The sequence below is a fragment of the Mytilus galloprovincialis genome, chromosome 1 (genome assembly GCF_965363235.1).
Source record: "Mytilus galloprovincialis chromosome 1, xbMytGall1.hap1.1, whole genome shotgun sequence".
In the NCBI taxonomy this organism is placed as follows: Eukaryota; Metazoa; Mollusca; class Bivalvia; order Mytilida; family Mytilidae; genus Mytilus; species Mytilus galloprovincialis.
The window spans coordinates 71,863,903-71,999,710 of record NC_134838.1 but is presented as its reverse complement, the minus strand read 5'-3'; the positions used below and the strand labels follow the sequence as shown (position 1 = coordinate 71,999,710).

The 135,808-nt window shown below is 32.0% G+C and overlaps 2 protein-coding genes and 4 long non-coding RNA genes across 6 annotated transcripts; 1 reads left to right on the top strand and 5 right to left on the bottom strand.

The window, feature by feature from the left end:
- Nucleotides 1–24,011: 24,011 nt before the first annotated feature.
- Nucleotides 24,012–57,050, bottom strand: LOC143076626 (uncharacterized). Its single transcript, XM_076252792.1, has 26 exons — nt 56,841–57,050; nt 55,188–55,388; nt 52,814–52,993; nt 51,345–51,542; nt 47,402–47,542; nt 44,473–44,610; nt 43,620–43,763; nt 43,298–43,432; nt 42,364–42,501; nt 41,886–42,000; nt 41,003–41,082; nt 38,952–39,226; nt 38,708–38,795; nt 37,832–37,899; nt 37,510–37,546; nt 35,557–35,654; nt 32,908–33,045; nt 31,765–31,910; nt 31,101–31,236; nt 29,790–29,939; nt 29,138–29,237; nt 28,488–28,561; nt 27,703–27,828; nt 26,555–26,665; nt 24,550–24,701; nt 24,012–24,132 (listed from the first exon to the last, which is right to left on the bottom strand). The coding sequence occupies exons 1-26, from the start codon at nt 57,043–57,045 to the stop codon at nt 24,012–24,014; spliced, it is 3,495 nt and encodes a 1,164-aa protein (XP_076108907.1). The 5' UTR covers nt 57,046–57,050.
- A 4,316-nt stretch (nt 57,051–61,366) lies between these two features.
- On the bottom strand, nt 61,367–71,506 carry LOC143044299 (uncharacterized). The gene is made up of 3 exons (XR_012968638.1): nt 71,437–71,506; nt 65,831–65,903; nt 61,367–61,573 (listed from the first exon to the last, which is right to left on the bottom strand). It is a non-coding gene; the product is annotated as an uncharacterized LOC143044299 (long non-coding RNA).
- Nucleotides 71,507–75,955: 4,449 nt separating this feature from the next.
- LOC143075818 (uncharacterized) lies at nt 75,956–109,535 on the bottom strand. Its single transcript, XM_076251726.1, has 8 exons — nt 109,496–109,535; nt 108,802–108,984; nt 107,703–107,900; nt 104,814–104,948; nt 102,424–102,561; nt 78,503–78,628; nt 77,560–77,596; nt 75,956–76,470 (listed from the first exon to the last, which is right to left on the bottom strand). Exons 1-8 carry the CDS (start codon nt 109,533–109,535, stop codon nt 76,344–76,346), a joined length of 984 nt encoding a protein of 327 aa, XP_076107841.1. The 3' UTR covers nt 75,956–76,343.
- On the bottom strand, nt 79,352–84,318 carry LOC143083043 (uncharacterized). The gene is made up of 3 exons (XR_012980534.1): nt 83,927–84,318; nt 81,066–81,157; nt 79,352–80,042 (listed from the first exon to the last, which is right to left on the bottom strand). It is a non-coding gene; the product is annotated as an uncharacterized LOC143083043 (long non-coding RNA).
- Nucleotides 92,179–96,657, top strand: LOC143083039 (uncharacterized). The gene is made up of 3 exons (XR_012980533.1): nt 92,179–92,399; nt 95,096–95,183; nt 95,879–96,657. It is a non-coding gene; the product is annotated as an uncharacterized LOC143083039 (long non-coding RNA).
- A 12,423-nt stretch (nt 109,536–121,958) lies between the features above and the next one.
- LOC143044242 (uncharacterized) lies at nt 121,959–125,677 on the bottom strand. Its single transcript, XR_012968613.1, has 3 exons — nt 125,516–125,677; nt 123,343–123,553; nt 121,959–122,117 (listed from the first exon to the last, which is right to left on the bottom strand). It is a non-coding gene; the product is annotated as an uncharacterized LOC143044242 (long non-coding RNA).
- Between the last annotated feature and the right edge of the window lie 10,131 nt (nt 125,678–135,808).

Sequence of the window (135,808 nt, the reverse complement as noted above, 5' to 3'; positions counted from 1 at the left end):
GTTATCTCGATAAAACGAAATTGTTATATCAAGATCTCGGATTATTATATCGTTATCTCGTTATCTCGATTTATTATATCGTTATCTCGATAAAACGAAACTCTTATATCGAAATCTCGGATAATAATATCGTTATTTAATCGAGATCTCGGATTATTATATTGTTATCTCGATTTATTTAATCGTTATCTCGGTTAAATATATCGAGATCTCGATAAAAATATATCGTTATCTTAATAAAACGAAACTGTATTTCTGAATTCGTCGTTATCTAACAAATATTCAAATTAATATCAGGGAAAAAAAAATATGCAAAGCACTCTTTAAAATTTTTAACTAAATTCATTCATTTATTTAGTTTCGGAGAATAAACTAGTGGTTTTCCCTAACTATTTTTTACCGAAATTCCTTTGTTCAATGTATGGAGGACCTGAATACCAAAACATATATATATATAAGTATTAAAATACTCAACGTTATCTTTTTTTTATTTTCACATTACCTTTGTTGTTATTATACCTCATTCGAAAGCCTATGAATAGAGGAACAAAAGTTATATAGTCAATATGTTCCGCAACGCATATTAGAGGAGTAACGAAGGACCTAAAAAAAGTGAAGTATGGGTGAACATTTTGAAAAAGCTTATTTTAAATAATGAAATAAACTTCAGCGACCCGTCAGTCACAAATTAAGGAAAGCTTCATACACCATTTGAAAGCTTATTAAAAGAGGAACAAAATGTTATAAATAGTATGTGCCGCAATGACATTTAGAGAGGTAACCGAGATATTACATGCCCAATTATACGTGAAAATCAATTTTGAATAATAGAATGGATATTTTGAATATTAGAATAGACTGTTGCGACACTTCAACCCCTAATTCCAAAATTGATATATATTATACCTAATTCGAAAGCTTACTAATATACCATTGCATCTCTCTTTCTATAAGCTTTCAAGTCGTGTATAAGTGGGCCAAAGGGTCTGTGTTACTCCTCTAAAAAGCGTTGCGGAACATATTGACTATATGTATTTTGTTGTCTACAAATAAGCTTTCGAATGAGGTATAAGGCATGTATGTTATCAGGGGCTGAAGGGTTGCAGCAGTCAATTTCATTATTCAAAATATCCCTTCCATTATTCAAAATTGGCTATTTTTATAATTTTACGCGTATTTTGGCATTTAGGTCCTATGTAACCCCTCTAAGGTCATTGCGGAACAATGAACATGTTATATCTATAAGTATGGGATGAAGATCAGCAAAGATACTGTGGAAATAAAAAAAGGTAACGTTGAGTATTTTAATTTACATATGTTTTGGTAGTCAGGTCGTCCATACATTGAACCAAGGAATTTCCGTTAAAAATCGTTAGGCAAATCCATTAGTTTATTCTCCGAAACTAAATAAATGAAATAATTAGTGAAAAAAAATTAAAAGTGCTTTGCATATTTTTTTACCCTTATATTAATTTGTATATTTGTTAGATAACATCAACATGCGAATCCAGATATACAGTTTCGTTTTATCGAGATAACGATATATTTTTATCGAGATATCGATATATTTAACCGAGATAACGATTTAATAATCCGAGATCTCGTTTTAATAAATCAAAATAACGATATAATAATCCGAGATATCGATATATTAAATCGAGATAACGATATAATAATCTGAGATCTCGATATAATAAATCGAGATAACGACATAATTAGTCGAGATCTCGATATAACAATTTCGTTTTATCGAGATAACGATATATTTTTTTTATCAAGATCTCGGTAAAACGGTAATGTTTTATCGTGATCTTGAATTAAAAAAAACATTTTCTAATTGTGGTGTCATCTTAAATTCGGCTCTTTTTCACTCTTATTTTTCTTATACTTTTAGTATCATCAGAACAACCATTGCAAATCAAAACTGATACTGATTTTTCATCATTTAACCATGAACCATCTTTATGTTTTCCATGATAAGTGCAGTTATATTTTGTTAATATAACTTTTTGCGTGTAATAATTTAAATCGTCGAAAAAGATAACGTGATCATGTAAATAACCGAGTACTTGAAAATGAAATGTAGCGTATTCATCTAACTGAAAATATAGAAAATCTACACTGTTCTCTGGATATATTTAATACATTAAATTTAGTCCTTTCATTTTTTTTATATTACCTTCATTTTTATTTGTCCGTGTGTTTTTGTCAAATTTTGTTAATGACCAACAGAGCAAAGGACCCGTATAAACCCCATGTTTAATTATGACTGTAAAAAAACATGTCATCGTTATACTTCGGCATACATGACCTTTTAACTGCAGTTGTATTCAGTATTATATACCATCGCAGTGTTAAAAAAAAAGTAAAGGAAATTTCCATGACCGTCAGCAGAAATTTTCAGTTTTCTTCCTCAGGAAAACTAGAGGAATACAAAACATATTTGTGTGTAACGCTACCGCTGGGTTCTTGCTTATTGTTTCAGATATGATTGTGCGAAGGTAGATCAGATCATGTGATTTTTTAAAGACATATAAACATACAATTAACACAACCTTTGTGTCAGGGGTTGATAACAAAAATTGAAGAAGTGGGTAAAATAAATTAAAGGTTTACGATTTAAATCTCGATGTCACTTTGAAAAATCTACACACCTTGTGTTAATGTTATAGTTTCTAGTTTGATAAAAACCTGGTTAAGATGTTGAACAGTTTCATTTATTCGAATTCTCTAAATGACTTTTTTTCGGTGTACAACATGAAAACCATCAATATATTAAGAGTTAAACTAATCGTACTTTTGTATAGTCATATTGAATTTGTGTGTATAAAAACAAATATTATCACTATTGTATTGAATTGACAATTTAAGGTGATAAAATTAAACCGGTAAAAAACCTTTTTATTTCATTAATCAAGTTAATATAAAACTTTCTGTATAGTTGAAGATATGTCTTATATTATATTAATATACATACAACTGCTTTATTTTATACAAAGAATATGCTAATTCGAAATGCAAACGTGTCGTGAAACTATGAAAATAACGTTATCGCTTATAGAAGATGCATACAATTATTTGTGGTTCAAATGACTAAGGAGGCGTAATGTACACGATGCATATGCCACCTACTAGTACGGCGGCTTTGTGAAAAATTGTGCACATCCTGCTACAAGCATGAAATTTGGCATAGACCTTCCTCAACTATAACTTTTTTATTTCAGATAGGGAGGCATTTAAAAAAAATGTCTCACTTCCGTTAAAATCCAAAATGGCGGACGTCATACTTAAATCAGACCAATATCGAAGACTAGTGTGTAAAAATGTGTTATTATCATGCTACTCTCATAATATTTGGTACAAAACTTTGTTTTTTACTACTTTTGGATAAATTTAATAGATTAGATTACATTGTGCAGGAACCTTTCTTTGGTGCTTCATATGGATACAATGTATAAGACATATGTCTTAAAAACCCTTACTTCCGGTAATATCCAAAATGGCGGACAAAGAAATATCAATTTATTATTCAAATTTTCAACTTTTTCTAAAATGTAAAGAAAAGGAATTTTTTTTTTTGTGCTGGTCATTAAACTTTTGGCTTTAAGTTATCCCCAAAACCACTTATTCTATCATGTTGTAAATATTTAAATATAAAGTTGACACTTCCGGTAAAAACATGACGTAAATTTCAAAGATGATTCCTCAATCCATTTCTTTGATATAGAGTTTTGGATAGATTGATTAAAACAAAATAAAATCACTTTAGTACTAAAACATTTTTAATATTACTACTATTTGGCCAAGAATACATTTTTATTCATAGTCACCACCACATGCTCACAAGGCAGTGCACGGGAAACCCGATTTTCCACATTAAAAATGACCGCGGCATCCTTTCTTACATCCACAATGTACAAGCTTCTGACAAAATGATGAGGCCTCAAAAAGGGTTTTTTAAAGGGACCCTCTTTGTCCCTTCGCAATCCATTAGTGCCTGGACTGGGTAGCATAAGAGCCAATCCCAAGTTCGTCTCACTAAACACATGCATTTGTATATTGCACGTTTTACATGCTTGAAAAGACTAGACCAAGTTGTGGGAATAGCCTCACTTATAATTAGCTTTCCGTTTTGTGCAAAAAAAAGATTTTCTTGCTTCGTTAATCATGTTAGCTCCATCTGTGTTTGTGCGATCTTACAGTAAAACCCCGGTAATTTAGGCTGATCAATCATCATTCTTTATGTTAAAGTCACATCTTCAAATACCATCAATGTCTCCCACGCAGTCTTTTTTTCCTTTTCAAGCAAAGAGATAACCGTATCACAACCGGTCAAGGTATGGGTCAGAAATAAGTGTGTGATCAATCATTGCCTAGTGCATTTGAAAGGCCATTGATGGATATGAATCCAAAGATTTTTGCCTCCCCAAACACAATCCATAGTGCGTCTGCCCCTATGTCACGGAATAGCGAAATAGTATTGACATGCATCATCAGTGACTGTTAATCATGACTCGTTTAAGTTCGTGTTTCACTGCATCAGACACATGCACTATGATTTTAGTGTCTGTCTCTTTATGTGAAAATGGTGCTACACTTGAAATACATCACGTGGTGGATAAGATAGAACATCCTGAGCATATGCTGCTAGAACTACCATACTCATCAAAGACTTCATCCACTCTTGTTACAGTTTCAAGGTATTTTATTAAGGTAAGGACATAATACCCAATCATCATACTCGTTAGGAAACACCTTGAAACTGTAACAACAGTGAATGTAATGTCGGATGCGAACATAGACAATACTGGTAGTTTGAAAGCTGCTAAAAGAAGCAAGAGCAACATTTAGGGGAAAGGGAATACACAGACGAATCCAGGGTTAAAAATATCCTCAAAAAGTTTTTTGAGAGATGACGACAATAAGAAAGAACTTTTAAGTTTTCATTCACAGCAGCTTGCTCAATATAATTTTGATTACAAGGTAGTTGTAGCAACAAATGCTCAGGATGTTCAGTGTTATCCAGCACTTGGTGATGTTTCAAGTTTAGCACCATGTTTACACGAAGAGACTGACACTAGAATCAAGATCGATGTGTCTGATGCAGTGAAACACAGACTTAACTGAGTCATGACTCGAACAGTCGATACTGATGTCATTGCTGTTTCGCTATCCCGTGACAGAGGGGCAGACAAACTTTGTTTTGCATTTGGAAGGGGAAAAAGCTTAAGATATATATCTATCCATGACCTTTCAAATGCACTAGGCATTAAAAGATACCAATTTGCTGGAAAAGGAACTGCGTTGGTGACATTAATGGCGTTTGAAGATGTGACTTTAGCATTTAGAATGATGATTGACCAGCCAACATCACCATATGGATTTGATAAATTTAATGTCATTGAAAACGATACGTGGTTTTGTTGTAAGATCGAAAAAAACTTATGAGATTGGGTTAACAAAGCAAGAAAATATGTGTTTTTGAAATAATGGATGAGAGAAACAATACCACAGTCTTTGTAAATGTGGGAAATCAGCTCTCCGATTGTGAATTGCGGCCTAACGACTATGCTGATTGGGTATTATGTCCTTACCTTAATAAAATACCTTGAAACTGTAATACGAGTGGATGAAGTCTTGGATGCGTATGGTAGTTATAGCAACAAATGGTCAAGATATTCTATCTGATCCACCACGTGATGTATTTCAAGTTAAGAACCAAGTTCACATTTAGAGGCAGACACTAGAATCATGGTGCATGTGTCTGATGCAGTGAAACACGAACTTAAATGAGTCATGATTCGAACAGTCGTTAATGATGATGCTGTCACTACTGCTTCGCTATTCCGTGACATATGGGTAGACGAACTATTGATTGTGTTTGGGAGAGTAAGAGACTTTGGATTAATATCTATCAATGGCCTTTCAAATGCACTAGGCAATGAGTGATCTGACACACTTATTGTTATCCATGCCTTTACCTGTTGTGTATGGTTCTCTCTTTGCTTGAAAGGGAATAAAAAAGACTATGTGGGAGACATTGATTGCATTTGAAGATGTGACTTTAACATAAAGAATGATGATTGATCAGACTAAATCACCGGGGTTCTACTGTAAGATCGCACAAACTTAACAGATGGGTATAACATGATTAACGAAGCAAGAAAATAACTATTTGCGCAAAAGGGAAGGCTTTTTGAGGCTATTCCCTCAACTTGGTCTAGTCTTTTCCAGCATGTAAATCATGCAAAATACTTAGGTAGATGTTTAGGGTGACGAGCTTGGGATCGGCTCTTATGCTACCCACTCCAGGCGGGGACAAAGAGGATGACTTTTTAAAAACTCTTTTTGAGGCCTCATCATTTTGTCAGAAGCTTGTACATTGTGGATGTAAGAAAGGATGCAGCGGTAATTTTTAATGTGGAAAATCGGGTTTCCCGTGCACTGCCTTGTGTGCATGTGGTGGTGACTGTGAATAAACATGTATTCTTGGCCAAATAGTAATAATATTAAATATGTTTTAGTACTAATAAATAGTGATTTTATTTTGTTTTAATCAATCTGTCCAAAATTCTACATCGAAGAAATGGATTGAGGACTCATCTTTGAAATTTACGTTATATTTGTACCGGAAGTGTCAATTTTATATTTAAACATTTACAACATGATAGAATTAGTGGTTTTGGGGATAACTTAAAGCCAAAAGATTAATGACCAGCACAAAAACAAATTCATTTTCTTTACATTTTAAAAAAAGTTGAATATTTGAATAATTAATTGATATTTCTGTGTCCGCCATTTTGGATATTACCGGAAGTAAGGGTTTTAAAGCATATGTCTTATACATTGTATCCATCAGAAGCACCAAAGAAAGGTTCCTGCACAATGTAATGATAGTAGCAATACGTTAAAACACATTTCAATCACCCTCCCTAAAAAATAAGCTTATTTAAGCACAATGTCCGCCATGTTGGATTTTAACCGGAAGTATGGTTTTTGAAGACATCTGATCTATAAAATATATCAAAAAGTAGTACATAAAAAGGTTTGTACCAACTATTATGCTAGTAGCATGATAGTAACACCTTTTCAAATACTAGCCTTCGATATTAGGCTTATTCAAGTATGACGTCCGCCATTTTATATTTTACTGGAAGTGAGACATTTTTTTCAAATGCCTCCCTATCTGAAATAAAAGAGTCATAGTTGAGGAAGGTGTATGCCAAATTTCATGCTTGTAGCAGGATGTGCACAATTTGTCTGAAATATGTTTGTAGCCGCCGGACTATACATGTAACAGCGCAAAAAGATAAAATTGGTCATTTTTTTCCAATCATATTCTTCAGTTGACAACTATCCGTTTGTAGCTACATGCGGTTATCGTGTTGAAGAACATACTTTTAGAATAGACCAGTCAGATTCTACCATGTATTTTTTAAGTTTTAAAAGACCTATCATAACGATATTATCTTAAGTTGTTATACTTTATATTTAAATATTGACAAACATTAAAAAAGTGAATAGCAAGGCATGTTGTGTATGCAACATAGTCCACGATATAGATGGTATTACTGTCCATGCATATGTTTCCCCTATCTGCGGTACAGAATGCAACAACGAAGAGTCATGAGCTCTATTGCAATTGACTATCTTTATTTCAGATAATATAAATTGAATTCAGTAAACTCATTTAATTTATTTTGATCGTGTGCAATATAAGTATACATAATGATCGTTTTTCTTAAGGTTGCACTTTGTAAATACAGCTGTTTCTCAAAACACGCCTCTTTTGGGGAGTAATAGAATATTCATAGACAATTAATTTTGTTTACATACTGGTTCCCAGTTATGCTCTCTGTGTTCCATATCGCAGAGACAGAACTTGGGAATGTTACCAGTAAATAAACACATGATTATTGTTTACATTGAAATCTGTGGTAACCTTTCATTCGAGGTAGGGGTAGTTAAGAAAATTAGTGTAAGTTTAAACTCTGAGAAGTTCAGGGCATATAAACGTTGAAAATATGCCGCACAGCCCTATATTTTGACCTTTGAAAAACATTGTGGTGCATATGAACTTTCAATTCTAGGATAAGTTTTTTTTCAAAACTTCATAGTAAAAGTGGTACAGTTTTAGCCGTAAAAGGAGTTCCTATGGGAAATTGCATTGTCAATATTTACAGAAATGCAACCTATATAGGGTGAAAAAGGGGAACATTCAGAATTAAACCAAATTTGCTTTATTTCACAGATTTTAAAGAAATTAACTCAAATAAGAAGTTTTATAAATATTTAATGAAGATTGATAGAATCCTGGGCCTTAAATATGATGACTCAGCATAAATTCACAGTTTACAGTATGCATAGTTTACTTAAAGTCCCGGATACAAAATTAAATCATAATATTTTCATATTTGTAAGTTAAATTGTTAAGAAGTGCTAATATTTACTCTTCGCAGTCATTGAAACTCATAGATCCTTCCTGAATATTATTTATGGGGTATTTGTGTCCTTTCGATAACCCAAAAGTAAGCCGCAACACCTAAATCTGCATTTTTGTCACCACGGCATAATAAATACAAGCTAGAAAAACAAAAATATCTCAAGAAAACTTACAATAGTGTGTTCTATCCTGAATATGTACTAAATATTCCAAATTGCTAGAAACAGCAGAATGATTTAGAAAATTTGAGGCCCCAGGGGCAAAAAACATAGAAAATTGCCTACCCCCTGGGTCATAAAACAAATAATTTAACTTGTAAATGGTATGATTTTATGATATTAAAGTTCTTGATATAGAAAACAATAACTATGCTTGGAAGTTATGCAAAAATCAGTTGTTAGCAGTCATCTATACAACATTTTAAGTGAATTTATATCTCAGACTGGTATCTGCGTGCATACAACTATTGCAAATATGGCTTTGTTTGAACACTTCTATTATATATAGTAGCTAAATTGTGTCAGATATATGGTTACAGATGATACTGTTGTGACAAGAATTCTAAATTGACCATTTGAGGCAGAAAATGTGTTCTTTAATTGACAAATAGGCATACAGTAAGATGTGGACTGGAGATAGAGGTTGGATTCGATACTTTATATAATCTTGAATGTTGTAATGATTGATTGCTAAACATTACATTTCTGATATTCTGATATGCTTTCAATATGTTATCAAAACAGTTTTTAACAGGTTCTAGGCATTTTTTATCAGAAAATATGCAAATAGGGTAAGCTGGCAATAATTAAAGTCTTGTTTTCAAATTCTTTAAAAAAATGAAACAGGGGAGGGGGTATAAAATGTATAGTAAAGAAAAATTTAGAGTATACACAGTGATTTCTTTAAAACTTTAATTCTGATAAATGAGTATTAATGTGAGAAAAACTGATTTTAGAGAGTTTTCTATTTGAATAAATGTAAATACAGCTGTTTCTCAAAACACGCCTCTTTTGGGGAGTAATAGAATATTCATAGAAAATTAATTGTGTTTACATACTGGTTCCCAGTTGTGCTCTCTCTGTTCCATATCGCAGAGACAGAACTTGGGAATGTTACCAGTAAATAACACATGCATATTGTTTACATTGAAATCTGTGGTAACCTTTCATTCGAGGTAGGGGTAGTTAAGAACATTAGTGTAAGTTTAAACTCTTAGAAGTTCAGGGCATATAAACGTTGAAAATATGCCGCACAGCCCTATATTTTGACCTTTGAAAAACATTGTGGTGCATATGAACTTTCAATTCTAGGATAAGTTTTTTTTCAAAACTTCATAGTAAAAGTGGTACAGTTTTAGCCGTAAAAGGAGTTCCTATGGGAAATTGCATTCAATTTGTCAATATTTACAGAAATGCAACCTTAAGAAGTGTGTCTCTGTACTCGAGTAATTGGCAATTTTCAAATACATGTATATCCCTACATATGTAATTAAAACCCTAACAGTGTGAACTGCTTTCTCTTATATGTATGTTCAAGTTGTAGCAATTCAACCTTGCTGAGTTGTACATTGTATACTATAAAAAAAACGGTATCCAAATATTTAGATGCATCGGCCATACTTGCACGCGTTAAAAGTTCCCGTCGAAGAGTAAACGACATGTAGTACCTACGTTTATTATTGCAGTATCCGTTTGACGTGGCTCGGTACTTGTACATCCCGTTATTGTGATGTTGTGTTATGGTACATTTTTTTTATTTTTGTCTTTTTTTTGTTTATTTGCTTTGGTATATGTCTTTTTGGTTGTCTTCTTTGACGTATTTGCTTGTTTTTTGGGGTGTTTTTTTTTTTCGTTGACATATACATGTAAGATTGTTTTTAAAGTTATTAATACAATGTTGACTGATGTACCCTATTTTTGACATTTTTACTTATTATGTCTGTTTGTTTTGTTCACACATCGTTGTATATATTGGAATTGTATGCGACTGTCATACAAGTGAGAGGTTTATGTTGCTATAAAACCAGGTTTAATCCGCAATTTTCTATATAAGGAAATGCCTGTAAAGAATCATGAGTATGACAGTTGTTATCCATTCGTTGTTTGAGCTTTTCCGTGTACAGTTTTCCTCGGAGTTAAGAACTTTTTGCTATTTTACTTTTCAAATGAAAAATTTAAAAAGTTAAAAATCCAAATGGCATGAACAGAACGAAAATGACCCCCCTTCCCATTTTCATCAAGATTTAAAAAAAAACAACAAACAAACCTAATAAACAGCCTGTATGTGTAGTGTACCAAATGAAAATAAAACTTTCTGTCATTGATTTTCTAATACGCTTTGGACATAATTCATAGTTAAGAGCTCCTTATCGCTGACAATGTTTAGTCGATATACAGCAATTGACAAGACAGTAATTGATATACAAAAATATATAAGAACATTGTATGGTAAATGCTTGAAAAAAAAACCCGCAAATTGAATAAAAATGTATCTGTCTTGAATGTCTTTAACCCCCCTAAAAAATACAAAAAAGATCAGATTTGGAAAGAAACAAATGCCATTGTACTAAACAAAACAATGTAATAAACATAAATACCATAAAATGACAACCACCATACGATGAAACAGGACAGAAAATACTAAAACCTGACCAAAATAAACTTTACCCGAAACTATTTGGTGTGTTATTATCCTCCTTGATAGCGAATGATTTAAATCTATTGAACCTGAAAAGTCAATACCAACGCTGACGTCCAATATTGATAGTTGATCATTTACTTGTATGTTTAATATTGGTGGTTTGAGAAGGGTTTAAGCTGACATTTGCGGTAATTTGGCCACTACATGAGATTACACTTTGACCTTCGGTTACAATTTACGAACAAGAAGGTGTCATCTTAAAATAATAAGAAATACAACAATAGAGATGCACTGTGCAAAGTAAAAGTAAAGATTTTTTTTATTAGGTAATAGAGTCTGTTCGACGAAACACGAATGCAGCAAAAATTGCCTGAAGAGATTTTGATCGCTGTCTTGGATGTCGGCAAACATAGGAATAAATTAGTGGACAAATTGTCATGCGAAGAAGAAACTATAACGGGACAGGAAATCCAGACAGATGGGAACATACAAAATGCGACCCAGTTGCAGAAGAATCCAGAGGAGGTGTATGGAACGCAACAGCTGCCTTATGATACCAATAACCATATAATTAAATATAGAGATATATCATGTATGAAGCAAACTTTGTATACTATAAAGACAGTTGAATATATTACTTTGTCAATTTGAAATATCACTAAGATAGTTTATATACTATAAAAACGATTTGATATACCATGGAGTTACCTTTTCATACTATTCTGTCCTTTTAATTTGTCATGCAGATATTATGTCCTACTATAAAAATAGATATAGGAAGATGTGGTGTGAGTGCCAATGAGACAACTCTCCATACAAATAACAATTTAAAAAGTGAACCATTATAGGTTAAAGTACGGCCTTCAACACGGAGCTTTGGCTCACACCGAACAACAAGCTATAAAGGGCCCCAAAATTACTAGTGTAAAACCATTCAAACGGGAAAACCAACGGTCTAATCTATATAAACAAAACGAGAAACGAGAAACACGTATATATTACATAAAGACATCTTGATATAACATCAAGCAACTTTTTCATACTATTTAGTCACCTTAGTATATCAGTACGATAAATCTGTATACTATACAGTCATCTCGATATAACATGGAGCAATTGCGTCATACTATTCTGCCATATTACTATTCTATCAAGACATATTTCAATATCGAGCTACCAATTCTTATACCACGAGGTATCATTTATATACCAGTAGACTATTTGATAACATTATAATAAAATTGAGAATTGAAATGAGGAATGTGCCAAAGAAACAACAACCCGACCATAGAAAAAAACAACAACAGAAGGTCACCAACAGGTCTTCAATGTAGCGAGAAATTCCGGCACCGGAGGCGTCCTTCAACTGGCCCCTAAAGACCATTTCACCGTACTACAAGACAGATCTATAATAATTAGTGTCGAAAATTCCGCGCGAAATTAATTAACAACTGTTACACCGATTGTGATAATAAAAGGGCTCTAGAGGGACCTTAAGAATTGCTTTTAGGATGAAGAAATCTTTCGACTATACTGTTGCATTTGTCTCAGCGATCTAGAGTTACATAGGTGACAAATAAAGGTTGGTACCCCTAAAAAAATAATCAAACAAAAACAAAATAATACACAAACATAAAAGAAAAAAATGGCCTATATTCTTTTTGCAAAATTTTAAATATTATGAAATAATCCGTTTTCTAGATAGTTTGCAAATCATGTTGACTAAGGCCTGGAAATAGTCCAGATCGGCAAATGTTGAAAAGACATTACAGTTAAAAGCTTACTGATGTGTAAACTGAAGTTAACAAATCCATACGGAATGCTTAAAATTGATAAATTGTACTTTCCTAACCAAATGTTACGAGTTTATCTCGTGTTTTACATAAACAACCACGGGTCAGGTTGGGGTGTACATCAATATTCAATTGATAGGGGCAGCTGGGGTACTGGTACCCCATCCTGTTCATATAGTTATGATTTTTAAAATGGTCGCCTGTAAAATTGGAACCTTTTTCCATATTGGTTGAATTTCGTTTGGTGTCTTGGAAGATCGAATATCAAAGTGTCGAAGAGGGAAAAGTTGTGTAGAGAAACATCCATGAATACCAAAACTTTCGGCTGTAAAAAAAAGCCCTTTTTTCAACAAGTACTGGAAAAAAAATTCCTTATCATACATTTTTTATATTCTCTCCTAATTCTCCTACATGTTCACATATAATTAAGTTGGAAAATGTGACCAGTTTCAGCCGTACATTCTATAAATAACGGCATTGTAGCATACGGCGGTTCGAAACTCATAAATTGATTGAAAAGAAATCCGGGTTACAAACGAAAACTGAGGGAAACCTAGTATATAGAAAGTGCCTCTTGCACCCCCCCCCCACCATTGAGATGACAACACGTTTAAAGCATTTATGTATTGCTTTTAATGATTGGAAGAGGTTTACCTTAGCTGTATTTGCAAAACATTTAGGAACTCTGGTCCTCTATGCTCTCCAACTCCGTACTTTATTTGGCCTTTCTTTTTTTGTTTTTTTTTAACTTTTTTTATTAGAGCGTCACTGATAAGTCTTGTAGACGAAGCGCGCATCAGACAGGTACGATACTATGGGGTGCATATAAAGTGCGAAACTAAATAGAAAACAAAATATAAATTAATCATATATATTATAACATCGATGCAAAATATATATTTTATCTCAGACTTGATTTGTTAATTGGGTGAAAGTAATCAGTGAACAGGTGTTTAACTTTCACTAACAAATGTTACACACATGTCGGAGCAGGAGCAGTGACTGTGTTGTTATAATGGTTTGATTATATGCATCTTTACATTTATCTATTATCAATATGATAAGCAAACATGAATAGAAATGGTAAACATTATCATTTAAGGGACATTACTCCTATAAAAAGACGTCTGATAGTTTCAACGTATATGGACAAATGGTATAGCTCAACAGTTTACCCCTTAATTCTATATTTATCCTTGTCAGCCATCGTGGTTGACAGGAAGGGTTATCAGACTCATTTTTAAATATATATCCTAATAACAATTGGGTTATATTTGGGCCTTGGGTTTCAGAGAATAAGACTTTTGTAATTTAATTTAAAAGTTAACGACGACGACACACGAAAAACTCACCTTGCTTAATTTTTTTATTCATATCATTTAGCTCTTCCCCAAAAACATTCAGAGAAAATAAATAGAAAAAAAGGAAAAAGGAAAAAAAGGAAAAAGAATTCGAAGCAATCGAAATAAGTAAAGTCAAATAAAATTAGAATAAATCAATAGTGGTATCGACCCAGTGGTGCACATTGTTATCAAAGGTGCCAGGATTATAATTTAATACAACAGACGCTTTTGTTGTCTACATACGACTCATCAGTGACGCTCAGATAAAAATAGTTATAAAGTCCAAAGTTAAAGAGCATTGAGGACCCATGATTCTCAAAATTTATGCCACATACGGCTAAGGTAATCTATTCCTGGGATAACAAAATCCTTACTTTTTTCGATAAATCTATAGTTTTGTCAACAGGAAATTTAATAAACTGACTATATTATTGATAACACCGAAGTCATGACTACTGGGCTGATGTTACCTTTGGGTCTTATATATTTGTACGTTCTTCGTCAGTTGGTCTCTGATGGAGATTTATCTCAATGAAAAGCATGTCACATCTTTTGTTTTTATATAAGACTTGAGTTGTCATTTGCCATAAAATGTATTGTAAGTTGTTAAAATGTTTATTTGATATTTACAATTAAAAATGTACATATATATATATATATACATATACAAGGACAACTTACAACTAACACGTTTAGTACCTATCAAATGACATATAGAGTATTTATGTTATACGACAAGAAAAACCTTAAAATATGCATTATCTGACTTATATACTGTCAAAAAATCATTAATTTTATAAAGATTTGTAACATTAAGTATCCTATTTTACCGACAACACTAAAGTGGAATATTCCTTTCTAATGCGTTCAGGTTTTAATACGCTGGAAAATAAAACTCACTAAACCTTTTTAAAAATTATTATCCATACACAATAAAAATATTACTGTTACTGCATGAAGTAAGACACAAAAGTATTGTTACCATCCAATAACGGTGTGTGACAAATACAAGACACATTGTAAGTAATTCATTGTACCACTTAGCTTATGGAAAAGGGGGAGGGGGTATGTTTTTTTTTTCTTCTATTTGTTATGTTATTTCTATCGCGGAAAAGGGGTTATTGTTTTAACAATTTTACTTGAATCGAATGAAAAATTCAGAAAGATTATCTTTTGAATAGCAATACATTTTATTAAAAGATAATCAGGATATAATTATATACCCTCCGAACCCGACCCTTTCGTGAGTTACGTTAATGTTATTCAATAGACTATAAGATTATCTTATTAGTTGATCATTTGATAGAGTAAAAGGTATACATAAATTTAAAAAAGTTAAGAACTGACACGAAGACGAATATAAATACATGTAGGTCACAGTATGATTTCATATTCATTGTGTATCGTTTTGAACATGCATGAAATACTTGCCACTGGACGTTAAACAAGCAACCAAAAATCAATCAACCTATTCAGTTTGACTCAATAAGATTTTCAAAATCTTACACACCAATATGTTTAATCTTGATTTATTTTATGAAAGTCTACATTAAAAATCATCTGACATATATGATAATGTTTCTTTATTGTAGCGATAAATTAACAAAACTTAACGTTATTTGTTTCTAAAATTAAAATGCGGGACTACAATGACGATTTCCTTTACACCTATCATCGATTGAACTTTAAAAAATAAATTTTTAAATTGGCAACAATAAACTATTAGACGAATAAAGTTTTGAGGTAAATCATAGATTGGATGTTTATCAAGGAAAATAATGACCTCACACATGTCATTATTTTATGCCTTTGAGCATATTTCATTGAAACATGGTATCGTCCGGGTTGATTCTGAAAAAGAATGACCTGTCGTTCTGAAAGAAAATAACTCCATATAGGTATATAACTGATCATATTCGTTTTATACTGGATGTGTCTTTATGTCCTGATACGTAGAAACAGTTTCTGTCCGGGATTGTCAAACTACTGTTCATAGCTAAACACTTACTGTTCTACAGTGTAACCATTTTTGACTGATAAAATTATTAGAAAGTGACAAAAACCAAGTACATTTAAGTTTATGTCTAATGTTACTTCAAACAATTTATGGTTGTTAAAACGAATGATACACGTTTCAGTCTCTGTTTTCAATTAAAAGTTTGAAATGCATGAGTTCATGTTTTTATTTTTGTTCTTAGAACGTAAACAGCAAATATTGCTATCGGAATCATATGTTCATAAGGAATAAATAGACTTCCAATTTATTAATCAGCTTAATATATACAATCTTTGATGAATGATAAATAAACAAGAGAAAAATAATAATGATGTAGTTATAATAGGAAACAAATTATTATTACTTATCTTGGTGTAATTAAGAGTGCAAAGCATGTTAACTGAAATAAAGTTGAAAATGCATACAAATTGAGACGTACATGTAGCCTGAAGGTGTAAACGTTTCAACACTGATTCCAGATTCCATATTTCGAAAACCCCTTACTGCAACAAATCAAAATGACGAATGAATTTCTTATGAATCATTTCTTTAGTTATTTTATGTCGAGGGATACATATTCAACGTTTGTTAACACAGATGTTGTTGCGCATTGTCAAATAATACAGCTTTTCTTCATTGCAGCAAAAAAAAATCTGGCGGGAATTTAGAGTAGTTTTTCATTGAAATCTCAACAAGACAAAATTATGAAATGTTATTCCTATCATTTTGTCAAAAGTGTATTCCCAGGTGAAAAATGATTTCAATGATAAAAAATAAGAATTTATTTAAATCCGTTGAATGATATGTGTAAGATATTACTGTAGCATCTCTGATGTTTATAGATATAAAGATAACAGCAGTTTTATGTGTGTTTGTGTTTCTGACAATATGGTTTGAACGTCAAAGGCACATATGTTTGTTTCCAGAGAAGTAGAATTTGTTTCCATTATTTAAAACTAATTCCTATCAAATATATGCGAGCAAATGAATCAACGGAAGAATTATGTTTAACTGTTTTGTGTATATTATGTGCTTACTATTGAATAACTTGTTAGTGATTATATAAAGTCGTAGTTGATAAGAAATGTTAGTGAGTTCTTTGGTGTCAGTTAATAAATAAACAATATATAATAATGATGTGTAAAACAATTGTCAAGTCAATCATAGCGGAGCTTTACTAAACATTTGCATATAGTGAATCTCGAGAATCTTTCTCTAGAAGCCATCTGATGCACTTGTAAATATATTCGTACTGCTCCTGAAATAGACAAAGAAAATGCAAATTAAAACGTCTTTGTATTTAAACTCCTGATGACTGTAAATGATTTTAAAAATCAACGTACATGTTAAGCAGTTAAATGTTTAAATATGTGTGTTTCATTGTTTTAGACAGTTCATTAATTAGTTAGAGAATTGATAGATACCATAGGAATATTCAAACTCATAAGCCAAACATAAAATAGCAAAGCCATGGCAAAAAAAGAAAACAAATATCCTTGTTAACCAAAGTGAACAATTCACAACAAAGAAAACAAAATAATTTTCAACGTGAACCACATTGATAGACCTAGAGTGGTCTACAATGATCCAAATGAAATGAAAAAGAAAATATCTATTGCACATCTATTAAAATGGATGGTTACTGACAAAATAAAACATACCAGCTAAAGTTCAACACTAAATGCAAAGTCTTTTTGGGGATGATTTTAATCAATGTGTTACATAAAGGTGTCACTATATGCGAACGTTGATAAAAGACATTTGTTTTGATAACTTTTAGATGCGATCAGTATAAAATGTCGATTTTAAGGTGTAGGTGAAGAAATGCGCGCATTAAAAAGATGCATTGTTTTGCAAAATTTGGGGTTCTTTACATTCTTGCAAATGCGACAAGTTTAACATTAACGTCCGTTATAGTACGGCGGCTTTGTGAAAAATTGTGCACATCCTGCTACAAGCATGAAATTTGGCATAGACCTTCCTCAACTTTTTTTCTTTTTTTCAGATAGGGAGGCATTTGAAAAAAAGTACTTAAATTAGCCCTATATCGAAGGCTAGTATGTAAAAATGTGTTATTAACATGCTACTATCATAATATTTGGCACACACCTTTGTTATGTACAACATTTGGGTATATGATATAGATTATATGTCTTCAAGAAACCTACTTCCGGTAAAATCCAACATGTTGGACATTGTATTAAAATAAGCTTATTAGGGAGGGTAATTGAGATGTGTTTTAAAGTATTGCTACTATTATTGTATTGTGCAGGAACCTTTCTTTGGTGCTTCTCATGGATACAATGTATAGGACATATGTCTTTAAAACCCTTACTTCCGGTGATATCACACATGGCGGACATAGATATATTGATAATTTTTCATTTTAATATTCACTTTTTTTCAAAATGTAAATAAAAGTGTTTTTTTTTTTAGCTGGTCATTAAAATTTTCGCTTTAAGTCATCCTCAAAACCACTAATTCTAATCAGCTTTATATGTTTAAATACAAAGTTAACACTTCCGAAGAAAAAAAATGTGGCGTAAATTACAAAGATGAGTTCTCAATCCATATCTTCGATGTAGAGTTTTGGATAGATTGATTAAAACAAAAGAAAATCACTAAAGTTCTTAAACATCTTTAGAATGACTTATTTATGGCCTAAAATACATGTTTATTCACAATCGGAGAGATTATTTTCCAAATTTGATAAGATCGTGGTATTGTTTCTTACATCTTTAATGTACAAGCTCCTGATAAGATGAAGAGGCCGCACAAAGAGTTGGCCAAAAGGGTTCCCATGGATCATATTTTCCCTTCGCCATTCATAAGCGATGGACTAGTTAGCATAGGAACCAATACCAAGCTTGTTACTCATTAGCATCCGCCATGGTATATTGCACGTTTTATTTGCTGAAAAAGACTAGACTGAGTCGTGGGAATAGCCTCAATAAGTATTGTTTCTTCCAAAAACACATTTTATATTGATTCGTTAACCCCATTTGATACGTTTGTTCGATCTTACAACAAAACCACGTATCGTTCTATCAATGACATTGTCAAAAAAAAAAAAGTAAAATCACAAAAATACTGAACTCAGAGGAAAATCAATTTGAAAAGTCCATAATCACATGGCAAAATCAAAAAACAAAACGCATCAAAAACGAATTGACAAGAACTGTCATATTCCTGACTTGTTACAGGCATTTTCAAATGTAGAAAATGGTGGATTAAACCTGGTTCTATAGCGCTAACCCTCTCACTTTAATAACAGTCTCATCAAATTCCGCTACATTTACATGATGCGTTAAATAAACAGTCACAATTAATAAAATAGTCAAAATATGGGAACATCAGTCATCATCGTATAACAACTTAACAGGACACAAAAACATCTACTATCTACGAACACATGGATTGATTTGAGTGTCTGACGTCAGAAAAATTATATACGTCACATAAATTTGTCGTTCAATGTGCATACAATAGTTATCAAAAGTACCAGGACTATAAACAATTTTAAAATTTACATAGGCAATGTACGCATACAGGGTTAAAAAATCAAAAGTATGTAAGAATAAATTACAGAAATAGACCAGATTCAAACCAGTCCAAAAGTTATACATAGAATTTATGAGAATCCAAAACTTTTAAAAGGGAACAATTTAACAGGACACAAAAACCTATCTACGAACACATGGATTGATTTGAGTGTCTGACGTCAGAAAAATTATATACGTCACATAAATTTGTCGTTCAATGTGCATACAAACAATTTTAAAATCTATATAGACAATGTACGTATACAGGGTTAAAAAATCAAAAGTATGTAAGAATGTATTACAGAAATAGACCGAGATTCAAACTAGTCCAAAAGTTATACATAGAATTTATGAGAATCCAAAACTTTTAAAAGAAACAATTTAACAGGACACAAAAACATCTACTGTCTAAGAATACATGGATTGATTTGAGTGTCTGACGTCAGAAAAATTATATACGTCACATAAATTTGTCGTTCAATGTGAATACAAACAATTTTAAAATTTTCATAGGCAATGTACGCATACAGGGTTAAAAAATCAAAAGTATGTAAGAATAAATTACAGAAATAGACCGAGATTCAAACTAGTCCAAAAGTTATACATAGAATTTATGAGAATCCAAAAATTGTTAATTCCAATACGCCATTGATTGATTTTGACGTTTGTGGTTCAACATATATAGTAATTCATAATAGAAATATATCATAATGACATATGACATATTATAGACAAATATCATACTGACGGGATCTCTTAAAGTACAGAGTCACGTTATAAGCACAAAAGAAATACAAAGAGTCACATATACAAAACAAATCACCAAAAAATGAAAGCCAATACAAACACATTGACGAGATGTATAAGTACCGAGCCACGTCAAACGGATATCACATAAAACCATTCAACAGTAAAAGTAATCTTAATAATAGAACAAAAACAAATAAAAGAACAATAAAACATGTTGTTAAGATGATACACAACATCAGTACGCAAAATCTATACATCAAGACCATCGTGTATTATTTGAGAAGTTGATACGGAATATTTATCAACAAGGTCTTGGTACCTTCCGATGAACTTTTTTAGAAAAAGGACGAGACGTTCTTTGACATACCCCTGGTTCATCAACTTTCTACTCAGACATAGCTGGCGATGTTGGCAGATCAATCATCATTCTAAATGATAGAGTCACATCTTTAAACACCATCCATGTCACCAACGCAGTTCCTTTTCCAGCAAACGTGTAATCTCTCAATGCCGAGTGTATTTGAAAGGTCATGGATAGATATATATCTAAAGCTTTTCCCACTTCCAAATGCAAGCCAAAGTTTGTCTGCCCCCATGCCACTGAAAAGCGAAACAGCAATGACAGCAAGTCATGGATAGATATATATCTGAAGCTTTTCCCACTTCCAAATGCAAGCCAAAGTTTGTCTGCCCCCATGCCACTGAAAAGCGAAACAGCAATGACAGCAACAACAGTATCGACTGTTTGAGTCATGACTCAGTAAAGTCTGTGTTTCACTGCATCAGACACATGCATCTTGATTCAAGTGTCAGCCTCTTCACGTGAATATGGTGCTAAGCTTGAAACATCATCATGTGTTGGATAACATATAACATCCTGAGCAATTGTTGCTACAACTACATTTTCCTCAAAATCTATTGAGCAAGCTGTTAAAAGTTCTCTCTATTGTCGTCATCTTGTTATGACTCTAGATTCGTCTGTGTACTCCCTTTCCCCTAAATATAGCTCTTGCTTCTTATAACAAATGCTCAGGATATTCTATCTTATCTACCTCGAGATGTATTTCAAGTTTATGACCATGTTCACATTAAGAGGCTGACAATATCATCATGTACAACGTGCAATATATACTAAGGCAGGTGTTTAAGGGACGAGCTGGGAATTGGCTCTTATGCTACCCAGTTCAGGCGTTAATGGATGGCGAAGGGACAACGAGGGTCACTTTTAAATATTAACTCTTTCTAAGGCCTCATCATTTCAGAAGCATGTACATTGTGGATGTACTGAGGAATGCGGTTCAATACCAAAAAAATGCTACATCCTAAGCATCAGAAACAAAAGCCATAAAATCTACAGTTTAAATTGACACGTACTACAACAAGTCAAGCATAACCCGTACCTAAGCCTACAAATTTCGGAAGACCTCAAATGGACCACCCACATATTAAACGTGACAAAGAAAGCAAATTCAACACTAGGCTTTCAAAACAGAAACTTGAAATACTGCCCACAAGATTGCAAAAATCCAGCTTACATGTCGCTCGTTGATCAACGATGGAATATGGAGTCATAGTATGGGACCCTTACACGGTAACAAACATAGATAAGCTAGAAAGGATACAACGTCAAGCGGAAAGATTTATCACCATAGATTACAAGTCAAGAGAGGACGTGTGTTTCCAATATGCTTGACCAACAGGAACTACAAGACCTCCAGACAATTGCAAGACAAACGAGCTAGAAAGTGATATTTATGTACAAAGTGGTTTAGGGGCTGATTTCCGCTATTGAACCCGACGAATTTCTCCAAAAAGCACGTCCTAACAGAAACATAACTTCCAAGAAGTATAAGAATACCACTCAACAAATATTGTGGAAAAGCAAGTAAAGAATCACTCTACGTGTTTTGACATTTCACTAAGCAAAACACCACAATACTCAAACTCATTCTATGTCAAATCAGCTAGACGACACTGTAGTGCGCGCCTCAAGCGTAAAGAGCGTCAAATCTGCTCTTACGCCTCGTCAATAAGTCGGCGGTACTCTCTCAAACCGTTATATTGAAGCCAAAATTGGTTTCGATAAGTTATTCATACAGATACAGATACAGAGGATGTCGCAGTCGTTGTTAATGTGGAAAATCGGGTCTCCCGTGCACTGCTTTGTTTGCATGTGGTGGTGACTGTGAATAAACATATATTTTTAGCCAAATAGTAGTACTTTGAAAAATGTTTTAGTACTTCAGTAATTTTATTTTGTTTTAACAAATCTATCTAAAACTCTAAATCAAAGATAAGGATTGAGAACTCCTTTTTTTGAAATTTACAGCATATTGGTTTTTTTTTACCGGAAGTGTTATTTTAAAATTTACAACAGAATAAAATAAGTAGTTTTAAGGATAACTAGAAGCCAATAGTTTAATGACAAGCAAAACAAAAACACAACAAAACACATTATCTTTACATTTGGAAAAAAAGTTAAATATTCAAATAGAAAATTGATATTTCTATGTCCGCCATTTTAGATGTACCGGAAGTAAGGTTTTTAAAAAGATATGTCTCATACATTGTATCCATGAGAAGCACAAAAGTACGGTTCCTGCACAATGTAATGATAGTAGCAATACATTAAAACACATTTCAGTTACCCTCTCTAAAAATAAGCTTATTCTAGTACTATATCCAACATGTTGGATTTTACCGAAAGTAGGGTTTTTGAAGACATCTTATCTATATCATATAAAAAAAGTAGTATATAACAAAGGTTTGTACCAAATATTATGTTAGTAGCATGATAATAACACCTTTTCACATAGTAGCCTTTGATATAGGGCTGATTTAAGTATGATGTCCGCCATTTTGGATTTTACCGAATGTGAGACATTTTTATCAAAAGCCTCCCAATTTGAAATAAAAGAGTTATAGTTGAGGAAGGTCTATGCCAAATGTCATGCTTGTAGCAGGATGTGTACAATTCGTCTGAAATATGCTTGTAGCCACCGAACTATTAGTGTATTTACGTTAGAAAACTAAACGCACGAAACATTAATAAATCAGGATAAGTTATTTTAATAATTTATCTTTAACAACTAAGAATATAATTGTTTTTTGTTTCAAATAAAAGTATAACATATACAAATGTATTATGTTATCAAGTCATTTCAAATTGTAAATGGTATTGTTAGTATTCTTAATAATGGGTTAACTATTGAGAATGAATGATGTCAAATTGCTTTGTTTCCTAATGTTATCTAAAACTTCTTTTTTTTTTACATAAGTGCAATTACAAATAACCAAGAAAAAACGCAATTGAAATGTCAAACCTTTTTTAGAAACATCTGATTTCTGCATGTCAACGGCCTTTTTTTATATCAATTTTAGGCACAGTAAATGCATATGTTTTAGTCGTGTAACCAAGGGGAAAAACGTTCTTATTTTAAAATATTAAACCTTTACAAACTTACCGATTCCATCAAGAATTCTGGTCGCCTCGTTTGGATTTCTCTAAGGTCGCCTCGTTTGGATTTCTCTAACTACTTGGAAAATATCGATGTCTTCATCAATCTGCATTTTTTCCAAAACCAATTTCAATGTCACAAATAAACCACTCTTACTACAACCATCACTGAAAAATTGAGCATAACCATCTGGAAATTTTATGAAGCTTTTGTATTCAATTGTAATTTAAGGTATTACTAATTTTAATACTTTTAGTTTAGTTGACAATTGATTGTTTACCTTTGTATATTATCATTAAAAGATTTTTATTATTGATAAATAAGCCTGTATGAGTGTCAATGCTATGTGTTTTGTATACGAAACGCAATTTTGACTGACAAAGTTATGATCCTGGTATCGTTTATGAGATAGCAGTCCAAAACCAACTTTAATCATGGTTATTTATTATCGAACGGTAAGGAAAACTATTCAGACGAAAAAAGAAAACAAAAGGACAAAAATGCTACCGTGATAAGAAACAGACATATACTTTATATGTATTTGAGTTAAGTTGAATGTGTACTATTAATTGAAATAAACATACCTACAAACTACTGTTATTGGACATTTTTGTGTTTCCCAACAGTTTTGTACACGTTGAAGAAGATCGGGTATATACTGGGATGATGGTGGTGATTTACTGATAGTCCAATCTTCAGCAGTGAAAACATTTATTGAAAAAGTTTCTTTGCTTTTCTGTAAAATGACACCAATCACTTTGAAATGTTAAGTACTGTTGATAAATACATTTAAACGTATTTTCGCAATTAAAATGTTTCAGATGTCAAGTCGTAAAAACTACAAAACCCCAAGAAAATAATCGTAGATACACGGCTTAATTTTAGGTATTACAAACGCGCGTTTCCTTTTCTTTCAGTCTCAGTCCACGCAAGTCAAACAAAACATAGCATAAATTCAAAAACGAAGTGCCACATACGGCAAAGGTCATGGCACAAACCTGGGTGTGTTTTGGTTAATATGAACATGCATTACTTTAAATAGTTATACAGTTGTTTTCAAGACATCTAAATAAATTCAGACTTACATGTAAACATATATATATGATTATAAAGATTACATTGGAAATTATCATGCAAACTTTTACATTATTAGGTCATGGCAAGTAGTCCCGTTATCAACTAGATCAAATCTTTTTATTTGTTTAAAGACATGAGACAGATTCTCTAATTTTTTTCTGGTATAGAATGAGAAACCTTTTTTTTTTAATTTGTAACGCTTTTAAGATAATAACATGATAGATAATTTCAATTTGGGAATATTTTTATCGCATCGTAATTTGTAACGCTTTTAAGATGATAACATGATAGATAATTTCAATTTCGGAATATTTTTATCGCATCTTCTATTTCCTATTTAACGCCATAAAATGTAAAGTAGTCGCAAGTTATTCTTCTGTATTTTGATTAAATTAATCTTGTCAACGGTATTGCCATGCAAGCACAATATATAAAGAAGAAGATGTGGTATGATTGCCAATGAGACAACTACCCAAAAGACCAAAATGACATAGACAGTAACAACTATAGGTCACCGTACGGCCTTCAACAATGAGCAAAGCCCATACCGCAGATTCAGCTATAATAGCTTCCGTTCAAACATAAAATAACTAATAGTAAAAGTGGACAACCGGGGTTATCTTCAGTTTTAGATTAAGTTTGTGTAGTTCAATTGTCAACTTTTGGCGTTACAGTCGCTTTTAATAATAGAATTGTTTTTGTTCTTTCGATGTTTTGTTTTCGGTCGTATCATGATTCTGCTTTCCTTTCCTTCTAGCTTATGATCTTGTCGTAGTATCATCACATCTTTCTCACTTTCGTACCATTATTCATTTAAAAACATTGAAAAACAAACGGTATGACTTTTATCGTTCTTTAAATTTACCATTCTCTCGTTAACCATTCTTTTATTGACAATAAACTTTAAAGCATAAAGCTGGTCTTTGGTAAAATCTTCAATGAAATCAATTGTGTATTTCAGTAGAATAAGTCATTCAGGAAACACATTATTATGATAAAAGATAAGGGTTATATATAGATTCTACCATAGCATCAAGGGTGATACAATAATTATCCACTCGAGACAGTTAAATTTTCAAATTTAAAACGCAAGGCTCGTCGAGAGTTGATTAATATCTTATCGCACGAGATTCGGTGATGGAATCTGTTTCTCTAATGATTTTAGACAATATGCAGAAAATGCTAAGCTTTCATTTTCATTTTCAAACGACCTGAAAAAATATGTGTTCATAGACGTGACGTCATTAGGCATGACCACTTTTTTCATAACGTCACAATAGGATTTTAAGCTCAAAGCAAGAAAATTTGATGTCATAATCGAATTTTGACCAATGAAGAACTGAGATCAAACAAATTACACATTTATTGAATAAAAATAATCAACAGCTAAGGAAAGGGATACATCGAGTAAGAACTAGAGAAATCATTTTACTAACCCTGTGCCCTTATGTAGAGGTTAATTATTTTTTCTACATTTATATATATATATCTACAAATTAAGCTTCTACTAACCGTATGATTCAGAGTGATCTGAAGCTCTTTTTCTAAATTTTCATTGTCTTTTATAATGCTAAAATCATCAAACTGAAGTTTTTCGTTCTCCTCCAACCACAACGGAGCACCCTGAGTAAAATAGACTTGTGGCTTAAGCTTTACATTCGAACAAAATCTATTTGCGGATACTTTTGTTGTTGTGTTCAACTTTTCATCTTTCTATTTCATTTTACAGCGGTGGATTACCACGTTTTCCCTTAGTTGTGTTAAATATTCATGTAAGGGAAATTAATTTTCTTAAACGTTTTGATGTATATTGATATTTGCTTTCGCCATATATGTTTTTTTCTCTCAAAAGCCAGAGAAAAAAAATGCATGACTTTATAAGTTGATTACATATAATCCTGGTACCTTTGATAACTGTTACTTTAAATTTTTGATATATAATATGTAGTAGAGGTTGGTTTACATAGTTTAAAAGGGTTCGAATAAAAAATAATTAATCTGGAAATCCCATTGGTTTTTAATTGGCTTTCAATAAATGCAAGTACACATATTTTGGAGCTTTAATTGGATTTCATTTTTTTGTAATGTTGGTTGTTTGTGTACATCATACAAGTTGCTAATAAACTTATATCAGATACATGAATTACATATAGACTTTGGATTCGCAATAGACGCGTGTTTCGTCCACAAAGACTCGTACGTGACGCTTGAATCAAAAAAGTTAAAAAAAAAAAAAAAAAAAGTCAAATAAACTTTTAAGTACGAAGATATTTACAGTTTGTTCTTATGCTGTTCTATCACATCACCGTACAGGCTAAGGGGAGAGTTGAGAGCTTATAACATGCTGAACCAATCACAGTATGTATGTGCCTGTGCATTGTCACAAGCCTGTAGTTAGATGGTTGACTTTGGTTCTGACATGTTTGTCATTTTTGTTTTTCGTAAATTGTTTAGTTACTTATATGTACGTTTGTATTTTCGTTTAAATAAGTTCACATATTTTATGTCGACTTTAAAGTATGTTTTTTTTCGCATTGTTGAAGGTCATGCGGTTTTCTGTATTTGCTTACGTTTACATCTTATTGGCAATCATTCAATCGCTCTTATTAGAATAGTCTTAAAATAGTTGATATAAGTCGAGGTTTATCGATAAATCTCACCTTATTTGCTGGATCTAACAAAACAATAATCCTGGAACCGTGGTCTAACATCATTGTCCAAAAGTCAATAACAGTTTCATCCAATGGACACTGCGTTACAAATAATTTACTTTCCGCAAAATAACCCTGCATAACAAACAATGAATATAGGAATCATGATTACATTTAATATGTCGAAGGCTGTTGTCTACTCTTTGGTCTCTTTAAAACATTCCCAATTTCCATTCTCAATTTTAATGATTTGAAGAATGATACGACATTTTATTCAGTGAATATCAAATTTAACAACATATCTGATAATCAATAAATCAAGTGACGAAGCTTTATGAAGGAAAATAGAAAACCTCATAAGAACGAACACCAGGAACGGTAATGCTTATAAACAACTGCAACTTTGCCTTGTGGAATGTAATTGGTAGGATTTTATACAATTTCCGTCGTCACTCTTATGGTGACGACAATGGAACAACTGGGTGAAAAGGGATTTGTAAAGTGGAACTCACAATCTATATAGCATGTTGATAATTAGACAATACCGTGTCATTTTGCGAACTGGTCAACGGAAATGTCAAATGAATCTATCTAAATATAATCTACACGTAATTTGAACACTAAAATGATACATGTACAATGCAATTACAAAAAAATGAAACTACAATTGATGATACTGTAGTGGCTGACCTGTTTCCTGTTGAACTAAATGTTAATATAAAAGGACCTGAAGCTACTTCAGATGATAGAAATTCGATATTGAATAAAGGTATCGAGTTAATACATTTACTTACAGGAACTATAACGGCATTGATGTAGTCGTTTCTGTTTCTACCGTAAGTCATTAAGTAAGGTCTGTAGTTGTCATCTAAAACCAAATAAGTAAAAACAAATAGATTGTCCTCCAATCTACATAAAGTAGTGAACAACCTTTGCCTCTTTTTAATATTGTAAGATTTTAAATCTTTGACAATTACAATTGACGTATGTTTATACAGTGTTGACACATAAAAAAAGAAACAACTAGATAAAAATCGAGACTTTTCTGATGTAGACAATACATGCTATTTACTTTTTTTTATAATTCCAAAAAGCGGTACTCTTGAAGCAAATACTAGTTGTCCATTATAAGAATAAAATGTGAACATGCTATGCTACATGTATGTATGCTAACAAATACTGTTTATCTGTTTCGTCGGGAGTAAAAAGCACTTTTCTACATAAGAAAATAAGCATGAACTAGTTGTGTGTTGGCAAAAACTAATTTGTTGAAATTATTCAACCACAAAATATTTATGATTCGAGAAAATCTTTTTTTAGAAATAAAGAAAACAATTTGCTTGTATCATTTGGGGACAACTGTAATTCCGATTTCAACATATCCAAAGTAACGTAGTATGTACAAGAAAAATTAATTCAGCTAAGATATATTCACTTTACTTACTTGCAAGAACAGACTTTGAAGAATTTTTTGATAAGTTTTCTTTACGTTTTGCAGTTTTATAATTATCAGCAGCATATACTGGACGCAACGTTTGGAGTCTCTAAAATTTAAACAAAAGAAACTTTTGCGTTGGGTGCATTTTAATATTCAAATTGAATATATACTTGTACGAGAGGAATGTACCTCATAAAATACACACAATACTCATCGGATCAAGATGTTTGTGATGCCAGCAAACATCAAATGATCTTAAGTGGACAGCACATGATTCATATGATTTGAAATCAGTGTACAAAATGTAATTTCTCTTGGTATAATTGTGTGGTATCATTTACAAAAGTACAGTTTACGACTGCAAGTGTTATGCTCTATCTGAATTAACATTTACGTTCTAGTTAGTATATAAAATCAATATAAAACTTCTAATCTCGCGATCGGTATTGTTATGTTATATTCATTAGATACTATTTCTACAATATCATTCTTAGGTAAAATAGAACCAACTGAAATAAAGGCAACAGTAGTATACCGCTGTTCGAAACTCATGAATTAAACATGTCCTACATTTTATATTAAAGCAACATGTAGATGTCTATGCAGAGGCAACAACTCTGAAGAAAATATTTTGCTAGACATTTAAAAAAATCAATACCTGAAACTCTTCTCTAAATACTGTTTGATTTCTTGGTAATGGGATCTGCTCAAGCTTTTGAATGTATTCACAGAAAACGTTCTTGTGAATGGACGTATCTGGAACAGTAAACAATTCCAACAGTGCTTCAAACACGACCTCATATTGTTCCTGAAACATATAAAATGCGAAAATGACGTGTGCATCATAATTCGTTGATATTTATATTCACCACATTGGTGACAATGACATACCGATAACTTCTGACGTCATACCACACTCAGTGCTGTCTATAACTTATCGATGACGTTGTATGAAAACGATATATGATATTGTAGCATTGGTACACTTGCTGTTTTATACATACTTGTATGTATCAAATGTATCATAATGCAACACTTATAGTTATGTTAACCGTATGCAAAGTGTTTTCAAGAGATAATTCCATTTCGAAGAATATCAATAGCGAATCAACAGGTTTAACTAAATGAACAGGAACTATATGTACGTGCCATTTTTGAGCATATAATTTTAACTAAACGGTTTTTTTTCGGTTTCCTTTTCCCGAGAGTAATGTACATTCATATGCTTTTTTTTCTACATATTTAGTATTACACGTCCTAGTGTTTTCTGTCTATTTTGTTTATCCTGTGGTGTGTAAGTTATACCATGAAACTTTTTCATTTTTTGTAACGAAAACTTTATAAATCGTCATAAACTTCTATTGCAATTTCGGAATGTTTCCTTGATCCTCAACGTTTCATTTTTGCTTTTTGTCGGGTGTTATGAAAACATTTCCACCTACAACATTCCCTCTGAATATATAGGGTTTTTTTTTTTGTTGAATAAGAAAGTTAGTTATGAGTAAATACCATATGAGGTGATGCACTGTGTGTTATGCACAAATCACCAATACATATTATATACATTTGATAATTTAAACAATTGTAATGGCTATTTAAATGCATTTCGTTTTTGGTCCGTTATAGACTGCTGTTCGTTGAAGGTAGTGATGACCTATAATGGTTCGCTTTTTGCTAATTTTTACTTGGATTGAGAGTTGTTTCATCGGCATTCATTCCACACCACTGACTTCTTTTATCAATGTATGTACATTATCGGATTTTTAACTCATTCCATATCTTTCCTTGTACTAAGAGGATTTTTAGTATTCAACCTTTGCTGCTTCATTCATCAGAAATGGCTTGATTCAACATGTTTTGCGTCGTTGATATAAAGATATCACGAAGTACCAATTGCCTGCATGGAGACTTTAAATAAATGGTAAAACATGTACATTGAATGTAAATGTTCGATTATAATTATACATACATGTGTTTGTACCATATTCATTCTGTCCTTCCTCATCGTCTGAACATACTCCATAATATCAACATAGCCTTCTTTCTGTCCATGCTCGTATAATGCATCTATAGCAATGAATGTTCCGGTTCTTCCAACGCCAGCACTAAGACATAATTATCAGGTAGGAATAATAGCAAAAAAAAGTCCTATTTTACAAGATAATATACTCTGTATCACAGTTGATTGTAAGAACGGTTTTTTTTATAGTTTAAAGTAAAACAACAAATTACCAAACTCAGAGGAATTCTAAACTGAAAGTCCGTACGTTAATTGTAAAATCAAAAGCTAAAATACATCAAACGAATAGAGAACAAGTGTCGTTCGTAAAAAACGCGTGAAGACAAATGTGATTATTAACATATTTTGTACATGTACGTCCGATGTTTATCCATGTGTGCATTACAATTAGAAAGATCATAGCATAGGGAACATGTGTACTAAGCTTCAAATTGATTGGACTTCAACTTCATCAAAAACTACAATCAAAAACTACATCGACCAAAAACTTAAACCTGAAGCGGGACAGACGGACGAACGGACGCACAGACCAGAAAACATAATGCCCATTGATAGGGCATTACAACTAATAGTTGGTTGTCTTTTTATTTTGACGAAACAAATATAAACGTACCTACAATGCACCACCATTGGGGTATTCTTATCCACTTTTAAACTTTTGACCTTTCTGTAAAAATTAACCAATTTGACGCTATCTGGAACACCATGATCCGGCCATTGAGTGAAATGAAAATGATGAACTTTTCGTTCCTGCTTATTCTAAAATTACAGAAGATGTTTTCATATGTACCATTTATTGTGAAATCTAACAACATTTATCTTTTTCTCCTTACTTCATGTTGATGTTATTATCAAACTCGATCGGGATCTAGTTGAAATATAAACGTAACGATATATAAACAATGTTTTATTCATAGTTAACATGCAGATTGGTAACTTAAACCATGTTTAATCAAAGGAATTACTTACAATATTTCATTAACTTCGAGCAATATTGATATCATTTCAAGGAAGCTTTTGAATTTCGTGAGGCGTTCCCTCTAAACCAATAAAAACACCATCTAAAATTACGCAAATATTGATAAAAGGAGTGAATATATTTCAATTTTAATTCTTATCAAAAATCTTCGAAATTCATACCTATACTATGTGCAAAAGTAACATTAGACGGAAGCAATCTCACACATTTTGTATATGACAGTTTGAGTGTAATCAAAGGATTGGTATTAATAAAATTGTGGCATTTGGTTGGGCTTAAAATATCTGCTTTCGAAAAGTCAATAGTTATCTCATGAACTACTCTAACAAGATTTGGTATAGAATTCACAGTAAAAATTACGAACCAGCTTAGTCTTTGTAAGCGTATTTGCCAAAACACTAACCTTCCATAACGTTTAAAATAGTTTGTGTGTTAACTTAGATTAATCCATGTTACACCAGCATCTGCTTTGACCACCAAACTTATCAAAGTCAAAGAAGATCATGTCTATATTCCAAGAACACTTGAAAGATCTCTTATCTTTAATCAATTGTAAAAGCTCAACAAAAATGGCTTATTATTTAGAACCCATGACATGTTTACTTGAATTTACTACATCAGATATATGTTTGAATTTTCACTAGGCTATCTGTTTCAATTGTTCCTTAATAAATTCATGATCACGTTCTCTTTTATGGTGTCAATTGTCGGTGGATAGAATATTACATTAAATCTGTCTTCTTTTAGACATTAACTGAAGCTAAAGAATTAAATTACCTTCAAGCTGATGTTTTGTAGAATAATTAATCTGTACACGTACACTGTATGTTGTGTCTCCTTTTTCATTACAAGTCTATAATTATCTACTTGCATTACTTTGTTGATGCTATGAGGCCAGTATTGTTCACATTTTTTCTGAAATACAAAAATTATAAAGAGCACGTTAAGTTTAATATTAAAAACAGATTTTATTGGACACATGTTTTCAATATATGCATTTTGAACTTACATGTACATACTTATTGTTTGTGGTAGATGAATAAACATTTTCCTTTAGAAATTTACCAATCAGCAAATATCTAATCGATAATTTACTGATAGAAAATATTTTGACTAAAACATTTTTCATTTCTTAAAATAATCCATTCACAGAAATAGATCTGAAAAGTATAATATTTACAGCAGAATAATTATGGTGTACACGATGCCGTGCAAGGTACACCTTCAACTATCATTAAAATAGAAGCTCGCATCATTAAGAAAACTAAGTTTCAAATCGGTTTGGTTTTGCCAAAAATGATATTGTAATGGGTGAACAATAGCACCGATTGCTTTCAATTTAAATAATCTGTATAATAAAAAAGGGACGAAAAATAGCAGAGGGACAGTCAAACTCATAAATTGAAAATAAACTGACACCGCCATGGCTGAAAATTAAAAATACAAACAGGCAAACAATAGTTCACATGACACAACATACAAAACTAAAGAATAAACAACACGAACCCCACCATAGGTTCAATACCGGTATATGTCAAACAACTTGAAGGTCCATATCATAATGAACATGTTTTCTAATAGGGGTGACTACAACTCCATGGCAAACTAGCGTGATAAAAAATACTTTAACCTAATATTAGACGGACGAATTATTTAAAGGACGGACGCACATGGCCGAATACATAATGCCCCACTAGGGGTATAAGAATGAGAAACAAATAAGGCAACAGTAGTATACCGCTGTTCGAAATTCATAAATCGATAGGGAAAAAACAAGTCCGAGTTAAAACTAAAACTGAGGGAAACGCATTAAATATAAGAGAACTACGACACAACAGAAACACAACATTAAAATGTAACACACACATAAACGAACTATAATATAACAATGGCCATTTCCTTGACTTGGTACAGGGCATTTTAAGATAAAAATGGTGGGTTGAACCTGGCTTTGTGGCATGCCAAACCTCCCGCTTTAATGGTAATGTTGATTATAACATTAAAATGACAACATTACATGACAGGACTACAATACAAATAAATGGGAGAAAATATAGGACAGAGACACAAAATATTTGCTAAATGGATGTAATTGATATTCAAAATATCGTCAAACAGGACGTGCTTACTCATCAGATCGAAAAATTATATTACAATATAAGAAGTGATAAGTTACTGAAATCTCGGTCGGACGAGCGATAATAAATACAGACGAACGAATGGACCAGAATATTCCAGTTAACTACCAACTCCGTAAAAGTGTTTCTAATGATATCTAATTTTAAACAACCAAATCTATATGCAGATATAGTTTGCTTTTCACTAAACAATGAGAGATATAAATATACAAAACAGCTTCATTTTATCTTAAAATACGTCAGGAAAACTGTTTCAAAACAGTCTCTGGAACAGTTCTCTTGATACCGTTAGAACAGTTATTGACAAAAGCTGTCCTGACCTGGAACAAATTTAAACAGTTCTACCCTAGAGCTACTTTCAAAACCTCTACTAATTTTTTACTTATCCATATGTTTTTGTCCATTAGAAAATTCTTACATTTCTATTTCTAGAAACTGCCACTGACAACTGTGGGAATGACATATTTATTTTGTATTTAATAATGTTAGTTAAATGATTTATTTATTATTTCAAAGAAATTGTTGATAATAAAAATAATTTGATATTATAAAGATACACCTCTTGTTCCTATGCAATATTGTATAGGAATCCATATAGTTTGGATTCACCCTGATATTTATAGACAAATATATAAATTGGAAAGACTTATGTTGATATCTTCTTGTATCTTTTAATGACATAACCGTCTCGGTGGTCTGATTTTTTTTTTCGGTTATATAATCTCAGATCTTGTTTCGTTCCCCAGTTGATTCAAAGAAAACACAGAAAAAATCCAAATTGATAATTCTCCGCTGAACATGCGGCATCTTTGAGTAGCAACAAATTCCGATGGCATCTGATCAGAATAATATATCCATGTAGGGTAATACTGTCTCTTTTTGGTTAGATTGTTTTCTCTTTTGTGTAAGCATGTACCTTTCTACCTTTTTACTCTAAATATGCAGATATATACATCTTCCATCTGATTTAAAACGTCTTTAACAGAAAGAATTATCACACGACAAAAGATATGGAATCTATCGCAATTCAAAGACTATTTAATATACAAATGTTTTATGAAGAAAACAAATCCTATACTCTGTGGTCTGTCAGAGCCATTTTAATTGACAACATTTCTTACAGTCAAAATGACATGTAAACGGGTCCATTCTGTGACATATCTTATTGAAGTGCAATGATATACTTATGTTTTTGGAGAACATTGAGATTTCACAATTTCTGTAGAACTATTATGCTGAACAAGAGGCATTTTACATATATTACTGATTAATTGTACCAGATAAATACCCTTCTTTCCTCTTCTAATTTTGTTACCATCACTATTGTGTTAACTTTTTCTTGCCAGATCATATGCCAGAAATCTCTGATAGTATTCTTTTTCGGACCTTTAAACAAACAAAAATATGTAAGCATTAATTTTAATACAGTAAAGTATAGTTTCTTTTATTTGTCATTTATCTTTAGCGACTGCCAACACAGTATTTATATGGATTAATATTTGTCTTGCATGGCAGAATTTCTAACTAAATAAACAACTTCAAAAAGTATGAATTATTCGTTGAAGACTTTATGTTGTAATTTAATTTTTCTTGGTATTAGTCCCGACGGGTTGATGTTTTCTTTAGTAATACCCCGAATTTTGTTTCCAAGGCCACACCAATTTAATTGATTGTTCTACGGATTTTTGGATTCCAACAATTGGGGCGAGCGAGCGGTTTAAAAATTTCAATAAAAAATATTTAATTTGCAAATTTTTGAGGAGAAGCTTTAAAAGTAAAGGCAAGCGATTATAATTCTTTTGCAAACATAAAATAGTAGGATTTGACAATATTAAAACTTGATTTATCACTTTTACTTTGACATTTCTTTAACATGTTTAATTTATGAAGTTTTTTGTCCCTGTTCACCAAGAAATAATTGAATAATTAAATCTGGTCTTTGTATGTGTGACTGACAATGAGACAATTCTCCATCCAAGTCATAATCAGGTTGGGAACAACCTCTTAATGTTATAAATATCCCTTTTAATGAGGGGTCAATATAACTTTATCATGTTTATAGTATATTTTTTTGTAAAAAACACTTTTTAGTACAAAAGGGTTCATATTTTCCCAAAAGGACTATCTATCTGGTATTAAATGGTCCAATAATTTTGTAATATTTCTGGACTTTAACCATTTTAACACATTTAATTTAACAGTTTAATATTATTCAAAATAAGTGGACCCCTCTTTTAGAAAAGTTGTTAAAAATATGTTGTATTTAACCTCTTTTTGAGTAAAAAAATATAAGTTATCAAAGGCTTAGTATAGTAGCACTTTACAAATCCTTGGTATTTCTATTTTTTTCTACAACAGTTAAATGACCCCTTGTCTGAAAATGGGAAGGGGGGGGGGGGTTATTGTTCCCACCCTGATAAAAACAAACACAGGTCAAAGTACAGCCTTTTACACAGGGCTTTGATCAATACCAAACAGCAAGCTATAAGGGACCCAAAAATCATAAGTGTACACAATTCGAACAATCTCATTTATATACCCAAACGGGAAAATACCAATGCTCCACATCAACAAACGACAACTGGTGAACGACAGGTCACTTGATCAATCAGGACAGGTGCATAAACATACATCGGCTATGGATAGTCTTGTTTTGCCAGCATGCACTATAATTGCAGTTGAAGGCAACTCTTTCAGAAGTTCCTTGTATTTTATTCTAACAACGAACATTTTGTGATAGGGAATATAATTAAGGGGGAAAGAAACCTATGTTTTGTTCTGTATATGTATTTCCGCTTTTATATTTCGGAGCACTCCAACTTAATTGGTTTCACAGATACATGTATGTACAGTGTGGTGGGGTGCTAACAGGTTTAAAATCGTTATATACAGGTTTAAAAGACTTGATCTAAAGACAAATGTGTATATCTATTTATAATATTTACAAAAAAAACGGTGCTGGAAATGGACATGATTACATTTACGGATGCGGGAAGCGGGAAAATAAAAAAAAAATAAAAAAAATCTGTTTTGAAAAAAATAGGTGCGGGCGGGTCCGTCGAACAAGGAATTAAATTGGTGTGGCCTAAATTGTGTTTTTTTAAGAAGTGCCATTTGAAAGCCATCCCTCATATTTACATTAAACTTGAGATTGTATAAAAGCTTTAGAATTATAATCCCCAGCTAACTGATTAAAACACAATTGTCTGCTGGTAAATTCGTAATTGTAACTACAACACACCTTGTGATGCTATGTAAGCCTTTTCTTTTTCATAGCTCTAAAATAAAAATAAAAAAATATAAATGAAATTATTTCCAATTGAATATGTGTTTTATTATTTTTATTTTTTTCTTATTTCTTTCAATATATCTAATATACGACACAGTGTTGAATAGCTAAAAAATTTGTAATAAAAATTCTCCTGAGACCTATCTAAACCTCGAAATGAAACCAACATTCGTTTTGCCTTTCGTGAAGTTTTTTCTGTGTTTATATGTTTGTACGTCAAGTATTTCTGCAAAATATGTAAGGTTTTGAAATAACATAATCACGTATATCTTACATCAATGAAACTAGCGTTAATGTAATCACTTTTTGCGTCTCCAGTCAGAACAATCCGTGAATGGTCATCTACAACAATGTAAAAACGAGCTATGTTTAAATTCATCTTAATTTTTATTCACACAATTCAAAACAAATGTCACCGAATTTATTTTTCATGACAACTCATAAAATTGGATTTTGCACGAACATGATTTTATTACTCACAAATGTGGATTTTGTTTAATGATTGCTAGAATGATATATAAAAAAAATGTGCTAGGCATGTGATCTGGTTATAAAAAAGAATCGTTTCGGTGATATTGGCTAAACACGTGGTATTAAGTAGTAAGCGTAAGTAAAGGTTGACCAGGAATCCCAATAATGTGTGTAATATGGTCATAAGGCTTCTTGTAAATTGTTCATTGTGCAAAATCACCTAATAATGTGGATCAGTGTGTCGGACTAACACTTCTATGTCGACATGAATTATCACTGATATTGTCAATATGAACTTAACAATATATATACATGATATATATATATAAATTATATATAACAAAATTTGACATTTTCGAAATACTAATGCTTTTCTACATCATGAGCAGATAAATAGTACCTTAGCTGTATTTGGCAAACAGTTTATGGATTTTTGGTCATCAATGCTCTTCCATTTCGTATTTTATTCGGCGTTTTTAACTTTTCTATATTTGAGCGTCACTGACGAGTCTTTATGTAGACGAAACGCGCGTATGGCGCAAATACAAAGTTTCCATCCTGGTATCTATGATGAGTTTTTTTTAAGTTTCGACCTTTAAATAATTTACATAGCAAAGTTGTTCTGTGTATTTAAAGTGAATAATGCAATAAAATTAAATACTATGCTGCAATTACATACATGGCCATGTTGCAAGAAAACGGTTCTTTAATTTGTTTTCTTCCTTGGAACCTTCTATATGTGGATGAACAAGTCCTCTTGGTAAAATCTATAAAAAAAGAGGATATGACTGATTAAAGTTTATCCTAATAAGAGTTTTATAATACAAGTTGTCAGTAATAATGTGAAACAAAATATTGCAAACTTTTAACATCAAAATTATTGAACGTATACGTACAAATAATGATTCATCAAAATAACTCACATCGTATTCCTTTTTGAATCCTTCGTCCTTCTGTTTTTCGTTAATTACTTGTCTCAGGTCTGCTATTGCTATTTTGTAGTCAGCTTCTGTTTGTACATTACCATATACATTTCCTTCGTATTCCTCGTCGTATTCCTCTGGTATTTCTTCGCTGCCATCACAACCACTTGTTTTACTGGCATTTTGTTGAGGTAACGACACACTAACATCCTCGAGATATGCGTCACAACCTTTATTCACGAATACGTTCATCGGTTTTGATGACGGATCGTGATCTAAAATTGATATCAATTTAATACATGAAATTAGCTCGGGACGGAAAACAAAGTGTGATGTATGTATTTTGAAGATGTTCAATGTTGATCTTAAGAGGGCGAAATGTTATTATTCTAGTGTCATGAGTGTGTAGCGCATTTAGGCTTGTTTGACCTGTGAATTTGGAGACTTCTTAAAGCTCTATCAATTTGTATACGTGTATTTCCTTAATGGTTTACATACACATTATCAAGATCAATCTTTATTTCCTCCAGCTTGCTATAAAACCAGGTGTAATCAACCTTTTTTCTATCTAAGGAAAAAGCCTGTCCCAAGTGAGGAATATATAAGGCAACAATAGTATATCGATGTTCAATAGTTCTAAATTCATTCAACGAAAACAAATCCGGATGACAAAATATAAACAGTGGGAAGTACATCAACTATGAAGGAATATATTGAAACCACAGAAACACTTAACTGCAACATGTGCACCAATGAACTAACATGTCAGTTGTTTTTCATTCCATTGATATGATTGAGATTTTTATTCTTCCACTTAATAAAGGACTTTATTTTTCCGATAACACACGAATATGAGAGTTATTTGCTGACTCTACGTGTTTGAAGTTATAAGTTTTGCCATTTGATGAAAAACTTTCCGATTCGAATTTTCTTTGTAATATGTTTTCTATTTTACCTTTTGTCATAAGTATACAATTTTAAAAAAAAATGACTGAACAGTTCATAAGTTATTTTACGGAAAATTGCCAATCTCCAGTCACGTAATACATTATCAAGACTTGAAAAGCGTTAGCTAAACGGTTGTTGCACGTAAACCTGTAAGCATCTAGCCGTCAGCCAAACTTTTTATTAGGGAAACCCGGTAACAAGTGTGTTAGATACCTTTCATTCATACGAACACAAATAAACTTTTGGGTCGATTGGACATGATGTAGCTATAATATCAGCACAACATTTTTTTCTGGGATAAAACAATACAGTTTTACCTACTAGTTGATAAACTAAGTGATCTATAATATTTTGTTGATATTTTTGTATCCCTATTTTGACATTTTTACCTATTATGTCCGTTTGTTTTGTTCATGCATCGTTATCAATATAATGCAATTGCATACGACTTTCATACAAGTGAGAGGTTGTGTAACTATAAAACGGGATTTGATCCATCATCTTCTACCTACGAAAATGAATGTACCAAGTCAGGAATTGCAGTTGTTATCCGTACGTTCGCTTTTGATTTTGTCATTTGATAAGGGACTTTTCGTTTCGAGTTTTTTTAGGGGGTTCGGTATCGTACTTTTTAATATCTCGATGGTTCCATGCTATTGATTTCATTTTGAGCGGCAATCTAGAATACAATTAAACAAGGTGGCATATAGATTTTGTACCACATGTTTGTTATGTCCTTCCTGCTATTATATATCTCTTTAACTCTTTCCGTTGTGATACATCCTTGGCTTTCAATTGGCGTTCTTATAAAGGTAAATACAGAGACGTTACAAAAACATCAACTAAAAATGTATGGTTTTCTATTTCTTGATTAACTCTTCTTTATAAGAATTGTATCCATGCAGAAGGAATAAACTATTATGATACTGTTTTAAACAACATATTATTTGCTCATTCCACTATCTACCATAAAAACTTAAAAACTAAGTTGCAGCTGATATCTATGATAAAAAAAATACATTTTGTATACCATAAAAAGTTACATATTATAATTTCTACAGCTCTTTGAGAATACAAACATATAAATGTGCAATTCTACTCACTAATATACGTGTTTTCTGCCGTTCCACTTAAATGTTCGCCGTCTCTTAAATATTGGTTAGGTCTGGAAGCTGATCTTCGTCTACAAAATATTACATTGAACATATTGAATGGTATTCGAATGTACACTAGACATAATTATGATAAGTAAAATACAACATCTGTTCATGGACACGCTATTGACATATTAGCCTTCTGACCAATCAGTCAAGATCAAAATATGCCATATTTCAATGGGTCAACCTTTGACTGGCCTTTGGACTAGTTATTTATTTTCTCTAATTCTATGGAAAAATATCCCTTTCCGAATATATTGTATAACCAAATTTAATCAACGTGTAGTTGCCGATGATCTTAGAAGATGATTGGCTTAGTCAAAGGGTCATAACCTTTTTCAGCTCCCTGAAACGATCAAAATGTTCTAACAGGTGTTTAAGAAAATTGACAACTTCGTGGAAAGTGGAAGGCACTGGAAGGTGATTTTAGTTTAGAAACAAAAAGGAAATTTATCTTTTACTCATTAAAGAAACAGATTATTACATAGTAACGCGTGGATTATCGGATTTATCCAATCTCGATAGTTAAATTATAAATTTTAAAGTCATCGCCGAGGCTCGGACTTTAAAATTGATAATTTAACTATCTCGACTGGATAAATCCGATAATCCACTTGTATCTATGTAATAATCTATATGTATACAATATAATCGTGTTTGAGTATAAATTCTCTGGGTTTTTTTAATTGGTTATCTGGTTATTATCGAGTGACCTCTTTATTTTTGATATTTGAACTTATATGCCTTATAAAACAAGGCATCTCTCTAAATCATTGAATCGTTTAAAGCTCATTGTTGATATGCTTTTGAATCTGTGAATATAGCTAACCTGTAGATAATGACAGCAATTATTACTACTATGATGACTATTAAGATAGCACCTACGACTCCTCCTATTGCTGGACCAGGATCGGAGGATGGAGAAATATGTTTCTTTGATAGTTCTGAAAAAGAGTTACTTCTTTAAAGCACCAGTCCAGTAGCCGTAATTCAGAACTGGCATGAAAATACTTTTTTTGTTATCATTATTTGATGTAACAAAATTGTTAAAATTATTTAAAATTAAGGAATGTATCTCTCTCATGTACAGCTCTGACTCCTTGCTCGGCTTTGGTCAAACTTGTTTGTCCTTTTTGGTTTATAGATTTTCAAATGTTTTGGACTCGAGACATTAATTATCGAAATGCGCGTCTGGTGCTGAAAATTTAATAATGTGTATGTTTATGATAGAAAAATTCCATGCTTTTGATATGCAATTTGATTTTTTATTATTTTATTGCGGCAAGATTTTACTTCACAAAATGTACCTTTTATGTCACACATATCGCCACTATATCCTGTAAAACAACCATCAGTACAATTTCCGTCGAATACACTACATGAATCGTTCAAACAATTTGCACAAAATCCATCACAGTTGAATCCAAAATATCCATATGTGCATTCTGAAACATTGTTAGCTCATTTAATAATCATACATCTATTGGTTATACATAAGATATGGTGTGTAGATAGTCACATGATTGTGTTGCAGCGTCGAACTTGATGATAAGACACTACTATTGTATTTTCTATATTTAGTCGTGGATGTGGATGTGGATATGTATGTATGCAGTCTGCACAGCAAAATAAACCCAACTTTAGTTTTTAAAAGCACCTTCACAATAGAACAAGACCATACAGGTCCCACTTTTTGATTCTAGCGTCCATTATTGGTTTTATGTAGACTGCATATCATAATATTGTATTTTTCTTCCTCTTTATTTTCATGTTCATCGACTATCGACAGTAATGAAATATGACACATTTCATATTATGCAAGTCACGCGTTAGAAACAAACCACAGTTCACAAATAAATAATGATAATACATTGCATACATCAAATCATAGGATATAGAAAGGAAAATCGTGAACAACTCGAACATTAAATTGTTGACGAAATCTCAATAAGAAAAAGTGGAGATTAAAAAAAAACGTTAATGCATGAACATGAAATCTACATTAACTGATTTGAGTAACTCCCGACGCACGTACGCGTGTGTTTATCCCCAGTGGTTTGTGTGTTTTTTGTTTCTAGTATACTTTTTTTAGTGTTTTGGTGTTTGTAATTTTTTTTTAGACATATTTTGATTCATTATAATTTAACTACCAAACAATGTCATTTAAAATTTTGAGAATATTTGTCTTATTGGTAATCTTTCCACAACTCTTTTATTCTAAATTAATAAAAACCTTTTTACCCTTATTACATGACACTCCATTCCATCCTCTCTTGCAGCCATCAGTTGAACATTCACCAGAAAATATATCGCATGGGCTTTCAAGGCAGTTACAATAATTTGTACAGTTTGTCCCAAAATACCAAGCTGAACATGCTGTAAAGGATATACTTTATGAGTATCACTATATAATTAGTAAAAAGTAAAATAGACGCAGTACAGTTTCAAAATATTTAATCAAAACACCAAATTATACTTTAAATAATAGGAATGATGTTTCACTTATTTTTTTATTTTGTATTACATATTGGTTGAAATTCCTATGCATGAAATGACTACTTACTTTTATTACAGTATCGCCCATACTCATAGCCTGGTTTACATCCACTTATGTTTGTGCAAACACCAGAAATATGATCGCACGAATCCTCTGTACATCCGTTACATTTCTCGGAACAATTCCAACCAAATGTTCCGGGATTACATTCTATAATAATGTATGTATGTCTATGAATGCATCCAACTTGTATCATTTTGTATGACTAACACAATAACAAATTAACTAAATGCAGTTATACAATGTATTTGATTCAAGTTACCAATGCAATGGCTGAAGTTTCTTTAAATAGAAAAAGAGTCAACAGTATATGTATCTACTATGTATTTACTTTTCTAAAGAATGTGACCTACCAAATAAGACATATCATCAAGTTGTACTTACATGTGTAACAGTATGCAAACGACAGATCTGTTTACACTTCCAGTGCACCTGAGATCACTCCAGAGTTATTTTGAGGGGTTCGCGTTTCTCAGAATTTTGTTTTCTTAGTTGCGTTTTAAAGATTTGTTTGTCGTTTGGAGACTTTTGTTTGTTTAACATGGCACTGCTAGATCTTTTTCAAATTATGAGTTTTACTTTATGGTATATATTCGCCTCTCTGTTTGTGTTTGTAGTTATTACAATCCTTAAAACAAAATCATTTTGAAATGATAATATATCATGATATATTAATTTGTACTTCAAAATTATGAAATATCATAGTTTTTTCCTTCGCCACTAAAACCATCTTTATTATTAGATAAATCAATGATTAAGTTGTAGCATTTGAGCACATCATCAGTTTGAAAGCATTAAAAATTTCATAAACATATAATCATCCAAATTTTTTTCTTACAGACATATTATTTCAACCTACTTTCAGTACAATTGAGTCTTTCCCATCCTTTATTGCATCCTCCGTCACATTCTCCTGTCACATGATTACAAGGTGGTAATAAACAGTTCTGTGAACAGTTACGAAGACACTGGTTGCCAAAGGTATCAGAAATACAGGCTTTGAAATGATAGTAAAAGGCAAAAATATAAAAAGCATCTATTCAATAAACAATATGATAATCATGCATATGGTCTACGGAACTTCTTTAATTAATCAGATGTGCCTGTATGTATACTTATTTTGCGCAGTGTCGGGGTAAACTTGAAGATTGTTTGATATTTTTAAACATCAATGATCCTTTATGTATCACATCTAAATTATCAGTTTTTCAGACTTTTAATTACAGGCAAAAAATATTCGATGTCTTTTCCGTATACTGTAAAACAGTAAATATTTATACAAATTGTATATATATCTATATTATTATACGAGAAGACCTCATTTTGTATCGCTTCTCTGCCTTCCACAATAAATTAATCAGCATGCCTCTGTGTCCTATAGGTACCATGCATAGTCGCATTTGTCATCCATTCTTATGATTATTCAGTTTGGGTTATTTTGGGAGAAAAACCAAAAAAAAAAGGCGTCCTAATATTTTTTCCGTCATCAGACCAACTTTTATATCATGAACAATACTCCCGGCTTTAGACTTTTAAAATGAAAAATAAATAAGCCAATCAGAGCGTGGTCTATATAGTGGTTTTTAGATCGTAATAACCACTTACTATTATAGGTTACCTCTTTAATCATAATTTTCATAATAATAATGCATTTATAAACTTGAGAACGGAAATGGGGAAGGTGTCAAAGAGACAACAACCCGACCAAATAAAAAACAACAGCAGAGGGTCACCAACAGGTCTTCAATGTAGCGAGAAATTCCCGCACCCGGAGGCGTCCTTCAGCTGGCCCCTAAACAAATATATACTAGTCCAGTGATAATGAACGCCATACTAATTTCCAAATTGTACACAAGAAACTAAAATTAAAATAATACAAGACTAACAAAGGCCAGAGGCTCCTGACTTGGGACAGGCGCAAAATGCGCCGGGTTAAACATGTTTGTGAGATCTCAACCCTCCCCCTATACCTCTAACCAATGTAGAAAAGTAAACGCATAACAATACACACATTAAAATTCAATTCAAGAGAAGTCCGAGTCTGATGTCAGAAGATGTAACCAAAGAAAATAAACAAAATAACAATAATACATAAATAACAACAGACTACTAGCAGTTAACTGACATGCCAGCTCCAGACTTCAATTAAACTGACTGAAAGATTATGATTTCCTCATATGAACATCAGGCACAATCCTTCCCGTTAGGGGTTTAGTATCATACCATCATAACATATATGAGAAGAACATAACCCGTGTCATGCCAACAACTGTTTTAGAATAAATGTCTTTAGTTCCGATGCAAAGACCTTATCAGTGACTCAATATTAACGCCAACATATGCAATCTTTAATGACTTGACAACAGTATCATAATTATATCCCTTCTTAATAAGTCTATTCAAAGGTTTTGTAAGTTTCTGAGGTGAATACTGACACCTTTGTGCTTTATAAAGAATATTTCCATAAAAAATTGGATGTGAAATACCTGAACGTATTAGAAGTCTGCATGTTGAGCTATATTTACGAATGATGTCTTTATACCGATGATAAAATTTAGTAAATGTTTTGACTAGTTTGTGATATCGAAAACCCTGGTGTAATAATTTTTCAGTAATACATAAATTTCTCTTGTTAAAATCTAAAAAATTGTTACATACACGAGCGAATCGTACAAGTTGAGATATATAAACACCGTAAGATGGTGACAAGGAAACGTCACCATCTAAAAACGGATAATTAACGATAGGAAATGAAAAATCATCCCTTTTATCATAAATTTTAGTATTCAGCTTTCCATTAGTGTGATAATACTTCCATAATAAATTGAGGCTCTTATATAATATCGCAGTGATCTCCGTGGAGAAAAAAAAAACTTTGAATAGTATATATACAAAAACACGAAAATCTTGGAATTTGACAGAAACAAAAAAATAACAGACTTAGGAATAAGGTAGAGGGCTTAAAATAAATTAATTCCATTACATTGACAAACATGTGAACTAAACACATAGACATAATAGGTAAAAATGTAAAACAAAACTTGTTAACATTGTGTTATAATCTTAATCATACAAAAACAAATAAATGTGAAGCAAAGAGGAACAAAATGGCATATTGATCATGACCAAATTTACAATATTAGAATAGAACCAATCAAAACATTTGTAATATGACTGTTCACAGATCTTCCAAACGACAATGGGGCTGTTACTTTTGCTATTATATATTTAGCCCCAGAGCCTCAATAAGCCTAGAACCTAATGTTTACAAACTGGACAGCAGTAAACGGCATCGTTTACATCTGATGAATGCTATTCAGAAAATACATGTCATGGTCCTACAAATTGATATACTACTAGTTACACAGTTTGAAACGTAAAAAATGTAGATTTAGAAAAATATTGAACTCCGAGGAAAATCAAATGCCAAAACCAAAAGTACAAACAACTGTTACATTCCTGACTTGGTACAGGCATTCTGATTTTATAGCTAGCTAAACCTCCTTCTTCATTGAATGACAGTTACATCAAATTCCATTATATTGACAACCATATGGACAAAACAAACAGATGTAATAGGTAAAATGTAAAAACATATGGGTACAGCTGTCAACATTGTATTATAATCTTAATCACTACGAAAACAATTTAAAATATGTTACAAAGAAGCACAAAATGGCACATAGACCAAACTTATAATATTAGTATAGTATAACTTAACACATTTGTATTATGAATGTACAAACTTCTTCCAAAAACGATATGTAGATGACAAATATATGTAATACCTTGGTCACATTTCGCTCCAACCCAACCATCTAAACATCCCGACGAACAATTTCCACTGAGTAAATCACACTGTCCTTGTCCCAAACAGTTTTCTGGACAGACATGTTCACAGTTTTCTCCGTATCTTCCATATGGACAACCTGGAAGCAATGCAAAATGTAAACACTTTGAATTATCAATTGCTTATCAGCAACTAACCATAATTGTATTTAATCAGAGAAAAAAAGATTTTCAATCATCTGCACTACTCTAAAATGTAATATAGTATACTATATTTTAGGGTAGTACAGATACTTGAAAATCTTATCTGATTAAAGGAAACATATTTTTCTATCTTTGTTTACTGATATACAGGTCTCTGATAATCTCTCAATGAATCTTATTTATCAATGCTTTGAAGAAAATCAAACAAAGCATAAAAGAGGGACGAAAGATACCAAAGGGGCAGTCAAACTCATAAATCTAAAACAAACTGACAACGCCATGGCTAAAAATGAAAAAGACAAACAGAAAAACTATAGTACACATAACACAACATAGAAAACTGAAGAATAAACAACACGAACCCCACTAAAAACTAGGGGTGTTCTCAGGTGCTCCGGAAGGGTAAGCAGATCATGCTCCACATGTGGCACCCGTCGTGTTGCTTATGTGATTACAAATCCGGTAAATAGTCTAATTCGGTAGGTCACATTCATGAAAGGGAAGGGGATTGTAGTTACGACGTAAGGAACATATCCGATATCATTTGTGAAACGGTTATTCCATAACGGTCAACCAACTCGTGATGGCGTCCGTAAAATTTACGAAGGGATGATTTCAACTTCACCATTTGGAACTCTTGGTTTAATAGCTTCCTTGTGAGCAGTAACCCTCTATCACGAAAAAAAAAATGATAGGAAATGCAAGCACGGTAATATCGTATCAATTGGGAGATATATACCCCGTATGCAGGTGCTGCTGGAATGTTGCTACTTAGGAATGGAAAGTTCACAATTGGAAAGCTGAAATCATCTCTTTTGTCGTAAAGTTTTGTTTTCAACCGACCCTCATTGTCAATTTCTAGATGTAAGTCAAGATATGAAGCCGACTTAACTGTATCTGTAGTATCCTTTATCTCCAATGCGATGGGATAGATGCGTTCCACATAGTCACAAAATGTTTAATTGTTTAGTGAAAGAACGTCATCTATATAGCGGAAAGTAGAGTTAAAGGATATTGCTAACTTCTTATCTTTCTTCCTAAGAAGTTCCTGCATGAAGTCAGCCTCATAATAATAAAGAAACAAGTCGGCAAGTAGAGGGGCACAGTTTGTTCCCATTGGGATGCCGACAGTCTGTTGAAAAACACGTCCTCCGAACGTTACAAATATGTTGTCAATCAAGAAATCAAGCATCTTGATAATATCGGTTTCAGAGAATTTTTTGTTTGAATCAGAGTGATTCTTTACAAAGTATGATTTATCCCTCCCTAAGACAAGATACTTGTATCTACGTTGGCCATTCGTTTTTATGAAGCAAAGTAATACCAACTCTTTCAATTTGTCTTTTAGTTTGGAATGTGGAATACTTGTATAAAGAGTAGAAAAGTCAAATGTTTTAATACTGTTACAAGATGAAAGAGAGTTAGATTGTATGTACTCTAAAAGATCTTTGGAATTTTTAAGTATCCACATCTGATTCACGCCACCTTTAGAATAGGCAGTTTCACAATAATTTTGAAGCCCGTCTTTGATTGCTGATAAAATAGATGTTAATAATTTAGAAAGAAGTTTCGTGGAGCACTTGGAAGACCCGGCAATATACCGTTGTTTGTAAGGACACTTATGTAGTTTAGGTATCTAATACAGTGATGGAAGATCCAGTTCTTCATCTTTGGTTGAAATACCAAAGGAACAAAGAACAGACCTATGATTATCCAGGATTTCCTCTTTGGTAAGTGTCGTGAGGGTATATGTTGAGTTTCCAAGTGAATTGTCTATACCTAATTCGTTTATCAAGCAATTAATGTAGTGACTTTTACAGACAAAAACGATGTTATTTGGGGCTTTGTCTGCGGGGACAACAACATATTTATCATGGAGGTCGGATAAGTGTTTAGCAACATTTGGGTCTTTAAAGATTGTCGTAGCATGGGCATTGATGGACCCAGTTTCTTGATTCTGATGTGTATTAAAGACCTCACTGCCTTAATCCATTCGGATAGAGTGTCTACATCTTCCTATTCACGTTTAGCCCATTGCCTGGCATAATCCTCGACTGAGTCCATCAAAATTTTAAAGTTGTATTTCCAATTGATGGATTTAGACTCACGATATTTCGGACCTTTCGATAACATATTTCGTAGAGAAGTGTTATTAACAATGTTAAGGTTACCGGTAATAACGTGGCCAGCAGGATTATATATGAATTGGGAACTAGCACAAGTGCAATCATAATAGTCTCTAGAAAAAAAATGTCCAAATATGACTGTACCGGCAATTAACGGTTTGCGTGGATAGACGAATTGTTTTATTTCTTTATCATATTTCTGGCTGCTCCAAAATGCTCTGTTGAACACCTAACGATGATATTAAAACTAAGGAGTTGTCAGATGAATGCCATGAGACAAGTGCTAATGATGTGGATAAAACAATTAACGGAAACTGTATGGTCTCCAACAATCAGAAAAAAAACCATACCATATATTCATTAGTATTTTCATAAACATTTTACAGTAGGTGTACGGATTTGTGTGTTGCCAGGTAAGAACGTAATTAATGTTGTGTCTCCTAGCTAGTCCTACAATTTGTATTTTAGTATTCTGGTTATTCCTATATGGAATATTATGGGGAAACAATTGGTATTGATATTTCAAAATGTGTTGTTTTAGTCATTATTGTCTAATTAGGACACATGTGCAGTGTATTACCGTGTTACTTTGAGATTTTTTTTATAAATGTAGAAATAGCCAAAATAAATCAGAGTTTGTCTTTAGGGCGCTAGCTGTTTGAAGCAGTATAAATTGTTCTGTACTAGAGAGGTATTCTCATATGGTATATACATTATGCCAAGCTACATGAGTAGGTCATATCTTGATATGGCTCTTAGTTTATACCGTTTTTTCCCCTATATCTTACGATAAGACTGTCGTGCAAGCTATAACGATATATGTTAGGTATCTCTTCATTATATACATACATGACATATGTGCTGCTAGTTTTTGTTTTGTTTGAATTTGTCATTCATTTCGGGGCCTTTTATAACTGGCTGTACGGAATTGGTTTTGCTAGTTGTGGCAGGCCGTACGATTACACACAGACGTAAACCAAATAGTCATTTAGTATTATGTTGAGATATGTCTCATTTGCGATTTTACCATATTTCATTTCTATAAACACCATGTTCCTTACAAGTGTATGATCTTGAAATAAGTTAAGTACCGATGATAAAAACGACCAGTTGTTTTCGTTTAACATCCTTAATCATATTTAAAACCCTTTCGCATTTTGGTGAAAAAAACAACCAAAACAACATACACCTTTGCTTTCAAAAAATTGTCCACTTGAGCATGACACAAAACCCGATAGCAAATTTGCATTCAACCAAAAAGTTTTAGGCACAATTCCTTTAAATGTTATTAACGATTCAATTTTGTTTGGAGTGATCAGAATTAGATACTTTAGCTATTTCTATAACATAACATTGATTTTGAAACACACGTCTTGATCTTGGTTGTTTAAATCACTCTGACCTTCGAAAAATGCCGACAAATTCCATGTTTAAAAATTATAAGTAAATTCACTAAAAACATCTTTGGAAAATGCTCCTTGTAGAATTGTTGACACCAGTTTTTAAGTTAAAGTAGATACAATTTATTTTTGCCATCCTTTTGGGAAAAACACTGCAAGAAGTATAGCACTTTTACACACAAAGATACATTGTAGCATGTGAATATACTAACCGCCGATTTCCATTTCACACAATTTTACCATAGAATTTCCACTTAACATTGGTGGAACATAGGTCACATATTTGCAAATAGCAAATATGGTTATGTCTGTGTCCAAACGTGGGCCATGGTACAATAACATGCCATCATTCCTTTTGTCAGTCGTATTAGAGCAGTAGACTGCATGGCCATCATCAGCAGTTGTGTTATCTATAGACAAAAAAACAGATGATATAAAAGTTAATACAAAAGAATATTGTCAATTATGTTTGTTCGTTTTTTGTATTAAGTTTCAATCTTTTTAATCTGCTGGATATAGCCCCTTTACAATTTTTGATGTTGATGTACTGTTACGTATACCACTGACCAATGTCAGAAAGAGGGTTAAACTACCACCAACAAATGTCAACATGCGTCATTTGTAATGGATATGTCCAACCCCAGAAGTCTTTGATCAGTAGAATGTCGTTTAAACTTTATCAACTTGGGGCCTATTATAGCTTATATTAGCATTCAATATAAATTATGCTCACCACTAAAGACCATGCGGTGACCGTGTGTTCTTTTTTGGTTTACTAGAAAGATCATTCATAATCTTATTCCATCTCATGAGTGTTATATAACAGCAAAAGCAATTTGCTTAAAGGAACAATATCGTTCGATAAATAATTAGACTGCACTAGTTTTTATTGTATGCACAGTTTGCTATTCTTCAGATCAAGAATAAAAATAGGGATTTTCAGGCCGAAAAATAAACTAATTTAACACCGCTAAATGTGCTTGTTCATATTGGGAACCTTGCTCATAATGATTGTCTAATGCAATTGGTATGATATTGTTCTTGTAATTTTGATTATGGTGTGGTATTGATAGATATATAATTGTTGCTTATGTTGTATACACACAATGTTTATAGATTCGATTGAAACCATGGCATTGTTCATTACGGATATTATATTTTTCCATTTATTTGTCCTTTTTGGTTACTTTTGTTGTGAGGATACAGTCGAGGTGAACATTGAACGTTTGAATTGTTTTACATAGTCATTTCAGGGCTGTTTATTGCTGACTATTCGGTGTGGGCTTTGCTCATTGTTGAATGCCGTACGATGACCTATAGTTGTTAATTTCAGTGTCATACGGTCCCTTGTGGAGAGTTGTCTCATTATCAATTATACCACATGTTCTATTTATAATTGCATGTATATACAATCGGAGTTAATGCATATCTACTGTGTCGACTATTTATATATGAAGCTGTAGACATCTATGATCTTTAGCGTAACTTAACATGTATTGGGCAAGTAAACAATTGATAAGACGCTCTATGAACCTAAACTGTTACACCTTTCAACACCAATAGCCCGATGCAAAATCTTAGTTAAAATAGAAAGACAAAAATGCAAGCTTTATTTGTATATTTGGTTTATGTTATATGCTACAAATTAATGAACATGCAATATCAATTGCGATCTGCTCACCTCCAAAAACAAAATGCAATGTAGTTATAACACCTAAAGATCCAAATTCAACTTGCAAATAGTAACTGGTTCCAGCAGTTGAAAAACTAATGCATGTTGATACGAGTCCATCGACTGAAAGCCTTGCATTAGAGTGGCCCACAGGCATTATCTTTGCTGTTTGATTGTAAGCCAGATTATCTGTGAATTAAGAAATTGTTATGAATTGGTAGTACAAATGAACATGAACAATTAATTGGAATAATTTGTCTCAGTTATCAAATATCCCAGAAAGCCAGAAAATGACAACATTTAAAATATTTGCGAGTTTTTCCCGCTTTGTTAAACACCCCATTGGTGGACTTTGACTGTGCTCTTGGTTGAGTTGTAATCTCTGTCCATTCTCCGTTATCATTATCCATTATTTTGATATATAAATTTGATGATATGGTCCATCTGTTGTTACCATTTATAGGTTCGTATAATAGCCTTCGTAAAACGTTATGAGGATGCTTTAACTTAACTATAACGATGGTAAATTAGAAACCTAGTTTGTAAATAACAAACTTATATCAATGAAAAATGCAGGAAATCTAGCTAGGCACTTGAATAACGTTTTAGCATCATGTTGATGGAGTTCAAAACTGTTCAATGTGTGTATATTGCTCTCTATTTTAAAAGGACAGGAAATTTATTAGAACTATGATTTCAAACAGTTTTTATTATGAAGACCAATTTTGATTGATGGTAAAAATCAATATCTATATACTGGTAAAATAAATAAACATGTATATAGTTTTGATATCATGTACAGTAACATGAGGTTCAGCTCATTGTTGTTGGTTGCAATCACTTAGGAAAAATAGCATACCAACTTATGTGTGTTATGATTTGATTTTAAAACGTTATATCATATCTACACAGGAAAGTATGCAAATGCACATGAAATACAAAAGATTTTTTTTTTGTTGGATTCAAACTTGATGATTACGTTTTACTTTATTTTATAAAATATTTGCAACTTTTCTGAAATAGTTATACATATGTGTTTTTCCTGGAATTTAAACTTTATAGAGATTTTCTACGAATGAAAGCTTGTGCCACAAGAATGCTTTATGAAAGCAAGTAATTGAACATATTTAATTCATTAAATTAACTAAAATTTCGTAATTTGGACTCGGCACTGAAAAAAGCTCTTAATTTTATGACAACGATGACGTACATGTACAAAAAAAGCCTGAGAAGGAACATTATTTAAACTTAAATTTTACGTACGCCATTACTCCAAAACACAAGAGGGTTGGCTGTTATGGAATATCCGTTGCACAGATGATAACAGATATTTTCCGATTGGGATGGTTGCCACAAGTTGAACACGATCTGCTTATCGTTACGGAGCACCTCAAATCGCCCCTAGTTTTTGTTACATAATCCTCTACAGTTTTCTATGTTATGTTTAGTGTACTATTTTTTGTCTGTTTGTATTTTTGTTTATAGCCATCGTGGCGTTTTCTGTTTATTTTTGGATTATGAGTTTATTATAATTCCCTCCGATACCTTGCGTTTTTCTTTCACAAGGCAAACCTAAAAGTAACGTAATATAATAAATTTCAAATAGATGCTTAGATTCGTCATATCATGAAATTGAACAATGACAATCTTTCATGAATTTCATTTATCATATTTTAAACCGTCCTGATCAAATGATTTAACAAAATTTACATTTAAATCAACATTCTTCTACTAAGCGAAATGTTCAGAAAGGAACTGTGAATAAACAGATGGTACATCAAATAAAATGTAATCAGCTGTTCAAACATAATTTTATATTACGTAATAGACCGCAATTCAGTAAAAATGATAATACATGTAACACTGTATAAAAAATGTCTTAACAATTTTAAAAACTGAGGTATGAAATGCAAAATCAATGCATTGTGTATTATCGCCAATCGTTAAATATACACTCATATACATTTCGACATTAAACATACAAACAACAAATTAAACAACACTTAACGATGCGTTGTAACATTTTGTAACATGTAAATAAAGGCAACAGTACTAGTAGTATACCGCTGTTCAAAACTCATAAATCCATGGACAAAAAACAAAATCGGGATAACAAACTAAAACCGAGGGAAACGCATTAAATTTAAGAGGAGAACAACGACATAACACTAAAATGTAACACACACAGAAACGGACCAAGCATCAGACAAAATCCCACGAGAATAACAAATATAACATCAAAACCAAATACATGAATTTGTGATAGACAAGTACCGTGACACGTCTTATCGCAATGTGAATTTACACTAAAAAAAATAAGAAAAAACAAATGTACACAAACACATTAAAGCTTTGAGTAAATTGACTATGTTACTATACTTACATTTATTACAGTATTGTCCGGCTTGACCAAATACACACCCTCCAAGGCAAACACCTGTAGCTTTATAACAATTCTTATTCATGCAGTTCGTATGGTCACATCCCCAAACACAGCTCCCACTTGCAGGATAACAATGTTGGCCAATACATGTAGGTGGACACGGTACTGTACAGTTTCCCCCCCAAAACCCTTTCCAACATCCTACAAATATACAAGGTATGTATACAATATGTGTTCACAAGTTCAAAGTAAAAAAAAAGTATCACATTAATTTCGATCTCAAGTGTATTTATAACTATTCCCTTATACTCTGATATTCATTATTATAATTCATTTCTTTTTTTTATCTATCTATTTTGTTTGAAAATACGCTTGGCTTTATCTTTAGTATAAGAGACAATACATTGCATATTTACTTGTAGGTTTTAAACATTTTGTACAATATAAAGCTATGTAAGAAGAGTCAGTAATGAGGCGTTCCACTAATGGTTGAGTTCATTTTCACTACCAAGACGACTAAGATAAATAGAGAGCAAATTATATTTATAGTGTAAATTAATGATGTCTCTGGTCTAGCCAATGGCTCAAGATTGTCACGACTAAACGATAAACTGTTGAAATTAAATAATATGTTTCCATGTGCAGAGAACAAATTTACTTAATATTTGATTCAATCTTTCTTATTTGTCATAATCTTAGGGGTTTGCGTGTAAGTGTGTTATGTTGTGGTCACTACCTTTTATCACCAGCCTTCCACGGGTAAAAATGTAATTCTTATCAAACATTTGTGAAAATTTTCCACATTGGCACTCATACCATATCTTGTTATATCTAATAACACTATTTGTTAACTTAGCCAAGTTTCAACGGTCTTGTGTATATAAAAAGAAAAATTGCAGTTTTCTAAGTTATAGTAGTTACGGTATAATTCATTCGTCAGCGCTTTACAACCCCGCATACGTTTTAGTTAAAGTCGAACGATCTCGAAGCATGCCCAAAACGTGTCTAAAACTTATCTGTAGCGCGTTAAACGCGCTTGTAGCGTGTAGCGTATAGGTATACACTAGACACACACTAGAGCTAGATGAAAATTTAAATGCTGCATAAAAATTTCCTCGAGTTGTAGCGTTACCCAAGCGTATAACTTTGTATTTCGACGTACTTCAAACTTATCCAACGCGCGTTTAATGATTGCATATCATATATATGCTGTGTGTTTTGCTCCATGAAATGATATGTTGTATATTGCGTATACAACAAAATATCCCAGTTCTAATAAAAGAAAACACCTTTCCATAGAAGCAGACAGTTAACCGCACTTCTTGTGTCAGTGCTAATGAGATAACTTAGCTGAAAGCTAGTGATAGTTATAGTTGCAACCTGTCAAATTTCTTAGAGTTATATTATATTTTCTATTATTTGAAATCGGCATTTTTTTTTCATTCCAATTGTAAAAGGAATTATATGTTAAAATATTATGAATCAACCAATCCTACACAAACCCCGAAACATAAATGATTCGTCTATTATTAAAATGTTCCTTAAATTTGATTTTAAACACAAACGTTTGAGAATTCTTCTTTCAAGTAATTTCTTCAATTAACCATTGCTTCTTACATAAATAATATAATTATATACGTTTGAATATTTTACCATAGATTGCTACGTAACACAATTCAACGAAACAAGTCGCACTGTTTCTTCTGTTGACGAAATACATATTTTTGGCCAGCATATTACAAGTTATGTTTTGAGTAATGTTAGGATAGCCAGGTTTTCCTTTATCTGTGTAACACAGACCGTCATCGTTACTTTGGTCTGCAGTTCCATTCCCTAGATACAAACGAAATTGATCCATACGATGTGCAACTGTCAATGAGAATCAAATGATAAAAAATAAGAATAATATTAAAAATGAAATTAAACGGTCTATAAACAAGATAAAGATTCCAAATTACATTGTTTGTTTTCACCATAATATCTTACCAAACAGAAGGAGTATAAAGAAATCATTGACACTTTTAATGATCAAGTGAGAAGTTGTTCTTACTGCTCCTATTTGTACATATATTGATGAATTACGTTGAAATTTATTTTGGTAACTAGTGTGCAGAAATCTCATTTACGGGGATGATATAACTTTATTAATACATTGAAAGTATACATTTGATTTGCATTTTTCTGTGTGTGTCCATGATCTATCGTAACAAAGAGTGGACCAGCAGCTTGGCAACAACATTTTACAGTGATATTGACATGAATTGAATTAAGTATGTTTGTTCCAAACATATTGTTGGTGTCGTAATATTAAAGACGAAATAGATATAAGATAAGATACAATCCAAAGTAGGCACCTACTAACATGAGACCAACTGATCAGGATGTTAACTGCAATAGGTACGTACTATGAAAATAAGCAGTATCAACATTATTTAATGTCGACTGCGAAGTATTTGGTAGTGATACCACGAAAATGTCCTCCATCTTTGACATCGACGTAGTTTTTGTAAAGCTCATCAAAGATAGCAATATGGATTATTATACTGAATTGGGAAAAACGACCGACTAAAGTATTTTTTATTTTTTTTTTTTGCATTACTCTTTTCGATATAACTTGATATGAAATAGTTCAACCTACTTATTACATGTACGAGGGATTTATTTTCAGATTTTGAAATATCTGTTGACAATATCCATAATTCTCGAAACTCTTAAGTTTTCTACAAATATTCAGATTTTGTCTTAACTACGTTTGGTATATCTTTGCGGATTGTTTTTATCAAGGCTCTTCAATTCGAAATTATTTTGCTTTTTAATTGTTTTGATTCAAACGGCCTCTACATGTCTTATTAAAATGTACTAGCGTATGGTGTACAAAGTTAACGGTTGTTAACGGTGAAAAGTTTAGTTTATAAATACTAGGTTATTGCATCTATTATCTGTTGTTTTATTCCTGAGGGTATCACGACCTAGTGCAAATGAAGTAGTGAACCCTTTTGTTCGAAATTTCAATATTGCGGTCATGTTCTGCAAAACGTTTGTTAACACATATTGGAACTATTCAAAACATTGAGATTTACAACAAATTGTCTCTTACTGTTCGGAATCTCGGTTTAACGGTGTTTTAACTATTTAATCCTTATATATATATTTAATTCGAGTGGCACATATATTACTTCAGTATCTTGAAACGCGCATCTGTCGTCGCAAATTATAATACTTGTATCTTTAATTAAGAAATAATTAATGCAAGCTATACTGTATTGTAGTTTTAACATGGGTAGGCATTACCATCGTAATTATTTTTGCCCGGGCGATAGTGAGGGCTGAAATAACACGAATATAATGCCTACCCATGTTAAAACTACAATACAGTATAGCTTGCATTAATTATTTCGATTCTGATTAGGACAATTAAGGACATGTCTATGTCCGATGTGTATAAGGGTAACGCGATTGTGTAGGCTCTTCCATGAACCTCCCTTTTTGTTTGTAAAGAAGCAAACAGCTGGCACTGTGATTTTGCAGAGGGAGTTTTGGAACAGCCAGCATAAACGGTTGTCGTATCTAGGTCAAATATGTCCATTTCGGAATGCATCCCATTACAGTCATGATAAATGAATTACTACCAACATGACTTTGTGCATCATTTAAGAGTTTGGAAGTGTTTCAAGTTTGGATTTAGAGTATGGTTTTATTCATAAAGCGAAAGAAGCACGTCATATTAGAATGAGTTTACACTACGGATAGAAAACAAATTTCAACTTGTTCACGTGGTATGATCTATAGCATGTATAGTGTATAGGGCAATCGTAGAATAAGCGTCATTTTTTGTACAAAGATGTCAGTGTTGCGTATTGGCAGCACCGATTCCCTTCGCGGTTGGTTCGCCATCTGTTTGGCTGTTGTTAACCTATTTTACAAACGAACTACAAAACTTGATGCATAGTAAACATCATTCACCGATGTGTTAAATATTTTCGCTAAGAATTTAGAGCCTAGCCCTAAAAGTTAAAAAAAAAAAATGTCAGATAGTTCTTGCATTGACTTAGTGAGAGGCCAATCCTTTTTTATAGCTTTTGATTACCACATCCCACATGTCTATTCTTTAATCTTTCCAACTCGTTGCAAGGTCAATTGAATCGATTTTTACGTTCAATCAGCTTTTATGTATAACTATTTAACTCAAGACTAGGGATAATCTATGTGTTATGCTTCCCTTTCTTATTTGTTTGTTTTGTTTCCTGACATACCCATGTTTGAATATAACGTTTCCGAAACGTGTGAAATAACTCGTACATAAGAAAAACTCTGGTCACAGTTAATAACACAACGACTAGTACTGTCTGACTCATCCACCGATTTGTGGTGGCGATACTTAGATTTGATCCAGTATCATTCAGTGTGATTCATTAAGGATTGTGCAATCTTCGTGATCTTATAAGGATATGATTTGTGTAGGACTTTAAAAGTAAAGTTACAAAATACTAAACTCGGAGGAAAATCCAATCGGAAAGTCCCTTGTCACATGGCAAAATCAAATGACAAAACACATCATACAAATGGACAACAACTGTCATATTCCTGACTTGGTAAAGACATTTTCAAATGTAGATAATGATGGATTGAACTGGTTTTATAGCGCTAAACCTCTCACTTTTACGACAGTCTCGTCAAATGTCGTTACATTTACAACGATACGTGAACAAAATAGACATAATAAATAAAATAGTCAAAACATGGGTACAGCAGTCATCACCGTATTACAATCTTAAAAACTTAAATGGTGTGTTGTCATCTTTATAAGATAGAAAATTACAATTAGAGATTGTGATGTCAATTGGTCAAATTCACTTCGATCATAACTACTAGGAATTTTATAACCTCGAACCCAACTATCACCATCAAATCTGGAATTAGCGTAATGTCAAAGGTACAAAGTATAACACGCGAAATAGTATATAGGATTTAAATTAATATGTTTTCGGTTACCAGTATGTATTAAGGCCTTTCGCCATTTTAACTGTTTAACAAGACATGTCCATGGCGTATATGTTCCGGACAATATGGTCATGACCAAATGCGTATACTCATATGGTTTAACCATACTCGTATGATCCGACCGTACGCGCATGGTCGGACCATAGGAGTATATACTCATTTGTTTATTAAGGGACCAGACCATATGAGTATTTGGACCTTACAGGTATTTTTTTTTTCTTCAAATCTATGCATTAAAAACGTTTCGATTACACAATACTGTCCTCCTTTCTATTTACTACTTTAGCATGTTCGACTTGTTACATCTGAGTGCTTTATGCTATGATTGCTTACGTGATGAACAGTATTTGATATATGAACTGCAAATGATATCCCATGTTGTTTGTTTACTTTTCTTCTGTGTATATAAAGAAAATGAAGTTGGTAAAGCGCGGATTCCAACGATGACCAACAATCAGGCAATGTTTACATACAGACAGATGTTTAACACGCTTCATTATAAAATGTGCGCACAGTCAACGCTACCAGAAGCATAACAAAAATACTAAAAGAAGCATTCAATACTTTTTATTACATTTATTCGAGGATCATGACAGCACGATTTCTATTAGGTTTTAAAATTGAGAATGGAAATGGGGAATGTGTCAAAGAGACAACAACCCGACCATAGAAAAAGCAGCAGAAGGTTACCAACAGGTCTTCAATGTAGCGAGAAATTCCCGCACCCGGAGGCGTCCTTCAACTGGCCCCTAAACAAATATATACTAGTTCAGTGATAATGAACGCCATACTAATTTCCAAATTGTACACAAGAAACTAAAATTAAAATAATACAAGACTAACAAAGGCCAGATGCTCCTGACTTGGGACAGGCGCAAAAATGCGGCGGGGTTAAACATGTTTGTGAGATCTCAACCCACCCCTATACCTCTAGCCAATGTAGAAAAGTAAACGCATAACAATACGCACATTAAAATTCAATTCAAGAGAAGTCTTATTTATATGTACACTTTATTGTGGAAGCTTGGTGTGTCATTTTGAATAGTACATTTAATTGTGAAGCAAAGATAAATTGCAGAATGACGCGAGATGACTGTTACATGTCTTAGCTAATCAAAATAGCATATTATAATAAAGCGTATATGTAATGTTATTATTCAATTATTACTTACAACCTTCCCGGTAGTAAATCAGAATGTTTGTCATAAAGGCAACTGCTTGAAGTTGAAGGCCCCACCATGCGTATGTTTGTTCTACATTTGTAACAGAACATCCGTCATTCCATTTATTATTTGCAGATCCTTGTATTGCAACATGTGCAAAATATGCTGGATGATTTTGATAATTTGTTCTTTGTACCGCTACTCCCTGTGGTGCAAGATTTACTGTAAAAATTAATAGTGCACATATATTACAGTAGGAAAATACAAAAAATACATCGTAGATATTTAAAAGTGCATATGATACGTAAGTATCACCAAGTAAAAGTCTGATATGGCCTTTATCTGTTCTCGACTTTACTGATTTTTACTCGACCAGTCTGAATTGATGTAGAATTTACTTGATATTACTCGACTCTAGTCTAAACCAGTACTTTACCATTTTATACGAATATAAACTATACTCGACATAGTCTTAACTATTCTCTACCAAGTCTTAACCATGCTCGACCTAGTCTGAACCATACTTAACCAATGCAAGTCTTACTCAACCTAGACCTACTTTTGTATCTATCGTATACATTTCACCAGTTTAGGAATCGTTATATATACATATATGATATATACAATAATCATGTAATAAATTAAATATGTATTCCTTCTATGTGACGTTATAGACATGGTTGCCTTTTTCATGCCGTCACAATAGGAAATTGTGAGGGAAGTCAAAACATGCAACGTCATAATCGAATTTCGACCAATGAGAAACTGAGAACAAACGAACAAGACGATGATTAAATCAAGATAATCAACATGTCAGAAAATGGATAAATCGTGTAAGAATTAGAGAAACAAAAATACTAAAACTTTCAATCATTCATGTTAATATTCATGTAATTCAAGAGAGGGACGAAAGATACCAAAGGGACAGTCAAACTCATAAATCTAAAACAAACTGACAACACCATGGCTAAAAATGAAAAAGACAAACAGAAAAACAATAGTACTCATGACACATCATAGAAAACTAAAGAATAAACAACACGAACCCCACTAAAAACTAGGGGTGATCTCAGGTGCTCCGGAAGGGTAAGCAGATCATGCTCCACATGTGGCACCCGTCGTGTTGCTTATGTGATTACAAATCCGGTAAATAGTCTAATTCGGTAGGTCACATTCATGAAAGGGAAGGGGATTGTAGTTACGACGTAAGGAACATATCCGATATCATTTGTGAAACGGTTATTCCATAACGGTCAACCAACTCGTGATGGCGTCCGTAAAATTTACGAAGGGAGGATTTCAACTTCACCATTTGGAACTCTTGGTTTAATAGCTTCCTTGTGAGCAGCAACCCTCTATCAAGAAAATCATGATAGGAAATGCAAGTACGGGAATATTGTATCAATTGGGAGATATATACCCCGTATGCAGGTGCTGCTGGAATGTTGCTACTTAGAAATGGAAAGTTCACAATTGGAAAACTGAAATCATCTCTTTTGTCGTAAAGTTTTGTTTTCAACCGACCCTCATTGTCAATTTCTAGATGTAAGTCAAGATATGAAGCCGACTTAACTGTATCTGTAGTATCCTTTATCTCTAGTTCGATGGGATAGATGCGTTCCACACACACACCAAATTTTGAATTGTTTAGTGAAAGAACATCATCTATATAGCGGAAAGAAGAGTTAAAGGATATTGCTAACTTCTTATCTTTCTTCCTAAGAAGTTCCTGTATGAAGTCAGCCTCATAATAAAAAAAAACAAGTCAGCAAGTAGAGGGGCACAGTTTGTTCCCATTGACATGCCGACAGTCTGTTGAAAAACACGTCCTCCGAACGTAACAAATATGTTGTCAATAAAGAAATCAAGCATCTTGATAATATCATGTCTTAATTTTTCATTTTATTTGTTTTAATCAAAATATAATAGTATATAAAGCAGCTTAAAGAATGTAAAATTTGACACATTTGTTCTGTAAAACCAAGAATCTTATTTTATAATTATAATAAAAATAACTTTCACAGATATCCTTGATAACCTTTTATCTACAGGCTCTGAAGAGGCTGTGTCGCTCATCTGACTCTACGTCGGGGTTTTTAAATCATTTAAAAAAAAGATAAAAATCATAACAGATACTTTAATAATGATTGATGCTAAATTTGGTTTAATATTGGCCCCATAATTTAATAATAAATCCTGGTGGCAATCTTGAACAGTTAAACAGCAACAATACAACACTACATCACCCCTTCATTTGGAACACTTATGTTTAGTTTCATTCCAAGAGCAGTGGTTAACTAATAGAAGACATTTGTATGTATTTCTCATTCTCACATGTTAAACTAAGTCCTCCGCTGGCTGCCATCTTGGATGAATGATCAGCTATAAAGTAACAACACTCAGTCAACACATCATAAGGAATATTCATGCTATCTTTGGTGTCATTCCGTTCAGGTGTTCTCTAAAAGAAGGCATTTGTATGTATTTCCTATAGGGTCATATGTTAAACTAAATGCAGACATCTTGGATGATGAATCGGCTTCAAAGTAACAACACTTGGTCAACACCTCATAAGGAACATTCATGCTAAGTTTGGTTCCATTCCATCAATTGGTTCTCTAAAATAAGTTCAAAATGTAAAAAGTTAACGTCGACGACGGACGACGGACGCCAAATGATGAAAATAGCTCACTTGGACCTTCGGACCGTGTGAGCTACAAAGGAAATGTTTTCATAGGATTTTATATAATTATAATGATAATAATAAAACTTTGAAGGAAATAACTTTTAAAAGGAAAATTATTCCAAAGTTGCACTAGAAATTTATTTTAACTCCTGTTAATAAGGTAAAATACCTTAGTACAGGTGTGCTTTAAAGGTAAAAAGAAAATGCGATTTTCCTTAAACTGTGTTACTTATCTATTCAATCAAAAGTCCCTGTTATTTAAATTTAACAGGATGTTGTAGATTTCAATCGTTGTTATTTCAAACTGATTATTCTCTGATCAGGTGTGATCTTTTTAATTAGTGTGCCCCATGCAGGAAGTATCACTTTATAGTTTATCTCTAATCAGAAAATTCTGAAATTTTTCATCCCTTTTTAAAATATATGGATATTCGAAGTTATAAAAGGTTTATATTCATTTATAAAAGTTTAAGACATTCTTGAAATAATGTTTTCATAACAAATATCTAGTTACCAGTCACAGTAAGAAAATGTAAATACACTTGATAAATGAAGATTTATCTAATATCTTGTCATCTTGGCCTCTATTAAAAGTTTCACAACTAATACTTCAGTGCTTTTAATAACTTCCTTACCCACTATCGAAGAGCTTGTCATAAAGTATTGTAATAAGATATAAGAAAATAGTTCAATTAACTACTTTTGAGGTGTAAAAATTCTAAAATGGATGTGTTTTAGATAAATTACATGCTTTTGGTGGTTCTTTTGATTCTATTGACAATTTTCAATTTTCTACTCGTTACACTATCACCCCCCACCCAATCTTATCAAACAAAAGTTTTCCTATTTAATTAAATGGTCGTTTTTGGTAAATCTGAATCCAAATATATTTGCTGCAACTTATTTAAAGCCTTCTTCTCTTGTGAGAAGGGTAAGTATACTTACTGGAAGTATGATGAGTTGATTAAAACTTTTAATTTTCTCTGAGGTTATATTTATGTACGTTTCGGCAACAAATTTAATTGACAGGTTGTAGGTTTTCCAATGGGCACTAATTGCGCCCCTTTAACAGCAGACTCGTGTTTGTACTGTTATGAATCACAGTTTATGACCAAACTCAGTAAAGACCCATCTAAATTGCATTTAGTTGATAAATTCAACAACACCGTTGTCTTAATGATATTTTTTCGTTATCTAATCAAGAATTCTAAATATACTGTCGACATATACTCAAAGGAACTAACTTTAAACAAGTAAAATTTCAACGGCAATAACTGCCCTTTCCCAGATTTAGATATTTCGGTTTTACACGGGAAACTCAAAACTAAAATTTACGACAAAGGGGACAATCTTTCGTTCCCTATTGTTCATCTTCCCTGTTTGGATGGTGATGGTTTTTTTGGCACGATATTACGGTGTTTATATTTCACACCTTCATCGCTATGCCCGTGTCTGTTGTGACGTGGTTTTTTTTTTGTATTTTTTTGAAAAACAGTTTAAAAACAACATTATTATTATTCATACTTAACATGCTTAACTCGGACATTTAAAGTGCACGTTGTTGTCTCATTGGAACTCATACCACATCTTCTTTTATCTTTTAAATAAAAAAACCTGCTGTAATTATTTTCTTTTGGCTTCCAAGCCACAACATGATACAAAAGAGGCTATTATACTACATGTAGCTACTTTGACATATACATGTACATACACATGTACATAATATTGTCATCTGATAGCTGCGTTTTACTATGTAATCCTGTAGATTTTTGTCTACCTGTATTATTACTTACTTTGTGCTGCTATAGTCACAATAAGAGTCTCAATGACAATTGGAAGTAGTACTAACTTTAAGCTCAATGACATCTGAAATGCAATTGCAATATGTATAATAAACACTATATATTAAAAATAGTTGAAAATAACTAGCGCTTTAATGAAACTGAATTGTGTTTTTTTTTTTTTTTTTTTTTTTTTTTTTTTTTTATAAATAAGAACTATTAATTCATATAAAAAATTGAAAACAACACGTCAAATAATTTCATTCGTCCGATATGGCATGGTATAGGGTGCAAACATTCGATATTTTTCATTTAAATGCAATGTTTCTTATTTAATTGGTATATTTCTTCATTTAAATGCAATAGTTTTTTTTATTTAAATGGTATATTTTTTCATTTAAATTCAATAAATTTTTTATTTAAATGGTATATTTTTTCATTTAAATGCACTATTTTTTATTCAAATGGTATAATTTTTAATTCAAATTGATAATTTTTCATTCAAATGGTATAATTGTTCTTTTCTGGATTTAGTACCTTCATCAGGAACGCTCAAAGCCAAACATTTGAAATCCAAGGGATGTATAAGTACTGAAACAGTTGCAGAGCTATATGACAAAAACACCTTAAATAAATAGTCAAATTCATCTAAGGTCAACGTTAATCTGACATTATTCAACAATATATTTCAACACTTTTGAAAGAGTCGAAATAGGATGAACGGATAATATAAACCCGAAGACAATCATAATACAAATTTGAGCTTTCCAAAAAGCTGAGGACTACTTCACTCTATCCTAATTTAAGGTAATATGTGTGCATGTTGTAGCTTTGGTATTGTAAATTTATAGTTAATTCCGTTGTCTCGAGCTTAGTTGACTCGAAATTCTGGATGAGTCGAAGTTTTCACGTTGTCCCTAACTTTGTTCCCGGTATACATGTATGTATTTCGACTCCTGAAGAGTCTACATTTTGGTTGAGGCGAACTAAATTTACGGATTTTTTTTATGAATAATGAATGCTACATTGTTAATGTTCATGAAAAAGTATTCAAAATGTTTGCAAAAACAATTAATCGTGATTTACACTAATCATGCTAATGAGCTTGAAGGAAAGTGCGCGTTATACACACATGCTTTTAACTAAAATGTTCACTTTACTTGTTGAAAACATTTGCAAATAGACACGAGTCGACTTTTGAGGTGTGCATCTCTGGAGGTGTGTCTAGATTTGCGCAAGTTATAAAATACAGATAGTGCATTTTTGTAAAACTGTATAAAAACATTGTTTAGCGAAACAAATGGCGCATATTGCTGATTATCAAAGAAAATAGACACGCATTTATAATTGATATTTCAATATTGAATTTAAGTGTGTAATATACGCATAGTAAAACGAACACGAATTAATAATTACATTAGATGTATGTTTCATTATAATATTTTATTCTGATTGGCTAACTGCACATCACGTGTTATTCCGTAAGCAGTTGCATTGCTCAATACAACTTTTCACTCATGATAACACGTGCTCCAACAATAAAGTGCACAGGTGAATTAAATAATAAAATATATAAAATTCGTGTTTTCATGATCATAGCTAAAAAATGTAATTATAAGTATTGAATGCTTCTTTTTGTAACTTTATAGGGTTGTAAAAGCGTTGACCGTGCGTACATTTTTAGAATGAAGCGCTTCCGCGCTTCATACAAAATGTACTTCGGTCAACGCTTTTACACCCCAATAAATTTACAAAAAGAAGCATTCAATTCTTAAATGAAAGTTGATCGGATCTGTAATGCACATTGTTAATTCCCTGCATTGGATGACTTATCCTGAGACGAGAAAAGTAGACAGTAGCTGTTAGTGTAACTCAGTCGCATCATAAAACAATCATTCAGAATATATTTGTGATAAGCAACTATTTCAAGATGGCGTGTATTTCGACTGAAACTAACAGCTCCGCACCGTGATGCGAAGCAACAAGCCCAAACGAAAAATTTAAAACATGTCTAATTAAAAACAACGTTCAACCCTATGATTGCGTTGGGAAAAAACAACACGAACTTGGCAAGCAGGTCGATCAACTGATGTGCTAAACCCTGATGACTGACATTGCTGATTGCCAAATAAACGGATCACCAGATGTAACAAAAATAATCTTGTAATGAATTTACTACCAAACAGAAAACAATAAACTTGCGGAAAGGATGATATACCGCAAACATGAGGTGCAAAACTTTGTACACCATATCCGAATTTCGACAATCAATGTCTTTTCAGTCATGTTAGGAATCGAAATGGTATTTTGAAGGCCATATAGTTTACCTCAATTTAGGATAGACTCTGGAATTTTGAAAGAGTCGAACTAGGATGAACGGATCATATAAACCCGAAGACGAATATGATACAAGCCCAAACAGAAAAAAATATAAACATGTCTAAATTGAAAACAACGTTCAAACCTATGAAGGCGTTGAATGAAAACCGCAATATTTATACGTGTGCATGCAAAACGAATTTCTTGGTAGACATGATAGAGGGATCTAAATACATCACGAACAATGTTTGCCATATTGTATATTTTAACAAAACGCATTTGACTAACAGGTCATACAATGTACATGTACATATAAAATGACTAAATAATAGCAAACAATAAATCTTAATCTAATTATGATAATAAGTCTAAAAGGGTACAACATCTTCAACAAATAGTTAAATCAAGAACCTATGTTAGATATTTCGGATAACTAAATTAAATATCCTTCTTCAGTAAGATGAACAATGAATCATCTTGGCATGTTATAGTCAAACTGAAAGAATAATCTTGAGTGTTATACAAATTATCAATAATCAATACGCTGGTAAATATCTAAAATATTGATATTTGACAGGAGGCATAAATTCCTTAAAACTGTAACATGAGTTACATGAAACGAGTGATGTTTGGAAACATGAGTGACTCATTCTATATTTTTTCATTTAATATATATGTCCTTTTTAGAAACTGTCCTGAACTTTCTTATCCAAAACCTTTCCCGAGCAAGTCTGTCGGTCCTTGACGAACCCTCATTATGGTCTATGATAGCGATTGTAAGCTTTTTGAGATCATCTTGGTTGTGCCCATGTGATCTCAAATAACGCCTTACAAATAGGTCGGGCTTGCATGTTCAATAACTTCGATGACCATTCATGGGTTTATTGAATGGCTTTTCTGTCTCGCCAACATACAGCATGCCACATTGGTACTGAAGAAGGTATACAACATTATGGGTTTTGCAAATTATATTGCAAAATATAGTATACACATATCAAGCGGAGTGGCAAGTAATGTTTGAGTATTCACTTGTGTTGGTAAGTCAAACATCGTCTGTTACCACATGACTTGTACCACAAATAAGTCTTTCAGACTTGCTGGTCTCCGAAAGTTAAGATTAGAGGTTTGAGAAAGATCTTGGATGACATGGGGTGTTTGAAAAGATTTTGAAAAATGCACGGATCAAACGTGAAAGGTTAGTTTGATCCGTGTCAATTGGCAGAATATTTGAAACAGAACATTTACGAGGTTGAAATTTTCATCGAATAGCCGCGGAGAATGATAAAGCGGACATCCACGGGTCTCTCGGCGAATCATCGGGATTATTTTTTTACGTGGAACAATTTTTCATCGAAGAGCCGTGGAGAATGTTTTAGTAGGCTTTTTTGGGTCTCCCGACGACCAGGACAGATTAAATGTACTATCGGGATTTATTTCTATACGAGGGCTAGCAGGATTCCGCGGGTCTCTCGAGAAAATATCCTCAATGTAGTTTCACAAAACAAAGTTATGGAAATTTACCAGTAAGACTCAAAAGCTGACTCTTAATGAGGGATGTTTTTCATACGATCAGCATTATTTATCGATTATTAACTGTAGACGGTCTGCTATACTATATAAAATTATGTTTAAAGTCTCCAATCAGCAATGATCAAAATGGTTTTTTTTTCAATCTTTCATTACTTAAGCATGTCAATTTGGTAAATAGATATAGGAAGATGTGGTGCGAGTGCCAATGAGACAACCTTCCATCCAAATAATAATTTTAAAAAAGTAAACCATTATAAGTCAACGTACGGCTTTCAACACGGAGCCTTGGTTCACACCGAACAACAAGCTATAAAGGGCCCCAAAATTACTAGTGTAAAACTATTCAAACGGGAAAACCAACGGTCTAATCTATATAAAAAAAGGGAAACGAGAAACACGTATAAATTACATAAACAAACGACAACTATTGTACATCAGATTCCAGACTTAGGACAGGTGCAATCATATGCAGCGGGATTAAACGTTTTAATGGATTCAAACCTTCTCCCTTTTTCTGAAACAATAGCATAACATCACAACATAGAAAACCACACGATAAAATATCAATTGGCAGGCCTAACTCAATCAAAAACGTAAAGTAATACACTATGAACGAATAAATGTGATGCCTATAAAGTTTTGTAGGAGAACTTCGATAGTGTTTCAACTATATGCCGAGTTTGCTGCAATGTTTATTATTACATCTGGTTAAATGATGGTCGAATGTAGGATGTTTTCAAATTGCATCCTCTTCAGTTTAACCACTTTAATAATATTATTTTGGATAAAATCATATTTTTTGAAGGATTAAGCCATTAGAATAAAAAAATTGCCTCTTGCAACAACTCTCGTTTGAATTGTTTTACATTTGTCATTTCAGGGCTTTTTTAGCAGACAATGCGGTATGGGCATTATTTAGGTCATCGTACGGGTGACCTAAAATTGTTAATTCCTGTGTCATTAGGTCTCTTGTGAAAAGTTGTCCCATTGGCAATAAGACCATATCTTCTTTATTATATTTTCATTCTTTTACAATTAAGGCAGTGTGCTTTAATCGCATTATCACTTTTTTCACAATAAAGAAAAATATAGAATTACATATATCCCATAAAATTGTGACATATTTGAAATGAGATACCTATAATAAAACACTTTTAGTTTATATAAATATCACTTCAAGTTTTTGTCTATATTAACACCAAAACGTGCTTGATACTTTTCTGAGAAATACGGAAAATATGATTTGCGACGTCTGGTTGACAAAATGTCGCGTTTGGTGTTATAATTTAAAATTTGTTGTACTATAGAGGTTCCTAACATTAGACAAGCGCAAAAAAAATACGGAGGTTAAACATGTTTTGTGAGATCTAGACCTTCCCTGTACATCTCTAGCCACACTAACTAGTTTTTCTTATATATATTAAACGAAATGGAGTACTAGCCTAGTTATAATGATAATGTAAATGATTATCAATATTCAAAGATTGTATACGTAACAGGTGTGTCGTAACAGGTGTGTAGTACATTTATAGTATCTTTGGTAACTATCAATACACTCAGGATGGCACAAAAGGAACCCTATGCTGACTTATTCATGTATAATGATCATATAAAAATCTTTTTCAAATCGAAATATCTAAAGTAAAATCAGACATATGATGAAAACATGTATAAGGTAAGAACATGCAGTACAGTCTTGTGTCCTGCTATTTATTACGTATTACATGTACGTTACTTTCTTTGATGTACGAAGAGAATAAAAGACCTACCTTCATTGCATGGAAGTAGAACAACATAATCGTTGGTTCACTACTAACCAGGAAGTACCAGGCATACTGGATAATATATAAACCCAAAGTTCAATTCATAGGTATATTAAACTAAAGCAGTCAGGCATACACAATTCATTTTGATTCGGCATTTAAATATTTTAGGTTTTTAATGTAAAGAAAAGTGTTTAACATAATTCACAAAATAGGATGTCAATGGTTTACTGTTGTTCAACGATATAAGTTTCTGATACAATCTAGAGAAGTAACGCTTCAGCGAATTATACCCCTCTCTCTCACACACGATGAGACGATATTAATAATGGGTATTACGGCGCAACCTTCTGGTCATTGTCCCCCAGAGTTAATGAAGCGATCGAATTGAGTGAAATATGACGACTGGATTATTTGGGTTAACTGATACTGCTTACATATAGCATGCAAACACGTAGACAATCTGTACTGCACTCCGGATATCTTTCGCACACATGGTTTTCCTGTATTGAATAAAAGCCAGACCTTCAGCAGAGATTTAAAATTTCTGCTTGAGGAAAACGAGAGTAATGCCAAATATTTTTTTTAAGTAACGCTATCGCTAGATTCTTGACCTCGACATGTTCGATAGTAATGCATTTCCTCCTTGTCATTTCGAAAATGATTATGCTAAGTTTTCAGAAGGTCGGATGTATGTTTAGAGGTTCATACAAACAGACAAAACACATTTGAGCAAGGGATGTATGTACAAAATGCAGAAATAGGTAGGAAAACAATAATTAAGGTATTTAAATATCATATAACAAAATATCCCATTACTGTTTACACTTTTTATATATCGAAACTACACAAGTGGTGTAAATGAAATATCTTCCTTATTTGACGGATATGATAACAGATGTTGAAAACAGGGCCGGATCCAGTCTTTTTAAAAAGGGGGGTCCAAACCCAGGAAAAAAAGGGGGGTCCATTTGTATGTCCACATTAAAATGCATTGATCGGCCAAATAAAGGGATTCTAACTCCGGAAACACCCTACCCCCTCCCACCCTTGGACCCGCCACTGATAAAGAAACAAAAAAGATCGTCATTGCTAAGCATACAATGTATATTCATAGACTTAGTATTCCTGTTCTTAAAGTTGCCGTGTTAACTGTACACATATTTCAATAATGTACTGTGTATTAACGGTTTTAAAATTTGTTATACCTTGTATTTAATCATTTACTTCTGAAACAACTTCTCATCCTGAATATGCATGAAAGTTTTGCCACTGAATTTATCATGTGATGACATTTAATTTAATCCACATCTAATGAATTACTTGATGATGACAAACGAACAACAACAAACCATAAGTGGCGTATTTTCTTCAAGTTGCTGAATCGGAAACCTGTGGTTATCTCATTATATTAATCCGTTTATTGATACTAGTCAAATATTACATCTATTTATTTTTATATACATTACATGTAGTTTTGATACAGCTTACTTACATGCATTCATTTTACGGGTGATTACATCTGGTATAAAATGTTTCCTTATAGTATGTGTTTGCGTCAATAGGAACACGGATCATGTTTGTGAAAACAATCTTAGTTTTTAGAATCTTTGAATACGGTAGTTTGTAATTCATTTGTACGCTGAGAAACAGCATCACTATGGTGCTGGTAGGTAGGTTGGCAGGTCTTGATTCAGAATTGGGGATAGGAAGAATGAACTGCAAATGCTTTCTATCGGTCCAAACAAGATCAAAATAAACTGGTACCGACTCATAAAGGTTTCTGTGCTGGATTATTTCGTTTAAGATTTGCGTCTCATACTGTAGGTATTTTTTGTAGGTTTCATCTCCTTACAAATTACTATTTCAATAAAAGAAAGAAATAACATTTTGTACGAAAATCATTTGCTCAATCTTTTCATTATCGAAAGCGTAAAGATGCTATAGCTGCTTAAATCCAAGTCATCTTGGACTTCCATTTCCATTCTCAATTTTATTTTTTATTCGGTGAAAATTTAATGTGTAACGGAAAACCTGAAAAATAGAACTAAACTTACCTTGTCTAGATCTAGTTAAAGTCGTATTTTATTCAAAAATCATTCCTTTTCTACACCAATCAATAGTCCTTTCAAAGGAATCGTTGAAAAAAATGTTATGTATATAATATGCGAGAATATAATAGTTTTTGTGTAAAACTATACATTAACGTTGATGAAGACATGTGTTACATATATATATACATATTGAAACCCGTTACGACGACAAATTTAACCGGTATACATGTATGGATGTTAGTTGTGAGTGTGACACGATAATCTAAACTTCCGACATCATTTGGGTCATTGTATGGTCATCTTAGAATATATCATTTGCTGTACATTTTATATACATTAACCACGTACTTATAACAGAACCAAGCTCAAAAAAAGGTCAAATGCCACAATATTAAATACTCATGTATTTTGCTTTTGTTTTTGAGCTGTGTATCTAGTATACATTGTTTAATGTTGATTAACTAAATACGTCAAGTTTATACCAAAACATACATGGGTTTTTCTCCTTGTTGTAGGTCATACGGTTGCCTGTCATTGTTCATATCCACATTATTCCGTTTATAATTGTCTCATTACAACCATACCGAATCTCAACGTTAGGAACAAAACGGAATCATTCACTGTATTAAGTTTTAGATATATTTAAAGAAGGACAAAACAGGATACTCGTATGGGAACAGAAACCGTATTTTAAGCAAAAAAAAGGGTACAATTTTCATTCCATTTCTATATCAACTTTTCATAACTATGTTTTAAACGGACATTAACTTTGCTTCCGCTTTAACATGGGTGATTGTCGTCTAAATTTGTCGAATACATTTGCAATAAATAAATAAATGCAACGTTTAGCACCTCCAACACACGGACATTATATAGTGTTGTTTTCACTAATGTGTTCAGCACTGGGTTGGTAGAACTGGTGATGGACTTAGTCTATAATTAGTCAATCTATAAGGTGGTCCTGATATAGTTCAAAGCAAACATTTAAATTTGGTAAACTGTTCGTTTTATGGATTATTAAGAAACTAAGGTTTTAACTCCCTCAGAAAAAGTTGGCCATTGATAGATTTTGGCAGGGCCTCTTTTGTCATATAGCTTTTACGGTGTATCGGTATTACATAAAAATATGTAATACATGTACCTCTGTTGCTTTTAGATATTCGGCTTTGAGCGGTCATGATGATGGTACATCCAGAAAAGCGCTCTGAATGCACGAACTTTACAAAGTGTTGTTTCCTATTATTACTGGACCAAGTCGATACCAATATAGATATACGAATAAGACAACTCTCTATTCATTATGTCCACTTTGGTCATACAGTTCTTCGAATGTTTCATTTCTTATTTAACGCTGGCTTTTAATATTCCACTTTGAGCGTTCTTGAAACCAGAAAAAACAGAAAAGCGCTTCGAAGACACGAACTTCATACTGTTATTGATGGACTTTCAGTCCCTTGCATGTATCATCAGCTCAGTAAAATGTAGTGCGGTCCTGTCATGATTAATCATGAGAAGCCTTTGATAGATTTCCGTTTTATATAAATTGATAGCTTATTCAGAAACTAAGGTTTAAACTCCCTCAGACAAAGTTGATCTTACATAAAATTGAGAATGGAAATGGGGAATGTGCCAAAGAGACAACAACCCGGCCATAGAAAAAAACAACAGCAGAAGGTCACCAACAGGTCTTCAATGTAGCGAGATATTCCCGCACCCAGAGGCGTCCTTCAGCTGGCCCCTAAACAAATATATACTAGTTCAGTGATGATGAACGCCATACTAATTTCCAAATTGTACGCAAGAAACTAAAATTAAAATAATACAAGACTAACAAAGGCAAGAGGCTCCTGACTTGGGACAGGCGCAAAAATGTATTTGACTACTATTTTTTTTTAAATTCGGCCCTCTCTTGTCATGTAGCTAAAAAAATACTCGATTCTTATCATGGGCTTTTAAAATATTTTGAGCGTTCCTGATGAAGGTTAATCCAGAAAAGCGCGCGCTTCAATAGCACACAATTTTTAAATGTTTTTTTTCATTTGTTTTACCATCTCTATCAATGCGTGATAACAATCTTAAAATAGATTAAAAACATGTTGCGAGAACTTTTTGCGCATTCAACAAGCTGACACACTGCACAGAATGCATGTAGATTAAGTGCATTGCATCTTGGAAAGTCAATTTGCAGTACAAAATTGGTTGAGTTCTTTGCTTAAATCGGCAAATTTTGAGACGGATGACAATTCATGTGAATAAGAATAATTTTTTATGTAAAAGAAAAAAAAAGATAGTGATTTATTGCACTATTTAGAATGTTTTTAAATACTTAATATCTGTGTTGTTCGATTAATGTTTTCCCCAACTTAGCCATATAAGGAAAAATAAATCTTATATGATTTGTTTTTAAAAAGGAGCTTTAAGGAAATTTTCATTTTTTCTTTACTTGTTAAAAAGAAAGCAAATTCGGTACAAAATATAACATTTGTAATGCATGCAATACTCGTCATACTTATCTAGTACGAAGTTGCACATGAAGTTTCATGAAATTTGTCTTTAGACTTACATATACATGTATGATAAATTGTAATACGTTTTGAATGCATTGTTCATAGTTTTACATGTTTAACTGTCTAAACAATTATGTCACCACTCATGGACAAACGAGGAACAACATTGGTTTTTTGATGATTTTCATACAGCCGTTCAAGCATTATTTCCCTTTTTTGCTGCGCAATCATTTTGCACTTAAACTGAAAGACAGTCGAAGTGGTGTTAGGCTTCATACAAAACAGTTAACAGTTGACATAATTGTCGTACATGAAGTCTTCATTAAAAAATAAACAAATGTTATATTCTAATCTATTGATTGGTATATGCATTATTAATTTGATCATAGTCGCTTGACACAGTAACAGTTTGTTTCGACAAATCCTGATATGTGGATACACTTTCCATTTTCATGATGTCATCATAATGCTGCTCGTTACTACAAAATATAGATGGATTGTGTATTGTTAGTGGGAGACTTTATTCATAAACTTAACTTTTACCAACACATTACATATGACTGCGAGGAGTAAATACATGAATTGTTTAATGTAACTTTTGTTTTAACTTGAAAGTGAACAATTGGAAAAGTCGTGCTGGTGGTATTGATTTATGAAGTGTAACTACAGTGATAAATGTACAGTTGATTAACATTAAAACATATGCAATTCATTTGAACGAGATTAAGAAACAAGAGAAAAAACAAAACTATACTATAGATCGTCAAGCTTTTATTCTGTTTTTTTCACTCACATCACCGAGGAAAGATGTTTTGAACAAGTCTATTTCTAAAGCTCTATTCAAGGAAACTATGTGTTTTCTTACAAATGAAATGGTACATTTTTCTATTTAAGATGCTGGGTATTAAATTAGAGTTAATACAGGTGGTATTTATGCGTACATGACAACTGTGACATAGAACTGTTTATTAATTACCATTCACTCTACATAGCAACAAGAACATAGTTATATAAGAGACTTGATTCGTACATGTGCAAATAAAGCATTCATTATTATTCGTATACCTTTTTTTTTGTATGTGCGTAATACATTTGAAGATGGAAATCAAACAAACAATGAGTATACATGTAGGCTGTTTCCTTGCCTAATCAGGTATTTGCTACTCATAATTTCAACAGGAATAATATTAATAAATGATTTCACAACGTTTTGTTTTCCTTCCGATTTTCAAATGATATAGCAATTGCAAATACCATTGTAATTGTAAAATATTTATTTGACGATGTTAAATTTGTTTTTGCCATTAACTAGTACTTGTCTTGAAAGAGTTTCTTTCAAAATATGGTTTATAATGAAAGCCTGTCTGTGCCTTTTTTCCAAGACATCATTCTAAGTTCCGTGTTGTGTTTCAATTAAATAGATATTTCGAAAGGATTTGTTCATCACATATGTTATTTTTAAATTCTTCGTTTTAGTGAGAAGGTTTTGGTTATGTTTTGTTTCACAATATAAATGGGTTCATCTGTATATGATGCTGACAATTCAATAGTTAATCAAATAAACTTACCTATTTGAATGTGAATTGTCTATCCTTTTCCTACTTTCTGTAAAAGATGTGTTTTTTAGAATTATTGTCACAAGGGAACCAATATTAAAATACATCTAGAAGTGCAAACATTTAATACTAAATGTCTAATTCTGAGAACAGTTTGTTGTCTTTTATCTATACTCTACGTATAACAACACTTTTAAAAACTAGGATAAGCGATGTTATCGTACAGTTTTCAACAATGAACAAAACACATAACGCATTGTACGCTATAAAAGGCCGAACAAGGAAAAACGTAAAACAATAGAAACGGGAATTCTATAGGTCTGATGCACAAAGCAAATATGATATATAACAGCACAAGACAAATGTAATTACAGACTCGTGATTTGGGACAGGCATATATAGAATGCTGTGTGGTTAAGCAAGATTGGTTAAGCATGTTTGAGTACGCTAAACTATTCCCATACCTGGATAAATCGCCGAATTACGAGCTCCTGATATGGGACAGGCACTTTCAAAATGTTACAGGATTAAACATGCATATGCATCAGCTAACATGCAATAGGGATGTAACAGTACAACATAAGACCACATTATAAAAACCGTCGAAAAGGACATAACTCATTGATCGATACAAAGCACATAAAACCCATCATATATAAACAGAAGACGCACAGTACAGATCTGAGAGAGTATTCGCATTATTGTAAGCTAGTTCAAAGCCAATAACAACTTAATTTATTAAAAATTATGTGTCTCAGACAAAAATATCAATCGGTCATACATTTTTATGTTCTATTTATGTTGGCATTTATTCATTTTCATAGTAACCTGTACTTTAAAATGTAGATGATAAACATACCACATCCCTTGCCAATAACAAACATTTTACAGGAATGTTTAATTCTTCATTATTATATAATCATACTGAATGATGTTTTTTTTTAAGTTTACTTACCTTGCTTTTTCATTATTCGTCTTCTTGCAATAACGACCGTCAAAATGATCAGGATAATACCTAGCATGCTTGCAAATCCACCCATGAAGAAGCTAAATTTTATCAACGTTAATGATTCTGCTGAAACTTAGGAAAGGTAAATAAAAATCAATATACGTATATCGCAATTTAATTAAACGAATATATAACAGTCTCCGGGACAAGTTTGCAATTCCGCTGAGTGCAAAAGTTGTCACCTTAATTTTTGGAGTTAAGTCAAAACAAAGTTGATAACTTGGTTGGTATTGGTTCCCTGATATTTGTCCTAAAATTTTTTTGATCTAGCACCACTGTTGAAAAAGTTATGCCCCTTTTTTCAACAATTTCCTCAGAGGAAAAGTACTTTTCCTCAAGGGAAATCAAATTTTTCCTGAAGGAAAAAGATTTTTCCTCAAGGGAAATTGTTTTTTCCTCAAGGGAAAAAGATTTCCCTTAGGGAATTTGCTGCATAATTATTTCCTTTGAGGAAATTCTATTTCCTTAGAGGAAATTCTTTTTCCTTTGAGGAAATTTGCAGCTTCAAATTTTCCTTGGAGGAAATACTTTTTCCTGTGAGGAAATTTGTAGCTTCAAATTTTCCTTGGAGGAAATACTTTTTCCTGTGAGGAAATTTTTGACAAACACTTTTCCATGGAGGAAAATTCAAGACAACAAATTTCCTCTAAGGAAATCATTGATCTTCAAATTTCCTCTAGGGAAATTTCTGAACATCAAATTTTCCTTAAGGAAATGTTTTTCCTCTATGGAAATTTCATAACAGTACAAACAGTATTAATATATTTTCTCCTAGACTGAATTATTGATACAAAAGATAATTAAAACTTTAATACTGTAATACAAATTTTCATGGTGAGTATTAAACATACAAAAACAAAAGGCTGACTGTTTAGCATGTTTAAGACAATACAATAATAAGCAAAATGCTATGAATATCATACCATTTGTGATGTTATTAATATTGTGCTCATATTTGCATATTAAATAAAATAAACACTTTTCATGTCAAATTAACTTGTCTTCTGTTTCAGCTGCTGTGTATTCGGCCCCCTACATAACAGTTCAGTGCATAAATAATTCAATCCACAAGACATCTTCCTTCAATTGGTTGAATAAATTTTGGCAACGTATGTTCTTCAAACATCTTCTTTGTATATTTGATATGATGGAGCCATGTACATGAATTGATAAAGCAGGTGTTTATTTCGACAACAAACATGACAAAGATACTATTTTTTTTCTTAATTTCTCCGTAATCCATCAGTTAATATGAATGTAGGTTGTTACATTTTACACAATTGTGTTCTTTGATAGTACTCCATTTTGTTTATAGCAATTTTGTAGGATTTTTTCTATTTCTTTTTCCAGAAAAACACACAGTTGAGTTCATTTCACATTAATAATCCAATTAGCACATTATGTAGAAAAGTATTAACAATTAAGTTTCCTCTTCAGTATAGACCTGCAGGACCTGTTGATGATCATAAAAACCAAGATATCTGACCTATAAATACACAAAATAAAAATAAAATGTTATAAATGGAGAAAAAAACAGCAATATAAATAAGCTTGTTTTATCATGTTTTAATGAACATTTTGAGAAACTTTCATTTGATATTCTTACTTGTCATGCTTATGAGTTCTCTTATTTCAGTGCTTTGTGTCCAAGATTTAATATTCGTTGTTTAGTGCCTTGCAGTGATATTTAAAGTTGAGCCACTTGCAATAGTTGTTATAGAATGTTCATATGTTGTGATAATATTTGAACCACTGTCCTATATTATGGTCAGGTTGAGTGCTCACAGACATGAGGCCTAAATTAATATATTGTTTGTTTCCCTAATCCCTATTCTGACAAGCCAGGTGTGGGTAGGTAGGTAGGTAAATAATTTTATTTTTCCCAAAAGCCTGAATATTATCGGATGATCCGGCAAGCCCGAAAATCAGAAATGAATAAAATAATATTTGGCTTAGTTTTGACAATAAAATTTTATGAGTAGGGCCATTTTTGCAGGATCGGTCAGGATTGGAGAAACAAACAATATTTTATATCAGGCATGATTTTTTTTTATTAATTGTTATTGACTTTGAACATGTTGAACTAAATTGGATTGTTTAAATCTTTATATGTTGAGATCTTTAATGGATGACCTATAAAGGAAGTGTTTTCTCATTATTGAAGGCAGGCCCATGATTGGCCTTTAATTTCTTGCATCCGCTTCATTGAACTCTGGTGGATAAGTCACTCATTTACCATACCACATTTTCTTATTTTTATATGAGTCATCATTAAAAGGCAATTTCTTTTATTACTGTAATTCAGAAATTATCGAAACTTTTTAGTAATGCGAATAATGTGACTGGGTGAGTATCGCAAAAATAAGAAATCATATTTTGATAACAGAAACATATATATATATATATATCATGTAACTATATAGATCTTTATGCAGATTTTTTTTGTAATCACAATAAGTTGTCCCTTCCCTGAAAAATCTGAATTTACAGTATATAGAAGTGGTCTTACCATTTAGGCCTTGTTGTATTCTGTTTATCTTGTTTTGCGCTCATTTCTATTGTAACTGTTTATATTTTTCATCATTTTCTATATTTCTTGTCCTATAAAACATAAAAAGGGTAAAAACTATTATAAAACATCAGTTTGTGTTTTTCTTTATATTCAGTTATATTTAAAAAGAATGGAATATTTGTGCTATTTCATTTCACAAACTTTTTGCCAGTCATGACTTTCAAAGACTTTCACCCTGGTCAATAGTTTAAAAAACAAACATTCCCATACTTTTTCTTTGTGTTCGTACTAATTTTTCATTTGACAACAAAGACATGATTCAACTATTCTTCTAAAATTTGTTTCGCTTGACTACGTTAAACTCTGAAATATTGTTAACAGTATAATCTGTATGTGTCTCACTTGTCAAAATTTCAAATTAATATATAAATCAGATAAAATGCTATGCATGGCTCAGCTTGATACAAACGTACAGGTTGAACCCAGAACAGTTGGGGCAAGTATCGACACAACATTCAAGCTCAATACAACTCTGAATTTTAAATTTGGATTGTGATTCAATAGTTGATGCAGCATAGATTTCTGACACAGAATGAATGCGCTCCAAGTACTTAAAAATTTTAAATTGACAATTAACCTCTAAAATGGTCCAATATTCAAAATCTCAATACATGGTTAGATGCAGCATATCAACATGATCACAGAACCCCAATAATTAATTTTTTGGTGAAATCAAATAAAGTTAAATTTTGGACCTTTTAGAACTCAATGTGGACCAATTTGATAATGGGTCAAAATATCAAAAATCTTAATGAATGGTTAGATTCAGCATATCAAAGAGCCCCATATAATCAATTTTTTTTGAAATCAAACAAAGTGAAATTTTGGACCCCGATTTGGATCAACTTGAATTTGGGCCCATAATAAAAAAATCTAAGTAAATATTCAGATTCAGCATATTAATCTGAACACCAAGGATTTAAATAATGTTAAAATCAAAATAAGTTTAATTTTGGACCCTTTGGACCTTAAGGTAGACCAATTTAAACAGGACCAAAAACTAGGAATCTAAATACACAGTTAGATTTGGCATATATAAGAACTCAAATAATTCAATTTTCTATAAAATCAAACAAAGTTTAATATTGGCCCCTATTGGCCCCTAATTCATGTAATTCCTAAACTCTGAACAAAACTCTGGTCACAAACCTTGTGTTTGAATTTCATAGATTTCTATTACTTGTACTAAAGTTATTAAGCGAAAACTAAATGTCCTGGGACAACGACGACTACATGATAAAATTGAGAATGGAAAAAGGGAATGTGTCAAAGAGACAACAACCTGACCATAGATTTGAGAGTTGGAATCCTTTTCTTTTACCGAGCAATGCATTTGAATGGGAGATATAGTTGGAACCCCTCTTTGCTCTTGGTTGGGACCCCCCTTTTAAAATGGCTGGATCCGCCCCTGAGAAGCATTATAGAAAAATTTATAAGCTTTAACTCAAAATAAGGATAATTTTATTTTTAAAGGGCAGGCACAGATCCAGAGGGGGGTTCAAGGGATTGGAACCCCCCTTTTGTTGGATAATCAATGCATTTGAATAGGGACATGTAATTGGACCACCCCCCCCCCTTCCCCTTTTGTCCTGGGTTAGAATCCAACCCCCACCCCTTTTTAAAATGACTGGATTCGCCCCTTAAGGGTCTATAATTAAGTTTGACAACATCAGACGACATACTACTTTATCAAAAAAAAAATGCCACATTTCATCCAATTTAATTTCATCCCTTACTTGCTACATGTATTTCATCCATAATACATGTAATATTTAAAGAAATAAATTTGGGAGGAGTATGATTTTAATTCATTTGTAATTTGCAAGTTATTAACTATCCAAACTAGAGACCTAATAGAGTAGATATACTTGACTAATTTAAATCAAACTTGGGGTGACTGGGAACAAAGATTTAACATGTTTAAGGGAATAGATGACAGTTTACCTACAATGACCTAGTTTCATAGCAATAGCATACATTAATAAAGACTACATGGTCATTCTTATGTTTAAACATGGTTTAAACTTTGGGTGTTCATTTTTTAATGTTTAACATGTTTAAAGCTAACAATTTCAACTACATACATGTATCAAGATTTGATCCTACATTATTTAAATATTGAAAAAAATAGCTTTTTAAATTTGAATCTATATATAATTGTGAATGTCACATGGATGTATTTTAATGTAAAGCATCTGAAAAATCATTAGCCGTCTCATATTTATTTCAGTTCTTCAAAAGGCAAATTTATATGAGCTTATGCTGAAAATAGAGATTTCTTATTAAGGAGAAATCCCTGCCCCCCTTTTTGTGTGAAAAATTTTGTTGATTATATAGGGAATCACAGAAACATGACTGAGGCAAGCATCCCCCATCTGAACATGACTGAGGCAAGCATCCCCCATCTGAACCCCCCCCCCCATAAATTATTTAAAAAAATAATTTTTAAACAGAAAATTTTTAAAAATTTTAGTGCTTCATATATATGTTTTGGTATTTTGCAAGATACATGTATTATCTATTTGCTTACAGTTAATTTTTGGTGCTGCTTCTTATTATTTATTGCATGCTGCATGCCTTGTTTTATTTGTTATTGCATATGTTTTTATATTCGGTGAAAAGCTCATTAGAGCTTATGTTTGTATTGTTTGTCAATATGCCGAATCCAAATAAAGTTTTACTTACTTACTTAGCTTGTGTAGGTGTAAGTCAGTAAGGAGGCAACCATTTGATTTGTAGGCCGGGTGGAAAATGTGATTAATCTTGCTTTGTAAACTTGTGCTATAAATAAAAATTACCAATCCATTAAAAAATCCGTGAGCCCAATCTCATCCAGTGAAATAGATTATAGTCTGTTTTCGAAGTTATATGGAAGTAAGTTAGTAGTCCAGATAATTATGACGCAGTGCAAGGCATTTTTTCTAAGGAGAAGTGTAGAATGGGGGAATGGAACCAATAAATTGATCGGATCCGAAATGTTCTTCCCAGTAAAGGAGCACCTATTATTTTGTAGGTAATTATTATTAGTGTCGGTGGTCTCACAAGTAAATCAGAGTGAATATTGCATGCACATTAAAATTAGCAGAGAAGAGACAATTATCAACTTGTGTATTATTCATTTTCTCGCAGTTATTTACGGTAAATCAGCTATATAGACATAGGAAGATGTGGTGTATGTATATATATATATATCCGAAAACAGGTGTTCGGTTATAGTACTATAGTGGCTATAGTATATGACTTTTAAATAACAATTATCAATTATATCTGTATTCTGTGGCGGGTCGAAGGGGATGGAATCCGGGGTTGACCTCCCCTAGCATTTTGTGAGCAATCATTGCATAAATGATAATCTCGGGAATCCTCTCAAGTTCCTATATACAAGGTGATAGGACGTTCCGTTGGAATAGGTTACCTGTGCATCAGGAAAAGTTTTAAGGCATAGCGTGAAAAGGTAACATATTCCAACGGAACCGAACGTCCTATCACCTTGTATATAGGAACCTTAAAAATATGTGAATAGGTCGGGAAAAACTCTCTTTTGACACTTAGGTATTGCACTGTTGCATTACACACCAATCAAAACGCAAACAATATGGGAAAAGATAACATTTTAACCTACACAATATATGAATAAGGGATACACTTTTGAAATCTAAATTATATGAAAAGGGTGGGGTAACCGTAGAAAACCAGCGGCAACGACACCCCTTATTTAATGGAGACATGTAGTTGGAACCCCTTTTATCATGGCTGGATCCGCCCATGATTTTACATGTAAATCAAGCCCCGGGTATTTGTTGGCATAACGGTAACCACGAAAGGGGGGGGGGGGCTAATTAAAAGCACGAGGAATTATAAATATACAATTCAACAGGGGTAGAGTGCATCGAGGAATGGGAATTAAAATTGTCTCTTCACGATGATCGAAAAAAGTATCTTGCACGTTATTTTCATCATCTTGTCTGAAACACTCTGAATAATGAGCTTCAAGGCGAAAACAAGGCATGTGAAATACTAATAACATACACTTCTTTTTTTATACGTTGTATGGACAAACCCATAAATCCCTCAACAAAAATTGCTTGATTCATGTCATATCAAATAAATTACAGCGCGGAAAGGTAACTTTAATTTAATATCAAAACTAAATTTTTGTTATATTTTTCAATAAATTTATAAATCTTAATCAGGCATGCGTTGCGTGAGTTCCATTTCATGAGACCTACACAGATTTCTATAAAACAAATAAAAAATTATAAATACAGTTTTTCAATTCTTTCCGGCATAGATAAAAAAAAATATGTATATAATCTATATACGATTTGGTTGAATTATTTCACTTCATTTTAATGATAAATCCTTTAGTTCTTAAATTTTTAATTAAAATGAATTTATCATTTTGATATCTAACGATAAACTTTTTAAATTGAAGTGACATGGTCAGTAACCTAATTAGTTGCATGGCTGATTACCATCTTACAGGTGACCCAGTAATTTTCCATATGACAGTAGCGTGTACCCTCGGGGTTATATCGGGGTGTGTATAACTTATTTTCTGGGGAACATCCTGTTTACGTGTAGTACTTAGCATATATTGCAACAGATGACATTAAACAAATTTTCTTTGTAGCATCGGAGGCAATTTCATGTTCGACCACACAAAATATTTCACAAAAAAGATATGATAAAATCAAAAGAAAAAGATAAAGAAATATTAACAAATAAAGGTGGAATTGAGTAAACGGGGATTCGTGTTTTTATGAGCTTATTTTCAGTGGACAACAACAAATGGAAGTTTTTAACGACCTTGTGTGACCTATAGTTGTTAATGTTTGTGTCATTTTGGTCTTTTGTGGATAGTTGTCTCATTGGCAATCATACCACATCTTTTTGACTGGCTATATACATGATATAATATATATAGCACTTACACGGTCGGTCCAGTGGACATATTTCATACTAGATAACTTATACAGTAATTCTTTTTATATATATGAAAATTATTGTCCGATCTGATACACGTACCTATAATGTACAGAATTTTGAACAGCTTCAAATATATGGGGTCCGTAGAAACACCGCAAAGGACCTCCTTAGTGCACTAAGAACAAAAATGTGCACTAAGGACCTACTCCTTTCATAATTTTAAATTATATTTTTTCTAATGTTTTCTCGACACGTGCCTCAAAAAGTTGATTGTCACCTTTAGTATAATCGATAGCAATTCATGTTCGCTCAACCTTGGCCCGTGAATAATCTACTAGTATACTGATTAAACATGTATATGGTATTTCAAATTGTTCTCTATTTTTTTTTCATTTGTTTGTTTTTGCCGTATTTATTCTGTCTGCTATATTTTTTACTTCTAAATTAATAGCGTATTTTCAACTCTTTTCAGTTTGGGATTTTTCATCCTTTTAATTTTAAAAAGACAAATAATTGTGAACACTTCACGGAAAAGTGAGGATTGATATTTGGTTGCTTAACGTCCAGTTGCCAATACTTCATTCATTTTTCTAATGTTAAGAACTATGCCATTTATCAATATTTCGATTTGAGCGTTACTGATGAGTCTTGTGTAGACGAAACGCGCGTCTGGCGTACTAAATTATAATCCTGGTACTTTTGATAACTATCACAGCAATGTTTTTAAACATGTTTAGGAAAGGAACATATTTCTGATTCGATGTTTATATACAAATGCATTACAAGTATAAATATGTATAGGTTGATGTTTAGTCCCTTCGATGTTTTAGACTGTAAATAAATTATGACCAATTTATTTCTGACATCTTCTTCATTTTTAACTTTTGTGGATAGGTGTTTCATTGACAGCCGTACCACATCTCCTTTCGCTTATTTTTGTTGTATATATTTTTTAATTCACTTTCCTTGTCTTTTAAAATATAAAGTAAGTAAGTAAGTAAGTAAATTGTTTATTATAGTGACATGTGTAAATCAGCATAAATTTGTACAAAATATAATTACATATATAATACACCCGGCCCAATGGACCAATAAGTCACCTTTTACTGTTAGTTCAATATAAATGTTCTAATATCACGTGTCAATTGCCAATTTAAATTTAAATACAGATAATTATAGATTAAGAATTAACGATTGTAAAAGTTCATATATTATTCAACTAATGTTTGTGAAAAAGTTTAAGAATGTTAACTAGAGTAAACTGTTTGTTTTCTACGGAAAAGTGACGCTGCTAAGTATTTAGCTATTTTCCTTGGATGGTTCACCATTAGAAATGTTAATTTTCCCTGCTCATCTAGTTGCGTAAAGTCAGGCACCATTAATATCTCGCTAAAAACAGTTTGTCTGATATCATTATAAAATGTGCAGTTTATAAGAAAATGTAGCTCACTTTCAACATTTTGAGAATTACAAAATCGGCATAGTCTGTTTTCTACTGGTTCCCCAATATATCTACCAGTCTCAATTCTGATCGGTAATAATCCGCATCTAAACTGGGCTAGCACAGATCGCTCGTGTTTCGTAAGATTTAGTTTTGCATAGTGCTCTAGTTCGAAGTTTGTTTTATAGTTTAAGTAAGATCGTAGCTTTGGTTTATTTATCAAGGACTCTCTCCATATATCACTGTAATAAGTTCGTACAATTTGTTCAAAAGATTTTAAATCCACCATTGTTCTACTTTCGTAATAATGTAACATATTAAGTTTAGTGAAACTATCTTTAGTGTCACTACACCAATTGTTTGTGCAACGATCATAATCCATATTGAACACCACTTTCGTTAATCGGTCGTCTTCAAACGATAAAAGCCTATTCCAGTATCGAATAATGTTCACCCAATGCCGAAACTGACTTGGTATCCATCCAGTATCCCCATACAGTGCTAGAATTGGTGCAAATCTGTGAACGCCTAAGTAATATCGAATTGCTCTGTTCTGTACGTTGTCTATTGATTGGAACTTCCTATATATTTATTCCATTATTTTTATTTGATGCCGAAAATAAGAATACGAAGTTATTTGTTAAATGCTATAAATAAGCGAAGTAAAACAACCGTTAATAATTATGTATATGAGCATTATATCTATTTATAAAATATTTTAAATACAAGCAGACATACCATTTGTGACACCAATTTCATTTATTTCCAAATCTTAAAATCATACATTTCCGTTCTTTGGCGTTTCTTAATAATGGCAGAACGGGCTTAAGAGTCATATGATTAAGTTAACTAAATAATTTAGTTTTCCCACATCATTAGCGGATTTAGGGGGTTAAAGCGAGCCCCCCCCTCCCACCCCCGGTTGAAAATCTTAAAATATTTTTTGTATTAACCATTTCTTGTTTTAATGTTATCTTTACTATAATTTGAATATCTAGCACTGAATAGGGTGACACGTTGTCGCTACACTTCTTTAAATATACACAAGTCATAATAACATTGGCCAGAGGGTAACTTGATAATTAGAGGACCAAAGGATTTAATTAAGACAATCCAAGGCTGCTATCTCTATATTTTATTATATATATCTTTATTAGCCTCCCTTAGAGTGATACAACAATTGCAAAACGGGTAGATACGATCTGTAATCAAATAATTAAACTTATAAAATTAATACTTAAAATTTTATTTAGAGTAACCATATGCCGGATGAACAAAAAGTGTGCCATTTATTGAAAAACATATGGTTTGGTCAGAGACATATATACGTGTATATATGTCTCTGGTTTGGTATAACATGAAAACTTCTCTAGTGTTTTAAACATTTTCACATAACCCCTCCCCCAAACCCCCACTTCAAGCTCTGGATCCGCGCCTGCCCATAGTGCTTATTACATTATAAAATAAAATGGTATTCATCTTCAATTGTTGAAATAAAGATGAATTGTTAAAAAAAAAGCATTGACACCAGTTTAAAGTTATCGTTCATAGAAGACAGTTATGATTTATTCTATAATTCTCTTTTTAAAACGTAATATAATTTTACCTCTTGGAGTTTTTCTATATGTTACTTCTGTAATCGGATTTTGAAGAACCCCATGGACACCACATACTCTCAAATGTCTTTCAAGGAATAATGATAGTATGTAAACTCTTGTGTTGTTAGTAAGGAAATGAAATATCAAAAGCATTTGTTTCTCAATTTTTATCTCAAAATAGGGTTCTTTAAATAAAAAAAAAGCTTGCATAGCAATTTCCTTAAAAACTAAATATATATAACAAAGGCAAAGTTTTAAAACACAAAATTTATTTTTTATTTTTCTTTCATAAACTTGAATTTATACCACGCTAAACCGTTAGGTTAACAACCATTGATTAATCAATAAGTAACGATCAAAAGACAATTGTTTATTGGATTAGGTTGATTGAACATGATGATTCGGGAATCTGCAATAAACCGTTGGTCATGCACGTGGCGAGTGGCAGGCGTTGATTAAAAAGTCATTTAACTTCAAAATTACAAAATCTATTGATACCTAACTTTATAGATTTGAGGTATTTAATCATATCCTCTTATATTCATGTTCGCTGTGATCTTAAAACATCGTTTTAGTGTCCTTAATGCAAAAACTTTCTTCTTAGTGCACTAAGAAGTCTTTTGCGGTATTTCTACACACCGAAATATATGGCCTTATTATTGGTAATATACCATATTAGTGTCACTAATGGCTTAACGTGTTACCAAATTAAAAAGAAGAAATAGGCTCAAAACCGCATTTTTAACTTTAGATTTTTTTTCAATCCCAAAATAGAGAAGAGGTCCGGTATACAGACTTATTAAAAAGTCCAGATGCCGGAGAAGTTTAACTTGCTTTTCTATATATGGGCCTTTTTCAAAAAATGTGGATTTTCTTGTACAATCAATATTTCTAAAAAAGTGTAAATATTTTTATCCAATTTTTAGATACACCATTTAGTTTTTGGTGTGTGTAACAAGTTCCAGCAAATTCAATATGAAATTTAGCTACAGAAATTGCTTCCAGTGGGTTTCAAAGGGTCCAAAAACCCCAAAATTGCTTGTACGAAATTGAAAAACTAATCTTTTTTAAATGCTGGTTTTAATACCCAGCGGAAATTATTATTTTTCTTTTGTTATTATAAATATATAGGTATCACTGCAGGTATGTATACACAAATACAGGGAATTATTAGATTTTATTAGCATTTTTTTTTACTTTTCATTTCGTACTTAAAAAAACGTCAACTACATAACACAAATGAAATAATGTTGCCAATAAACAACTGATTATATCCCTTGTAACTAAGGAAGTGCTATCTACTTACTCTTCAACCTCTGATGACGTGCTTAAAGTTACAGGATGACATCATTGATTCATTTCCTTATAGATTAGTTTTGGTGAGAACAAATTACTCCGTAATTTTATTCTATGTCAACTTTGTAACGGCAAAAACATTGATAAATTTTGGCATAAATATTTTTTTTTTATATAAATCATTCAAAGTCTATAATACTGACTCTAATTCAATAAAAACCATTTATCTGGTAGTATTAGGGTCAAGAAAAACATCAAAAAACCACAAATAGGTCAACTACATAACAGTCAACTACATAACGCAGTGAATCGTTATGTAGTTGACAAAAAGCGTTATGTAGTTGACAATGCTGAATTAAATTCACTTTAAAAGATGTTTCTAAAAAGTGTTATTTTAACCATGTTAACTGTTTTGAAAAAAGTGTGATGATTTTTATGGAAATATATATCAAGCAAAATGTAAATATTATTAAAAAAAAATTAGGGACCGAAACAAAATCCGTTATGTAGTTGACATATGTCCCATACTTGTTTCTATGTTATTTTTTAAAATATTTTTGTAGTATCATTTAAGATTGCATATTTTTATTTCAGGCTGTATTGTTGTTAAACTATTCAATTTCATATATTAAAGTTGAAAATTGATAAAATTGAGAAAGGAAATGGTGAATATGTCAAAGCGACAACCACCCGACCATAGAGCAAACAACAGCCGAAGGCAACCAATGGGTCTTCAATGTAGCGAGAATTCCCGCACCCGTAGGTGTCCTTCAGCTGGCCCCTAAAATATGCATAATAGTACAGTGATAATGGACGTCATACTAAACTCCGAATTATACACAAGAAACTAAAATTTAAAATCATACAAGACTAACAAAGGCCAGAGGCTCCTGACTTGGGACAGGCGCAAAATTGCGGCGGGGTTAAACATGTTTATGAGATATCAACCCTCCCCCTATACCTCTAGCCAATGTAGAAAAGTAAAAGAATAACAATACGCACATTAAAATTCAGTTCAAGAGAAGTCCGAGTCTGATGTCAAAAGATGTAACAAAAGAAAATAAATAAAATGACAATTTTTTTGTAGTGTTATTTCACAACTGAAATATCCACATTTTTTGAAAATGACCCATATATTCCCGGCACTTTAAACTTAACGCATGCAAAAAAAAAAATCAGTACCAGGTTACAGTTGCGCATTGACAAATTATAATCTTTCGATTAAATGATCTTAAATCTATATGGTCTTTATTTTAAAAGTTATAAAATCTAAATGTAAAGTGATCTAAAATGTTCAACATAAATGAGTATTTTCGCTGTGAAATGAATCTAAGGTCGTCTAAAAGTGTATACATGTGTATTTGACCCGACTACTGACTACATAGTAAACTATTCATTATGTACCTATAAGGGGGGTCTGAGCGGGACTCGGGATTGTCGAGGCGTATTTTTTTTAAACGTGACACATGAAAGTCAAATTATGAGGGAGGGTAGGAGGGGTACTGATCCCGAAATCCCGAGCTTAAAAACACGAAATCCCGAAATCCCGGGCTTAAAAAACACGAAATCCAGAGGTCCCGAAATTCGAAAAAAGAATTATCATATCCCGAAAGGGTCAATCCCGAAATCCAGAGCTTAAAAACACCCGATCCCGCAGTCCCGATAAAGGTCCTATCCTCCCTCAAATTATTGTGCCGTGAAAACGCGAAATGAAGTTTAGCGGGACATGGGAAATTACAAAAATAGCAGAATTGTTCACTTACATAGTGTACGCGGGATGGTATCATGCGAGAATCTAAAAAAATAAGTAGTAACTAAGCGGGATCCGTGAACAGAACCCCCAATGAGACCCCCATTAGTTGTGGCTTATTTTGGTCTTTTTAGTTAGTTTCTTTCCCCTACATTACTTGACCGTTTTTGTAAAACAACAGCACTCGAGGTCTGACAGTATTTTACCAAGAAATGCACAAAATATTCAAAAAGAAGGCCTAGAAAATTTAAATATTGGTATGCACACATACTCCCCTATCAGCACAGACAATTATATTTTTGTAAAGGCGCCAAACTCGTTTCTAATATTTATAATAGAACCGAAAAGAAAATGGAAATGGAAATGGGGAATGTATCAAAGAGATAACAACATGACCAAAGAGCAGATAACAGCCATAGGTCACCGATGGGTCTTCATTGCAACGAGAAAATCCCGCAACCTGAGACTGGGGTGGATCTAGTCATATAAAGGAGGGGTTCCTAACCCAGGACAATTTTTTTTTTTTTTTGGGGGGGGGGGGGGTCCAACTACATGTCCCCATTCAAATGCATTGATCGTCCAATAAAGAAAGGGGGTTCCAACATGTCCAACCTTCAGCCCCCCCCCCCTGGATCCGTGCCTGTGAGGCATGCTTTAGCTTGCCATTAAACAAAAATGTATACTAGTTGAGTGATAATGGACGTCATACTAAACTCTTCAATATAAAAAAAAGAAACTAAAATAAAAATCATACAAAGGTCACAAAGGCCATAACTTCTGGCTCCTGAATTAGGAAAAGTGCAAAATGCAGTGAGGATAAAAGCCTTTACTGTAAATTCCTGAAATTACAATTATATAAATCATCTCACATCTTTGTGCATTTCTTGAAATTGGTCATATTAATAAATGCATGCAATATTTTCAGAAAATTTCAATATATAGGCTTTTAAAAGTCAATCTTGTGCATGATTATCAATGATTATACTCGCACAATTAACACATGTGGTTCTCAAAACTCAGAGGTGTCTATGCTATTTATGACAACATTTTAATCAAGTATAAATTTACAAAATATGTTTAGAACTATATGATTTTTAGGTTTTTAAGCATAGATATAGTAGGTCAGGATCTGCGAACTCTCACTGACTGACTGAGCACATGAATTCAACACTAGTTTTTTGGTGATGTTGGTGTTGCTTAGTGTTTTGTTTTGTTTTTCTTTTCTGCATCTTATGTTTTGCCTTGGCATTGTCAGTTTCTCTTTCATTGCCTTTGGTTTTTTTTGTTATGTTAAATAACAAGTCACAAGAGAGAAAAAACAAAAAAAATATGTGAAAAAATGGCTTAGTTCAGTATATATTAAGGACAGAGATAACAAATAGCTAAATAAGAAAAAAGAAAAAAGAAAATTCCTTTTCTATGTACAGTCAATTGTCTGATAATCTAGAAGATAGCCTGATTTGGTCTAATTCTCCTGAATTCTAGCAGGTACTTTATTCCAACTTTTTTAATTCAAACAAACCATGTCTTAGATAGTCTTGGAATTAGAATACATTAATCATACAATTTTCATAATACTTTGGTGAATTATCTATTGATATTATCATGATAATTAAGCTCCTTTTTAATTTTTAGGGATTTTAAATTTTTAATTTAAAGTTAGGGATTTTATTCATAAAAGCGGGGATTTTTCCAGTACGTATACTATTAATAATGCTTTGAGCAATTTTCATGAAACTTGGTGAATTATTTTTGTATAACATAAACATGATAATTTTCCTTTTAATTTAAAAAAAAATCTGATTTATGTCATTGTACTATCATGACTTGGGATTAGGATAGTCTCAAGAATGCTTTCACAAATTTTTATGAAACTTTGGTGAATTGTTTTTATATCTTGACAAACTCCCTTTTTATTGTTATGACCCAAAGTGGAGGGGGCATAATGTTTAACACTTGTCAGATCGTTTGTCCGTCTGTCCCAAAGTTGTTTTTTGTTCTCTTACAGTACTTTAGTTTGCCTCAACCAAATTCAATTAAACTTTTACAAAAGCTTGTTATCACAATTCTCATATCAAGTTTGAATTTTGGTGATGTCAGTGTTACTGTACTAGAGTATCAGAGTTATGCCCCTTTAGAAATGGGGAAAATATGCTGAATTTTTGGTTTCCTGTTCTCTAAAATTTAGTTTGTCTCAACCAAATGTTATGAAATCAATACACAATGCTTATCATCACAAAATACAGATTAAGTTTGAATTTTGGTAGTGTCTCTATTACTAAATTCTATAGATATGTTCTTTAAAAATGTAAAAAAAATGTTTCGGCCTTCTAACTTAAGTTTCCCTCAACCAAATTTTATTAAACTTTAAAAAAATACTTTTTATCACAATTTTAATCAGATCAATTTCAAATTTTGGTAGTAAAACTTTTACCGTTCTTCAGTTATATTCCTTTAAAACTTTGAATAATATGCAAGCTGGAGTATCATTCCCTATTTATCATGTATATTTTTTTATAAGATGCAGAGTTAAGGAACTTTAGTTGTTGCAAAGTTATTTTAAAATTGTCCATTTTCAAAAACTTTGAAAGGTTTTAGAAATTTATGGATTTGTTAAAAAAATCACAGCCTTAAACTTATAGTCACTTGAGATATATATCTATAAATGGAGCCAAATTATATACATCTTTTATGTCAATAAATACCACTGTTTGTGCATGTTTTTTTTTTTTTGGAGGGCAGGGGTCTTATTTGCACAGTGCTCATAGTTTTTTAGTCGATCATTAAAATTCATTTAAAGCTTAAAGACCAGCTATAAGGGCAAGAAGCTTATCAAGCACTCATGGTTAAGATTTTTATTAAACACACATTAATATAGTAATACATAATGTACATTAAACAGAAAAAAATATTGATGCAAGATGTCATTCAACTTTTACTCTTTTATGTATAGGACAAGAACTATAGAAGATACAGAGAAATTATATACAGCAGAAATGATAGGCAATGTAAAATTTGCAGAAGCCAACTAAACCTAAATGGTAAGGCACCTTTTAATTTTAAAAAAGTTATTGAACTTGAAAGATGATTACTAGTATCATGATTACTATAAAAATTAAAAGATGTGGTATATTAAATATGAAAACTATCATGGTTTTGAGAAAGCAATTGTAGGCCTGTTACGACCTTCAATAATGAGAAAATTCATACCCTATACTATAGTCAAAGTAGGCAGCTATAAAAGACCTAAAGATGAAACATTGAAACAATCCAAACTGTAAAACTAATGATGGTAATTGCCTAGTTTATAACAAAATAAATTACAAAAAATAAATATGACCGGTATGAAACAACAACAACAACAACCACTAAATTTTAGTGTCAGACTTAACTGACAAAAGCTACAGGCTCTGAACTTTGGACAGGCACAATAGGAATATGGCAAGGTTATATAAAAATAAGATGTGGTATGATTGCCAATAAGACAACTCTCCACCAGACAACCAATGATGTAAATTTCCTGCAAACAGGGACTTGACTTCTGTAAATCAACTAATTTTTCGTGAATACTTTATTTGGCATTTTATACTTTCTAGTCTACATCGCAGTTATTTATTTTTCTCGAGTTCAAGTTTACTTAATGTATTTTAATAAGGAAAGATACACATGAAAAACATTTATTGCTGTTTCTCTCTCCATTTATAACATTTTATTTGTTTATTTTGTGTATTTATAGGTGATCAGACATCTTGGTTTTCATGATCAATAGGTCATTACTGAAGAGGAAACTTATAGTTGAAATTTATTTACATAGTGCATAATTGGATTAATTTGAAATGGAATGTGTGCTTTCCTGCAAAAAAGAAATAGGAAATTTCAACATTATCACATGATAATGACCATAAACAAAATGGAGTTCTATCATAGATACACAAAAACACTATTGCATAAAAGCAACAACATATCTTAATCAAAAGAAAGGAGAATGCTGAACAAATACTATTTTGTTGTTGAAAAAAGGAACACCAGTTTTATCCACTCATTTACATCGCTCCCTCATATCAAATATACAGAAGAAGATCATTGAAGAACAATTTGCAAAAATTATTTCTCTTAGAATTGAAGGGAATTGTTTAGTGAATGGAAAAATGTATTCACTGAATTCTTACGTAGTGGATTGAATAACTGTACACAAGCTGAAACAGAAGAAATTCTAATTTAAAATAACACGAAAAGTGTTTATTTTATTATTTAATCTGCAAATATATAAACAAATTCTTTAGAACACCACAAATGGTATGACATTCAAATTGGTTGCTTATTAATGTATCGCATTGAAACAATTACAAAGAAAATAGAAGCATTTGCTCCAAAAAAAATTATAAATCAAAGTTAAATTTATAAAAAAAAGTATAAACAATACCTAGATCTAAACAGTCAGACTGTATTATTTTCAATGTCATTAAAATGTTGAGTCAAACATTTATTAAAGTTTTAAATATCATTTGCATCAATTATACAGTCTTGTTATTATTATATTCATACTGTTTGTATACATGGTGTAGTGAAGAAATGTTCAACAAGTAAAAATAAGGGAAAACATTTCCTTAAGGGAAATTTGATCTTCAGAAATTTCCTTAGAGGAAATTTGAAGAACAATGATTTCCCTAGAGGAAATTTGTTGTCTTGAATTTTCCTCCAAGGAAAAGTGTTTGTCAAAAATTTCCTCACAGGAAAAAGTATTTCCTTTAAGGAAAATTTGAAGCTACAAATTTCCTCACAGGAAAAAGTATTTCCTCCAAGGAAAATTTGAAGCTGCAAATTTCCTCAAAGGAAAAAGAATTTCCTCTAAGGAAAAAGAATTTCCTCTAAAAAAGCTCTAAGGAAATAGAATTTCCTCAAAGGAAATAATTATGCAGCAAATTCCCTAAGGGAAATCTTTTTCCCTTGAGGAAAAACAATTTCCCTTGAGGAAAAATCTTTTTCCTTCAGGGAAATTTGATTTCCCTTGAGGAAAAGTACTTTTCCTCTGAGGAAATTGTTGAAAAAAGGGGCATAACTTTTTCAACAGTGGTGCTAGATCCAAAAATTTTTAGGACAAATATCAGGGAACCAATACCAACCAAGTTATCAACTTTGTTTTGACTTAACTCCAAAAATTAAGGTGACAACTTTTGCACTCAGCGGAATTGCAAACTTGTCCCGGAGACTGTTATATAGTTACATTGTGTATGTAGTAATTGTTTAGAAAGAAAGAGAATGGCTTATCTGCCGTTTAAAATCATTTGTGGAATAATTTGATTACTTTTGCCTGTCGATTAAATGCGTATTAGGTACGAGATAAAAAAAAACGAATAAAAGATGATTGCTTTTGTTCAAACATTAATGAATAAAGGCAATAATAGTATACCGCTGTTCAAAACTCATAAATCCATGGACAAAAAACAAAATCGGGGCAACAAAATAAAACTGAGGGAAACGCATTAAATATAAGAGGAGAACAACGACACAACATTAAAATGTAACACACACAGAAACGGACAAAGCATTAGACAAAATCCTATGAGAATAACAAAACAGTAATTTTGTCAAAATTAACATAGAAACATAGTTGGTAAATTAGGCAAGTGCAAGTGACAAATTCGACCTCCGTGAATCAGTAATAATCATTTCAATTGAACCCCTTTGCTAAAGATGGGCTGCACATGAATTGGCATGTTCGGTTATTTAACGGATATGAGTTTTAACATTGAAATTAAAACAAGGGTGAACCATTTGATTGATTTGATCAACAAAATAATCGTTCTCATACTGGCACAATAATGATTAACATATATTTTTAATATAAAAAAAATATGAAATCAAACAGACCTAGAAAAATTTAATTGAACGAGTTCGCTATCAATATATATCTATATTTGTGCTGCAATCGGGTTAAATAGCCGGCGGCAGCCTTCGGAAGTCATCTCGATGATTAATTAGATGGCGTATAGACTACAATACACACGAAATGCTGATACATATCATTGATATCCTGAACTGTATATAGTTTGTGTTATACCTTTTATAATTTGGATATACATTTTAGTATAGTATAAATCAAATATGTGAATTTGAGAAAATTCGGTGAGAATGACTTTGACTGCTAAAGATTTTTTAATAACTTTTTTAAAATAGTAATTGTTGTGTTTAAATTTTTGCTTGTTAAAACTTGTCTCGTTGATTTTTGTATACTCAATTTGTAATAATTTAACTATACTAGTCAACAAAAGAAACAATACGTTGACATGTATTTTCCTCATATAATAAAATTGGAACACTGACTAACTGGTCTTATATTTTCAAAGGGCTATTGTTTTTTTGTTTTGTTTGTTTTTGTTTTGTTTATCAAAACCATATTGATAAAAGGCAAATAAGAGATTTTCTTTATTGAAATGTCTGTTACTGTGAAAATACTTAGAATGAATTAAGTATCCAACGTATAGACATGTTAAGACATTAAAAAAGAACATGTATTAAATATCGCCAAACGCACTATGAACTATTTTGTTTTATATACAACTGCAGACAGGCTTTTACACAATGGCATGTTATGTTAAAACACATTTACTGTACGACTGCGAACCTTTTAATTCTCATAAATAATATGTTTTGGTCGATGAAAGTCAGATTTCCGGTAATGATAATGTATGGTGAAGTGGTCATTTTATCTACTCAAAATTCTCCTACGGAAAATAATAATGTCGTGTTTGAATTACAGATTAGCGATGACCAATGATAATCTGTTTATCGCTTATTTTACCTATGACGACATTGTCAATTTCATGTCAATGTTGTTAGCAACGCCATGTGCCTCCTTAATTTCTAGCGATAATTTTCCATCTCAAACGAGTAGCATGATATGAAAAAAAGATCAAAGGAAAAATGCACAACGTAGCAATAATTAGTATTAATGCTACTATTTAAAATACATGTACATGTATGCATGTGCTTATGTAATTGTTTTCTTAAAGTGGCAAGTTTATAATCTGTTCATTCTGCTATATTAAGGTAATTAGTGTCATCAATTCGGATTACACCTGTGCAACAAACCTAATGTTTACTTTGCAATTTTCTACAATCAGGACAATTTGTCACATATGAATCACAATAGCATTTTTCGAAAGCATTTAATTTATTTTATTAAAAAACACCTTATTTTCCAATTTCATAAAATCGTAATAAAACAGCATAGGATCATTATGAAGACTATTTATTCCTGCTGTTTGAAATTCTTTACTCGATTTATTTCTTTCGGAAAACCACGAATTTAACCCCTTCCCATTCACACCGGTACAGCTTACCGGTGAAGCCAATTTCAAGATTTTTTGGGGGCATTTAGACTTGTTCCATCGCCATTTGCTGACGTACAGGTGTGGTTAAGGGCTCAAATTAATCCTCAGATAAGCAGCAATGCGATTTAATGTGCAGCAAACCTCTATCATTATTAGTTAATAAACAAGTCGCCTCTTACTGATGTGTAATTCTTCTGTAAAAACCATTTATTTTTCTTCGAATTTTGAGGAATGTTCTCAAAAAGAAGGGCAAAGAAAACTGCTCTTTTAAGAGGATTTATGACTTTTCTCAATAACTGTGCAGTGAGTTTTTGAAGAATATTATTAAACTAATAGTTCAAGCTTGTACTCTAGTTGCAAATGTAATTTTTAAAGTAGAAGCGCAATCACAAACTTGAAATGCGCTAAAAATCCGAAGGCATTTCTAAGAGATATTATGAGAAAAGAGACAAAAACCATTAAAATATTCTAATTTTTTTTGGCAAAGCTGAAATAGATGTAACAAAACATGGTTTCGTAAGTGTTGCGGTATGATAAAGTTGAAAACACTTTTGTTTGAATAAAGGAACATGTATATTTCAATGAAAAAATGACATTTTAAAGAGTGGATTCGTCCTAGATTTGCGTAAAAATCATGCATTTGGCAACAAAAAATTATCATCTGATCACATAATTCCAAAAGGAAAACAAACTGGGTGAGAATCTTTATATTATTTATTTTTTTCAAATTTCTTCCGTAGTAGTAGACTTAAGTACAAATGTACTTAAATTTCAATAAATTCATTACAATGTCAGTGGCGCAGGGGTACGATGATCTATTCCAAGGCGCTAAGATTGAGAGTTCGAATATCACTGCCGGAGTTGGAAAAATAATTTCCTATATTAAATGTAACTTAACTTAACAAGGCGCTAAGATTGAGAGTTCGAATCTCACTGCCGGAGTTGGAAAAATAATTTCCTATATTAAATGTAACTTAACTTAACTTAACTGTAACTTAACTTAACTTAACTTAACTTTACTTTCAATTTCAAAAAGAAAACCTACGAATTCTTTTTTTAAAGAATGTGTGTGCCAAATCCCCCCCCCCCTTCTTTACCCCCTTTGCTCCATCGGGCTCGGTCAAGGGTGTCCAAGATCAAGTTAGCATTGGTAATTCAATGAATTTTCACTTATAAACAAAGTTTAGGTTGCTGATTGATTAAAAACGAATTAGACAAATAACTAGGGTCCAAGTTTGAAATCGGACAAAAATGGTGTCTATAATCAGTTATTTTGAATGTTACGGACATCTATATTTCAAGGCCTATAGCACATTATGCGTCTATTCATGCCACTATGATAACTTTATGGCTTCAACAGACTCGAGGCATTGTGTTTCCACCAAAACCTGACCCTATTAGCCCACCAATATGTCTTTGCATGACTTTTTGCCCAAGGATTTCGTATTTTTTCACTTTTCCCCCAACAGTCACGTGACTTTTGAAAATATACCACGTGACCAAAAAATGACGAATTATCTTTAAACTTAATTTTCTGAAATATTTTACTAATTATCTTTCATTTGAGCCCAACATGGCATGTGTATGACCATTGATGCGAATGCAGTATTCATTTAAACTTCGATAATGTCTTTTCGATAAGTAAAGGTCTAAAATGCCTGAAAGGCAAAGGGTTAAGGACCCACGAACATGTAACGTTTGCTCATACCACGAAAATAAACCCACGTATAAAAGTACTTTCACAGAATTTCAGACACGTATTTTCACCCCAAAACTAAAAAAAAAGATATTAGGACTTAAAAATCAAACTTAAACATAGTCTGCTTAACAGTTTAACTGCCTTTGCAGATATTTGAATTACTTAGTTTTCATCTTAGAAATTAAATGTCGACTTTTTCTCTTAATATTTTCCGCAAAATAAATGTGTTACATGCCACGATATTTTCTCACTTTCAAATTTTGTCAGATTCTTTTATTCAGATGCATTCGCTCTCCACACATGAATGTTTTGAATTGGATTGTTTTTGTTTTCCTATTTGTTGTATTTTATAATAAATCAAAATTCAAACTTGTGTATCGTTACTCTTGTTGGCTAGTATATATTGAACGTTTATATTATGAAAAAAACTAAGCATTTAAATATAATCCATTAAAACTACGGAATAACATTTGATTTGTATGTCCTTTCACACACACACATGAGGCAAACATCACCCATTATTCAATATGACGATAGATGAATGTAAATACATTTTGTCAAATTCATGAGGAATGATGCTATGAATATAAAAAAGAGAATTTATATTTCACCATATTTAACTAAAATTGGAAATTAAATTTACAGAAGAACTTATTTCATACAATAGAAATACTTTGCGATTGTGTAACTCAAACAGTTGGGTTAATATATAATTAGAAGGCAACGCGAAGAGGATTATTTTCAATTATTGTGGTCAATTTTTATTTTATTTGTATTCAACTCAGGTTGTCAATATATGTACATCATTTACATTTCAGTGTGCATACAAATGACCTAGATACATATTGGTTAAACGATTCAATATTATTTATTTTTTTATGAACGATTTCAAATTATTCCCATTTAAAGCCGAAGCTAGGTTTTCCAATAATCAACAATAATATATTACTCGATTTATTTCACTTGACTGGGCGGAGTTTAATCGGTTCGCTCATAATAAACCAGTCCATCTATATATAGGTGTATTAGATAAACTCATCAATGAAGTGTCCAGTAATTCCTTTGATGACACTGATATGTGATTAGAAATCAGTAATAATTATAACAGTAATCATCCTTATCACACACTTCTTCAAATAGACTGTCCTTATGCAAATTAAAACCTAGCTCCGCCCGATCAGTTGAAGTAACATTGGTAATAACTGACTACAACAATTACGCCTACAATAAACTTATTATGTGAGTTACCTGGTGTGTCGCACTTACGACCACTATACTCGTGGTTACAACCGACTCTGCAATTCCCTTCAAATATATCACAAGATTGATTTAAACAAGTCTCACATAAGTAGGCGCAGTTGAAACCAAAATAGCCAGATGCACATTCTGAAAAATATAAACAAACATATGCTGAACGGTGAATCAATGATCACATCCACCACCCCGAGTTTTTGTTATGTTTAGTAATGCTCAGTCTTTAATATTCTATGTTGTGTATTGTAGGATTTTTACCTTATATTTTCGTTGCTATTTAAACTACTTTATCATGCTTATGAAGTAATAATGCTTTAAAATGTATTGGTACAAATAAAACATACATTTAAGAGAAGATGCTGAAACATTTTTACTTAGCCATGATATTTTAAACATCCAATTAATATTGAACCCTTACCTAGCTTATATCTAACTAATAACAATGTTTGGATTAAATAAAAAGGGTAAATATTACATGGGTTGTTCGTATTAAGAAAGAGTATCATTGATCAGTGAACAAATTTCCATATACTAATTTGACCCTAGGACCCTTTATCAAGGGAACATAATTACCATATGAAACCGGGGGTGATCTCAAATGCTCAGGATTGGTAATCCTATTCTGCTCCACTAGTTAAAACCGTTATAGTACTCATGTAATAGCTAACCGTATATGATATCCAAGATCTCCTATATAGGAGCATGTAAGATAATTACTCAATTAAAGAAGTATAACAAAAATACAGAACTGCAAGAAAATTGCAAATGGGGACTTTTATAAAAACTGACAAATTCAAACGCTATCAATCTATGAAAATAACAACTGGTATATTCCTTACTTAGTAAAGGTATTTTCAGAAGAAAATGGAGAGTTAAGCCTGGTTTTTAAACAGCGCTACGTCAATGTAGCCAGAGAAACATTTAAAAGTTCACAATTGGAAAGCCATCATCCTCTTTTATGTCGTAAAGGTAAATCATTAACCACACAAATTGTCAAGTTCTAGACGTTTGACAAGATATGAAGAAGACATTATTGTATTTGTCGTATCAATTTACATGTCTGGTGGATACATAAACGTTCAACATAGCAAATATAAAGTTAGTTAGTTTCACAATATAACTGTTTATTATAATAAGCTTATGAGCTTCATGTAGGCAAAAACACGCCTCCAGTATACCAGTTTATAAGCCATATATCTTTAAATCTTTAAAGAATTTTTTGAAACTTTAAATATTGTTTTTACCTTGATCATATGAGTCACCATTCCACCGCTTTATGCATTCATCATCTAAACATTCACCCGTAAATATATTGCAGATATTTTAAGACGGTTACATACGAAAAAGAATAGAAAAAATATTCTGTTGAATTTGACAATTGTAGGTATTTAATCCTACATTGTATTGCAGAAAACAATTTCTGGGTCCTTCACATATATCGTGGGTAATTCAATGCACCTTTTTTTTTATTTGAGTCCCTATAGAATATTTTTGAAACTTGAGGTACAAGGTTTTAAACGCTTGATCAATAGTAAAAAAAGAGGTGAACATTTGATGATAATTGTTTTTTATATGCAATATAATGTTCATTAAAATGTTCTCTATAGTACTGGACAGGATACAATTATACTCACGCCAAGTATTTCTTTATTTGAAACATTAACGACCATTTTCTATTTCAAGACCATGGTCACTTATACGAAGTTGGAGGCTATTGTCTAGTAAGACAATTTTAACATATGTATACCAAGAATATACACCTTGTAAATAAAGGAATTTTGAAAGTTCAAAGGCCTCTTTTAATAATGGGTTTAAATTACCAATAGTCTAGCAAGGTATACAATAGATTGGGTTGCAATAAAATTGTCAACTGGAAGTCTACCTAGTTCCAATCGCACTCCTATTTTTGATGAGGTTTTCATTGTACCAAGAAGGTATTTACAAAATGATATATGGATTCTGTCAAAGGGTGCCGTATTTAGCATAACTTTTTGGAATTTTGGATCCTCAATGCTCTTCAATTTTGGACTTGTTTGGCTTTATAAATATTTTGATATGAGCGTCACTGATGACTCTTATGTAGACGAAACGCACGTCTGGCGTACTAAATTATAATCCTGGTACCTTTGATAACTATTATCAATACAGTTGAGATGGTCAATGTCACATAATAGTATGTACATGTATTCGATGTTTATTTTTTTTGAAAAAAACACTAATTAATGATGCATGTGATAAACGGTTGTTAAAGAAACATATAAAAATAAAGAGCTACTAGTAAACATTGGATGATGAAATGTGACATTACCAAGTTTTAGATATACTAGTACAACTATGTCTACTAAATTGCACTTCGCATTATTCAGAAATACTGAAACGTTTACCTCTGTCACATTTTTCACCACGCCAACCAACTGTGCAACCTAACAAACACTTTCCAGTATCTAAATCACATAGTCCAATACAGTTTTCGGGACAAGTCAATTTACAGCTGTCTCCATATTTTCCATAAGGACATCCTGCAAGTAAAATGTCGTATTGCCTATAATTGGCATCAACTTGTTGCCGCTGATTTAGATGGTTCAAACGCAAAAGTCATATAGCATTTAGCATTTTCAAATAAGCATTTTTTTTAAATTTTATATTTGTTTTGTATGCTCGAATTGACTTTTCAAAGTTTAGTTCAGCTTTATGGCCAACGAAGATACATGTATCTTGTCTTAGAGAGTGAATACTAGTTCTTTGTAAATAATCAGTATGACTCAAACAAAAAACGTCTGTGATACTGACATTATTAAGATGCTGGATTTTCTGATTGATAACATATTTGTTACTGTGTACGTTTGGATGACATGCTGTTCATCAAAAATCAGCTGTCTTCATAAACCAACTTTTTTTGGAAGAAGGAACAGGTGTTAGCAATAACCTTTGAATTCTCATTCCGCTAAAAAGGTAATATTCTCTCAGGAAAAATAAAAACAATGGTTAAAATTGTAAACGTATCTTTCCAATCGAATTTAATATCAAGAATTTGACAGATATATCATTTTTTGACTTATATTTAGAAATTAAAACTTGTCACGGACTACATGACATACGTCACTTGTGTACCTGGATCTGCTAAAAAAACATAATATAAATTCCCGTTTTGTTGGGGTCAGATGATGTATAGTTTTGTCTTTGTGGTTCTCCATTTTAACCCAATATTGTCGATTATCTCCGAAGTAGTTATGTTTGTTTAAACATATTTATTCATAGTAGATTGGGAAACAAGTTATTGCAACGAATAGATGAAGGTAAATCCAGACAAGCGCTTCGGACGCATGACTTTATTAAACGTGTTGTTTTTATATTTTTACATCACTGGGTCGATACCTCTGCTGGTGGACTATCAGTCCCCGAGGATATCATCAGTTTAATAGTCAGTACTTCTGTACTGACATGATTTATCAAACGTTTCCGAAATTGTCCGTTAATGAATTTTGAAATTATTAAAAAACTAAGATTTCAACTCCCCCAGGCAAAGGAGACTGAATTTGGCTGTCAATTTTAGGTATTTTTGTCATATAGCTCTTCAACGGTTCCAGTACTTATACATCCTCGGATTTCAAATGTTTGGCTTTGAGCGTTCCTGATGAAGGTAAGAAATTAATAAACGTGTTGTTTTCTTTTTTTTTATATTATCCCTTTCCACTTTGGGAGTGCCAGTGCTGCCTTGTAGAGGCATTATCCTGCTCTTTTTCGAAATCCGCAAGGTGTATTTTACATGCAAGATATATTTCTCTCTCTTAACACGGGTCTGACATTTATCGTCCACTTACGACGGACAATCGTTGTTTTCAAGACCATATTTGCAAATGATGCCAAGAGAGAGACGAATATTCAATCCATGAAATTTTCTCCCCGGAACAAAGATGAACAAGGGACCTTTTTTTAGAAGTTCGATGCGCTAACAACTACTCATCACGACTTCCTTTAGATTTGTTTTCATCCCTCTTACTGAATTCAGATTCTATACTATTAAACGAGAAGACCTCATTTTGTGTGTCGCTTCTCTTCTTTCCACAATAAATTAATCAACACGCATCTGTGTCCTATAGGTACAGTGCATAGTCGCATTTGTCATCCATTTATATGATTATTCAGATTGAGTTATTTTGGGAGAAAAACGAGAAAAAAGGCATCCGGATATTGTCCCGTCATTGGACGAAATTTTAAGTCAGATTTGACTTCCGGTTTGCGATTTTCTGTATACTTTGAACATACATATACAGAGAATAAAGTGTATTTTCAGAATTCTATCTGCTATCATTTTCAAGTTTACTATCTACGGCGGTCACATAGTTTATTAAATAGAGACAGTCTGTATACTATATCAATAACCACCATGGACCGATTAGTAAACTTAGAATTTACTATCTACGGCGGTCACAGAGTTTATTAAATAGAGAGAGTCTGTATTCTATACCAATGACCACCATGAATCGATTAGTAAACTTAGAATTGAAAGTAAATACACTATATTTATATAGTTACTGTAATGAATGTTCATAATATACAGATAAGCGCTAAAAATATTCACGTGAACTTTTGATACATTTTCTGAAATTCTCCAGTCATTAAATCTTTTACAAAATTCATTGATTACACAAAAAAAGAAGATGGGGTATGATTGCCATGTTGAGATAACTCTCCACAAGAGACCAATAGGACACAGAAATTAACAACTATAGGTCACCGTACGACCTTCAACAACGAACAAAGCCCATACGGCATACTCAGCTTTAAAAGGCCCCGAACTGACAATGTAAAACAATTCAAACCAGAAAACTAGCGGCCTTATTTATGCACAAAAAATGAACGAAAAACAAATACGTAACACATAAACAAACAACAACCACTGAATTACAGGCTCCTTAATTAAATGTTCATAACATACTAAATGTATGTTCATATTGAAATTGATAGAAAACCAAAAATTGGGAATTTCGGAAATAAAGGAGGAGGGATTAAAAAAAAAACCATTTTCCTGTGCCCAATAACCTATGACTTATGATACTTTTGCTGAAATTGTCCAGGCATTCAATATTTTACAAAATTCTTCCAACAACACTTTACATACTTTAAACTACGCTCTGAATGCCCGCGATTTCGCGGGTGTGTTCTAGCATAGTTTAAAATAAAATATGGTATCATTTTGTTCACCTTGATCATAGCGGGATCCACTGATTTATGACATTTACGGTTTGAATACAAAAATGTTATATTCTTACCACCAATTTCTATTTCACATAGATCAATATTTGAATTTCCGTAAAGAATGGGTGGTATATAAATAATATATTTGCAAACTGCAAATACGTCGGTGTCGTTGTTGTGATACTCTGCATTGTATAACACTATACCATCAGCCCAGGAATCAGAAGTATTTGAACAATACAATTTGTGAATACCGTTTGGCGGACTCGTGTCTGCAAATTAAAAATTAGAAGTAGTAATTAATAACACAAAACAGTTCAAGATAAGAATACACAAAGACAAAGTTGGATGTAGAAACCTAATGACAAAATGTATATCCGTTTAATACACAGACAACATAATTTTCTTAAACCTGTGTTGCTTAGTTTATTTATTATAGATAAGTTGTTCAGGATATACATTGTTGAATGCACGTACCAGTACAGGAGGTGCTTATTTTAATTTTTATGCAACAAGCAGCACATGTTCGATAATACTAACCTGTCAAGTTAAGAAAAAAGAGCTTTTGTATCTTTTTAAATTAAATTTCATTATCACACATACTCTTGATAATGACAATATCTGTCGACAGTTTTTAATAACGGAATGGTTTGAGACGTATCTTGTCTTTTGATGGTTATAACGTTTTTCATAAACATACATGTTATGCCATGCTTTAGGGTATTAATATACTTTCGAAATACATGTTGCAAATTTTTGATTTAATATAATCATTATGGTGAATTATTAGCTGGTCGACACAAAATTTAAGGTTAAAAAACGATAATATTTTCATATCAACATCACGGGGAGCTGTTAATATTGTGTGTTATTTTACATTGACTGAAAATGTACCTGTTTGCAACAATTCTTGTCAAACGAATGTCTATAAAACAGTTTAAACTTACAAGCAGGGGAATTCAAAGTAAATGTCGACCGTAACTGGTACTTATATAAACCAACTATATCATTCATTTATGCCGACACAATATTCAGAATTTTGTTTAAATTATACAAACAAAGAAAAAACTACAAGAAAGGCTGCAACCTTCAGTTAAAACAACTGTAATCAAAACACAATTATGGATGTATCTAAAGTGTGTATGCATTTTATCATTACATTGTTTAGCTCACCTTCAAAGAAAAGATACACGCCTGTTATAACAATTAACGATTCATTTCCTATCTGTATATATGAATTCGAACTAGTTGATAATATACTGATACAGGAAGTAATATTTCCATCAGTTAATGCATTTGCGGCTGAACTGAGACCAGATAAGCTTTGTTTTGTAGTTCTATCGAAAACCACATTATCTGAAATTGAAAGTCAAGCAAAGTTTTTTTTTAAACTATGTTGATGATTAAAATTGTTTGTTTGAACACATTGGTTCTTAATCTGTGTATGATACGTTTTTGTACTCTAATGATATAACTTTTTACAAATACCCGATATTCTGTTTTACTTCGTATCATTATAGGATGAGGTTCTAACTGGATTTTGTCTCCCGATTCATAATAATTTTTTCTTCTTTGCCAATCAATGTGATTCATGTTATTTTGTTATAAACTTGTAAACTTAAAGTTATAGCTATATGTATGTTTATTTTTCAAACTTTTGAATACGTTCCTTAAATATATTTATAGCAATTATATTTACAATACAAATTTAAACTGCATAAAAATTATTAACATATACATGTACAAAAGGGTTGTGCCAAAATTATTTAAGTTAAACCATATTATGTAAATCTGACTCCTAAACAAATGTAAACTCAAATTTAAAGTAATTTAAATATTTCATAAAGATAGATATCCTGTCCTTTACTATGACGACTCATCATAAATTCACAGTTTACAATATGCATAGTTAACATAAAGATATGTTTGCATGTAATGCCATAATTTATGATCGTGTGTAATTTAAATTTATAATCATCCAAGATATATACAAGGACATTGTTCATGGTTTTTTTTTTCTATCTGATATATTGATTAAGATGATAACACAATGTTGACTGCTGTACCCCTATTTTTGACATTTTACTCTTTGAGTATGTTTGTTTTGTTCACGTTTCGTTGACAATGTTATGGAATTTGATGCGACTGTCATACGAGTGAGAGGTTTAGCTAGCTATAAAACCAGGTTCAATCCACCATTTTCTACATTAGAAAATGCCTGCACCAAGTCAGGAATATGACAGTTGTTATCCATTCGTTTGATGTGTTTGGACTTTTGATTTTGCCTTTTGATTTTGGACCTTCCTTTTTGAATTTGCCTCGAAGTTTAGTGTTTTTGTGTTTTTACTTTTTATATATATCAATCTGGTTTCTGTCATTGCATGGTTCATTAGTTAATTTCTATGTATCATAAGATCTGCAGGTCCTTGGTTACAATCAAAAATGTTATTATATATGTTTATCGAAGGTTGATCATGTTGATGATGTTGATGCATCTTGATTTGACCAAGAAACGTCAACACGGTCAATCTATTGATGTTTAAAAAAAAACCAAGTTAACGTGTGAATCGTATAATGAATGTTGAATAAAAGTAAAAATGCTCAATATAATAAATATTTGACGAAGAAATAATATGTGAAAGAGGAATGGAATGTGGTTACATGAGCAAATTTGTGTTAAATTTTGTTTTCTACTAATATTAGATAAAAACAAAAAAAAGCATCCCTTTTTTTAGAAACAAAGTATTCACTGCAAAAATATAGGTTTATAAATGTACTCCTCGGTTGTTGTTACTCTCCCCCTGTAGATCTTGATTTGCTGAGAACTGTTCATAGATAAGTACAAAACATTAAACATGTTAAACCAATTAATCTAATCAGATTACTACTAAAATAATTTTATAACAATTATTTAACAGCAAAATTAATGAAAAATACAAAACTCGTAGAGTGTAGATTACTCGTATTATAGTTGAATAACGAGATATAACATTACATTTTATTCTCAAACACATGGAATTAAGTAACAGTAAGATTGACATCTTATCAAGAAGTATGCTACTAGCAATATCTGAAATTGAAGGATAACTTCTTGTCCGAAGTGGTCCGACTGAGTCATTGATCGAGTAATTTAACAGTGACAATGAAATATAAACAATTAATAGTTGTTTAGAAACAAACGAGCTGAGCCTAATATAGTCATATAATTGCTATGGCTTGGATGCAAGATGAATGCGTTTACAAAAGTTATATTGATTTATTTATTTTATTGAGTATACCTACAAAATGTACAATATATCCCGCCTCGTCCAGCTACACAACCCTTTGTACACAAATATGTTTTTGAATCACACTGTCTGTGAAAACACCTCTGTGCATCACATCCCCAAACACAGGACCCATTATTAGGGAAGCAGTGACGGTCAATACCTTCATCTGGACAATCTGCAGTACAATTAGTCCCCCAAGTACCTTTATAACATCCTTCAATTGAAACAAATATAATGATGAGTTTGGATTTGTATACTCTCAATTTGTATGCATTACTTTTTTCATAAACTGTTATTCAACCTTCTACAAAGTTTAACAAATTCAATTAATATTTATATCTGTTTTGAATATTATTAATTGATTGTATTTGCAGTTTCCCTTGAAACCATGAACAATTAGTGGATTTTATTTGTATACACGATGACTTGTTCATTTAAAAAAAAAAATCTAGTACTTTAATATTTTAGTTCAATTTGAGTAACTAGATATTATAGTAACAAATATATTCCATGTTTCAGTAGCTTACTAATATTCTTTTAAATGGCTCATTATTCTCCAATGTTTTCATTTTCATTTCTATTTTTACAGGTGTACTACCAGAAGTGAATGCATGTCATCTTAAATTAAGGCGACGTGCACGCTACTAATTCTATGTAAACCAGTTGTTATTTTAAGGGATAAAGTATTATCTACCGATTTCAAATTGTCAGCTTTGTTTAAAAAAAATTATCTCATTATGCATGACGATTGTTGTTATGTTTCATTTGCTTCATATAACGTAGCCTGCTAAGGCAAATCAGAAACATCTGTTTTAGATTACGCGTGTGTGTAAATTAGAGGAGTGTGAAACACAACAATTGTAAAAAAAAACTACATCATTATATGCATATGCATATAGTATGACGTGGTTCTCGTTTCAGTGTAAAAGAGGGACGAATGATACAAGAGGGACAGTCAAACTCATAAATCGAAAATAAACAGACAACGCGATGGCTACAAAATATTCAGACAAACAGACAAACAAAAGACACAACATAGAAAACTAAAGACAGAGCAACTCGAACCCCAACAAAAACTGGGGGTGATCTCGTGTGCTCTGGAAGGGTAAGAAAATATTGCTACACTTATGGCACCCGTCGTGTTGCTCGTGTTAAATCAAACCCTGTAAACAGTATAATTCGGTAGGTCACATTCGTGGTGAAAAGTGAAGGGGATTGTGGCTACGACATACATGTAAATGACATGCCTTTGCTAAAAGTTAGTTGTAGCTACATTGTTTTGGATAACTTTGTATTGTAATTAATGTTCTTCAATTTAAAATTAGCAATTTTCCGTCCTATTTTAAATGAATTAGTTCATAATTTTACGAATCAAACAGACCTATATGAACATGAACTTCTAAAAACTAAATAAAAAAATACTTCCTTACATTTTTTATCAAACACAAATGTTGGAGATGTCTTCTCCCAAGGAAATTCAATACACAACCTTGGACTCTAAGATGAATAATAATATTCTGTAATACACTTAAATACTTAACCATAGATTGCTACGTAACACAACTATATAAAACAAGTCGCATCGGATCTACTATTGACGAAATACATATTTTTGGCTAGCATATTACAAGTAATGTTTTGCGTAACAGCAGGATATCCAGGTATTCCTTTGTCTGAGTAGCACAAACCAAGATCACTTCGTTGGTCTGCAGTTCCATTTTCTAGCTACAAACTAAACTCATTCATACGCTGTGCAGCTGTAATTATGAATCAAATGAAATCAAACTAAATATAATATCAAAACTGACATAAAAACAAACACATATATGCTAATTCTGTTGATAAATGAAGAAGATTTTTTTGCAACTGTTGTATGCAGAAATCATGGGCTCCTTTATGGGAGTACTATAACTTCGTGAATTTCTATAAAAAATATTTAAAATTTTGCAGAAACTATCATTTTAGACAAATTAGAAATAAAAAGACGGGATATGATTTTTAATTATACACTTACATGTACTTATTTTTAACCAACGAACGAAGATGTTAACAGTATAGATACTGCCTTCAAGCATAAGCATAAACAATATTATTTCATGTTGACTAAGATTAGTTTACTTCCAAGTTTTACCACGTCATGCATTCAGCATGTTTAAAATTTTTTATACTGTGCCTATATTTTATAGTTAATGTAGGTATCAGTGTCGGTGTAGGTGTCTGAATAGACGACTTGTCGAAAATATCTCATAGGAGTGACTCGTTTACATTTACAAATTTTTAATGAGTGTCTGTTTACAACTATTACTCTAACTTTTTTTAGACATATGCAACAGTATGTATAAAATGGACAGGTTGAATGCATTTAAACTCATCGATTAATAATTTGTTATATCACCACATATGATAAGCTAATAACGTTTGTACGTAGTAATACATCCCCGGCTTTCACATATTTACGTTTTAGCATTGGTTAAAAAGCTGGATCAAGAAAAGCGCTTCCAACACACAAAATGTCTTTCGTGCTATGTCATTTTGTAACTTTTTAATCAGCTGACATCATTACCAAAATGAATTTAGTTGAAACTGAAAAACAATATCTTTATTCATTAACGATAAAATATTGATTTTCATAAACAATGCACTTAATTGTTTTTTTTTTTCAAAAAATAAAAGTCAGATGAATTAAAATTGTAGTGTAAATCCTTCTATTTTCTTTTATTTGGTTGATATGGTAAATCTTCAGACCCTTTTATTCACAACTAAACGTTCACACATGAATATTCGGAACTTGGGATTATAGTAGGTATTAAAAGACTTTAAATAGTGAACTTATCATAAAAAAAGAGTTTTGTGCCAGTTAAGATGTTTAAGCCGCCACATTCTGTATGCACCTGTACATAGTGAGGACCCACTAATGTGGTGAATGTTGCTGTATATCATATTTATTTTTCATAATTGTTTTGTTCATTTTTTTTTAAATTTTTATTTCGTGTGTATACTTCTGATTTTAGTGTATGTCCAAGTTATTGTAAATGCTTTTTGTTCCGACGTTGGAAAGTTCGGGGCGGAAAGAACTCACTAGCCGAAAAGTTCCAGTGGAACTTATTATTATGTGTTACTTTGTTCTTCCTCTGATTTAAAAGTTCCACCGGAACAAAATGACTAGTTGAAATAGTATACATTTTCTGTATTATGTAAATGGGCCAGCAAAAGCAATCCTTTGGGTGTAGGAGTTTCTCCCTGCATTAAAGATCCATTGGAAACCTTCGACTGTTGTCTGCTCTTAGATCAGGTTATTGTCTCTATGACACATTCCCCATTTTCATTCTCAATTTTATTAGGCACTGGCTACGGTTACATGGAAATGTAACAACAATAAAAATATTATTGTTACACTAGAGATTAATTGCCGGAATGCAAAGCTGGGCGAGGAACCGATTTGTTTCGAATGTAACAATAATTACTGAGGCTACGGTTACATTACGCTGAGATTAATAGTAATCTCAGTATTACGTTATTGTTACATGAAAAACAGCAATGTACGCTAGATTTATTCAACTTAAATCTTCTATAGCTGTACTGCTTAATTCTTTCATACATTTTGTATATACTAAACAATACTTGTATAATAATCATTGGCGGATCCAGGGGGGTCTGGGGTTTGCCGATCAATGCATTTGAATGGGAGCATATAGTTGGAACCCCCCCCCCCCCTTTATCAAATGGCTGGATCCGCCCCTGATACTGATAAAAAATAATGGTTTTGATGTTCTTAAAGATACTACTCAAGATTAGGAGTGCCAAAGGCGAAAAATATAGTTCAATGGTTTCACTTTTTTAAAGTATTCAACTGCACACCTTCTCTTATTACTGTCATTATACTTTGAACCAAATTTGTTTAGGGTGAAAAACATTAAAACTTGGGATGCATTTTAAACGAAACTAAAACAATATCATTATGAAGACATAAATTTCATACAGCTATACATTTTGACGCAAATTGATACATCAAAAGAAAAGTTTGCTAACTGTCACTTTAAAATCTGAGACTACTGTGTTATAGTAGTCTCAGCTTAAATACTACAGTACCTTTTTATCGTATCATGCGATTTCTTTTCACATTATTTTCATGGGGAAATCGTTTACCAGCATAAAGTTGCTGAAGGAACCGCATAGAATTGATTCAAGTGAAAACACTAAACGAGTGTTTAAATGTGAAAAATTATAAAAAGAAACATTATAACAAAAAAGTCGCGTATTTTTCTGTACCGGAAATCGAAAAGTCCTTGTAAATCAAAAACAATTACGGTGATACGCCTCACAGATTCGGACTTAATATTTTACAGAATATGCAACTTTGGAAGTTAAATAATGCCGTCCTTTAGAAAACAGTTGTTAAAGTTTTAATCTCAATATTTATTGAAGCACAGTGAGCTAATTCAAAGCACGTGTAGCATTGTTACATTGTAACACCAAAGCGAAACAATCTTAAAATGACCTTGACATCGACCAATCAGAAAACTACAATAACAACAACTTTATTTGACAAGCATGAAGGAGCATTTGCGAGATAACGGAATAATATTAACAAGAATACAAAAGAGCATACATTTAAGATTACTGAATTAAGATGATTTAAATAATCTAAATCATTTCAGACAAAAAACGAATAAAATGATTAATAATAAAGTACCTATGCATCATCAGAATCCTCCCAATTAAAAAGGTACGTAAATTTTGTCTTCTATGTAATTTGAAATTGCCGCCAACTTATATCAGCTGATTAATAGACTACTGACGTACATGTATGTAATACGTATCGATGACAAACAATATTCCTACGACTTTTGCCATTTGGGAAATGTAAACGACTCATCTTTATAGATTTTCGGCGATCAAATATTTCATACAATTGTTCTTTGACATCTTAACCAACAGCACAGGGAATAATAAACTATAGAAGGATTTCTATTGAGCACTACTTCCTATGTGCAACTTCAAAACTTTTGGGAAAATCGACGACCATTTAACGTTTTTATGGTAATATTTTTTATATTCCAGAATAAAAAGTATGAAAAAAGTGTCCAATTAGTTATAAATAACATGATAGCCAGTCAGATAATAACAGTGGCACATATTTCAGCATTTATTGGGTAGAACATAAATCTAGGGTGCTCGCATAAAGCAGCTTAACTGCTTAAAAATAGTAACAAGTAGTAATGTTAAAATATATCCAAATATGTTTTTTCCTAAAACATGTTCCTTTTATGCTTTACATTTTAAATCTGTTGAAGAAATCGATAATAACTTACTAGTTCCCCGGTAGTAAATGAGAATATTCGTCATATGGGCAACTGCTTGAAGTTGTAGGCCCCACCATGCGTATGTTTGTCCTACATCTGTAGCAGAACATCCGTCATTCCATTTATTATTTGCAGGTCCTTCGATTGCAAGGTTTGCGGTAAAAATTGAATAAGTGGTTGTTTGTACCGCTTCTCCCCGTGGTGCAAGATTTACTGTAAAAATGAATGATACAAATATATGACAGTAAATGATGTGTTTTATATTAATTTGAAAGGCCAACATTTTGTTGTCCGTCTTCATTTTCAATGATCACCTCTGAAACCAAAGTGCTCAATGATTTCGGTAAGTTTGGAGAGCCGAAGACCTTTCTTTGTAAGATTCCTGTTTGATGAGTGGTGAGATTAAATCACTTTCGTTTCCTAGTGGCAGTCATAGCTTTTTGTCCTTGGCCTCAGACGTCCCAACTTTTACAACTGAACTGTCCTTTTTCCCTTTTTGTCCCTTTATTCCACATGCATAATGGGATGGTACGTCCTTAATTTTACGATGATGTTGTTCACCGCACCCGTAAATTAGATACGATCTGTGTAAACTTTAATATATTTTGAATAATATGACAGTTGTTGTCCATTCGTTTTATATGTGTTTTGTCATTTGATTTTGCCATGTGATTAGGGACGTCGACTTTCCGATTTGATTTTCCTCTGAGTTCAGTATTTTTGTGATTTTACTTTTTTTTTGTTTGAAAAATCTCATCCAATGCTGTACTAAAATATTTGAATAGTGCGGACATCGGTATTAATAGCAATTTTTTTATAACTTAATCAACACCTAACTGAATATGATCATTTTACCATTCGTACATAATCAGTTGTTCGAGCTGTCAATACTTATATTTTTGCATTGCAAAAGGTTATGTGCTTTTTCTGACTGCTATTTATGAATATTATATATCTCACCAAAACAGGCGTGGTTTGCGAAACAGCTCTATTTACATAATGCAAACTTTACTTATTCTCATAGTTTAAATCTATGTATTATTTCACCACTGTCCTAGGAAAGGAGGAGGATATATTATATATTTGCCATGTCCTAATTTTGAAGTCAGTGATTCATTAGTTGTTCTTTAATTGCTAACTTATATGTCATTTGGTCTCTTGTTGAGAATTGTTACATTGCCAATCATACCAAATCTTCTCAATTTTATATAAAGTTATTTGTTTTATTAAATCACTATTTGCTTGCAAACATGACGTTACTGTAGAAAGCGAATACATGTAACTATTTCGTTAGATATTTTTTAAAATACATCAAATAACATGTGTAAATGGACCTTAAAAGTGCATATGGTACCTAATTCATTTTAGTCTGATTTTTAAAATTGCATATGACACTTCAATGACGATAAGTGTTTATGGCTCCTAAAAGCGCATATGATATTTATATGATACATTTTACATAATATAACTGTGGTGCATAAAGGTGCATATGACAATGCTGACACTTATTTTATGCTAAGTACAAAGCCTAAGGGTACTTCAAGGTGCAATTGATAATTTAAATGCAACAAATATTTAATAACTGTTATAACAAACTTAACACTACACATAGGCATGCATGGAAAACAAAATAACATAACTCTATACATTTTTCACGTGCTCCGTCACTACAAACTGCTCAGAGTCTGAATTGACCAGTTTTTGTGCTCGACCAGTAAAATCGAGCACACATTTTACTCGACTAGTCTTGACATTGTCTCGACTGTACTTAACTGTACTTAAGTGTACTCGACTAGGTCTCGACTTTACTTAATTAGTCTGATTCAGTACTTGATGATATTTGTGTAGTCTGAAATGGTGTTGACCAAGGCTCGACCTGTTTCGACCTGTCTTGACTAGTCTCGACCTGTCTTGACTAGTCTCGACCTGTCTCAACTAGTCTCGACTAGTCTTGACCTTCAAATTTAGTTTTGACTGGTGTAAATCAGCCCATCTAACTAAATTAAATATTGATCTTACAAAATGCAAGCTTATTAGGTAGTTTGATTTATTGCTGTGAAATGAAAGAATTTAATTTTACAATAGGTAAAAATAAAATTATTATATAAATTCAGATAGGCATCTTTAATTTTTTTAATAACTTTTTCAAATCAACTTGGATTTTCATCAAGCTATGCAGCTATTTCAGATATATATTAGGCTTACTGAATCCCAGGTCATTTAGTTTTTTGTTGTATTGCTGTAAAATTTAAGAACTAAAGTAATCTTGGTCAAAAAAGCTAGGATTTGCAATTCGGACAAATTAGAGATAGTACACTTTAATCTTTTTAATAACTTTTTCAAATCAACTTGAATTTTCATCAAACTATGTAGCTAATTTAGATATATATTAGGCTTACTGAATCCCAGGTCATTTAGTTTTTTGTTGTATTGCTGTAAAATTTAAGAACTAAAGTAATCTTGGTCAAAAAAGCTAGGATTTGCAATTCGGACAAATTAGAGATAGTACACTTTAATCTTTTTAATAACTTTTTGAAATCAACTTGGATTTTCATCAACCTATGTAGCTATCTTAGATATCTATTAAGCTTACTAAATCCCAGGTCATCTTATTTTTTGTTGTATTGCTGTCAATTCAAAATTTAAATCAATCTAGGTCATAAAAGCTAGAATTTACAGTTCGCACAAAATAGAGATAGTACACTTTAATTTTTTTAATAAATTTTTCAAATCAACTTGGATGTTCATCAAACTATGTAGCTAATTTAGATATATATTAAGCTTGCTGAATCCCAGGTCATTTTATTTTTTGTTGTATTGCTGACAAATTCAAGATTTAAATTAATCTAGGTCAAAAAAGCTAGAATTTACAGTTCGCACAAAATAGAGATAGTACACTTTAATTTTTTTAATAACTTTTTCAAATCAACTTGGATTTTCATCTAACTATGTAGCTAATTTAGATATATATTAAGCTTACTGAATCCCAGGTCATTTTATTTTTTGTTGTATTGCTGTCAAATTCAAGATTTAAATTAATCTAGGTCAAAAAAGCTAGAATTTACAGTTCGGACAAAATAGAGATAGTACACTTTAATTTTTTTAAATAACTTTTTCAAATCAACTTGGATTTTAATCAAACTATGTAACTAATTTAGATATATATTAAGCTTACTGAATCCCAGGTCATTTTATTTTTTGTTGTATTGCTGTCAAATTCAAGACTTAAATTAATCTAGGTAAAAATAGCTAGAAATTGCAGTAAGGACAAAAATAGAGATAGTACACTTTAATTGTTTTAATAACTTTTTCAAATCAACTTAGATTTTCTTCAAACTATATAGCTACCTTGGTGATGTATTAATCTTACTAAATCCCACGTTATTATGAAGTTTGATGTATTGCTGTCAAATGTAAGAATTAATTTAATTTAGGTCAAAAAAGCTAGGATTTGCATTTTTGTCAAAATAGCGATAGTACACTTTAATTTTTTTAATAACTTTTTCAAATCAACTTGGATTTTCATCAAACTATGTAGGTATCTTAAATATATATTAAGCTTACTGAATCCCAGGTCAGTTGTTTTGTTGTCAAATCTAAAATTTAAATCAATCTAGGTCAAAAAAGCTAGGATTTGCATTTTTGTCAAAATAGAGATAGGACACTTTAATTTTTTTCACAACTTTTTCAAATCAACTTAGATTTTCATCAAACTCTACAACTTTCTTTGCAATATATTGATCTTAATGAATCATAGGTTGTTATTTAGTTTTGTGTATTTCTGTTAAATTTAATTAATCTAGGTCAAAAAGCTACGATATTAGAAATATATCTTTCCTCATAATTTGGGAAAAAGTATATATTATTCCTTTAATAATTCATTCCTTTTGATATATATTATATAAATATATCAAAAAGTGATGAAACATTAAAGAAATTATTAAAATAGTTTTTCTGATTTGTGGTGATTTATAAAGCAATACCTTCTGCTTGGGGCAAACTTATTAAAAAGATCACATCTACCAGAGAGTTTTAAATTCTAAATAACATTTATTCAAAGTTGCAACATCCTGTTAAATCTAAATCACAAGGCTTTTTTAATTCACTAGATAAGTAATACACGAGTTTAAGAAAAGAAGGGCTTTCTTTTTACCTGTAAAACTCACATGCACTGATAATTATACCATGTTTAGTGAAATGTCATTAAATTTGACAAAATAATATTTTAAGATTTGATTTAAATAAATTTTACTGTAACTTTGAAACACATTTCTTTTTTTAAAAGATTATCAAGGATTGTAATGAAACTTCATGATATTAAATTTTTGCTTTAACAAAAAAAAGGTGTTTATTTGGTTTAAGCTGAAATGAAAAATTATGAAGTCTTAAAAAAGACACTTTTTTTTGATAAAACAAAAATATAATATCATTTAATATATGAGGAAAGATATATTTCTAATACCGTAGCTTTTTGACCTAGATCAATTAAATTCTTAAATTTGACAGAAGTACACAAAACTAAATATCAACCTATGATTCAGTAAGATCAATATATTCTAAAGATAGTTGTAGAGTTTGATGAAAATCCAAGTTGATTTGAAAAAGTTATTAAAAAAATTAAAGTGTGCTATCTCTATTTCATCAGAACTGCAAATTCTAGCTTTTTTTACCTAGATTAATTTAATTCTTGAATTTGACAGCAATGCAACAAAAAATAAAATGACCTGGGATTCAGTAAGCTTAATATATATCTAAGATACCTACATAGTTTGATGAAAATCCACGTTGATTTGAAAAAGTTATTAAAAAAATTAAAGTGTACCATCTCTATTTTGTCCGAATTGCAAATCCTAGCTTTTTTTATACCAAGATAACTTTAATTCTTAAATTTTACAGCAATACAACAAATAACGAATTGACACGGGATTCAGTAAGCTTAATATATAAATACTGAGCACTTTTAATTTGCAAAACACTCATTTGCAAATCCGCCGCCTCAAATAAGAGCTACAGAGTCATGTATATAACCAAAATGTGCGGAATTACATGGGATTCAATAATTTCATCGATTTTCTACTGTGACTATTATATTTATTTTGCTATTTGATTTATAAAAACATGAGATTTTCAATATCCCATGGGACAAGGCAAAATCCCATGGGATGGACTATTATCCCATGGGATTTTGGTTAAATCCCATGGGATTTTTTTTTGTCCCATGGGATAATTGTAGTCCCATGGGATATTTGTTGTCCAATGGGACAAAAATAATCCCATAGGACTTTAATTATCCCATGGGATTTTTAATATCCCATGGGACAAAATAAAATCCTATGGGATTCAAATTTTAAATATATAGATATAAATATATAATAATTTGTATGTTACAATGTATTCTATTTGGTAGTAAATTGTTATAAGATGAATCTTTTTAATGGAATATCTTTTTTTCTTTGGAAATGTTAATTCAACATATTGTTCTATAACTGTTCAAAACTAAACTTTTAAACAACAAAGCAGATAATGTAAGTATTAATATATGTTTATTTATGAATTATAGCATACTTTCTTGAAACACAATTATTTACCATTTGAAATCAATGAAAAACCCTATTATTAGGTTTAACATACTAGTAGATATTAGAAGTAAATCTATTTTTTTCACAATATCCCTCCACACAAAACATTAATAGTTTCTTGCATTTCAGCATTGTGTGATCGTATAGTCCACTTTTTGGTCATTCAGCACAGAAACATTGACATTATTGTGGTTTCAATATCTTTTAGTATTTAAAAGAACTTCAAATCATTGACTGAGTGATGAAAATAATAACTGATCCAACTTTTGTCTTTGAATTTATTCTGGTCTTGTTTCTATGTTTTCTCCATTTATTCTAGGTGATGAATTTCAATCCTTCTGAAAAAGAACCAATAAAATCTGAAGTTATGTATTATACAAAATTGTTTGCTTACATGTAGCATAATATGATTTTCAATAAAAATAGCTATGCGGTATGGATTTTATTGATTGTTAAAGGTTGTCCAGTGTTATCAGTTGCTATCCTTCTACATCCTTTCTGATGGAGAGTTGTCAAATAAACAATATACCAAATCTTCCTATTCTAATACTATATAACAATCAATTAATTTATTCTTCTTTATAACATTTGGGTATTTTCCCTAAGTTATATATATAATATATATATGATATATATAAAGATCAATGGTAAAACTTTAGGCAATTTATATAATAACATTCCATTATTCACAAGAATTTTCAATACATTAATACAAAACGCAGACAACAGAAACAATATTTCTTTAAGCTTTTGAAGTTCTGACTGAGTTCAACTTGTGTTTATTTCATTCTTTGAACACATTGGAAATTATAACATTGATACAGAAAAATGTATTGTTTTATCCTTATTTTTTGTGTTGTTGGCTTGCTGTCTCATTTTTATATACAGTTATACATACATCAATAATCTTCTTCTTTATTAAAAGTACAAATGGGATATGTTTTACTTTGATAATCTCAAAACATTATAGTTCTATCGAATAACTTATTACCAAGTTCACAAACACCAATGTGTTTGATATTAATTTAAAAACATGTATAAATGTTCCAGACCATATCAGTATTTTGACCACATGTTAAAGGTCCGGAACATATAAGTATACTCTTACAGTCTGACCATATGCATACAGTCAGACCATTTGAGTATACTTGTACTGTCTAGTACCAGCTCGACGAAACATGTGTTTTTTATTTCAACTGCAATTAAACTTTTTGTATTAATCTATTAAAGATTTCAGTTATATTGATCTGTAATGTACATTAATTTTGTTTCTAATAAACTTGACCAACTTCTTAAAATTGGGCAAACTGTACGCGTACAGTCCAAATACTCATATGTTCTGGAACATAAACATGATTAACAAGCATTTGACGGGATGTCATGCTAAAATCCCATTAATATTAGTACTAAATTTTGAGTATATACATGCATGTAAATCCACAAGTTACTTACTAAAATTCATGGTGAACACTCACCAAAAACTTAAACAAAGAGGATACAATTTAGAGGTAGGACTGGACAGATGAATGCACAAACACTATTAAAACAAAGCATAAAACTTACCGAAAACAAGATGTTTTACATTTATCCTTCAGAAGCAGGAAAATTGAAAAGTTTTTTTTTCTTTCTCTGCTGTCCATGGTATAAACTTTAAATTCATTCATGCAAAATATGAAAATCTGCAAAAGTAGGACCTTGAACCACAGCTTATCCACATTTTGACTTTTGAGATGCATATTTTTTTTCTTTTCATCTTGCTGACAATCTACATGATCTAAACATAAAAAAATGATAAAAACATAATTCTAGATTAACTTTGTGTTTTTATTTTTGTTGATACAAACAATTTTTTTAAAAGGAAAACATCATCACAAAAAAGGAGGTCATACTAACCTCCTAAATATTTAAACAAACCAAAATTATTACTTGATTAAGATCTTGTCATAAATTAATAGCATTTCTACTCTTTTTTTTGAAGACCATATATATATATATGTCTTTTGCATACTTATATTCCTTTGTACAACAGTATGCATATTAAGATTGATTCCAAGGACTTAAATGTTAAATTAGCATGATTAATTTTACAGTTTCTCAGCTCCATGTGTACAATATGAGAGTATCTTGCAATACTGTATATTCTGATATTCAGAACATATTGTGAGGTTTTTATTAATGCAAATGAGAGCTGTACATCATTCTCATTTCTGAGACATATTTATGAGCTGAAGACCAGTGCCAAAATTTCCTCACTGCATTGAAAACCCATAGGTGACCTTCGGTCGTTGTCTGCTCTTTGGTTGTCACTTGTGTTGTTGTCTCTTTGACAAATTCCCAGTTTCTACTTCCCATTTTATAACATGTATGCAGATTTTTCGTAAATTACAATAATCAATCACGCAATTCTGTCCATTATTTATTTGTTATTGAAAATAAGTAAAAATAAATGCACACAAAATTTAACATTGTTAATAAACATGATAAAGGCTTTTTTTTAAATTCAAAACAGTTGCCTACACCGTTAATTTCCTTGTTTGATTTATTTCATATTTTTAAAGCCTTAATAGCTAGCTAGATGGTATGCCTGGATGGATCCAGCCATTTTATAAAAGGGGTTCCCTGTTCCCAACCCAAGATTTAGGAGGGGTGCTCCAACTATATGTTCCCATTCAAATGCATTGAGTGTCCAAAAAAAAAGAAGGGGGTTCCAAGTTGAACTTCCAACCCCTAGAATCCTCCCCTGTGATCCGGAATTTTTTTCACTTAACCACTGGGGATCTCAACCATTTAAAAGTTTTTCAAACATGTGAGGGTGGGGGTGACCCCCCATGGACTCTCCCTATATTTCAATTGATGTGTTTTATTGTTCCATACAAGAATATATATGGTTTAGGGGTGGGGATCTTGACCGTTTACAAGATAATAGCACATTCTCAAATTGAACGGGACGGGGTGACCCCAGGGACTTCCTTTTAATTTTAATTGATTTGTTTTATCGTCCCATTCAAGAATATATATGGTTTAGGGGTGGGGATCTGGACCGTTTACAAGATAATAGCACATTCTCAAATTGAACGGGGATGGTGACCCCTAGGGACTAACCTTTAATTTTAATTGATTTGTGTTAGAGTCCCATTCAAGAATATATATTGTTTAGGGGTGGGGATCTAAACCATTTACAAGAGAATAGCACATTCTCAAATTGAATGGGGTGGGGTGACCCCCCAGGGACTTCCCTTTAATTTTAATTGATTAATTTTATTGTCCCATTCAAGAATATATATGGTTTAGGGGTGGGGATCTAAACCGTTTACAAGATAATAGCATATTCTCAAATTGAAGGGGGTGGGGATTACCCCCGAGGGACTCACCCTCCCTTCTTTCTTCCCCCCAAAATAACTGATCACCCCCTCCCCTTTTCCTCATTTCAATCACCCTGATATGATCTGATTCTGATAGTTTTATCACTTACAATAGGAATTGGTTTAAATTCCCCAATTAATTCTAGTCGGTCAAATAAATGAATAAATTGATTTAAATTTCATTTTTGATAAAGAAGGACAAAAGTTTTCTATGGTTAATAAAAATTGATAGTTACTAATTTGGGAAGTTTTCAAATTCATAGCATGCCGGTGGTTGTGTACAAAGTGCTGGGTTTTTTATTACCCTCGTTGTTTGCGGACTAACGATTTAGGCCTGTGGTGGATAATAGTGTGCGTGCATTAATTTTCTATACCTTCTTAATTAATATTTTCAAATACTGACGGCAAGTGTTGTAATGTATCAGTGTCTTATTTGAGACCAACGTGCTATTTACATGTGCGATCGAAAATGCAGGGGAAGGAAACTTGTCAATTGTGTTTATTTTTAATCCAAAATAAAATAAGCCGCCGTAAAATTAATCTTGTGTAAATTCCCTCAAATTGATGCAAGACAGGCTTCTTTTTTTTAAGCTATATTTTTAATGACTTACACTTTTTACCATTATTCTCTTTCTTTCACTATTCTTTATTCCTTTTTTTTCTTTGCCCGTTATTCTCTATACCCTCTTATATGTGGACTTTCGGTGGTTTATTTATTTAGTTCTGTGATAAGTTAATATTTCATGCCGGTTCATGAAATAATGGTTTTATGCATATCAGCCAAGATTGTGCGTGGAATTTTAATAAACAATTCAACAACACATGTTATGTGAATTTGATTAAAATCGATGAACATGAATTTGACAGCTAGTGACCCTTTTACAGTTAAAATTCAATTAACAAATTCTGACCTACTGGCATTCAACACCAAATTACCTACTTGCTGTATATTGATAAATGTGATTGTATGTCAATACCTCAACATCGTGAATACGCTATGTGAGGTGTTGGTTATGTGTGCTACGGGGTCACTGGTGGCGCCTTCAAAACAGAAAAAAAAATCCCAGTAAAAAAGTGTGGAATTTTGTTGTTGAAAATTTCATTTGTAAATTCCTGAAAAATGTACTTAATTCCGTTCAACTGTTAACATGTAAGTTCGATACGAAAATAGGATAAAAAGTATCCGATCAGTAATTGAAGAGCAATGGGTAAAAAAAAACTGAAGAAGAAAAGTAAAAAGTAAAAGAAAGTCGTTGAATTAATTATTTTACAATTGTTTAAATATATGAGAGAATGTTTTAGGCAAATTGTCTTTATTTACAAATAAATGTATTTAAGTTCAGGAAATGATTTATTCTTCTGGCGGCTTCAAATATTTTTTTATCAATAACTTATACACAAGGAGACATTTTTTACTTTTGACAGGATGAACCGCAGTTAATTAGCAAACACAAATTAAGACACAAAATCGTTACAAATAAATTTTATAGAAGGGAAAAAAGGGGGGGTAATACGCTCACATACTTCTACAAAGATTTGCATAATATGAAAGCTGTCTACAGATAATTTTAAATTATTTCAGGAGTTTTGAAAAAAGAAAATATATATACAGTTTAATTTTAGACGTCTATACTGTTACAAAAAAGGTGATTCTTTTTAAAGATTTGGTACTTCAGTTTCGACTCAAAATTTCTTTTTGAATTGTTAGATGGCAAACTATTTAGGATAAGATTGTATCTGTTCTTTAAGTATTTATGGCGATGTGTAGAAATACCGCAAAGGACTTCTTAGTTCAGTAAGAAGAAAGTTTTTGCACTAAGAACACTAAAACGATGTTTTAAGACCAAAAAGAACATGAATATAAGAGGATATGAGTATATAACTAAGAAATAAAAAGTTTGGTATCAATAGATATTATAATTTTGAAGTAAAATTACTTTTTCAATCAGCGCGTGCCACTCGGCACGTGACCAACGGCTTATTGCAAATTCCCAATCATCAAGTTCAATCAACCATATCCAAATAACAATCGTCTTCTGATCGTTACTAATTGATTATAGCAGAGACGTATATATGTCTCTGATTATAGTTAATGATATTTGTTGAATAAACATAACGGATTAGGGTGTATTAATTTCAAGCTGATGAAAGAAAAATAAAAAAAGGAATTTTGTGTTTACTTTGCCTTTTGTTTTATTTTGCTTTGAAGGAAATTGCTAAGTAAACTTTTTTAAGAAGCCAGTTTTGAGATATAAATTGAGAAAAAAATGCTTCTGAGATACCTTGAAAGACATTTGAGAGTAAAACATGTTCTTCAAAACCCGATTATAGAAGTGATATAGAAAGACTTCAAGAGGTAAATACCAAAAAGAGAATAATCTGTCTTCTATAAAAGCTACCTTTATTACGGATGTCATTGGTTTTTATTGTCATTCTCCGCCATATGTGTATTTTGTATAATTATAAAATTCAATTATGTTATTAATGTAACACTGATGCATTTTAAAAATAATATCAACCGTATATTCTTTAAGGATCTACTTGGGTGAGGTTTAGAATTTGTGTCAAATGACCCCAAGAGTGACTGGGGAAACGAAACATGGTCACTTGGATTTCTCCGGATCGGAAGTAAAACGCTAGCTTGGGGGGGGGGGGGGGGGGAGGGGGGTCCGTTTGGCTGTGCGGGATGTATCAAGTTCGCAATCCCGTCCGGTCAGAATATACCCTCGTTTTCCAGTGGCAGTCCAAATTTCCTCGCCCATCATCCCGGGTGGCCTCCATCATAACAAGGCCTTCCTGTTATATGTATTGTTAACTTGCTCTCGTTGAAAATGCATGAAATATTTGCCACTGGACGTTAAGCAACCGACAATCAATCAATCGTGTCAAATGTTCGGACTCCTTGGTGTTTTTCCATACAATACAAGGTAAAACAATTTGCCCCATAACAACCATTTTTTTTTCATATGAGACTTAATAGCTCATGAAAGGTCTTTGATTCTTGATTTTCTTTCTTTTGTTTTGAGATCCAAATAATACCAGAGACATATATGTCTCTGATAATACCAATGCAAAAATAAGGTTAAAGTCCGAGTCATCCTTTTCCCGCAATATTTTAAATCTCAAATATCTCGACTAGAAGGTCCATGACCTATTAATATTATTAGGTTATTTTATCCTTAACATATGCTCTAACATCTTATAGTATCAATTTTAAATTCTTGATTTATTAATTTTAACCTTACCTCACCTAAATGTATCCTTTAGCTGTATTGCTTCCAAATAAAACCTTAATAATATTTTATTAGTATTTCGGTTGAACAAAATTACTGTTCTATACCTAACTAAAATTTGGCCAAGATTTCAGATTTCAGAGAAGATTTTTGTAAGAGCTAACGACGACGGACGAAAAGTGAGTTACAATAAGAATAGAAAATACGCTACTACATAGAAGTAAAAAATATATCCGCCAGAAATACAAAAAACACCATATAACTGCATTGATCATGTCTATAAAAATATTTCAGGTCTGTTAAATCATCACTATCAATCAAGCATATAAAAAAAAATTCTTCTACTTAGAATATTTCATCAGGTCTTGTCAACCACACCAAAGCAGTACTTTTAAAAAGATATATAAACTTATCATCATCAGATAAAATACTAAAATCACCATTACTTCTTTTAACTTAATTCATAAAATAAACTTTCAAGTAAATCTGCACATAAAGGACAGTCTAATATAACATGTTTCGCATCTTCAATTGTACATGTGTAATCAGTATACAAAGTGGATTCGGTCATGTTTGGGCAAACATGAATTTCTATCGATTACACAGGTGACAGTCATCTGATTGAGGCGCGTGTCGATAAAACATAAAATAACTTTCTAATTACAAAAGATATGATCATAAAATTTGAAATTATGTATTTTTACAAAGTCTATTTCTATATGTCATGTCCTTTGTGACAGTTGTATCATTCCATCAGGTTCCTAGTGCACATTTTTCTTCTTAGTGCACCAAGGAGGTCCTTTGCGGTATTTCTACGGACCCGTATTTATGGTGATATTGGCGACGAGTTTCATTATATTATAGCAAGGGCTTGTACAAATTTTTGATGAAAGAATTTCAGCAATATAAATAGACGAAAGTAGGCAAAAAATTATTAAGATCTCCAAGCGGGCCAAATTGTACATCGAAAAAGATCTATATTTCTAGACGTTTTTAAATGATATAACTTGAATAGAAAATTTCCCAACTATGTGAAGATTTTTTATATTTCTAAACGTCTTCGATTATTACATACCAAAGAAAAATGTATTTAGCATATTCATATAATTTTATATTTTTTTCCAAGTAAACTTTTTTTGTAGACAAGACAAGACAAGACAAATACTTTATTAAAGTCTCACCACTTGTTACATATAAAATATACAGCTTTTTAAAACACAAATTAACAACAAGAGCCACTCTATAAAGAGTTATGAGAGACTATAAAACAATTTTTCTTAAATTATAATACAAATACAACTTAAGTCAACTATCATGAATATAAAATACATTTTCGCTTTATTAAAATTTCATAGCAGATTTTGGCAGTATAAAATACCATATTTTCATTTGTAAAAAGAAATATAAATTTTTCATTATCAGACATATTAAAAAAATTCTCACCAACAATACTAGCATGGTTAAAAATAACATTACGAATATCTGAATATACAGGACAGTTTAACAAAACATGTTTTTCATCTTCAACGTCATCAGTACAGTTAAAACATAATCTATTTTCAATATCAATATTCTCATAACGACCAGTTTCAATTCTGATGGGTGCTACACCACATCAAAATTTTGCTAAAGCACTCCTGTATCTACCTGGTATATTAAAAATTAAATAATTTTCTACGCCATATACATTTTTGAACATTCTATATGTACGTAATTTATTTTTATCATCTGACATAATCTTGTCATACCATTCTTCCTTAAATTTTGAAAAAACATACATTTTCAATATTCTTAACTAAATCTTTGTAAAGTTTACTTCTATGTGTTTATAACCATCAACAGAGACACATTCTTTGCCATCACCAATCAGTCCTAATCATGAAAGATCAATTGACAAAATTCAAATGATGATTGGTATTGAAAATGATCATCGGTCAGCCGTGACGTATTCTAAAATCCTAAATAACGGCGCATGTCGATAGATAGATAGTTTATTAATTATCGTCTCGCAATTTAAATTTCACCAAGGTGTTGAAGCAATCAGAGACATATAATACAAGAGATTGGCAACTCGGCGAAATCCCGTGATTTCACTCGGCCATTGTATTATATGTCTCTGAAGCAATGAAGGACTTTATAAAACCAAGGATGTGTATAGTTACTATACAAAACCTTGATAAAACTATGTACATGTACTTATTAATATTTCTATAACAAATTATAAAAACGTTTAGTGTAAAAGGTCCGTGTATATCTGCGTCCATCCGTTTTTCGTTTTGAAATATCAAAAACAAAAAACAAAAAACGAAAGTGTTTTCATTTTTCGTTTTTGATTTCATAAAAACCAAAATGAAAAACGAAAGTGTTCTTATTTTTCGTTTTTGATTTCTTAAAAATTCAAATGAAAAACAAAAGTGTTTTCGTTTTTCGTTTTTGATTTCACAAACAAAAAACGAAAACAAAAGTATTTTCATTTTTCAATTTTGATTTCTCAAAAACTAAAATCGAAAAATGAAAGTGTTTTCAATTTTCATTTTTGATTTCACAAAAACAAAAAAACAAAAACGAAAGTGTATTTATGTTATCTTTCAAACACAGTTTAATTGTCATTCAAAAAATGACAATGTTGTCATTTGTCATTCATTTAATGGTCGTTAAAGTATACATGCACAGCGGTTGTCAGATCAATACTACTTTAAATAATGTCGACGGATGCAAAAGTCTTTAGCAATCGGAACAATATGGATGCGTGAACTTTATTACTTTTAAGTTTAGAAAGGTCGATCCAAGATTATTAGAATTGATGACCAAGATCCATCTGCCAGTATTTTACGAACTACGAGGACGATAATGTATTTTGCTTGATTTAATTTTCAAAATTTCCGCAATTTCACAATTCAAACTGGGATATTAAATTGGTTTGTCATTAGGAGCCTATAGGGTATTAATTTTGCTTATTTGTGAAGACTATAAGGTGACATTAACTAGAGGTCGTTGATGGGGGATTATGGAATTGGGAATAGTGGACAAAAAATATAAACAATAGAGACAATGGACCAAGAAATAAATAAAGTAGCTAGAATAATGTAGTTAAAATGTAATGATAAGAGAATAATTGTCAAAAAGTATAAAGAATAGAGAGATATGGCATAAAATATCACAGAATACAGAAATTAAGAACCCCGAATCCAGACCATCATACTAGTTGCCTAAATGAACGTTAGTTTGTCTCTGGGAGATTGCTATTGGTTATCATATGGTTTCTCGTTATTTCTATGTCAATTAATTCAGAAGCATGCTTTCATTATTTACCAACATTTTACATATCACATTATAAAAAAAAGACTATTATTTTGCAAACTATCATAGATTTCCGGTAATTGTTCTGCATAGACCACACCACATTGGAGTCCCTGTAAATATTTTTCAAGTGGACCGCAGTTACCCACCCTACTGACCCCATCATTACATAAAAGTTAATAAACAAATGTCTACGGAAATACTTCTGTCCGAACAATGTGTAAAGGGGAACTTGGTAGCTGAAGTCTGCTGGAGAAAAAATCAAGGTTGCTGTTTAGCTTATTTTTTTTCAAAGATAGGTCCAAAGTTGGGGTCGAACAACGAACCCCATCCTTACCGAAAATGTAATAAAAATTGTCCTTACTAGGTGCAAAGGTAAGCTGGGTAGCTGGGGTCTACAGTAGAAAAATCCAGGGTGTTGTTCTGCCTAGTTTTTTTTTCGAAAGTAGGTCTAAAGTTGAGGTCGTATACCCTACAAAAACCTTTACCAGACAGTTAATAAAAAAATTCTGCGGCAATACTTTTATCTGCTCTAGGTGAGAACGTAAGCTAGAGATCTAGGGCCTACTTGATCAAAATTACAAGTAAATTTATAGCACGGATCAATCTTTTTTAAGCTAATAAATAATTTACTTGCCCACCATACTTTGAATACAAAAGATAAACCTTTTGTCCAGTCATATTTAAGCGAAATCCCCTAGTTTAAAGGTAGAAAGGTAGAATGTTTTGTAAAAACAGTTTTGTGTGGCAAAAAAAAAGTTAAAGCACGAGTGCAACTTTCTTTTCTTTTAATGCAGAATTATTATTACTTTTCATGAACTACTTGACAGGATGCCGATAATAAAGAAAGCTATTTCACCCAATAGTGCAATTTTGTCATCATTAAAAAAAATCATAATTATTTACGATTCTATGAACACTCCCAGTGTTGACTATTTAAAAATGTAAAGCGGGCAATACGCTGCGTAATATATCGAAAGCGATTGATTTTGGCTTTATGTAACTAATAATAACATAAGATGTATGTTTCATTATAATTCGTTATTCTGATTGGCTAACTGCACATCTCATGTTACATTACACAACGAAAATCATTATTCATGATGACACGAGGTCCCATAATAAAGTGCAAAGGTGAATTTAATAAAAACTTGATAAAAATCGTGTTTTCATGATCCTAGCTAAAACATGTAATTATAAATATTGAATGCTTCTTTTTGTAACTTCATAGGGTTGTAAAAGCGTTGACCGTGCGTACATTTTCAGAATGAAGCGCTTCCGCTTTTCATACAAAATGTATTTCGGTCATCGCTTTACACCTCAATGAAGTAACAAAAAAAAAGCATTCAATTCTTAAATAAACCATTAATGAAATTTTAAAATTCATTGAAAAGTGTCTTTGACTGCTTAATTATATTTTAAAAAACTGATGATATAGTGGTTATATATTAATAAAAACATTTTAAGTACGTTTGAGTCTTATGCAATATTTGTTTTTATATATTTGAAAACTGACTGCTACCGACTGGTTGCTTGAGCCTGGTCTCACAAACTCCGCATTTTCATTACAGCCGATTACATTGAGTGTGTAGACAAAGGTAATATCTTTGGATCGCTTGTTTGTTAGCTGAACTATGAAGTAACTAGGTAAGGTATACCACCCTCCTGTAGAAGGAGCCTAGTCCTACAGACAGATTGATTGGTTATTTGTCGAACTAGTCTACTCTTAAAGGAGGGTAGTTTACCTAACCTAATAATACAAGCAAGCTAACCAAGGATAGGCTACCTTTGCCTACACACTCAGTGCAATCGGCTGTAACTTTTTTCATTACAGATTGCAACACCTTGCCAAATCATTAGGTTCCAATAAACGTTTAGAAAATTTAGTTAATGTGCTTTCTCATAGGGTTTTATGCAGAACAATTACCGGAAATCTATTATGGAAACTTGCAAAAACAATATCAAAATCGAAATCTAAGTGAACAATGAAGTTACTCACATTAAAAAAGGTTCAGACATTGAAGGCCAAATATTTTTTTTTTATTCTTGCGTGTCTTATTATAATCTGACGGTAATTTTAGAGTTTACAAAGAAATTTAATATTATATAAGACAAACATTAATGTCGAGTTTCATTGGTGAAATTAACACTACAATACAAATAAAGGATTCTCAAATGATCATGACTTTTGCTTTTAGTAAAATGATCAATGAATGAATCAATCAATAAAATTGAGAATGGAAATAAAAAATGTGTTAAAGAAACAACAGTCAGCCTAACCAAAGAGCACAGCCGAAGGCCACCAATGAGTCTTCAACACAACGAGAAAATCCGGGCTTCAGCTTGTCTCTAAATAAAAATATATACTAGTAATGTGAAAATGGACGTCACACTTAACTTAGACAAAAAAAAAAACATAAAAAACTAACAAAGATCAGAGTCTACTGTCTTGGGACATGCGCAAAAATACGGCGGGGCTAAACATGCTTTGTTAGATCTCAACCCTCCCGCTATACAATCATATCTAGCTCATGTAGAATAAACAAACACACAACAATATGCACAGAGAAACTCAGTTTAAAAGAAATCCGAGTCCGATGACAAAATAGTAAACAAAAAAACTACACAAAACGAATATGATTCATAAATTAACAAAGAACTACTAGCAGTAACTGACATGCCAGCTCCAGACCCCAATCAAAAATATCGAAAGAATATATAGATATAAGAAGATGTGCATGGTATGAGTGCCAATGAGACAACTCTCTATCCAAGTCACGATGTGTAGAAGGAAACTATTATAGGTTGAAGTACCCTCTTCAACACGAATCTTTGGCTCACACCGAATAACAAGTTATAAGGATCCTCCAAAATGACTAGTGTAAAACCATTCAAACGGGAAAACCAAAGGTCTAAACTCTATATATAACTAGAGGCTCTGAAGAGCCTGTGTCGCTCACCTTGGTCTATGTGTTTTTGGTGATGGTGATGTGTTCGTAGATCTTACTCTACAAAACATTGTTGATGCTTACAATTATCTCTATCTATAATGAACTTAGCCTAGTAGTTTCAGTGGAAAATATTTTGTAAAAATGTACAAAATTATGAAAATTGTTAAAAATTACTCCTTAAGGGGTCAATTGACCATTTTCGTCATGTTGACTTATTTGTAGGTCTTACTTTGCTGTACATTATTGATGTTTACAGTTTATCTCTATCTTTAATAATATTCAAGAAAATAACCAAAAGCTGCAAAATTTTCTTAAAATTACCAATTCAGGGGCAGCAACATAACAACAGGTTGTCTGATGCATCTGAAAATTTCAGGGCAGATAGATAATGACCTAATAAACAATTTTACCCATGTCAGATTTGCTCTTAATGCTTTGATTTCTGAGATATAAGCCAAAATCTTCATTTTACTCCTATGTTCTATTTTTATCCATGGCGACCATCTTGGTTAGTTGGCAAGGTCACCGGACACATTTGTTATACTAGATATCCCAATGATGATGGTGGCTAAGTTTGGTTGAATTTGCCTCAGTAGTTTCAGAGGAGAAGATTTTTGTAAAAGTTACGACGACGGACGACGGACGCCAAGATATAAGAAAAGCTCACTTGACACTTCGGGCCAGGTGAGCTAAAAAACGAGAAGCGAGAACGACATCAACAAACGACAACTCAGTGACTGTTTTTTTTTTGTGATTTTTTTATTACTAGACCAAATATTTCATGATTTTTTATTATCTAGGACTGTATTTAGGATTCACAATTGATAACCAAGTTTAATAAAATCATATGTGTGTATAGCAAACATATTAACTTTGGCTTGAAAGACGTCTATTTAATTGTTTTCGACTCGCTCTGCTCGGTCGGAAAAATTGACAAGAATAAAATCCTAAGATTGAACGCGTTCGTTCAACAATCTTATTAAAATTAATATATATATATTAATTTTCTCATACACATAAGTATCACGAAATTAGAGATATACATTTTGATTAGATTTGTTCGTCTAATTTACAAATGTAGTGTTATCTGTAGCAAATTTACTGACATCTTTAATAAAGGATTTGAATAAGAATGTGTCCATACCACATAAATGCCCCACTCGCACTATCATTTTCCATGTCT

What these genes read in the sequence shown, in the direction of transcription:
- LOC143076626 (XM_076252792.1), bottom strand. Translation starts at nt 57,045, where the DNA reads ATGGATCAATTTCGTTTGTATCTAGGGAATGGAACTGCAGACCAAAGT. An exon ending in GGCAGAAAACACGTATATTA is followed by an intron (nt 39,227 to 41,002) that starts GTGAGTAGAATT and finishes TATCAATTTTAG; the next exon opens with ATCACGATCCGTCATCAAAA. An exon ending in TATTTAGAGAAGAGTTTCAG is followed by an intron (nt 29,238 to 29,789) that starts GTATTGATTTTT and finishes TTTAAATTTTAG; the next exon opens with AGACTCCAAACGTTGCGTCC.
- LOC143075818 (XM_076251726.1), bottom strand. Translation starts at nt 109,535, where the DNA reads ATGCATATTGTAAACTGTGAATTTATGATGAGTCGTCATA. An exon ending in CGTGTATCTTTTCTTTGAAG is followed by an intron (nt 107,901 to 108,801) that starts GTGAGCTAAACA and finishes TTTAATTTGCAG; the next exon opens with ACACGAGTCCGCCAAACGGT. An exon ending in TGGTGAAAAATGTGACAGAG is followed by an intron (nt 102,562 to 104,813) that starts GTAAACGTTTCA and finishes TATATTTTTCAG; the next exon opens with AATGTGCATCTGGCTATTTT.